Below are 144,179 nucleotides of genomic sequence, written 5' to 3'. Positions count from 1 at the left end.
CCCCCAAGTCAGGAATTCAAAAATAACTCCCTGGTTTGGGGGCACTGAGAGCAACACCCAAGGGGTTGGGGAGCAACATGTTACCCCTGAGCCACTGGTTTGCCCAGGAGCAGTAACCCATAGTTACCAATCACCAGGTAGCATTTCCTTGTCACCTTCCTTTAAAAGCAAACATCTCATTGGTTGCTATGGGTTACTGCTCCTGGCCAAACTTAATGCCTTTTATTATATATGGGGGCAAATGTTCCGAGGGGGGTACGAAGGGACCAAACATAGTATTCAGGGCCGCCATCAGAAATCACGGGGCCCCTCACAACAAAATTTTCTGGGCCCCCCTCCACCCACGCCCTGCCCCACAATGGCCCCTCCCATCAGTAAAAAGGACACACAGACATTGGTAGCCAGGGCCCCCTAAAACTGTGGTAGCCCAGGGCCCCCTAAAACATTAGTAGCCAGCATCTCCCCAGCATCCTCCAGTTAACCCCCCTCCCTGATGGTGACCCTGCCTACAGTATCCTGTTCCTGAAATGAACAAGGTATCTCAGCCTGAGTATGATATTGAGAGGGTTGCCACCACATGCAAATATTATCAATACAGGAAAAAAGCTACAAGCAGAATAATAACTAGTCCTCTAGCATCAGCTTATATGACAGACCAGCCTCATTTTCTGTTTGATGATTTGTGGCCACTCCTAAGCTTAACTTCTTTACAGCTGCCCAGGGCATACTGAGCATGTGCGTGTCACTGACACGCCTAATAAAATCCAAGATGGGAAGCTCTTGTGACAACTGTACAGTCCTGGATCATTAATGTCATAGAGATGCTGAATCTTTAGGCTGGTGCAGTAAGTTCAGTATATAAAATATGGAATTTCTACCCATAGATAGTTTACTCTATATATTGGGCTCTTCACACACCTGATATAATTTTCAGCATTCTGTGGAATTATTTATTGAGCACTTTCCCATCCTATTGTATATTAAACAGCTAATGACTGAGGTTTTATGAGGTTTAGGCTAAAGTCAATTTAAATACAAAAAATGAGACAGGTTTTTTTTTTTTTTCATTTATTTCCATTTTATTTTTTTGTTCAAATGTCAATTTCTTCTATTAGTGTAAAATCTGAAAAATACAACTTTGAAAATAATTTATGACCAACTTTTTTCTAAGGGCAAACTTCACCAGCTTTTGCATCAGTGCAGAGCTATGATATCATAGACAGCTCATGACATGTGCAAGATGGTCTGCAGGGAACCAAACAGGGGTTGTAATAAATAACATGTAGTTCTCCCATTTACAACATCATGCCTATAGATTCTTTCTCTGAATGCACACATTCAATATTTAAATTGCAGATAAAAAAAATATCATATAATAATTACTTATTTCTGGTTAGATAGACCATGTATGTAAGTGGTAGGTCATGCTCATGCCATCTGCACAGCTCCTCCAGCATCCTCCAGCTCCAGCCTTCCCACAGCGACTTCCTATAGCCCCCCCCTACCCAGCGGCTCCCCTGTGGCTTCCTCCAGCCCCCCCCCCCCACCCAGCGGCTCCCCTGTGGCTTCCTCCAGCCCCCCCCCCCACCCAGCGGCTCCCCTGTGGTTTTTTCCAGCCCCCCCGGCTCCCCTGTGGCTTCCTCCAGCCCCCCCCCCACCGGCTCCCCTGTGGCTTCCTCCAGCCCCCCCCCCCACCCAGCGGCTCCCCTGTGGTTTTCTCCAGCCCCCCCCCCCCGGCTCCCCTGTGGCTTCCTCCAGCCCCCCCCCCCCACCCAGCGGCTCCCCTGTGGCTTTCTCCAGCCCCCCCCCCCACCCAGCGGCTCCCCTGTGGCTTTCTCCAGCCCCCCCCCCCCCACCCAGCGGCTCCCTCCCGCTCTCCTCCCCAAGCGACTTCCTCCAGCGCCACCCCACCCAGCGACTCCCCTGTGGCTTCTCCCGGCTCCCCTGCGGCTTCTTCCGGCTCCCCTGATGCTTCTTCCGGCATCCTCAGCTCCCCCAGCGGCGACTTGCTCTCGCCGCGTTCTCAAGATCTGTGCCTGGCTCCCCGCTGCATCTGCTCCTTTTATATGGTTGCGCCCCGTGCGTACGGACGCACGGGGCGCAACCAATCAAATTTCCCGCTGGCCACCAATGACAGGGCCCGAAATTCTTTAAAGGGGGCCCGAGCTAAAAAAAATTGGATCACGGCCGGGCCCCCTTTTAAGCGAAGATATCCCCCGGGCCCGGCACAACAGTCCCCCCTGTGCCCCCCTGATGGCGGCCCTGATAGTATTGCCACCTTTATATTGGTACAATTGTCTGTGCAAAGAGAATAAATGATTGAACAACAGCAGGTTTGGATCCACAGAATGCCAGTCTGGGCCTGAACAGCAGGAAGTGAAGAGGAGCTGTGGCCGACATGATGCACCAGAACTCTGCCTCCAAATCTCCCCACAGAGATTAGTATGTAGTATGGAGGGCCGGTAATAGGCAGGATAGGACTGGCAACAGGCAGAGGGGCTGCTGTAAGATGCCATAGACAGTCACTATTTATTGGGCCTATAGGGGGCTGTTTGGGCCTCTGTGTACTTGGAATGGCTGGGACTATTTTGAATCCCAGTCCAGGCTTGGTCATAGAGGTAGCCAGGCAGAAGGAGAACATACTCAACACCAACTCACCATTGCGCCCTAGGTATGTGCCTCTCCTGCCTACCACTAGTTCCTGCCCTACCACAACTGATCAGTTAATATAATAAACCAGACCATCCCAATAACAAAATTCAGCCCCTCAAAGGTCATTTGCAAATGGTAACTAAATAGACCTGCCCTTCAGTGTAATGATTTGCTTCTGTCAGCTTCTGATTGTATAGTTCCAGAAGGCAGAAGAACCAAGGCGGAACTTCCCAAGGCCATCCTTTTTACTATTATGCTTCTTAGAACATGTTAACATTGCACAACCATTGAAAGGACCAATCCTTTCCGTACTAATACAAATAGAAAGAATGTTAAATATGGAGGCTATTCATGATAACCTTGGGGTGTAGAGAATGTGATCAAACAGTAGCTGCGATCTACATTTACTGGTCATATCCATCAATGAAACTGAAGGAATGTCAACCCTTTTATATATTCTGTTTGTATAAAAGAAAATATTAGAAGTATGTATTATGATACAATTCAACTTGCTCCCGCCCAGTTATGCAGAGACCCACCCCTGATCAGGACAAAACTCCTCCCACTTTCCAGTTACCTTGCCTCTTTAAGTGTCTGCCATTCAGGAGCATTGCAATCTACAGAGAGTACAGCCTAGCAATAACCACAATATAAATGGTACTGTATAGTTGTATAAATTGAACTATATGTGTATTTATATATTTATCCATATAGTTATCCAGGGGGTAAATCTTGAAGTTTTAAGAGTTAAGATTTCAGGTTATACGGAGCCCTCAGTAGATTTAGAGGCCCACAAGCCTGCTTATAAGATAGGATTTAAAAGGCTCTGTCTGGTTTGCTTTTAGAAGAGAAAAAAGGCAGAGATGGAATTCTTTAGTGTTGAAATAACCCTTTTCTTGTTATATTTTAATCATCGCACAAAAGCAGTTTTGCTGAACTTGGCACAGGCTGGGTTTTTTCATATTCCCGGATTTGTAAACCTTTTTTAGCACCATCGGCAGCGGAGAGCTTCCAAAAACTTACTCAGCATTTTCACTGGCCAAAGCCAAAGACAGGTAGTCCAGGGAACGTGTATTAAACATGAAGAAAACAACTAAATAAGGAATTTTGCTTAGCCTTTCCAGCGCGGGGGTTCTTGGCATTATAAAAAAAAATTACAATGCCTGGGATAGAGTTTATTGTTCTATGCTGGTACTCTGCACCACAAGGCCCCGGGAGCTTAGAAAGGAGTTTAAGGGAGTATTTAGTTCCACTATAGTATTAAGCTGTTGTTATTGTTGGGCAGTGGTTTTCAGACTACACTAGACAGGACCATGTGACCCTCCCTCAGTATATACAGTATTAGGTAAGATGTAATCATTAGTTTCTAATTTGCCTGGCCTATTATCTTACATGACCCTGATCTGGAAGGGTTCTTAGACCTTGATGTTCCTTCTGGCCTTCTCTTCTGGGTGTGTCTTGTCTCCCACCCCCTCTCCTTAAGGTCCCCATACACGGGCCGATTGTAGCTGCCGATATCGGTCCCTTAGAGACTGTTTCAGCAGCTTAACGGCCCGTGTAGGGGCAGAAACGACTGGCCTGAAATCGGGCAGATATCGATCGGGCAGGTTAAAAAATTCAGTCGGATCAGGGACCGCATTGGCTTGTTGATGCAGTCCCCAAACTGATTGCACTTTTTCCAGTCGTTATAATTCGATCATTTGGCCCCAGGGCAAAACAACCCAATTAGCCTGAATTCACCCAATATCGCCCACCCGTAGGTGGGGATCTTTAGGTGTATGGGCACCTTTACTAATGCAGATTTGGCTTTGTTTTATACTGTTTTAGTATACTGTAGATCAGGGGTGGCCAGATTTTTACGTCCACAATCAACCGATGGCCGGGATATGCGGATGTGCGGCGTGAATGCGTACGTATGCAACGTAGTTTACATATGCAACGCAGCACTTCTGCATCCCTGGCTTCATCGCGGTCCACCAGGAATCCACAGGGATTGACTGGTGGACGGCGATCGACGTATTGGCCACCCCTGGTATAGATCATATTCCACTTAAACCCACCCATTTGCCAGTAATAGGTATACTATTGTCAGGAATTGCCTACTATGGACATTGCTGTGTATCCGCACAACCTTGTATGTAGTAGGTGTTACTGCACACATAGACACCTGGTTAATTGTTATAAGTGCTGTATGAGCTCTAACATGAGGTATGTATCCAGGTAGCCCTTTTGGATCCGTGCCCCCAGGCCTGGACTGGCAATCTGTGGGTTCAGGCAAATGCCAGAGTGGCTGCTGTAAGATGCCATGGACAGTCACTATTTATTGGGCCTATAGGGGGCTGTTTGGGCCTCTGTGTACTTGGAATCACAGGCCTGACTGCCCCCTTGCTTTCAGCCATGATAGTAGGCTGCTATTCAGTGGGCAGCACCCATGCCGTTGCCCCCTGACTTCCTCCCCAATAAATATATAGGGCCAAATTTTGCCTATGTATAACCAGCTTAATGTCGCAATCTTACCTGCGAAACCCAAGACCCCAGAGCAGGGTTAACTTTGCGATATAAACCTATTAACCTTTTTGCTGTTGGACAAATGATATATTATTCCAGGGTTGAACTGGGCTGTCGGGACACCGGGAAAAAACCCCGGTGAGCCCCGGCAGCCCAGACCCGAGTGCTGGCACTCCCCAAGCCCTGCACGCTCAGGGGAGGACGTTGGGTGGGGGTCCCTGTGGCAGAAGGGGGGTGGTTAGGGAGGTTCAGCGAGGGCCCCTGCAGGGGGGTGCGGGGGACATGGCCGGGCATCCCCCAGTCCGACCCTGTATTATTCATGAATCCCCTTAAGTTTGCTTTTTCTATCCAATCACAAACATTTTCCTATAGGTCTGTAAAAGTATCACTTAGCCAATCCATTTGCAGTGTATGAGAATCTTCAGCAAAATCTAAATAAGGGGGCTAATTTACTAACAGAGCTGCTAAATTGCCCCAGTACAGTTGCCAGGGCCGTAGCACCCAGTAAGATCTTTCCGTACTAGTAACTAGTAGTCTCATCAAAGCCAATTGTTATTGTCACTTTAAGGAAGCCGAGTTTCTTGCTTTGATTGAAACGCTGAAGGAGCCAGGCCGTCGCCTCATGTATGATCTCACCCACAATAAAAATGAACTGCTTCAAATTATTGCATAAAAATGTTCATAATAAGGGATATTACTTGAGTGGTTTCATAATAACAGAGTTACGGCTGTTTGGTGGTCTTTTCAGGGCAATCAGCGAATGGCCAGGGAATCAGGTAACAGCTGGGATCTTCATTTCTTACAGAATTACCACATTGGGCCCCAAAATTGTATGCTGTTATTCAGCAATAAACCCTACAATAGAAAGGAAACTAAACTTAAAGCTATAAAAGTTCTGAATCTGATTGGGCTGAATACCAAGGCTTGGATCACATGGTGCGGGCGACCCGCTGCCTTCTGCCCTGTCTTTTTAAATGCACCAGGCCTGGTTTTAGGCACAAATAAACATATTTTTGCACTAATTGGAATGCTGCAGCATCAGTTTTATGGAACATTTGGTCACCCTGGCAGTGGGGAGAGCAGCCTGAACCCGACGCTACAAAGGCCGGCTGGTATAGTAGAGCAATTCCTCTTCTTTATTGATATTACAGTGCTTTTGTGATAGATTGTAAGCTCCACTGAGGCAGTGACCTGTGTCAATGATTAGAATTCTTTGCAGGCATCTTAACTCTCTAGACGTTTAGACAATGCTTAAAGGAGAATGAAAGTCAGTTTGGCATTTTACTGCCAATAGATTTGCTACATTAGTGCCACCTAGAACGTTATATTTATTCAGCAGAAAGCTTTACCATACCTGAGTAAAGAGTCCTAGAAGCTCCCTCCAATAGCAACTGCCATTTTAGCTTGGTCTTGGTATCTTCCTGCTGCAGTTATAGCCATTGGAAGCTCAGATCACATATTCCTAAGGGAGGGGGGAAGTGAGTTCTTATGCATTCTTATGGGAGGGGGGAGCAGGAGAAGGGAGGGGGAGAGGGAGAGAGGAGAGAACTGAGCAGACTCAAGCCCCAAACCTGACGGAGCCCTAAAAGAGAGGAAGTCTGATACAGACGAACATGTTTACAAAAAAGGAGACAAGAAATCTGATGTTTCTTTTGATAGAGGACTCAGTGCAGCATTACTGTGAGTGCTTATGGCTGTATTTACAAAGACCTTTCTGATAAAGCTTACTTAGTTTTTACCTTTCCTTCTTCTTTAAGTGGAGTAGGAGATTATAGTTGTGATGTAACAAGGAGTGATTGGTCTGTGTTGGGGGTCCAACAAAAATCTCTCCCAGAAGGTGGCCATCCCTGTCTCTGTGTAACGCAAGGTAAGATATTGGAGCTATACAAGTATATAAATATATATGTATGCATGTATTTATGCTTCTGTATAAAATTACTATTATAGATTCTACAGTTTCCAGGTTTATCGTTGATCTACGCCAAAAAAATATCTTACAGACAAAAAAATACCTTCCCCCTCTGTGCTGGCAAACAGCAGGTACCTGTGGCTGAAAACCTTTCCTTTTGCTTATGCATGCTTAATATTGAAAGGCCCTTTATTATAGGGTTAGTGTGCCTTTAATAGCATAGTATTGGCGTTACACCCTAGCGTTGGGCTGCAGGGCCAATAAAAGAGCCCTGTGTGTTCGGCTATCGGGTTAATGACAGGGAAAGAGCAGCCTTATCTCAGCTACTCCTGTGCAGATTACAGGTTTCTACTGCTGATAACTGCTCCCAGGGAATGAAAGGAGCTTTGTGCTGGCTGCAAGTCACCTGGAATCCTGCATCCAAAGTCCCTTTCAGCCCCACTCAGTGCGGCTTGTTTTGCACAGCAAGTTGGCCCTGTGCTGGTTCCAGCAGCTATCTCACTTCCGTGCTGCTAATTTCTTAGATTAATTGGCACAAGATTAATAGGCACGTTGCTCCCAAATGGCTCCAAGAGCACAAGGAGGGTTAGATTGCTAAATAAAGTCCTCAGTTATCAATGAAAGAGAGACGCTAATTCACTCTGAACTATAACTATCCCTTAGGGTTTATTGAGTCGCGTGCGGAGTGACACTAAGTGGGTAATTACTGAGGTGCCTAATACCCCCCTCGGGCACATCTCCTGACACCACCTTCCCCTGCAGCCTGAAGATCTTGGGTTCACAGGACTAATTTGTGACTGTAGGGATTAAGCAGAATAAAGGGCCCTAAGGAACAAGCAGTGGGCCTATACAGAGAGAAAGTGCAGAAAACTATTATGCACTATAATAAACCTGACCAACGCACAGAGCATATTTTCCATGTAATGCACATGGAAAAATGACTCAGTATATAGAAGGCTGTTAAACTAGCAGCAGCTCTCCTTTCCCACACATCCAGTTGCACTTATTACAGAAATGATACAGAAGCACTTGAAGCTTCTTGGGGGCTGCAATATGCAACTAGGATGAAAGGAAAATGAGTGGTTTATTTAAGCGAGTATGAGGCTTTAAACATCAACTTCAAACAGACTTGTTCTTACTGAGGAATGCCAAAGTGTCGGCACAATAGCACAAAGGCTTTGGGCAGGAAGAGAGGGCCGAGAGATACGGCGCTCGCCCAATTCAAACCAGACCCGCGATAAAGTTACGGTGGGTAACTGAAACCACCCAATGTATAGGCTCAGGCTGAGCTCACATATGGCCCTTATACTGAGTGGTTTCCATCTACAGAGATTTGTTTCATATCAAAGGGGTTTGGGGAGTCTGAGTGGGAGAATTTAGAACTTGTGCGGAGGCAGAGAACTTCAAGTGGTGTCAGTTTAGCAACATATGGACCCAGAACCCTGAGGAGATCAAGAGATCACAATTGTATTAATGGTGGGTTCTGGGGGTGAAACATAATTTGTGGGGTCAAAATAATTCTATTAAATAAAAAATGCCTAACTTATGACTGTTCAGTTGTCATTAAAATTCAACAAGAACTGAAAGATTGCAGGTATGGCAAAACCAATAGGAATTATTACTCAGCACTGATTGGCAGCCCCGATGATAACCCTGCTCCGTGCTTACAACTATAGCATCACTAGTGCAGAGAGCACCATTACATTCTCTGCACTAGAAGAGCTTAATTTCCACTAAAATCAAGTTACCAGAGGTGGCTTCTGTCTGCCCCCAGGTAACTAACCACTCATTGTCACCTTGCCTCATGGCAGTAGCAGCCCTGTCTGTTTTCACCTTATATTTCCTGCTGTCCCACAGCCACTGCCCAATAAAAGGGGATATTATCCCACTATGGACCCTACTATACCTGTTAGAGCACCATCTCTCCCTACTATACCTGTTAGAGCACCATTTCTCCCTACTGTACCTGCTATCCCACAGCCCCAGTCCCTTCCCAGAGGCTATTATCCCCCCACTGCTACTATAGGCACCATCTCTCCCTACTATACCTGCTATCCCACAGCCCCAGTCCCTTCCCAGAGGCTATTATCCCCCCACTGCTACTATAGGCACCATCTCTCCCTACTATACATGCTATCCCACAGCCCCAGTCCCTTCCCAGAGGCTATTATCCCCCCACTGCTACTATAGGCACCATCTCTCCCTACTATACCTGCTATCTCACAGCCCCAGTCCCTTCCCAAAGGCTATTATCCCCCCACTGCTACTATAGGCACCATCTCTCCCTACTATACCTGCTATCTCACAGCCCCAGTCCCTTCCCAAAGGCTATTATCCCCCCACTGCTACTATAGGCACCATCTCTCCCTACTATACCTGCTATCCCACAGCCCCAGTCCCTTCCCAGAGGCTATTATCCCACTGCTACTATAGGCACCATCTCTCCCTACTATACCTGCTATCCCACAGCCCCAGTCCCTTCCCAGAGGCTATTATCCCCCCACTGCTACTATAGGCACCATCTCTCCCTACTATACCTGCTATCTCCCAGCCCCAGTCCCTTCCCAGAGGCTATTATCCCACTGCTACTATAGGCACCATCTCTCCCTACTATACCTGCTATCCCACAGCCCCAGTCCCTTCCCAGAGGCTATTATCCCACTGCTACTATAGGCACCATCTCTCCCTACTATACCTGCTATCCCACAGCCCCAGTCCCTTCCCAGAGGCTATTATTCCCCCACTGCTACTATAGGCACCATCTCTCCCTACTATACCTGCTATCCCACAGCCCCAGTCCCTTCCCAGAGGCTATTATTCCCCCACTGCTACTATAGGCACCATCTCTCCCTACTATACCTGCTATCCCACAGCCACAGTCCCTTCCCAGAGGCTATTATCCCCCCACTGCTACTATAGGCACCATCTCTCCCGACTATACCTGCTATCCCACAGCCCCAGTCCCTTCCCAGAGGCTATTATTCCCCCACTGCTACTATAGGCACCATCTCTCCCTACTATACCTGCTATCTCACAGCCCCAGTCCCTTCCCAGAGGCTATTATCCCACTGCTACTATAGGCACCATCTCTCCCTACTATACCTTCTATCCCACAGCCATGGTCCCTTCCCAGAGGCTATTATCCCCCCACTGCTACTATAGGCACCATCTCTCCCTACTATACCTGCTATCCCACAGCCCCAGTCCCTTTCCAGAGGCTATTATTCCCCCACTGCTACTATAGGCACCATCTCTCCCTACTATACATGCTATCTCACAGCCCCAGTCCCTTCCCAGAGGCTATTATCCCACTGCTACTATAGGCACCATCTCTCCCTACTATACCTGCTATCCCACAGCCCCAGTCCCTTCCCAGAGGCTATTATCCCCCCACTGCTACTATAGGCACCATCTCTCCCTACAATACCTGCTATCCCACAGCCCCAGTCCCTTCCCAGAGGCTATTATCCCCCCACTGCTACTATAGGCACCATCTCTCCCTACTATACCTGCTATCCCACAGCCCCAGTCCCTTCCCAGAGGCTATTATCCCCCCACTGCTACTATAGGCACCATCTCTCCCTACTATACCTGCTATCCCACAGCCCCAGTCCCTTACCAGAGGCTATTATCCCCCCACTGCTACTATAGGCACCATCTATATGCCTTACTTTACTATTACATGCTGTATGTATTGACATAAACCGAAAAAATTGCAGTGACAAGAAAGAGTAAACTTATAGCAGGAAACATTCTGCACATAAATCCAGCTAAAAAGAACAGACCAGGTATCTGCCATGTATAAAAATAGAACATTACTAGATTTCCTAGTTATTAAGTGGCGTCTGGAGGCAGAACAAAAGACACTGGCCTCTCACTAAAATGAGAAATAAAACACTTTTATTTTTAATATAGTACACGATGACTAAGGGAAATGACTTTTTCCCAGTGCTCAGCAGAAGGAGTGGTGACTCTGGGTCGGACATGTAATGCCCCTCACAGTCACAGGGGTGAGTACTGGCATCACACAGACCCGCACTCGTGCAGATGAGTCAATGTCACTTCATAATAATTATAACTGATGACTTCATTATTACTTCATCAATATCTCATAGTGTCAGTGGAGTTGTTAGGTACCTAAGGAACCTCGGGCACAGACCCACGGGCCCTCTGTTCTACTGCTGCTCCTTTCTATACTCTGTTTCTTTCTTCCCCAATGCATTGTTCTGTATTTGTTCTGTATTCTTTCTGCTTTTATTACCTGTGGAGGTATGGGATTTGTTATCTGCAAACCCATTATCCAGAAAGCTCAGAATTATTTGGAAAGCCCCCAAGTCAAGTATTCTGGATAATAGGTCCTATATCTTTACCTGTACCTGTTTCTTTCTTGATTCCCAAGTCCTCTCTCCTGTATCCCCCACTTCTTTTCTCCTTTCATCCTTTTCCTATACTGTCTCTGCTTTCTTCTTTCCTAATTTCCTTCTCTTTTCTCGCCCCACCTTCCCTCTTTTCGACTGATTTATTGTCTATTTGCCCCCTTTTTCCCCCCATTACCCCACTCTCTACTCTGCATTTGCCCCTTTTTCTCCTGCATCTTTGAAATAATTGTTATAACCAATATTATTCCCTCTAAAGTACTTTCATGTTGTTGTTCTTCCCATTTTCTAACCCCCATGGATTCTATAATTTGGCACAATACAGCTATTTTTTTTTAAATAGGACTCTCTGCCATGTTAAAAGCAGCTAATGTGCTAGTCGCTATATGGTAAATGTATAAATACAAATATTTGAGTTCTTTGGCAGGGAATCACATAATATAAAGCTAAAGCTCACTGTTCTGCCAAGGTACACTGCCTTGGGGCCTAGAATAAAAAGTGCAAGTAGAAACTCGTGTGAGCAATGTGGACTGACTGGAGAAGAGACTGCAGGTGGAAACAATTTAAAGGTCAACTAAAACTCCGTTAAATCATTTCTCATAAGTCAGGTACCTGGCGTACCAATCTGCTTGTACTTAAATAAACAGTATTGGAGTTAGCCAAACTTCTACTCTCCGGCTCACTCATAACATCCCATGCAGCCCATAAATGCCCACCCCCCCTCCACGTGTCAATGGGATTGTATCACTCACATCAACCAATCCAAAGCTCCTAATGGAATATGTATAGATCGGCAGCCATAACCAGTTGCATCCATGCCCTGATCCCCCCTGTTAGGCCATATCTATGAGCTATAAGCATCTACCAGTGAGTGAACTTTTGGTCTCCCTGCACCAGCAAAGGTAATAATAATAATAATAATCATCAATAATAATTATATTCAGTAGTGATGTTTTGCGAAACTTCCATGCAAATTCGCCATGAAAAAATTAATCGCAAAGCAAAAAATGACGCGGTCACGCCAAAATTGTGCGCAGTTGCGGCAAAGATGAAGCGGGCAAAAAATAAAATCGCACAACAAATGCGTTTCGCTAATTATTCGCCATATCAGGAATTTTCTTGTTGTTTCGGGAATTTTATGGCGAAGCGAAACGGGACAGATTCGATCATCACTAATAATCAGCTCTTTTCAATCACACAGCAACATTCTTTTATTAACCTGTGTTCCAAAGGTTGGTCCAATAATAACAAGGTTCTAGATTCAGAATACGAAACACAGAAAGAAATCGCCAGCGCTCGGTCTGACCAACATTCTGGAACTGAGCTGCTAGAAATGATAAAAGCCCATTATTTGTACATAAAAACTAACACTCAGTTTGCCTTTAAAAATATTTTTTACAAAAACTAAGGTACCACACTGGGCAAAATATGTAAGCTCATGTACCACAACACTGCCCCTCACTAGTAGCATTCCAAGCCTGTAGTAACTATGTATGTATGTATGTATAACTTTATTTATAAAGCGACACAAGGGTACGCAGCGCTGTACAGAATACAAAATTACACACAGGGAGGACAAGTGTTATAATAAATAAATACAATAAATAAATATAAATACACAGGGAGTAAGTGCCATGTGGTATGAGACACAGTAGGAAGGAGGTCCCTGCCCCATAGAGCTTACAATCTAAGTGGTTGGGTAACATACAGGCACAAATTGGAAGTCTAGATACAGAATCTAAGAATCCCAGAAGTGTTCATCCCCAAATCTCAACCTAAATGGCCATCAAAATGGGCTCCCTGGTATATCTGCCTAAACCTATGCCCAAGTGGTTAGGGAAGGGTTAATGAAATATATCTTTTCTTTTTATAGTCTCCTCTTAACCCCAGTAAAAAAAATAATGCCCCCCTTCCTTTGCTGAAGACGCGCAGCCATAAAATCTATTAAAATGACCACATGATTTCTCAATTTTAAACAAAAATTTTCTGGGGGAGGGGGGTCACCTACAATTTAAAACCCTTTCATTCAGATGTAAATGTTAAATGAGGGTTTTTCAATGTTTCACTGACCTCCAGATGGCTGGAAGCATTTCTTTTTGATAGCTACAAGGCGTGTTTCCCTTTAAGGAGGTCGGTAACCCTCTCATCTCTACTATCCCCCTGAGACCCCCACTTGCTCTGTGTCTCTCCCAATTTAACACACTGTTTCATCCCATTGCCTCTCGTACTCCCACAGACAGTCTCCAAATCAAATGCAGATCTTTGCATCACGAACTTAACGCCATGAAAACTGTTTCCTATCAGTGCCAGGTTTTAATTCCCAGCCAAATTCTCCCCATATGGCGAGTGTCTCTGTAATCCCACAGATCCAGAGATGTCTGGGTGCGGAAACGCAGGGCATAGAAGGCAAGCATAGTTCAGCAGGCAAGAGGGCTTTCTAGGGATGTCCTGGGTATGAGCCCCTCAGGCTTCTGTACACACGGATATATTGAATTATTAGTAGTGATGAGCGAATCTGTCCTGTTTCGCTTCGCCAAAAAATTTGCGGATCTTTCAAAGGATTCGCGAAACGGCGAAAAATTTGCGCCCAAAATGTCGCGCTTAAAAAAACATTTGTCTACCGCGACTATTCATTTGACGCTCGACTATTAATTTTGACGCCCACGACTATTTTTTTTGACACGTGACTATTTATTTTGACACCTGCAACTATTCTTTTGGCGCCCTCGACTATTCTTTTGGCACCCGCGACTATTCTTTTGGCGCCCGCGACTATTCTTTTGACGCCCCCAAAACAATTTTTGGACGCGCATCGAATTTTTTCATCCGTTCTGCAAAACAACCCACCAATGGTGAAACGCGGAAATTCGCTGTGAATCCATGGCTGGCAAAACATTTCGCCGATCACTAATTATTAGTTGTTGTAAGATCCAATGTGGGGCCCCATATTTATATAAAATAGAACTGTCCCACCATGTGCCCAGGATCAACAGTTGTTGGTGCCAGTATGATATTAATGGGCACCAACAACTGTTTTCAATGGGTAATTTTTCTTTTTTTTGTAATTTTCTAAATGTCTGAAAGAGAGTAACCATAAGTTTTTACCCCCAAGCTACTCTACTCAGACTTGGCATAACTCTATAATAGTCAACAGGAAATATCTTGAGGGTCATTTTTGTGCAGTGTGCAAAGTGCACGTTATTTTATAAATAGTTCCAGCTTAATTGTCGCCTGTGCCCAAATTTGCCCAGTGTATCAAACTGGCATAACTAGGGTCACAATAGGGTTGTGACTAGGGGTGAGATTTAATGTGGATAAATGTAAGGTCATGCACCTGGGATGTAACAATATGCAGCCACTTATACCCTTAATGGGACTGCACTAGGCAAATCCATAATGGAGAAGGACCTTGGAGTCCTTGTAGATAATAAACTTGGCTGTAGCAAGCAATGCCAGGCAGCAGCTGCAAGGGCAAACAGGGTTTTGAGCTGTATTAAAAGGGGTATAGATTCACGGGAGGAGGGGGTTATTCTTACCCCTTACAGAGCGCTGGTAAGGCCCCATCTAGAATATGCTGTTCAGTTTTGGTCTCCAGTGCTCAAACGGGACATTATTGAGTTAGAGAGGGTCCAGAGAAGGGCAACTAAGCTGGTAAAGGGTATGGAAAGTCTCAGTTATGAAGAAAGGCTGGCCAAGTTGGGTCTGTTTACACTGGAGAAGAGGCGCTTAAGAGGTGACATGATAACTATGTATAAATATATAAGGGGATCATATAATAACCTCTCTAATGCTTATATATATTATATATAACTTTAAGAAGGGGCTGGATGGATTCTTAGCAAGTGAGGGAATACAGGGTTATGGGAGATAGCTCTTAGTACAAGTTGATCCAGGGACTGGTCCGATTGCCATCTTAGAGTCAGGAAGGAATTTTTTCCCCTCTGCGGCAAATTAGAGAGGCTTCAGATGGGTTTTTTGCCTTCCTCTGGATCAACTAGTAGTTAGGCAGGTTATATATAGGCATTATGGTTGAATGTGAGTGACGTATGTCTTTTTTCAACCTAACTTACTATGTTACTATGTTACTATGTCTCCCCAGACTCACGGAAACAATGGATCCTGCCCAGACATGGGCACACTGTTGCACCTCAAGTGGGCCCCATGGTACCATGGAGATATAATGAGCACGAGAGACCATAGGCATTTGGTTAGGAGTCGGTGAGACCAGGAGTATGGTGAAATGGTGTCAGTTTTTGACGATGGTATTGTCTCCCACCAACAGAATCATTGATTTAGTGCAATGCTGTTCATGCTTTACACAACTTAGACGTAGCTAACATATTGGCTCTGCTTAAATCACTGTTTCTATACTGATTCCTAACCCAAAAAATGGTTTAGAACCAGTTATGCACCAAATTTTCATTGGTGTTTACTGCTGTAGATTGAAGACTCCCATTATTACAAGGAATGGTGGAGACCCACTCTAAACAGCACTGGAACCCATTTGGGGTTAGGAACCAAAGTAATACATAGATAAATTCAAATGTATGTAGTAGTAACAGGGTATATTTCCCTTTAATATCTAGCACCCTGCCCATACTAAACACTTTCTAGGGAATCAGTGAAGATGTTTAACCTTGGGAAAGTCCATCCCATTACCCCCCTACATTCCTGCCTTGGCATGTGTTGTGCAATACATCTTACATACACAGAGGTTCTCCTTCGCTATCTCAAGTGAATAATACAAGTGGAAACAGTGTGAGAAAATCTCTCATGAATAAAGGGACACGGCATGTGTATTTCTGATAATCATACATGAAAGCTAGCACGGTCACTCACTGTACTAGGGCATTCCAGTTCCAGTTCCTATTGTCTTTAAAACAATTCTTTATTTAATGTCTTTTAGTGGATCCAAAGCAAACAGTAAACTTACTCCTATGAGCAATTTTGCAAAAACTTTTTTCCTGGAATAGATGCTGTTTTTTCTCAGTCCCATACAGGCCAGTGGCGTTTATTTCCCCCAAATGTTACTTTTCCCAGAATTTATACTGTTTTGATGCTGTCCCCTGGAACATGTAAGGAAATCAGGGTTCATTTTCTACTGCTTTTGGCTCTGTAGCTCCATTTTTTTGCTGCTGTGCCAGCGGGTTGAGGAATAACTGGATATGCAGTCAGGATCCCCAGTGGAACCCACTCTGCATACTGCTCTCTTTGCCTACTCAGCCCCATATGTAATAAAAGTTTGCCCATAACAACCAATGAGATGTTGCTTTTAAACAAGTAACCAAAAAAATGCTACCTGCTGATTGGTTGCTATGGGTAACTGCTCCTGGGCAAACTTAGTGCCATTTATTACATAACCCCACTAGCCTTTTAGAGATTTAACATGTGGGTCAGGGCACCCACTTATTGTATTAAAAGTATATGAACACATTGTTGCAAAAGTCACCCTTGTCTACAAGAAAATTTGGGTCAGTAGAAAAACCAATCACAGGTCTAACATTTAGGGTGAAGACACAGGGAGCTACTAGAAGGAACTACTTGTCACAACTACAGTCTCTATGTGTGTTTTAGCAGAGGCAACTGTCAGTATTGACTATGGCAGGGGATTTTCTGGTGTTTAGTAGCCAAGACAAGTAGCTGTTACTAAGTATCTCCGTGTGCCTTCCTCCTTAGTGTGAAGACACATGGAGCTACTTGTCGCAGCTACTAAACACCAGAAAATCCCCTGCCATAGACAATACTGAGAATTGCCTCTGCTAAAACACACATAGAGACAATTATCAGTAAATGATCAGCATTGTCTGTTTGTGTAGCTGTGACAAGTAGCTGCTACTAGTAGCTCTGTGTGTCTTCATCCTTTCAGATTACCCCCGCTGGTCTGGCTGATCCCGTCCATGTACTGCTTTTGCCCCCCCTGAGGGTAGTTTGGGGAATATTCACCCAATAATAAGTCAGTACATAGCCTACCCCAGTTTTTACACTATGGCTAATGCCACACAGGGCTGATTCTTGGCTGAAGCATAAATACAGGTTGAGAATCAGCCCCTGCACCCACATCAACTGCATCACCCTGAGTGCAGGTACATGGAGCAGATTGTGGTGCCAAAATGCACACTTGTCACAATCCACTCCTTGTGCCAGCGCCCAGGGTGCCATAGTTGCTCCAGCTGGTTGCAGGCACATCAGAGAGCTGATTGGAGCATAGGGGCTGATAAGGGGCTAAGTATATACACAGGCTAAGAATCATGATATAATCATACAAAACTAAGTTTTGTATGATTTTCGGACCGCCTGTAGGCTCAGAATTGTAGTATCATGGTGATTGGTCATTTAGTCGATCAGACAGGTTAGGAAATTTTGGTTGTCTAACAATAAGATCTGTGCATGTATTGTGTATCGGGCAATATCCTTGGGGGACCTACAATGCAATTCACTTTCGTACTGTTTTAGATCATTGTACTTAAACGTATGATCGATATCCGAATGTTCATTGGAAGAAGACTAAAATCTGAATGTGTATGGCCACCTTTAGGGTCATGGCACACACGGTGCATTCTCCACCAACATTTTTTAGCCAAAATGAGCATAGCAGCATACCATTAGTTTAAATGGAAATTAGAGAGATGTATTTTCTATTAAAACTAATGCCGGGTTCTTTGTTTGGGTTTAGGCACTGTCAGGATCACGGCTAACGTAGGTTTTAGATCTATTGATTTCATCTTCCTTGTGACTAAAGGGTTTGCATAAAGAAATGAAATGTAATTCTAAGCAACCAACATAAATGTATTAATAATTAATTAACGTCAATATAATGACATAATAACATCCCCGTCATCATCACTAGTAGTATAGCTGTAGGAAAGAGGAGTTTGTTTTACTGTGCTCACCCCCGTGATACCCTCGCAGCCTCTCCCTTATTAAATCAATGTATCCTTTTGTACATGAATGGCTTGTTTATCACAATGGCTACGATCTCGCCAGCCTTATCTACAAAGCAGGGCTGTTCAAGTCATTTCTGGGTAAATATTACAGGTGCTTGGGATGCGGCAATAAAAGTTTCAGGTTAAGGCTAGGCTTTTGGGTTCAAAAGAAATCAGATTCCATGTACCATTCAGCTTATCATCTAACCATCTTAACGGCGGGAAACTTTATCTAATGAATATATTTACTTAAATAGCCTGAGCATTCCCCAGGAAGTGTTAGAATTATTACTAACTAGTGTTAGAATTATTCCCTCTGCCCTGCAAAACATTGGCGCTATCTCTAATACTATGGAATGGTCAGGCAGGCAGGCCTGGATCCGGCATTTCTCAGAAGGCATTTTTAGGACAAACCAACCAATCAAAAGCGAGTGTGAGGTGCACAGTGATATCCAATCGGCCAATGAGTGGCTGCAGACAGCAATGTTTACCAATGCACAGTAAAAAGGATGCACACAGACCATTAAATCCATTTACAAACCACTTTAGAGTAGCTGGTCTTGTTCTTCATATGGCGGTTATATTGGATACGTGAGCTCCACCGCCCTTATTACCTGTCTCCTTAATACATATACCCTGGAACTTGCTAGACGTTATATAGTGATTCATTCCCTGTGTATAACCTTCCCATTGATGTCAATAGAATACAACCCACTCAAGTAGAAATTGTTTTATTATGAGCGGCATAACTAGAATTGCCCCAAGTGCCTTTGCCCTTATAAGATAAACAGCAATAAAACAAGATGATGCCTTTATCTCTTTTCCTCTTCCTCTCCCTTTTCCTTTGTGCTACTTACTCCATGTTCAGAGCCATTGCAATAAGTCATATCGGCACAATATGGGGATTTAATTCTATGAAAGTCTTGACTTTTGGGGTGATCCGATTGGTTGCTGCACAGGCCAAATCACTGGAGATGCAGCTAATCCGCTATTTTAGGACAACATTTGTTAGCACCCAACAAGTTACATCACTGCCCGAACTGGAACCAAGTTTCTCAGTAAATATAAGGGAGGTATAGACCCTCTTTCTGTCAGGTCTGGGAAGCATCAGAAGACATGATTGTCAGTCATAACAGTTACAATTCAATTTGATGGTATTTTAGACCAGTCTGTTAGGCTGCCACACAGTCTGACAAGGGGTCACTTATAAACACTGGATAAATGCAATCACAGATTTGTTGCTATGGGTTACTGCCCAGGTGCAAATTTGCCCAGTGTTTTTCAATATTGTGTTTTTCAAATATATTATTCCTTGTTTAGAAGTTGTTAATCCGTATTCTCTAATCATTTAAGGTGCCCATACACGGCCCAATTCTAGCTGCCGATACCGGTCCCTTAGACCGATTCGGCAGCTTATCGGCCGGTGTAGGGGCAGCAACGACTGGCCTGCCCGACCAATATCTGGCCTGAAATCGGGCAGGTTAAAAAATTCTGTCGGAGACCGAATTGGCTCGTTGATGCGGTTCCCAACCGACTGCACCTATTCCAGTTGTTATAATTCGAAACCGAATTAGCCTAAATTGGCGACCCCGCCAGACGAGCGGATCTTTACGTGTATGCCCACCTTTACACAGAAAGTTTCCAAAATAAGGAGCTTGCTGCCCGAGAGTGCTCAAAGCCATCTTTTAGGAGTAGATGTATAGGGGTGAATACAGTGGTGTGACTACCAAAGAAGCAGACTCCATGGCCGCTGGGGGCTGGGATACAGGCAGAACGGCAAGGATCTGCTTCCTTGGTAGTTACCTGTGATTATGTACAGAGTGTGCCTGGAAAAACATTTTGTAAAAGGGGGCCTGGGCCCCTGAAGTTACGACCCGGGATAAGTAGATCATAGAGCTCATTTGTTATTGTCCACCTCTTGTCCACTCTAAATGTATCACTGGCAGTACCACATTCACAGTGTGCTGCCTCCATTGTGTGCACTTTGCCCCATAGTTGGTAAATGAGCCACCATGTTCTATGTAATCTTACCGTCTTGGAAAGTAAGGGGGTGGCTGAGCAATTTTTCCATGAAAATGAAAGAAGGGGGGGGGGGGTTCAACAATTATGCCACACTCGGTTTTTAATCCCCTTCAGACTGAATGAATGATATACTCTCAGGAGGCGAATGCCTATTGTGTGGTTGTGTAGGGTGTGTAACATGAAAGGGATCAGTCCTTTGCACAGACACTTGTCATTTTACAAGGTAGAAATTAAAGTGCTGAAATGCTCTTATCTCAGAAGGAATAAGGCACAGATTAACTGGAGACTAATTTTATTTTCTGTGCTATAAAAATGTACATTTTGTAACAGTGCCAAATAACACAAACAGGAGCTTCAGTTGTGAACTACACATTCTGAGCAGGGATCGTGGTACAGGTATAGGACCTGTTATCCAGAATGCTCGGGACCAAGGGTATTCCGGATAAGGGGTCTTTCCGTAATCTCCATACCTTAAGTCTACTAAAAAATCAATAAAACAATTAAACCCAAGTATTGTTTTGCATTCAATAAAGATTAATTATATCTTAGTTGGGATCAAGTACAGGTACTGTTTTATTATTACAGAGAAAAGGGAATCATTTAACCATTAAATAAACCCAATAGGGCTGTTCTGCCCCAATAAGGGGTAATTATATATTAGTTGGGATCAAGTACAGGTACTGTTTTATTATTACAGAGAAAAGGGAATCATTTAACCATGAAATAAACCCAATAGGGCTGTTCTGCCCCCAATAAGGGGTAATTATATCTTAGTTGGGATCAAGTACAGGTACTGTTTTATTATTACAGAGAAAAGGGAATCATTTAACCATGAAATAAACCCAATAGGGCTGTTCTGCCCTCAATAAGGGGTAATTATATCTTAGTTGGGATCAAGTACAGGTACTGTTTTATTACTACAGAGAAAAAGGAAATCAGTTTTAAAATTAATTTAGAATTATTTGAATTAAAATGGAGTCTATGGGAAACGGGCTTTCCATAATTCAGAGCTTTCTGGATAATGGGTTTCCGGATTAGGGATCCCACACCTGTACTAATATATATTAGTGGCTACCCACCATAGTGGAACTCCAAGCAGGGGATGAGGGGTCTGGGGCAATGTCCAGTCATATAGAGATTTGGGATTAACTGCTCATCTACTGTCTTGGACATTCCTTGGAATTTTGGAGATTGACCATTACAACCATATCTCCATATATCAGTCATATATACGTTTTTAAGCATTAAAACCTTAGAACCAATGCCTCTGTTACCTGTAACCAAAATATAGCAGCTTTCAGGATATTGGCCTTTTGAGAACATTTCCCTCAGAAAGTGCTGGTATGTTCCAATATAAGTGCTGAGGGCATTATTGCTATATACATATAAGGCACTTTCATTTTCCCATGTCCCATGGCCGTGGCATAAGACTTCCCTGTGTCAGGGCTGCAGGTGTCAGAGCTTTCCCAGGGAGGTAGTGACGGGGTTAATGGGCAGGATCCAGCGCTAGCGAGCGCTCCACGCCATGGTTAATAGCCAGACTCTCAGATTCCATTTGAGGCCTCCATCTCTCCTGCAAACCGCAGTTGGAGATGTCGCCCTGTATTTGTCTTTCGCTAACCACAGAACCGATGAAAATTCCTGGAAATTTAAACAAGGGCAATGTGTTTGTAATTACAGATTTCTTTCCCTGGCACGGCTGAGTAGGGCCCTCGGCCACTGGGAGGCAAACTCTCCAGGCCTATATGTTACCCAGGCTCACCCTCCAGAGGCAGGGTCACATTCTGTCACAGGGCAGGCTTCTGGGAACTGTTAATGTACAATGAAGGGTAACTGCGACTCCTGCTGAATTAACTCCTTCAGGGGTGAGACTCCCTGCATGGCTTGGCTTACTATTATGCACCCCTTTAAGGCACAAACCCAGAGACAGAAGCAAACTAGGGTTGCCACCTGGCTGGGATTACAAATATATTTGCCAGTAAATTTGTAAGGGTGGTAACCCTACCTATAAAACCCACCCTTCCCTGACCCTCACCCACATTTAACCAGAGGCCCACCTCTGCTGTGCCCATTGCCATGCCCAGCCACCTCATTACCCTTCCCTATCCACCCATTCTTCCACCCAGCCCACCCATTTTCCCACCTTGTTATGCCATTGACCTGCCCCCAAATGACATCAAAACCCGCCCCCAACCTGAAGGCTGGTTTTGGACAGCAAAAAATAGTATTATGTTTTCTAAAACCATCTTACACAGATTCTAGTGGGTTAACCTGGCATACCCTCTTTTCTCCTCTTCCTCATACTAATGGGTATACCCAGTGCTCTAAACAGGGCATGTGGCATGTGAAACAGTACCCTGCACCTTGGGGCACACATATGCTTTGATCTATTAGTGGAAGAGTCATGCCATAGGAAATGAAGGCCATGGCACACAATGCCTTTGCCAAGCTGACATATTTCTGACATAACTGCCTTAAGTGAATCATTGCTGACGGCAGGTAAATTCAGAGGCAGATGCCATTCAAGGCTAAGGAAGGGACCTGAGTGGTGACAATAGTTTCTTTGCTGCCAAGTTACATGGGCAGAGCAACCAATGGTGTTTAGGATAGGGTTCTGCAGCAGGTTGGGTAACGTGGATTGCAGGTAGGACTTGTGGATGCGGTTATGGGTGCAAACAGGTCTGGACTAGGATTCAAAATAGGCCCTGGCGTTCCAAGTACACAGAGGCCCAAACAGCCCCCTATAGGCCCAATAAATAGTGACTGTCTATGGCACCTAACAGCAGCCCCTCTGGCATTTGCCTGAACCCCCAGATTGCCAGTCTGGGCCTGGATGCAGTTTAATGATGGCCATGGGAGTTGGGTTGCGGGTAAAGCAGATGCAGGTCAGGCAGTGGATCGAAGCAAGTAAAAATGTTGGTTATGAGTCTGGTTCCTGAGATGTGGGTACTTGTCGGGTTCATGGTCGGACTAGACCGGTGGGGCACTGGGAAAAAGAGCAGACCCAGACCCAATGCCCGGCAGCACTCCTCCGCTGATCTCCCTTCCCCGATCGTACCAAATAAGTATAATGTATGCCCACTTGGGGGGTGGGGGATTGGGCCGAGCAGCGGAAGCCCCTGGGCGGTGTGGGTCGGTGTAGTCGAGTCAGGGTTTCAAAATTTGGAATCTATTAGGCTGCTATCTATAGGAAGCAGTACAGAATCCCTACACTTTAATAATAATATAAGAAGCATGTATTTATCTGTTCTTTTACTTTACAGGGCCAGCAACTCCGAGAAATGAAAATACACATATTAATCCGTGTACACATAAAGATACACGCATCCGCACACACACAGCCCATTGTATCACTGAACCCTCACTTCAAAGAGCAGCTTCATTGTGGTTACACTGAGTCAGGAAAATGCTTTCCAAAATGTTACAAACCCACAGGCCAATGTCGGCCCAGACTCGCTCTCCTTTAAATGAAGTTGTGTAATAGAAACAGCTGAGACTTTTCTTTTTTTTTTTTTGTCTGTCATGTCACATCTATTCCCCTGGTCTGTCAAATGAGCGACTCCTGTTCGGTTACAGAGCCAGTCTGGGGGCCGGGGTTAGAACGGAAGGGGCCCAACGTAGAATACACATAAGGGGCAAGTTTGTTGTTATATTACTGTGCATATTGGAAGGTAAAGCGGCCTTTATAGTTAAAAAAAAAAAAAATTATATCCTATTACCTGTCAGTTGCAGTGATTCTGCTGTCACTCCAATCCGATTAAAGAGAGAATATAATATTTTCTTGTACTTTGTTTCATTTGGACGGGACTCAAAAATTCACAACTAAGACTGTAGTTTGAGTAAGTCTGTGCTTGTTTATTGTGTGCAAATATAGTGCCAATTTTCACTCTGTGAATATTAATTCGCAATTTGCAAAATCAGTTTAGCGAATATATATTCCGCCACCAAAGTAATTCGGACGCAGAGTGTGCGCATAAATGTTTGCAATTTGTAAATATTCCATATTTAAAAAGCTTTCAAGGACAATCGCACTGTGTATTAAAATTCGTAATCATGTTTGCACATTAAATGCACTAATCTTGTCCGGCTTTAGAAATATAAACACAGGCAGGGCAAATATGTTCACTGTGAGAATAATTCTGCGCTGCACCAAGTTTATAAATGAGCCCCACTGAGCAGAATGTAGGCAAAAGAGGTCCCTGCCTAGGGCGCAACAATGAGGGGGCATTGGGCAGGTACCTCTTTTGCCAACCCCTAGTCTGGGATCTCTTACTCCCCCCCTGCTGATATCATGGTGCTCCCCTCCACGACCTCTGTGCATCATGTGAGTTCCAGTCCCCCCTCCACGATGTCCCCAAAGCTGGCTTTGCCCATCTCTGATGCTGGGACACCAAAAGAAAACAAAAAGTACCTAGGGCAAGTGCGTTTGTGGAATAAAGGGGAGCATCAGCCTGAAGCAGTGATCCCCAACCAGAGGCTCAGGGGCAACATGTTGCTCCCCAACCCCTTGGCTGTTGCTCTCAGTGCCCCCAAACCAGGGAGTTATTTTTGAATTCCTGACTTGGGGGCAAGTTTTGGTTGAATAAAAACAAGATTTCCTACCAAATAAAGCCCCTGTAAGCTGATAGGGTGCATAGAGGCTGCCTAATAGCCAATCACAGCCCTTATTTGGCTCCTCCATGAACTTTTATGGTGCTTGTGTTGCTCCCCAAGTCTTTTTACATTTGACTGTGGCTCACGAGTAAGAAAGGTTGGGGACCCCTGGCCTTAAGTGTGAAATAAGCCACTTGAACCACTGAACTGGTAGAATGTTTAACAAATGAGAGCTACCCACCCCCCGGTCTTTACAGACTATTCGGGTAGTGACCCCCTGCCACAGAGGCTACACAACTCAGATGCCCAGAGAGGAAACTGGAAGCAGGAGAAGTCAGTACAGGGCAAGGTCTGAAAAACAGCAGTAAGTTTCATTGGTCAAGAGTCAGGCAATGGATCAAAGGTGGGGTAAATCTAGTATCATAATCCAATTTAAAGGACATGCAAATAAAAAAATTAATCAGTGAACAGCCTCTAGGAAACACTTGAATACCTGCCACTCTGAGTGTTAAATTGTTTAATACTAAGGCGGCAGCTTCCCCTTAATCACTTAGGATTCCTTCTCCTCCTTTAACCCCTCGGCCCCCAAACATAGGACGTTACTTTGACTGTTGGCTAATGAGCATGCTCAGTTCTTCTCAAATCAGGTTACCAAACACACCCTCCAGTCTAGCAGCCAATGAAGAGATGGCACTGCTGCTTTCCATAGAAACTCAGCTCTAGCTGTGCACTCTGCTGGAGAAATGTGTTTATGTATCAGAGGGAAAATGGCTGCCAGGTGAAAGCTGCTATAAGTACCTGCTATAAGTACCTTACTCTCGGTGTGGACTTCTCTGCCCAAACACGGTCGTCAGTTATTCTATGGATTCATGTGCAGGCAGGGAGAGAAGGGCAGACAAAAACCTAAGAAAAAGAGGAAAATGTAATGGTATTGGTAAAGGGGAAGAGGACAAGGCCTGAAGCCTTATTTTGTGGCCATAACCCCCCCCCCCCCCCCCCAACACACACACACAAATAATAATGAGGTGGAAAAATGGTCAACATTTTCAAATATCTATAAAATGTTCAACTTGAAAGCTTTGGCGGAAATATTTCTGTCAGCTGTGACAACTTTTTGTCACTTCACCACATTAATAAAGAACCTCAAGTTCCGCTTCAACCCAGCGTTGCTGAAACTTGCTGCCAGCTCAAACAGAACAAAATCCCATTATTTCCTTCACTTGAAGGAAAAATTGCTATTGGGCAAAATGTAAAAAAGAAATCATTTCTAACTAGCGGCTGTCCTAGCAACGCTGCCGAAATAATGGGAATTCGCTAACATTTTACTTGTACTGGTTTGATGTATTTTCCATGGGTGGAATATAGTCTCCTGGGTGTCCAGGAGTCTCTATTCAACCGAGGATAGCGAACAGGGACCGGCGTGGATACGCCATAAAGTAACATATAAGTGTGGTAGAAATAGATGCAAGGCCTGTAGTGTTATGAAGGTACAAATACAGGCCATATTTACCAGATTCCTCAATATTTCAATTGTCAGACAAAGGGAATTGTCTATTTAGCCACATGTGAAACCATTCGGAGGGCAGGCACGAGGTTCCTCGAACATTTGTCCGCCATTGATAGGAATGATAAGAAATCAGCCATTGCCAAACATGTTATATCGGAACATGCCAATAGGAGTTCAGTTATGTTTCAGATTATAGATAAACCCAGAGGGAATGCTAGAAAGGGTGATCTAGATACTAAATTATCTGAAAGGGAAGTCTATTTGGATTTACCATTTAAAGTCAGTGGAACAATATGGTGGTCTTAATAGGGAATGGGAGGTTATTGCTAATTTTGTGTAATTTTGTGAAGCTAATGGGCTGATAGCATTAAACTTTACACAGTTAGTGTTAATTCATTTATTCCTTTCTGTGTAGTGAACTGATGATGAGGCATTTCTATATGTTCCGGCATGAATTAACTTATGCAGCGAGTTGGGGTTTGTATTGACCTGTTATTGAATTATGGCTATAATTAATACTGTTATATTTTAATTAATGATGTAACATCAAATGAATATCAAATGGCAAGATAGGATGACATTGTGGTATAATATGTATGCTGAGTTCTAATTCTTGCTTGATGAATATCATGGCTTTTTGATATTGATGTTTTTATTGTTTTTTTTACTCATTTTGTGTATATAGGGTTAACACACAATTGGGCGTGGGTATATGTGTGTATTTAAGATTGGTGGTTGGGAGACACCGTAGCAGCTTCTGATGAAGTGGAGTGAAGCCATGAAACGTGTTAAGCTTGTTACATAGGCTTTGCCATGCTTTTAATGTTATCAATAAAAGTGATATTTTAATGGAGAAGTGGTCCCAGTGCTCTGTCTATACTGTTTTTCAACTATTTCAACGTCCATTTTGTCTTCAACAGAGACTTTGTGGCCTAATTTGGGTTAAAAATGTACAACTGTTGAACCAATTCAATGCCCGTATTGGGAGAACCCAGGATAATTCGATCGTTTGACCCCAAAGCCCAAGAATTATAATGACGGGCAAAGCAAAAGTCAACGAGCTGATGCGGTCCCGAATCCGACTAGATTTTCTAACCTGCCGATCGAGATCTGGCTGATTTCAGGCCAGGTATCGGTCGGGCAGGCCCATTGGTAGTGCCCATACACGGGCCGATTAGCTGCCGAATCAGTCTAAGGGACCAATATAGGCTGCTAGAATCGGCCGTGTGTGAGAGACCTTTAGGATAGATTTCAAATGATGCAGAAAGAGAAGAACTGTATTGAAGCTGGATTTCAAACTTTGTTTTGGAAGCTGGAGTTCCCCTTTAAAGGTCGCTCCATCTTCATATTAGATTGCATTTCCAATCCCCTTACCGACTATGATTCAAGAAAAGAGAAATGTTTCCTGATGGACAATCAGATTTCAGTCTGGATAACCTTCTACCTATGTCTGAATTCCATTGAATCAACTACATGCTTCATTTCTAAGAAAGTGCCCTATGTGTTTCAAAGTATTTAATAATTTAGCTTCATAATAAAGGTATCCATTCCCCTGCAAGGTATAGCTTCTTTACTGCCATTTTATAGAATTAAGTTATGGTCTCTGTAAGTGGAAAGAATCAAAGAAAGTATTTGTGTGGTGAGTATACAGTATATGTATATATATATTAGTGTAGCATGTGGTTATCATATCCTCACCATAAGTGCCCCTTCTATTCAGTGAGATCAAAGGCTTTCCTCATAACTAAAGTGTTCCATTCCATTGCTTCATTTACTTACCCCATCTCTGAACTCAGTTCCAAAATTCTCTTATGAACTGTTACTGGAAATCTGTTCTGATTATTCAAGGTGAAACTGTACTAAAAATATACAGAAATCAAAATTAGAATGTTATCTATTGAGGCTGTCCTCCAATGGGATAGTCAATTACTTTCCTAGGTAAGATTATTACCTCTGTTCCACTGCTACCCCCACCAATGTTCCACTCCAACCCCCACCAATGTTCCACTGCTACCCCCACCAATGTTCCACTCCAACCCCCACCAATGTTCCACTGCTACCCCCACCAATGTTCCACTCCAACCCCCACCAATGTTCCACTCCAACCCCCACCAATGTTCCACTGCTACCTCCACCAATGTTCCACTCCAACCCCCACCAATGTTCCACTCCAACCCCCACCAATGTTCCACTGCTACCTCCACCAATGTTCCACTCCAACCTATACCAATGTTCCACTGCTACCCCCACCAATGTTCCACTCCAACCCCCACCAATGTTCCACTGCTACCTCCACCAATGTTCCACTGCTACCTCCACCAATGTTCCACTCCAACCCCCACCAATGTTCCACTCCAACCCCCACCAATGTTCCACTGCTACCTCCACCAATGTTCCACTCCAACCCCCACCAATGTTCCACTCCAACCCCCACCAATGTTCCACTGCTACCTCCACCAATGTTCCACTCCAACCTATACCAATGTTCCACTGCTACCCCCACCAATGTTCCACTCCAACCCCCACCAATGTTCCACTGCTACCCCCACCAATGTTCCACTCCAACCCCCACCAATGTTCCACTGCTACCTCCACCAATGTTCCACTCCAACCTATACCAATGTTCCACTCCAACCTATACCAATGTTCCACTCCAACCTATACCAATGTTCCACTGCTACCCCCACCAATGTTCCACTCCAACCTATACCAATGTTCCACTGCTACCCCTCCAATGTTCCACTCCAACCTCTACCAATGTTCCACTGCTACCCTCACCAATGTTCCACTCCAACCAGTGTTCTACTCCTACCCCCACCAACTCCAACCTATACCAATGTTCCACTGCTAGCCCCACCAATGTTCCACTCCAACCAATGTTCTACTCCTACCCCCACCAACTCCAACCTATACCAATGTTCCACTGCTAGCCCCACCAATGTTCCACTCCAACCAATGTTCTACTCCTACCCCCACCAACTCCAACCTATACCAATGTTCCACTGCTACCCCCACCAATGTTCCACTCCAACCTATACCAATGTTCCACTGCTACCCCCACCAATGTTCCACTCCAACCTATACCAATGTTCCACTGCTACCCCCACCAATGTTCCACTCCAACCTATACCAATGTTCCACTGCTATCCCTCCAATGTTCCACTCCAACCTATACCAATGTTCCACTGCTACCCCCACCCATGTTCCACTCCAACCTATACCAATGTTCCACTGCTACCCCCACCAATGTTCCACTCCAACCTATACCAATGTTCCACTGCTATCCCTCCAATGTTCCACTCCAACCTATACCAATGTTCCACTGCTACCCCCACCAATGTTCCACTCCAACCTATACCAATGTTCCACTGCTACCCCTCCAATGCTCCACTCCAACCTATACCAATGTTCCACTGCTACCCCCACCAATGTTCCACTCCAACCTATACCAATGTTCCACTGCTATCCCTCCAATGTTCCACTCCAACCTATACCAATGTTCCACTGCTACCCCCACCAATGTTCCACTCCAACCTATACCAATGTTCCACTGCTACCCCTCCAATGCTCCACTCCAACCTATACCAATGTTCCACTGCTACCCCCACCAATGTTCCACTCCAACCTATACCAATGTTCCACTCCTATCCCTCCAATGTTCCACTCCAACCTATACCAATGTTCCACTGCACACTTGCGCACTTATTTTCCAAAATGACCTCTTGTGCTCAAGTCCCCCTTTGCCTTATAAACATATTCATGGCTGCTCTTATCTCATAGCAAGTGATCGACAGACTGGAGCTCCCCCAAGAATCATAGTTTAACTGATCCCAGTTTGTCTCTGGAAGATACCTGATCAATGAGCACAGGGGAACTAGCTGGCTTCAGGCCCAGACTGGCAATCGGTGGGTTCTGGCAAATGCCAGAGGGGCTGCTGTAAGATGCCATAGACAGTCACTATTTAGTGGGCCTACAGGGGGCTGTTTGGTCCCCTGTGTACTTGAAATACTAGGGACTATTTTGAACCCCAGTCTACGATTGACTGGCTCGATGGGAAAAAGGAATGAGTTCTGTGGAAAAGCCATGCCTGCAAGTAAAATTCCCTTGGTGAGGCTGTATCAGAGAATCTGGGCTCTGCCATATAAGGTAATATTGTGATGGTCGGCCCTGTAGCTCCTGCTCTAATACAGAACCATTTTCCATTGTGGTTTTCCAGTTTGATAAACCCTTAATCAAACTGCATAATAAACTGACGGTAGCACACTAGCACTGGCTGTATCCCTTCTTGAGTAAAAAAAATAAATGGATCTGCTTGCTCTTTACCTCATTAGGCCAGTGGAGTAGATTTGGCATTGGATCATAGCAACGTATGTTTCCAACACAAGTGACACATTGCTGATTCAGTCCATCTTGACCAGGGCAAAGTTATTAGGTCATATATGGAGTGAAAACAATGGATTTCCCTACTATTATCTAATCTGGGCTTGTTTGGATATGGATTGGGCAAGCTGGAAATTGCCATTGGCTGAGGATCATATCAGGCTGTGGAGGCAGCCCATGACCAAAAGGTCTTCATGAGCTTTTTAAATGATCATATTATTTCAGCCAAGCTTGACCCAACACTAAGGTGGCTAAATGGGACGGAAGAGTTCTTGCGTGGCAGCAAAAATGAGACGGATCTTCTCAAACTGCACAGCTTTAATTCTTAGAACATGTTTTCCTAGAGGTCAATACTTTGCATGTCTGAGTTACCACATGATCGACTCAATCCCATGCTGTAGCCCTCAAGCTCACTGAGCCTTATTATCTTATTATTTATACTCTGTAGCCTCTTTGGTGCCAAATGTTCTATTGCATAGATGGCACAGGGTAACTTTCTGAGTGAGGTTCCTCAGAAATAAATTGAATATATGTCTGCGCTGCTGATGCTTAAAGTTTGGCTTGGGAACCCCACATTGGCACACTATTTATAGCCAGTGAGAGGTAATTGCTAATATGAAGTGGATTGCCAAACTCATTCTATTTTGGATCACAGAGTGGTACATACAGGTATGGGACCCGTTATTCAGAATGCTCGGGACCAAGGGTATTCTGGATAAGGGGTCTTTCCGTAATTTGGATCTCCATACATTAAGTCCACAAAAAAATCAATAAAACGTTAATAAAACCCAGTAGGACTGTTCTGCCCCAATAAAGATTAATTATATTTTAGTTGGGATCAAGTACAGGTACTGTTTTATTATTACAGAGAAAAGGGAATCATTTAACCATTAAATAAACCCAATAAGACTGTTCTGCCCCCAATAAGGGGTAATTATATCTTAGTTGGGATCAAGTACAGGTACTGTTTTATTATTACAGAGAAAAGGGAATCATTTAACCATTAAATAAACCCAATAGGACTGTTCTGCCCCCAATAAGGGGTAATTTTATCTTAGTTGGGATCAAGTACAGGTACTGTTTTATTATTACAGAGAAAAGGGAATCATTTAACCATTAAATAAACCCAATAGGGCTGTTCTGCCCCCAATAAGGGGTAATTATATCTTAGTTGGGATCAAGTACAGGTACTGTTTTATTATTACAGAGAAAAGGGAATCATTTAACCATGAAATAAACCCAATAGGGCTGTTCTGCCCCCAATAAGGGGTAATTATATCTTAGTTGGGATCAAGTACAGGTACTGTTTTATTATTACAGAGAAAAGGGAATCATTTAACCATTAAATAAACCCAATAGGACTGTTCTGCCCCCAATAAGGGGTAATTTTATCTTAGTTGGGATCAATTACAGGTACTGTTTTATTATTACAGAGATAAAGGAAATCAGTTTTCAATTTCTGAATTATTCGATTAAAATGGAGTCTATGGGAGACAGGTTTTCCGTAATTCGGAGCTTTCTGGATAACGGGTTTCCGGATAAGGGATCCCATACCTGTACTACTAAAAAAAAGTATATTTTTATGAAAATTTTTATTTATATGAAGCAGGGTTTTACATATGAGCTGTTTTATGTGATATATTTTTATAAAAAAAAACATTGCTTGGGGGTATAGTTCTCCTTTACGGAGGTGTCGTGTGACAATATGGGGTTCAGTGGTCACTTGGGTCTCCAGTACAGGGTTAATTCAGGTTGTTCCCTCTCACGGTGTGGCCTGTATGAAAGTGATAGCAGCAAGCAGGAGCAGGTAGGGACTGGGCATGGATCCAGAAGTAATATTTTCCCAGGGATGAGCTGTGCTTTTAGCATAAAATAAAGGTAAAAAGTCCAAGTTCCACATTCTTATTCCAGGCAGTCTCTCTAATGACTTTGTTCTGGACACAACTGTGCTTGTCTTTGTGTGTCTGGGATGGGAGGGAGTGTATTCATTTAACAAATGACTGTACCAAATCTGCCTTATTGTGTCTGCTGTTTCACCCGACTGCATTGCAATGCGAAAGCCACAGACCAAGAATCCCCCCCAGAGAAAGCAGCTCCCACATCCTTCCTTGCCAGTGATTGTGTGCAACAGGGGGAGGCCCATGCTGTAAGGAGGATGGCAATGGGAATTGGTTTGGGTCTGCTGTCTTTTAAAGAAACACGGACTGTCTTTGGATAAAATACTGCTACAGTATGTTTTGTATAGAGAGGTGAACAGAGGAAAAAAATGGCAGCAGTGTTGCCCAACCTTTTTTTAAATAGTCACCCACATTTCCCAAACTGTGCACAAAGCCCTTATGCCCATCAATTATTAAAGAAACTTTCAAAATCTGCCCTTGAGCTGGCACAGTCTGGTAAGTGACCAACATGGCACCCAAAGCACCCAAGGATTTTGCATTGTCATAGGAACATTAAAAATAACACAGAGATATAGTGTTCCATTACAACTTTATATATATATATGTAGCCATAACAAACACATTTGGGTAGTCTTAACCCGGAACTTGATGAGGAACCACCAACGGCCTACATAATAGAGAGGTAGTAGTGAAGCAATGATGGAAGAAAAGCTAAATCACAAGAAATCCAGACTAGGACAAGGTCAAAATCTTGTATTGGAGGTGAAAATAATTCCCGATAGTGATTAAGAAGAAGAAAGAGCAGAAGCAGAGACGTTTGGGTGAGCTTGGCAAAAAGGCCTCCAGTGTACATTAATACATACATACCATCAGATCAATTTTGGCCCCATCTAAATCAAATGACCAGTGGCTGTATATAAGTGCCACCAGGGCTCAGATATTGCCTTGGGTGCATAGGAGCAAGAGAGATGGGGGGGTTTCTGAACCTCTGATGTGCTCATTCTCGAGCTGGGCCAAGGCGTTATGCAGAACAAGGAACAAGGACCCACCACACCACAGCCCATCACTAAATGGCGGCTCAAGGGAAAGGATGTAAAAGGGCAATATTTACTGATATATATTCCAGTTTGGCGAGATTCTTTAATAGGCCACTTAATATAATATAAACTCTCTGTTGGTTATGTATTCATTCTGGGGGTATAGTTTTCCTGATATGACCTGGTGCGTGTCAATAAAAGGAAACCTAAGGTGGAAATGGAAGTTTATTGGAAGCAGGACACACATAGTTAAGAGATGTATCCCTTTTAGCCACTCTGTATCCGGCCACCATCATGGCTCTCACACAAAGCGTTGCACAGTTTCATGAGAGAAAAAAGCAATAAAACGTATGTGTAACTTTATCAGTGCTCTGTAAATCTGCCCATTACTATGGGTTTATGTTGTAACTGCACTTTTATTTAAAAACAAAACTACTATACACCTGCCGAGCAGGTTCTGGGAAGCTTTGGCAGGTGCGGAGCAGACAACTTTATACACGTTTGATTGGCCTCTGTTTTCATAAGTGAAAATACTCTGACCGTTTAGGTCCCATTCAGATCAGCGCGATACAGTTTCAGCCCAAACAAGTCTCTCTTGGTACAAATAGGAGCGCTGGGGGGAAAGTGATTTCAACTTTATTGATCGTGAGTCATAAAAGATTCAAACTTTGATATTGAGTAGAAGAGCGGGAGAAGGAGGAGATGTAAACAAGTTGATCCAGGGACGGGTCCAATTGCCATCTTGGAGTCAGGAAGCAAATTAGAGAGGCTTCAGATGGGGTTTTTTGCCTTCCTCTGGATCAACTAGTAGTTAGGCAGGTTATATATAGGCATTATGGTTGAACTTGATGGACGTATGTCTTTTTTCAACCCAACTTACTATGTTACTATGTTACTATGTAAACACTATTATATTCTCAAACACACAAAATATCTCTTTAGTAAATGTATTGGTGGGACCCCTAGCCAGATGTGTGACCAATAAATCCATGGCTGTCTCATCCAACAACATTCATTCTTCCCATGAAGTTCTACCCCAGCAGAAGTCTACAGACCCCCTCCTGGCCATGCAAGCATCTAGGTGCTATTTACGGTCTTACTTTAAAGACCATTGGAGGGCATTCATATTTTGCCAAGGTTAATTTTTCAGCAATCTGGCCCCTTCCTGCCCTTTGCTGTTTTCCCTGCTGAGTTTTTTCCTGTTACATGTTGAGTACACATCTACATTTCTAAAGAGCTTCACACTGTGCCCGGGCTGCCAGGTGACAAGTCTAGACAAGCTCCCCACCGCATCCCTCCCTTGCAGAAACCTGGCAGCCTCTCTGTGACTCCCCAACTCACCCTGCTCGACTGCCGGGGCAGCAGGACCTGCTGGCTTCATACAAGCGACTACGGGATGCAGTATTAGATGCACAGAAACTTACAGCTAATAGTGGGACAGTAAATGGCACCACAGAAGATTTAAGGCCTATTATTTATTGTATTTGAGCCATAGGATAGTACCTTACTCCTCTATGTCAGGAAGAAGGAAAGACGTGCAACAGGAATGGTATGCTTCCATTTTTTATTACTATAAATGATCAAGTACCTGGATAAGGACCACAGAAGTAGCCTGTCCCTTTTAACCAATGGTAGCTTTTCCAAATTTGAGGTCCAGTTGTCATTACTAACCTTAAACCTAAACCTATAGAGCCAGCATATTACCCTATCATTCATAGCTATCCCTGCCGCTAGGGTTGTCACCTTTGTACAGTGAAGTTACCGTCCTCAGAGGGGCAGCAACCACAGGGGCAGTTCATGACATAGGAGGGCAGGGTGATGATGAAAAAGGCTGAGCTATGATGTCACAAGGAGGATCGGGGAAAGAGGAAATGGAAGAAGAAGGGTAAGTTTCAGTCAGGTTCTAGGCACATCAGGGGCTTACTGGGGCAGATTGGGGGCTTACTGGGGCAGATCAGGGGCTTAAAGGCACAGGCAAGGGGCTGAATTTCAGCAACTACATTTCAGGTAAATTTATAATACCAGCCCCAACCTTGGCAGGTGTTTTACCAGCTAGGCCAGTAAAATACCAGCTGGGTGGCAACCCTACCTGCTGCCATGGACTAACAGTTAACCTTCAAGTGGACTACACCTTTAATCTAATCATTTCAGGAATCTTGTCCCACTGCCGTTACACTCTATAACAATAGTTCCAAACTGGGTCAAGCTCAGCCTGGAGGTCAGTTAAGGTGACATTTGGAGACAATGTCTTTTTTTGCTTTCCTAAATACACCTGGAAACCCAGGGAGAAGGTCAATTAGGGTGAAATTTGGGGTAAAACCTTATCTGTTCATCCTGGACTGTAAAACCATGTTTTCCTATATCTATAACCTTGCTATTAGCTAAAGAGGCCCTTAAAGGAACAGTAACACCAAAAAATGAAAGTGTATAAAAGTAACTAAAATATGATGTGCTGCTGCCCTGCACTGGTAAAAGTTATGTGTTTACTTCAGAAAGTCTACTATAATTTATATAAATAAGCTGCTATGTAGCCATGGTGGCAGCCATTCAAAGGAGAAAAGGCGCAGGCACATAGCAGATAACAGATAAAACACTATTGTATTCTACAGAGCTTATCTGTTATCTGCTATGTAACCTGTGCCTTTTCTCCTTTTTTCCAGCTTGAATGGCTGCCCCCGTGGCTACACAGCAGCTTATTATATAAATTATAGTAGTGTTACTGTAGCAAACACACCAGTTTTACCAGTTCAGGGCAACAGTGCATTATATTTTTATTACTTTAAAGCTCTTTCATTTTTTGGTGTTATTGTTCCTTTAACAAATGCTGGTCTTCCAAGGGAGAAGTCTTACAACTGCTCTACAACATCCAACATCTCTTGGTTTGGACTGAAATACTCAAGATCAGCAAGACTGCAGGTTGAACTAGCAAGAAATAAATAATGGCTTCCTTTGTTGTTCTATTAAGCAGACTGAAGGCCCAAGTGCAAGACCTGCTGGCACAGGCAGTTAAACATGCAGAGAGAAATAAATGTGTAGCAAAAGACTGACTTTAATAGATAACTCTTGGTTTTCACAGCACTGTCAGTGAAACAGTAATTGTATGGCAAAATAATCCTTTGGCCCTCGTACAGCTGCAGTGTAGAAATACACAGCCAATGATGACCAAACAAGTCTTATAAAATACCCCATATTGGGGCAATTAACTAAATATAAGAACCCTCCAAGCCAGGGGGAGGGGAAAACTGAATGATAAAATACTCTGATGATCTTATTTATCCCTACTGATAACTACAGTTTGGGCCTTGTTCCCTAATAGCTGGGCACAACCACTTTGTATATGTACACAGCATCTAGAAAGTGCCCATCAGGGCCGCTTTAAGGTACCAGCGGGCCCAGGGCAAAGATTTCATTGCTGCACAGCTGCCCCAAGATATTCAGAAAAGTAAAACAATATAGATAAAGGCAGGAAATAAAGAAATAGCTTATACCTAGAGAAGCTGGCATAAGAACCGGGCATGCTGCCTCGGACCAACAGGTTTACAAGCAGATAAACTATAATTACAAATACCAGCCTATTATTTAAAAAATCATTAAGAAACAGAAAGTAAAAGTTCATGGTTATGTTGAGCTCTTTCAGCTAACTAACATAAGGGGTCTACAATTTCTAGGCGATTATTCAGTCAAAAGATATAGCAGGATTGATTGTGGGCCACCAGGCCTGCTGAGTATGTAACCAAGGTGTAAGGTAGAGGCCATATGAGTTATTAGGTGCTAGGGCACCCTGTATGCTATGCCTGCAACTGGCCACACCTGGGAACAAGAGACCCTATGTAGACCACAAGAGTTTCTGAAGAAGCCTATAAGAATCCTTATAACACCATAGCTGCTATTGCATTAGGCTGGCGTTGTTCAGCCTGGTGGAGAAGAAGCCAGAGCACATTGTTGCACTGTTGATGTCACAAGAAGACTCCAGTTGGGTGCACCTTCATATACTGGCCTGCACTTTAGCCCTTGAGTTTTTGATGGTTAATGGTGGTCATAGGTGTAACCCTAAATGCCAGTTGCATAATACTACCTGCAGACTACGCCAAAGAGCATCTCAACTGTCTTGCCACCATTGACCAAACTAGACGGAAACCATGAGCTAGACATGTGTCCATGCTTGCCAGTTAAATTTGATCATTTGTCCCTAGGGCCCAATATCATCTACTTAGGTGGGCATACCAGGAGAAGATCCGCTCCTATGGCCACCTCGCCATATGAGTGGATGTTAGTGTGTATAGCCACCCTGGGCCATGCTTCCCTGGACAGGACATATTTGTTGTTTTTTACCAAATTAGTGCAACATTGCTGTATCTGCATGTGTCTAAAATGATTAGACTGGCTGATCGAATTCCGGTCTCAAAAGTTGATTGGCTGATGATCATATTAAAGGGCAACTCCACCCAAACACAACTTAAGCTTTTAAAAAAGTAAACATAATGTCAAGCTTTTCATGGTTTTTAATGTAATAATATGGTTTGGAACAGTTCCCTAAGCCCCGCCCCCTGTTCCCCTGCTGATCTGGCTGGCTACTTTGAAACAAAAATACAATGTGACAGTAGTCGCCTGTCCCCAGCCTGCCTTCAGCCTGCATCCTCCCAATCCCACAATTCCCTGCACACGTGATGTCAATAAGGAAAGGAATGTCACAGTTCAATGCATTGTGGGTTATGTAGTTCCTGCATGCTGTCTGTAAGCTGTAGAAACGTTGTTACAGTTTGTATCATCAGTGTTTTAGTCCCTCCTCCCCTGCCAGGATTCAAATGAAACAGAAGAACTGTTTTGCAGCTGGATTTCAGCATATAAAATGGTATTTATTCATACTTTACATTCACAGCTGACATACTGCGTTAGCATTGATAAAGGCTCCCTTGTCTAGTTTGGGTTTGGCTCTGACTACGTGGGGCCATGAATGTTAAACCAACACAGAGAGAAGTACCTCTGCGGTAACCCATTTTGCTGACTGTTATTTTTATGAAAAGACATTTCATGCTGTAATGCTAAGGATTTACATGGACCCAACAAGTGGCTGACAAAACTTCATCAGTATAATCGGTGGTACCCCGGGGCTGACCCATCAGATATCCTCAAAGTCAACACACGTGTGGCCAGCAAAAGGAAAGAGGCAATAAAATGGCTCCTATAAGCAAAAATGAACGTACCTTTACTGAAGCAAAGGAAAGACCCACAAGATTTATTACTGTCAGACATTTATAAAAGGAACAAGGTTGAACTTTAATAATGAATAAACTGTTCTGAAGTGAGGTGCAAATCAAGGTCTACATGGACATAACTCTACATGTAATAAAAATAATACGTTTAATGCTTACATTCTCCTTAAAAACTGGCTTTTTGGGCTATTTAGAAAGCAGTTGATAGTTCAAATATAGATGGCTCGACAGGCTTCAAAAGTTCTGCTTGTGCCCAGCATCTAAGGCTGCTTTTTCCAAACGTCTAGGTCATTTAGCTTGTTAGACATGAATGATAAACTGCACAATAAATTAGATTTAATGGCCTCAGAACGTAAAAGCTTCTTAATGTTCTTTCAGGCAGAGAACACTCTGACTTTGTTAATAGCCGACGGAGGAGCATTCCCTTCTTTACATGTTGTGTTAATCTGTGACATACACAATAAGTGCAAAGCAATTGCTTAATTCTTTACATACAGAATCCCTCATACAGTTCAGAGCAGAATGATAGAAGTGTTAAAGCCCCTGTAAAAAGAACCTTCTGGGGACCCATTATTTATATCAAGGTAGGGCTGTTCAACATACAGCTTTCAGCTGGTTCCCCATAAACGCAGCTTTGAGGACAATATATGGTCAAAAGTATGTAGACACCTGCCTGTGCAACATTTTATCCTAAAACCAAGGGGATTAATATCAAGTTGGTCCTAAAAAGCCTCTACTTTGGGAAAGCGTTGCAGTAGATGATTGTTGATGATTGACATTGTTGGTGGGATTTGCTACCATTCATTGGAACAGGCCTGGTCTGCATTACAATTCATCCCAAAGAGGGTTCAGTTGGGTTGAGGTCAGGGCACTGTGCAGGCCAGTCAAGTTCTTACACTCCCATCTCTGTATGTACCTTACTTTGTGCATGTGTGAAACAGAAAAGGGCTTTCTCCAAACTGTTGCCACAAAGTAGGAAGCATGAAATTGTGAAGAATCCCACCAGGGCCGGACTGGCCTACTGGGATACCGGGAAATATTGTGTTAAGCCCTGCCATATTTATGCAAGTCAGCCGGCCCCAGCCACTACGGCACCCTGGTCCGCTGCGCTACTTGCTTTGCTGATAAATATTAAAGATGGCCGCATGTTCCACAGTGGAATGCACAGCAATCGTTAATTTTGAACAGTGAAGTAAAGGTGGCCATACACGGGCCGATTGTAGCTGCTGATATAGGTCCCTTGGACAGATTCAGCAGCTTATCACCAATGTAGGGGAAACAACGACTGGCCTGCAGATCGATATCTGGCCGGTTAAAAAATTCAGTAAGATCGGGGACCAGATCGACTCGTTTATGCGGTCCCCGAACCGACTGTGCATATTCCAGTCGTTATAATTCAATCGTTTGGCCCCAGGGCCAAACAACCGAATTAGCCTAAATTCCCCCAATATCGTCCTCCCGTAGGTGGGGATATCGGGAGAAGATCTGCTCACTTGGCGACCTCGCCAGGCGAACGGATCTTTACGTGTATGGCCATCTTAAGTAGCAAAGCAGAGCAAGAATGGTGATGGCTGGGGGTGAAGCAGGGTGCTACAGTTGTTCGGTGGTGGAACCTTTGAGTCAGGTACCTGTTGGGTCTCAGTCCGACACTAAATCTCACAGTATGATGAGCCGGCAATGATGGCCGTGGCTTAAATAGCCAATTTCATTAATTACAAGGCTTATCCACATACCTTTGGCCACATAGTATATAGGATTCCAAACTTTATCAAACGCAAGTATTGAACAACGAAAGTAGACATTCCACAGCAGCAAGGTTTTATTTACAGACGTTGCTTCCCATTTCTTAGTATACATTGTACAGACTTCCACATCCAACTTCAGGGAGAAGGCCAGTAGAATAGTTTTTTTTCATGAAAAAAAAAAAAAATTGTTCCTTTTCTATATTACAGCATAAATACCATAAAAGCTCTATACAATCTGCTCTCTGTAGCTTGTCTTTTGTGATTTCAAGGCAAAATATAAGTGAATTTTTTTTAATTTAAGTTAACTACAACCACTGGCCTAAAACATTTTTCGGATTCATCCGCCAGTCCTGTTTGTACACGACAACGGGGTCCCCCGGGGGCTTCTGTGTTTCCCACGTGCTAATAAATTAAATCTGGGTTAGTTTTAATAAGAAATAAGTATTTCTGTCAGTGTAGGGTGCATATATATATATATAAAATAACAGAATTTGCAGTTACCCCCCCCACTTAGGTGACTTGCCCTAAGCCCTAACAGCAAGTTTTTTGTGTTGTTTTTTTTTTTTTTAGAATCAATACAAAAAATAATTCATTGTAAATATATAATATATATTTATACATATTTGGAATATATTTACATTTATATCCAGCAGCGACAATGCTGTGTATGTGCTCTGGTGAAGGGATTAGAGGTGCTGGAATATATTTTCTCAAAATATTACAAAATTAACAAGGAAGGCAAAAAAGTTTTGTTTTGCCTTGAGTCCAAGTGAATGATCCCGATGAGACGGAGAATGTAACTGTGGTTACAAATCCCGGCTTGGCGCATCCTCCATACTGTCTCTGTGCTACGCCATCGGCGCACTTCGCTGTTGTACCGCCATTTGATGAACCCCCATTGGGGAAACCTGAGTACAACGGAATTTGCAGAACGTTGTCCTTTTTTTTTGTTGTCCTCTGTCAACTGGAATGTCCACATTCCTCAGCGTTCTGCAGAATCTGTCGGCGAGACATGCAGTCTTAATAGGGGAGCTGCAGAACGCAATCGGCTTCATGTCTTTACCACCCCATTAACGTGTGGGAACTTGGGGAGGCAGGGGTCGTGAGGCATGGGGTCGGGAGAAAACACTGAGTCGTCGCCGGAGGAGGAGGAGGCGGAGCAGGAAGAATCGGGGAAGCTGGGAGAATACTGCTCCAGGGGGGCGCTCAAGTCGAGGTATTCCTGGGTTACACAGAAGACAGAGAGAGATGATCAGCGACTTGGATTCAGGGAGAAAAACAACATTATCCCAACCCTAGACTCAGAATCCTCCATATGTATTAAAAGGCACTAAAGTTTGCCCAGTAGCAGTAGCCCATAGCAACCAATAAGATGTTTGCTTTATTTTTGTAAATTCTACCTGTTGATTGGTTGCTATGGATTACTGCTCCTGGGCAAAATTAGTGCCTTTTATTACATAACCCCCACAGTGTTCACTCTGGATCACAATTTATATTGTAGTGTCACCCACTGTGACCTACAGCACTTATATTTGCCTACTTGTGTCTGTAAGTTACCCTCCCATATAGATTGTAAGCTCTAGGGGGCAGGGACCTCCATCCTCTTGTGTCTGTGACTCTTAACTTATTGCAACTGTATGTATCTGTATTTATTGTTATACTTTGTATTTATCTATTATTATCTTAATAATTCTACTGTACAGTGCTGCGTACATAAGTAGCGCTTTATAAATAAAGATATATGTACATACAACTATAATTTCCAATATATCCCAACAACCAGACCCTTATCTAGATGCCAGCATTACAACACTGTATATAATATACATCCAAACTTCAGCTAAATATCCATTCCACTGTTTCTATTTGCATTGGAAAGCACAATGGAGGAGATCTATCTCAATCCAACTGAGCCTACCAAGTACAGTATCTGCTCATGAGAATATCAAAGAGAGCCATGAGGGATTGGTACCTGTCTGCCATAGTGATTCTGATGCCTTTCATGCCAGGCATGTGTTCCTCCTATACAATACAATGTTTCATATTAGTGGTGCCAGATATATAGATAGACACTAACCTCATTGGTTGTAAGTGTGAGAATTCGGTCCAGATCTTCCACCAGTTGCTTGAAGGTGGGTCTGTGAGAGGGAATGGCGTGCCAACAATCCCGCATCATCATGTACCTGCCGAGTAGAAGAAAAAAAGAATGGTGAGCTCTTTAGACAGAAGACCAGGTCAAACCATTATTTGTATTATCAAAACAGGGGAGACTGTGGAATGGGGTACATAGATTATTGTTTTCATATGGTCAAAACTCTAGCAGTCTGCTGTTCTCTAGTTAATGGAAAATACCACTGACTGAGACAGAGATGGGGGGGGGGGGCACATATAAGGGGAGGAAAGGATGAGATTTCAACATAGAGAGAAGAGTAAATAAAAGCTATCCGACAGAGGATCCTAGAGTAGCTATCACCAACCAATCCGATTCATACTTTCAAACAGAACTCTGTACATATCTGCTGGCTGGTTGCATTTGGTAACTAGGACTACTGAGGTCTTTGAAGTGGACACTATCTTCAAGGTTATTGGTTCTTCCATGCTCTATAAGCATACAGGCAAGCCAATTGGCTCCTGATAAAATGACCCTAGTGCATGTGAATGTTATAGGGACATAAGATTGTAAGCTCCACTAGGGCAGGGACTGATGTGAGAGCTGTTAAGAATGGAGGTTTTCATCTGTGTTAAAATGCAATAAAAATGAAAATGACAAGCCCTGGCACAATGTGCACTTACAGTTCATTGGTGCAGTTTCCTGGCTTGTCCATCCGGTGTCCCTCTTTCAGCAGCTTAAATAGTTCCTCTACAGGAATTCCGGGGTACGGAGATCCCCCCAGGGTAAAGATCTCCCACATTAATACACCAAATGACCATCTGCACCAAGAGATGAAATAACCACATAAGAGGACAGAATATCATCAACCCCATTTCCAATCCCATTAATTAGTCCCAGAAAGACCCCAAAACACAGCTTCTACAACCCACCCCCTTATACATTATATGGCATCTCTTGATCTCAAGCTGATATCCTGGAAACCAGAAAAATAAAATCTATCACAGGTCTCTTCTGCTCCCAATCTTTTTCCTTCTATTGTTCCCATCACATAAACATTACTGCACACTTACACATCACTCTGATGAGTGTAAACCCTGTCGAATAAAGCTTCCGGTGCCATCCATTTGACAGGAAGTCGGCCCTGGGAGAACAAAACATAGCAGATCAATACGGAGGGGGTACAGCCATGGGATGTACAGTAACAATGGTAACATCGGGCACTGGGAGACAGACATTAGCTCTGTGCATTTCCCATTAGGGTGAGACAGGAAGAGACAATGGATAGGGATTGGGAGTCCCACCATGAGATCAGGAATGAAATTGTAACCACAAAAATGCAAAAAGAACGTATAGTATCTATTTAATATTTAGCTTTGGGTGTATTGCCTGATCAAAGAGATCAATGCTCAAAGCAAAGTATCAAAACCCACGTGCCCCATGTGCTGGTTATGGGAACAAGAAGGTAATACCAACAAGGGTGTTTTTTTAATTACTGACAAGCAACTCTGCTAGGCATCAATGTGAAGATGATTGGAGGTGACTTGGGCCATTTTTTAAACAACCAAAAAAGCTAAAAACTTGACAATGCCATGTGTGCCATGGCCTAGGGCAGCGTTGACATATTGTTTGGTTGTCCTGACTCAGCCAGAAGGTCTCTAAGGTGGAATCTGAAGATAATGATTATTTGCTCTCCTAGCTCCACCTGAAGCCCACCATGAAGGACAATTAAAATGACGTTTTTGGTTATTTGGTTAAATGACTGATTTCAATATTTTTCTATAAATCCTTACCAAAGGTTGGACCTCCTCCTCCTGCAGAAATCCAGCAACATACTTAGGTGGTCAGATGCTAGACAATATATGAGCTACCTATTCTTTATATCTTATGAAACCTGGCAGAATCCATGGAACCAGATCAACTCTGAAGACGTTTCACTACATTTAGGTCCTCCAGTACAACTGCAACAGACAATTTGCCAGCCAATTCAGCTGCTGGCCAATTTCTTGTTCTGTGGGCGGCTACCTTCTATCCTGTACCAACAGCCCTAAAAAGTTCTATATTTGGTGAAAATGTACCTGATTGCCATTACTCTATATTATGGTGGAACCAAACATAACCAGCCCAACCAAATGCCAAACAGCAAACACTTACATTTGTTGTCTTTTTATAATAATCAATGTTATTGACATCTCGCGCCAGACCAAAATCTGCAATCTTCATAACATTGTTTTCAGTGACCAGCACGTTCCTGGCTGCCAAATCCCGGTGTATACACTGAAACAGATGAAGGGGAGGCAGGACGATTAGAAGTGAACAGGAAAATGGGGGTGAGGGGCTGAAATGGGATACAAATGGCAATATTTTCAACCGGGAACACTGTCAGGGTAAGATTATTTTATTACCTTTTGGGATGCCAGGTATTCCATGCCTCTTGCTATTTGATAAGTGCAGGATACCAAGTCTTTGAAGGTCATCTGCTCATCGGGAACCCTAGTAACATCGAACGAGTACTCCATCTCGAGAGGGCGCCTGGCCCTGAGGTACTGTCGCAGGTTCCCCTTAGCAGCATATTCAACAATGACATACAGTGTTCCTAGAAACCAAGCAGAAACTCTTATAAATATGAGCATTCCATTGTCTGTGCCATATGCAAGAACCACCAGAATACCTGCTGGACAGTATAGTGAAAGTGGGTCCTTCCACGTAGCTGTGACAAGTAAGCCCTTAGAAGGGAATTTTTTTACTCTAAAGGAGAAGTGATTGGGGGCCACCTTTGGAAGGTGCTACAAAGTGATGCACATTTCCCAGCTTACTGATGTTTCTTATGAACAGTGGGTAGAGTAAGACAGACAGGGGACTGAACAGATACAGAACTGTGGCCATGCCAGTGATTTAGACATCAATGTTGGGCATGGGAAGACATAGTCATCAAGTGCAGAACATTGAGAACTGAACAGAGGGGGTAAAGGTGGCCATACACGTTAAGATCCGCTCGCTTGGCAAGGTCACCAAGCGAGCTGATCTTCTCCCGATATCCTCACCTACAGGTGGGCGATATCAGGCGAATCCAGGCTTATTCCAGGGCCAAACGATCAAATTAGTAGGACGGTAATGGGCACAGTCGGTGTGGGGACCGCATCAATATCTTGCCTATTCCAGGCCAGATATCAGTCGGGGAGGCCCGTTGTTAGTGCCCATACATGGGCCGATTAGTTGCTGAATCGGTCTAAGGGAACGACAGCAGCTAGAATCGGCCCATGTATGGCCACCTTTACACTGGTAGTGCTGGTGGTTCCTTTTAGTTACCTGTACATGCAGGATTTCATACTCACCTCCCTGCGTGCAGGCTCCTAGTAAGTTAATGATGTTTTTATGCTTTCCAATAATTTTCATCATCTCCATTTCTGATACCAAATCTGCCAGGTCTTTCTCCGTAGCATCATCTAAATATAAACAGTTCGATGTATCAGCGCGGTTACCTATATCTCACCATATACGCAGCACATGATCCATGGAACCAATGCCAGAATGGGAACACAAATAAAGAGCTTACAGTCTAGATGACCAAAGGAGGCCATATGGATAATAAAGGTTGGGCAAATACAATTGGAGGCCTTTAGAAGAACTTAAAAGCAAGTTGTTTATATGGTAGAGACATTGCAAATATTTACACTGATACACACAAAAGGTTTCAGGAAATTGTTAGAAAGGAGATATGGCTGTAATAGGAAATGTATCTTTATGCACGCTTCCTGTCTGTATCTACAGCAATGCTACCACCCATGGGTGCCTGCCACATCTGGGTTCTAATGTTAGCAATGGTTATACAAGCACATGGTTCTGAAACCAGTCACGCTACCCATAACAGCCGATCAGATGTCTGCTTTTTTATTTCTGGCCTGGGGCAAGCTTTTCCTGTGTTACTACAGGGCACAATCACATAGGGTTGTGTGGGGCAACTAAGCATAGTGACCCGGCTGCAGTCAAGACTGGAGTTGGACATGGTCAGATCAGAAAAAGCTACGAATCTGACACCCACCAGCTCTATGCTACACTATGGAGGGCCTTATCAACCTAAGGAATGTGTTCCTCACTTTGGAAGATCACAGTTTCCACATGTCCTGCAAGAAGGACCAAATTAACCAAACTCCAGAAGAGCAAAACATATAAATTACGAGGCAGCAAACACCAAAAGATGGACTGACTGCTGGGCGAGACTGCTCCAAGCAGGAACTGAGCACTTTCAGGCCCCATGGTGGAAAAGACCAGCAGGCAGATTTTAATGGAGAAAGACACTCATTGTACCCTGGAGACAGAGGGATGGAACACAGGGAGAGTGGCAGAAAGATTGCATAACTCAAAGGAAAGGGATCTGTAAATTACTCCCTGCCATAAAAAGCTGCCTTGGAATCACAGAGAGGGGCAGCTAAGCTGTCACAGCTGTTGATTTATCCCGAAGCCTGAAGGTCAGGAATGTGACCCTGTGCCCCCTGAGAGAAGGGAGAAACAGTCACACCCAGACTCCTTACCTTTCAGCATCTTCACCGCTACTGTCACAGACTCCTTGGGACGGTCTTTATCAATCCCAAGAGCCTCGGCCATCACCACTTGCCCAAAGCACCCCTCGCCAAGTGGCTTGCCCAGCGTCAGCCTAGGAGAGAAGCACAGGGACATGAGCTGGAGTAGGAAGGTTGGTGGTTAGTACAAGGTGAGAGTGGCAGCTCCGGAACAAAGAGAAACAGCTGGGAACAATCTGTTTAATGCAGCTGTAAAAGCCCCAGAGAACCCACACAGGAAAGAAGGAAAGTTTGGATTGTGAGAGGGACATACCCATCAGCCTCTTATGCATTGCACTACCCAGAATCCTTCTCTATCCCTTGGTCCCAGATGGAAGCAAAAGTACTTTGCGAGATTCCGGATTGGAAACATCAAACACTTTTGCAGATTATGGTGGGCCATAGTATTTTTATTGTATATAAATACCGTCTATATCTAATGGGCATGTTGCAAATAAAGCAATAGTTAGGCAGCCACTGGGACGGAGAAGGAGACTTGCTGCTGCTATGGACTTTATGAGATACATCAAGCCCCTTGTTGGTGAGGCAATCTATGCTGGTATTTGTAGAAGGTTATAAAACTAAAAAGGTGCAATGGGAAAACTGTGACCACAAAACCAAAAAACAATGGAGTCTTATAAACTGCTGAAACCACAAACAGAGCCATTAACAACTTTGGAGAAGACAGGGAGGACATTAAATCTGTAGTGGGCAGCATGGAAGGTCAGCAGGACTAAATGTAATGGCTGTAACACCATTTCTAGACATACTTGTCTCTCGAGAACTCCCAGAGAGGGTCATGTGGCAGTTCATATTCAGACACATTCGGTAAGGGCATGGCGTCGGTACTGGACAGGAGTCGCGTTGTGATCCTCACCAGAGGAGTGGTTGAGTTCATGGATGAGCTGGAATCAGCCGAAACCTGAAGTTACAAGAGAGATGTTCTGTGATATGTGCCCTACGCCAACAGCACAGAGGGGGGATCTACAGACAGCTCATACCATGTGCACGGGGGAAGGGGGGGCTAGCAGCTGCTCTTATTGGCTAATGCTGAACACAAAAGGTGTTAAGTCACCTGGGCATCAGTTCCATGGTGGGGAATACAAACTTCACCATAGATAAAACTCATTACTATGTTCTAAAGAAATAAATTCATAAAATGTAACTAGGGATGCAATGATCCATTACTGCAGGATTCCCTAAACTGCAGAACAGAATGATAACTGCCAATTTTACATTTAGGCCCAGTATTCCTAAAACAGGGAGAAGCAACCGTCAGTTTGAAGCCCCTCCAGTCTCCATGAATATAAATCACACACTCGTATGTATCATCCGGACAGCCTTTGCTGCATGTGGTCTGCAGAGACTCGTTCTGTACAGATAAGATGCCCGGATTCCATATGTTTTCTTTGCATTCTGCTGTCTGCTCCAATAACTGTAGCTCTTTGTCTACTGTTCCTCTTCCTCTCCTTTCACATCTGCTCCCTCACTGATCTCCTGTCCAATTATGGGCTGCTTTCTAGGCACATTTCTTCCACTGTTTAATATTTTTTTTAAATGTTGCCTTCTACTAACCTGCAGCTTGTTTGGCCCACCCCAGCCTACATCGTTCTCGTCCCATCCCAGACTTCAGCTCATTCTTAAATTTGATTAACCTTCAGCCTCCTCCAGCCATCAGCCTGTTCATCTTTCCACGGTCATCAGACCCCTCAATCTTTGCCTGGTCATCTGCCTCCAGCTCACTCCTGCTTCCCCAGCCTCCAGCTCCTTCAACCTTCCCTAGCCTCCAGCTCCCTCCTGCTTCCCCAGCCTCCAGCTCCCTCCTGCTTCCCCAGCCTCCAGCTCCCTCCTGCTTCCCCAGCCTCCAGCTCCCTCCTGCTTCCCCAGCCTCCAGCTCCCTCCTGCTTCCCCAGCCTCCAGCTCCCTCATCCTTCCCCAGCCTCCAGCTCCCTCATCCTTCCCCAGCCTCCAGCTCCCACATCCTTCCCCAGCCTCCAGCTCCCACATCCTTCCCCAGCTTCCAGCTCCCACATCCTTCCCCAGCCTCCAGCTCCCACATCCTTCCCCAGCCTCCAGCTCCCACATCCTTCCCCAGCCTCCAGCTCCCACATCCTTCCCCAGCCTCTAGCTCCCTCATCCTTCCCCAGCCTCCAGCTCCCTCATCCTTCCCCAGCCTTCAGCTCCATCATCCTTCCCCAGCCTCCAGCTCTCTCATACTTCCCAAGCCTCTTCATCGTTCTCCAGCCTCCAGCTCCCTCATCCTTCCCTACCTTTCACCTTGCTCATCCATCCAAACTCTGCTCCCAACCCCCAGCCTCCAACTTGCTCTTTGCCAATCTCTCCACATCATGCAACTTTCTCATTTCTTCCTTTCTTATGTCTCCCCAATGGGTTACTAGCTAGCCTCTTCCCTGCCTGTCCCTCGTTCCAGTCCCCACTTTCTGTCTCCTGTGCTTCTTCTGTGTGCTTGGCTACACCCTGACTGCTTGTCGTCCCAGATTTTGTAAATTATTTTTCTTATCGGTGGCTTTGTGCTAAACCAATGCTGCGATTCTTAGCTGCTTTCCTAGTACCGATACTCTGCATGTTCAATAATTCTGTGTATCTTCTGCAGTCTAGACACCAATTACCTGTTACAGTTCTCCTTTAGAAAAAAGTAACCCTGGATTTCATTTATTCACAGACACCTAAAAACAAGAAAATATTAGTGCAAACCCCCCCCCCCCCAGTATTATGTAAAGCGCAAACACTAACACTAAGTGCAATGCCCAAATAAATAACTACACTGTCTCCCCCGAATGCCAGATGCAGTCACCGTAATGGCTAACATAACAGGTAATTACACAGGCTAGCTACGCCAAAGTGCAATAGCAAGGTTAGTGTTAACTCTAATTATCTTATTGACTAATTAACTGGTGTAAAGATTTTCCAGAATGCAATTGTGGCGTCACTCAGCCTTGGGTAAAAGTGACATCACTTCTGCTGCGCACAGTCTGCCCTTTGTTTTGGTGGTTGGTAAATGACACTCAGTAAATGACTTGGAGAAAACACTTGGTTTGTTACATAACAGGGGTGTCCAACTGGCATAGGCCCAAAGGTTCCCAACATAACGACATACTATGGGGGTAGGGGTAATGTAATAACCCAAAGCAAAGCTAATTTGCCATATAAACATTCCAGTAGCAGATCCATGGCTTTCTGGAATGTGGGATCACTACCCTAAAAACCCAGAGCGCATGCTTCGAATAGCTCCAAAATACTTTCTGCTCTACATTTGTGCATGGCGGCTGTCGGACGAAGTAAGGGTTTTTGAACTCTTTATCTACTTTCTGTTACCTGGCGATGGAGCGGTATCCGTTTGGTGAGTTTGTGCACCGGCGGCCCAGTGAAGTTCTTTTTCTTCTTGGCTCCTTGGCGCATACGGCACACCACGCAGATCACCACCATACAGAAGATTATAAAGATACCGGCAGAGTAGATACCAATCTCCATGTAATAGGGGACGGGGTTGTCTTCCCCTGGACTGACAGTAGCTGGCAGAAGGCAGAGCAAGAGGTAAGGTGGGGACTTTACTACAAATCCATACAGAAAACCACACACTCACACTCACATCTTGTTGGTGCAGTTCAACCAATCAGACAGTGGCATTCATCATTAGAACTGCAGTAGGCAGTTCAGTTTGTGATTGGTTGCTATAGGTTACTGCACTAGAGCAAGTCAACACCATGTAAAGCTGACTACACATTGGTTAATTCCACAGAAGACTGACCAATCAAATGGAGCACAATCATGGTCAAATGCCACCAAACCTCACCATTCAGAGGACAAACAAAACAACTGCAGCTTCTATCAGTTCCATTTGGTTACCTGCACATTGGTCAGCTGGACCTTTAGTTTGATGGGTAGTAGTTAACTGGTTCATTGGTAGTAGTTAACCCCCAGCCTGGATCGGGCCCTGGCATTTTAAGTATAAAGAGCCCCCCAGCAACAAACTAAATAGCATCTTCCAGTAGCCCCTCTGGCATTTGCCAGAAACCACAAATTGCCAGTCTGGGCCTGGTTAACCCAATTGGCTGGCTTCTCATCCCATGTATTGCCAGCATAGGTAAATGTGCCTAGTTAATCTTTATAGTTACTCCTTAAAGCCACTATAGCTTCCTTTTGATAATAAAATGCAAGGCCAGACTGTACCACCCACAGGGTGCAAGAAAATAGGGGGTGTGGCCTGATCTGCTGGATGGTGTAGCCAGGACTAAATTACCGTAAGTCAGAAAAGAAAGTAACAGTGCCTATAAAGGGGGTAACTAACTTAAGTCCACTCTAGTATGTTATAGAACATTTGTGTTTCTGGGATATAAAATAGGCCCTGGCATTACAAGTACACAGAGGCCCAAACAGCCCCCTATAGGCCCAATAAATAGTGACTGTCTATGGCACCTTACAGCAGCCCCTCTGGCATTTGCCTGAACCCACAGATTGCCAGTCCGGGCCTAGTTCTTGATATATGCCCCGAGCACACAGCAGTACTTATGAGCAAGACACACTTGCACCTTTACACATCCACACACAGGCAAGTATATATCCACATATCACATGTCCCCGGTAGGGGTTACCTTATCACATATCATCAGATCTGTCAGATCAGCAGAAAAAGGGAGAGAAAGAAAGAGAAATCTAGAGGCAGAACACCCAGAAAGACAGCAGGACAGACTTATGTTATGGGCTATGTTTTCCTTTAAAATGTAAACCCTTTTTTTCTACCAAGGGGTTAAAATTTGCAGGCAAAACATCAAGCCCCACATTGCATGAAGAACCCATGCCATGCAATGCAATCAGCATGCTTATACAGGGATAGAATGTCTACACGGCTCCAACACTGGATACTTTGGGTATTAAATCAAGGGGCCAATCAACAAAATCAGATGTATTTACAATGGATGTCTGATCATGTATTATTGCCATTTCCATTCCTGTGCAGGAGCTGCCATATTAATTGCCTTGGCTGTGAATGAAATCAAGGACCTGAGACAGAACAAATGGGGGTCTATGTATTGGCAGTGGAAGACGTTAGCAGATGGGAGTCCAACTGGAGCCTTTCTAGACAGGAGCTGTGTAAAATTCTATCTCAATGTTTATCCCAGCAACAGGAAAGGTAAAGTCAGAGGCCCCAGAGAGAAGAGTAATACCTGGATGAACCGTCAACCAGGCAGAATGTTGAGAAATCCCAATAGAATTTCCAGCTATACAAGTATATTCCCCAGCATCCTCAAAAGAAACATTCCTGACATACAAGACTTCTATCTCTTCGTCCGTAACGTTAACTCCAGCCGCCTGGAAGAGAAGGGTGGCAAAAAAAAAAAGAAAAGAAGAGCAAAGAAACACCGGATGAGAAAAGAAAGGGACACGTGGAACAGGCTCGGGAGATGTCTCCAGCCCAGATGGTCCCTGAGGGACTCTGAAGACCTCCCTTGCTTTCCACAAAGAATCTTCTGAAGACCCAGAATACCAGAAAGTCACCAGAAATATACACATTTTTTTTTAAAAACTAAATAACAAAATCAGTTTGTAAATTGGTAGAGATGAACCGTCACCCCCAAAGTAATCACCAACTACACATGCAATTACATGACATGGAAAAGCATTACCCACAAGGCTGGATAGTGAGCACCTAAGAATGGGACTATTCCATTCCTTCCTGGCTTGAAAAGAATACTGATATTCCCCAGTTGTCCTTCATGGAACCACAGTTCCCATCATCACCCATGGGATGTGGAAGGTTCTAGAACAAAAGCTGAACAATCTTGGGTTTGGTCTCCCTGGTATAAATATTAAATATAGGAAACAGGGGCCCCAATTGTGTGCCATTTAAAGTGTCCAAAGGTGCCAAGTTTGCTCCAAGACTGACCAATATCAGCCAATCAGATGTTTATTTTCACTATTCCAAGGGCAGTAGAATAGTTAAATGCCACTTACTGATTGGTTCCTCTGCTAGACCTGGAGCAAACTGTATATCTGACTTCAGAACAACATGGGCACAGGCGAGGGACGAGAAGATTAAAGAGGACAAATAAGTGTGGCCATAGTGGTCATACTGGCACTTTCATATTGCACTAACAGTAAAGGAGTACAGGGGCCACTACAACCTCTCCTTTCCTATTGGAAAAATGGGCATCTTTTAAAAGGAAAAATGATAAATCCAATTGTCCTTGTGGGTATTTTTCCATGGCCGTCATCAACGGCAAAACACCAATACCAGATTCTTTTCACGAAACGCCACCTTCACCGAAGCACCAAGAGCGCGTGGGCAGCCCACGTGCAGCGAGAAGGGACGTTACCTTTTTCACGCTCCACCGTGAGCCAGGCAGACTTGTTGGCCTCTCCTATATAATTGGAGACCGCACATATATATTCCCCTGCGTCCTCTTCTGTCACATTGTACAGTTTCAGCACTTCAGCACTGGAACTGTTAATTCCTGAGCGCTAAACGCAGAAAGGCCGGCAGCAGAGGGAAAGAAACATACAGAGAGAAAGGTCACTGCCGTTTTAGGGGCGAATGGTGCTCAGCGCATCTGATTCTCCCCTCAACATAGGGCCCCGTGGGCTGTGATCCATAGGAGACTAGCAGAGGTATCACATTCTTATGTAGGCCAAAATGAACACCAGGAATGTAGAACAGAACTAAACAATGAATTAGGCAAGAAATGTTATGTTTTGAGGGTTCTGTACCAGCCCCAGGCCCAAAGATCTGTGTCTCCAAAGATGCCCCCAGTAGATTCCCATTCAAGGCATGAATGATAGTGATGCTGAACCTCTGGGCTTCTGTACATTAAGTTTGGCAGACAAAACACAACATTTTGTAGCCATATTATTTTTAGGCGTTAGTTCTCCTTTAAATTACTTTGGCATTACAACAAAGGGTTGGTTAACCTGCAGCTTCCGCAGTCAGGGGGCTGCTGGGAGTTGTAGCAGATTCCATGCCGGATTATTAAACACAGACATTATAAGCATTAGAGCAGGGAGAGATAATAATCGGACATTGAGCTTTTGTAGAACTACAATTCAACTTATTCCCATTCCCAGTTGAGCACAGCTGATCTTCAATGGGATTCTGGGAGCTGTAGTTCCTCAGCAGCTAGAGTGATAGCTGACTAACTCTGCTGAAAAGGATTAGCCCTATTCCATCTTTGTGGGGTGAAGTGCCTGCAGTTACTGACAAAATCGTCCCGTCCCAGCACGTGACTCACCTTTAAAACCTTGATATAAGGTAAGCCGTCGACGCCAAATCGGCTTCCATTCTTCTCAATGTATCTCACCCAGCGGATGTGGGGCTGGGCATCACTGTACACCTTGCAGACAAACTCTGCGTCCCCTCCCACCATGGCTGTGGTGTTCGCCGGAAGCCCGGCCTGCAGTATGGGTCTGTGCGAGGAACGTTCTGGGGGGGGAAAAAAATACAAAAGTTGAATTTGATGAACATGGGTCTTTTTTCAACCTCAGCTACTATCTTCCTATTTTTTACATACCATAAGCCACCTCCATATAACAGTGTATCGATGTATATAGGAATAAGTGTGGGCAAGAGGCTGGCTCTGTATTTTATACACCCCCACGCAGACTCATGCTGAATATACAGATCCTCCTATACATTATAAAGTAAATAATATCGCAGTCGCCAAGTTGGAGAGGGAAAATAACTCAGGTCCGCAGGCCCGTAAAGATCCTGGCACTGCTCCCTGCAGCCAAACTGGTGCCAAGCCGAGAAGGGGGGTTGTATTTGTAAGTGATGGGGAGGAAGAAGGGGAAAGAAATCTCAGGCTTCAAACGATACCGCCAGAAGAAAAAAGCAATGCCTGCTCAATTATACAGGGCAGGGAATGTATACGGGAAAGGGGGGCGCCCCACTCAGTGCCCAATATGCCCAGTAATTCCGGGATGCCATTCATCTGAAGCACAAAGAGAAGATGTTTGATCTTTAATTAAGGGAAGGCACCTATATGGGAGTGATGTAGAGGAGCAGGGTATTCATAGTCTTTATCCCTGCTCTTTAACTACATCTCCCAGCATCCCCTGACAAACAAAGGGCTCACCCATAAACAGAGCCATTCATTTCCCTGCAGACAGGAAAGCACGGCGGTGTATATACAAGGCCAGGTCTGGACGAGGCTCCGTCTGACTTGCTGTCAGAGATGGATGCACTTTGGCCTTGGGAGAGCGCAGAGAGAATGCTGATGTAAAGCTCTAAGAGGGAGGCCATTGGCACTGGGCGCCCGTTAGTCTGTAGCCAGCCCTTTCATGCTTGGTCCCTCCAGCTACTCAGAGCCAGTGATATTTATAAGGATATGCTGCTTGCACCAACATGATGGGCTGAATAACTACCCGCCGGGAACTCCCAACTGGCATACCTTGAACTACTGCTGCCCAGTTGAACTACAACTCTCTGAATTCCTCTCCACCTGATTTTAGGGCCAAAAAGGTGCAGCTAATGCTGGCGCAGGTTCCCCTGGCATGGAAGGTGTTAAGTGTGAGTGTAGGCAATCTGTGGGAGCGCCTTACACACACACATGCAGAGTGTTCCAATAAATTGTTTCACAAACAGGCGGCCAAAGAGCGGCGGCGGCGGTGGATAAAGCCAGCACACCTCCCCAGAACAAAGGCGGCTTTCATGCAGGTTACTGTGCCTGGTGCTCTGCGGGGAATTGCTGCGCTGACGTAATGCTGGCACTCGCACACAACAGGCACCAACCTTGTTACACTCGCCGCTTGTTATTACACAAATCACACCGCTGCACGTTCAAATTACCCCTGGGTCAGGAGGAACTGTATGGGCTGTTTGTAGGGTAAGGGCTAAATGGCACAGAGGTCTAACTAAAGGGTAAATATACCTGTTTATAAGCTAATTCTGCCAGGGGTTCTTAATAGGTTACAATGAGACAGCAGCCAGATGCCTTTTTTACAAGGAGATTAGTCCCTGGCACAGTGGAGCTTACAATCTATGTTCCCTATCACATTACCATCAGTCCCTGGCCCAGTGAGCTTACAGTCTAAGGACCCTATCACATTCCCATCAGCCCCTGGCCCAGTGGAGCTTACAATCTAAGGACCCTATCACATTCCCATCAGTCCCTGGCCCAGTGGAGCTTACAATCTAAGGTCCCTATCACATTCCCATCAGTCCCTGCCCCAGTAAACTTACAGTCTAAGGTCCATTTCACATTCTCATCAGTCCCTGCCCCAGTGGAGCTTGCAATCTAAGGTCTATCACATTCAATGCATACCAGGTAGCAGTGCTACAATAGTCGCTGTGAGTGCTACACACAATCCCACATAGATGTGAGTGCGCTGTTTCCATGCCGGGATGTGAGTGTTACCATATGCTCGGCCATACAGCAATGTATATCTTAGCACCGGAGGGAAATAACTCAGTGCAGCAGGCTGATCCCTGGAGGGGGGGGAGGCTACTAAAAAGCTACATTTATGTTCCTGAAGTGACCCAAGGATTGTATAACGCACTGTAGCCACACACATGGGCACGGCACTGACCCACAACTCCTGAAATTCCGTGCTCTATTTATTTGCCCTCTTGGCATAGCAGGATCCCAATACCATAGCCAGTCTGCTTTAGAGACCAAGTGCATGGGTGTTCAATGGACAAACTAGGGGCGTCTTTGCTTATATTACGCACTGAACATGAGCGCAACCCAACAAATTTACCCCCAGCACAGTGCCACTTGTGAATGGAAGTCGCAACCAAGGGTGCGTTGTTGCAGTCCAACAACAGCCGGCGGGCAGCAGGCCGTGCATCTCTGGCATTCCTCTATTCCCATAAGGACTGAGCAGGAAGGCAAGGAATTTTCACCTGGATGGGTTTCCGGGATGTTTACAGTATGGCAACAATTAGCACACGTGGGTCCATGCTGTTTATAGCACGCTGTCTGCGCAGCCCCTCAGCCAATGGAACGTCAGTGCTAATGAGGCGCTGGTGGGCTCTCCGGGGGGAACTACATATGTATGGAAGTCTGGGGGGTTAATAGGAGGGACGGTGGCAGACAGACAGCTGCAGGGTCTCCAGCAACACGGACATGGATCTAACCATTAGCCCGGCTCGGATGATTGCCTCACTGACATCCCTTCCTCTGAAATCTGTCAGCAAAATGTCCCATTAACTCTGCCAAACTAAAATACACAGGGTCTCCCCCCCCCCACCTATTCTCTGTAGCAAAGGCAGGGTCCATGTCTTAAAGGGATACGATGGGGGCAGATATTTTTTTTTCATCTAAACCTTTATTATTAGTAATAGATTTGTGTAGAACAAGGTTAATGGCAAAACCACCCTTGTCACCTGTCATTGACTTAAAGGGCCACTGCTTCTCACCCCTCTTACAGGCGGATATTAGCCCCTAAGTGGTTAGGATTGCAGAATTATACATTTTAAAAGTTCAATGGTTTGTTTGCTTTGCCTCTTGCTCTTATCTCTCCCCACCCCCCATGGTTGCTAAATGAGACCTCCCCAGGCAACAGGGCCATACATGTAAGTGAGACTTTCAGATAAAGGGGAACTGATCCTGCTCTGTCTCTTGCGGGACATATGCTCTGTGTTTCTGTGGAGTCTCTGGCTGGATCAGTGAGAGTTTATGATTTCACTCAAGCCAGAGTCCTGACTAAGCAAAGGGTGCTGGGAGTTGTGCTTTTTAAAAATAAATAGCCCAGCTAAATTGCCAGCTCTTATACAAGCCAGACTGTCGCCGGTTGTTGGATAATTTGCCTTATTATGCCACCTCTTTCGTTGCTGTCCCTACAAATACTTCTGCCATTCTATAAAGGATCTCCCACTATGCTTAGCAAGGATATTATAGGGCAATGTGGGGCTCATTAACATCATTCTATCATTCTATGGACCTCTCCCTCAGAAGCAGTTTTTGGGTACAACAGCATTTGCCCCTTTAACCCCTGCCCTGCGTCCCACTGGCATTGCTGGCTTAGTACGTTGTTTGCCCTCCCAATAACAATTTAGGAGAGGGGAGGGGCAGAATGTCTTGCACATTCCTCCATTACAATAACAGCATAAGGCTGTCTGAATGTCATCCAACCAGAACTAAACTGATAGCGCCCCCATATTCCTTCCTGCCGGTAAACACCGGGAAGTCCTGGTTAATGCTCTATGCTTCCCTTTCACTACTCCCATTCAGAATTTTGTTGTTGTTAAAAAGAGGCCGATTTCAGCACACAATCCCTGTATAATTGGAACCTTACTGCTCCCCCACTAGCCTCTATCTCCCTCCTGTGGGACCGGCCACAATGTTATTACAAGTTTTTTTTCCTTGCCTTTCCTTCACTTGTCAAGCTTAGGGTTTCAGAGCTCAGCAGCAGGATTTAATTTCCTTTTGCCCAAAAAACAGGGCAAGGAGAAGGGGGTGGGGGGCAAAATGGGAAACACTATCAGGCCAAGCTGGGACACACCAGGAATTCAGTCACACATGGGCCTGTACAGAACGGTCATGGCCAGCTTTCCTATTACAGTATCACAGGGGTCTGTGGTGATTGAATGGAGCTGCCAGTAACTCCTATTCCTGCATATTACTGCCTGCCTGAAATTTATACTTAAATGCACTGTACCCTACTGGCATAGTTTATATATGGGAAACATTAGCACTGTCACTGCTATGGAGACTTTTTCATACGTTTGTTTGTTGACCGTGCCCCTATGACTTCATAACACACCCTCATTGGTCAGGCAAGTCACGTGACCTGATAGTAAGCAGAGGAAATTATACTTTCACTTCAATACTTTTAGTAGATAAACACACAAGCTCCAAATTATTGCGTGAGCACACCATTACCGTATTATGGGAATTATGGGAGGCCATTGTTTACAAAGGAGGGGACCCGCATATGCTGACTCCTTAACCTTCCAGCGTGGTTACTGTAACTAATGTGTTTGTCTTGTAATCACAACAGTCCACACTCACGGTACAACTGGCCTTTTAATCGTGACAAGCGACTACTAAATGATCATATCCATAGAAAGAGGTTGGAAAATCATTGGCGACTTCGAAAGCCCCTTTGGGACAGATGTGGCTACAATAGCAGGACTTATTAGTACAGGTTTCTCTATAACATTAATATAATATACAACATATAACATTATATAATATACTATATTATAACAATAATAATAATGATAATAATAACAACATTATACATGTATATACAATTTGTCGGCAGGTTCATTATGAAACAGGGAGAATATAAATACTGATGGAGAGGAGACACAGCATTGCTAAAGTTCTTACTGTTAAAAGGAAATGGGTTAATTCATTAATAACCAGGAATAACAGAATCCATAGTGCTGACCCTCAGGGACCAGAATCCCAGGCACTGACCCTCAGCGCCATTACTTTAATGGACCTGGGTTATGCTCACTTGGATCTATGTCCTACTAGGCATACTAGTTACTACTGGTTGGATACTACTTAAGTACAACACCATTTAAAAAGAATTGCAGAGATCTAAACAAAGCAGAGAGGGGGGCTTGAGCTGCTCCATTAGGTCTTGTCTCCCCACCCATAGAACCAACCTCACCCATCAATAACCGCTCCCCAGCCTTTCAAAGAACAAGTTGTTGCATGACGGCCCAAAGCAGATCAGGAGATTAAAAACATGGGCACATAGAAAAAAAACTCTACATCATTCTAGTTCACATACAGACAATCCTGATACATCAAAGGGACACTAGTATAAAGAAAGTTTGCCTTTGCTTCTCAAAACACGTGCAAAAAACACGACATTATACGGTCTATCCCAAAGCAGCAATTCTGACATGCTTTCTGGTAGAGATTTCAGCTATCTCTGTAAAAGAGCGGCCAGACCACAGTGGTCAGTAAGCTATTGTTTACATCATCGCAGGAAGTTGAGCCCTTAAACAGTTTTAATAGATTGAAGTGAGAAAGAATATCAGGGCAAAGAAAACAATATAAATTAAATATTTTTGAAGAAATTTGGGGGTTTTATCTTTTAAAAAGAGTTATTTTGAGTTGTATATATGTACTTGTGCCTGGGATGGAATATAAAAATTAGCTCCGGTGGAACCAGATTACTATGTTACAACAAAGGTACATTACAATTAGCTGGGAATTTTCCCCTCTTTGTTCCTGTGGCAGAAAGCATACAGAGGCTTATCGCTCAGCAATGGGACGAGATTTAGTGCAGCCAATTCTGATACACTTTTGTTCCAGGTGAAGGGCCTGGCTCTTTGAACAATAGTTTCTTGGCTTCTCTACCATACCATCAAGCAATCAATTCATGTATGTGTGTATATTTATATCATACACAAAAGCCATAAATACCCTGTAAATTTAATCCTTATAATTGGTGCTTAGTGATGTCATTTCTGTTACATGACTCACTGGTGTAATAAATAATAAATAAAATATTCCTTGTTGAAAAATATGAGAATATTAGAAGTCACCTCAGAGTTCCCATATTTTACAACAGGGGTACTTTATTCACTATATTTATACACACACAAACATAAATTGAGTGCTTGGTGGTATGATATATAAATACTATTACACCGCATCAATGAACCAATGTGGTCCCTGATCTGCCGAAACATCAATCCTGTCTGATCAACACCTGGCCAATTTTTGGGCAGATATCAGCTGGGGAGGCCTGTTGCAGGGCCCCATACAGGGGCAATTAAGCTGCCAAGCCGGTCTTAAGTACCCCAATCGGCAGTAAATGTGTATGACCACCTTTTCTTAGGCCAAGGGCAATTCAGCCCTTTCTAAATTCCACTACAGGTCTATATGACACTTATTACATTCAGCATTGAATTCATCTAATTGCTTTGAGAAGGGCCCCTCCAAGTCAGACTCTTGATTTGGGGATATCCCTATGTCAAGCCTGCAGCCCTTCTATTATACAAGTAAAACTCTGCTATGGGGTAGGTAAGGGCTGGATACCTTAATTCAGTAGTTAATTTTTACACTTTAAAGGGGAAACATGCCCTTCTTTAGAGGTTTACTTTTACATTGGAAATGTTTACATGGAGGCAGGGAATGGGAGCTGTCCTACTGCTTCCCCTGCAGAGTTACAATGAAAAAAGTCTCTAAAAATGTCAATAAGCAGTGCCCGTTTGGCAATATTCCTTGAGTTTAAAGACCCTCTGGCAGCTGGGAAAACCCATGGGTCTGGAATTTTCCTCGTAGCCTCCTGGCTGCTCTCTGCAAAACTTTGTCAGAGGCCTGAGGTGCGGGAAGTCGCAGAATCAATGTGTAGCAAGGGATTTCTAACATAAGAGCTTGGCTAGGCAGCCTGGGACGCCATCCCAGTGTAGGTGAAAGTGATGGGGGGGAGGTTAAAAGATGGGGTAATTTTCCCTTCTCTTTTATGCACCTGAAGCCCCCTGCTGCCCTGACCAGTAACATGGCTATTGTGCTTTTATCACCGCTTGGCAATTCCACTTTAATTCCTTTGCTTTTTCTCAAAAGCCGGTGCTCCCGGTTGATAAGAGCAGGTTCAAAGAAAGCCTGAGAATGTTATTTACAGACATACCACAGCAATTACTGCACATTCTCATCCAAATTGAGCCGAAGGAGAACAAAAGGCCCGGTGTTCTGGGCAACACATACCTATGGGAGAGTTGGAGTGATAATTACTATTCTTTTCATTGGCTAATTAAGGGCTGGAGAAACCCTGAAAACTCAGCCCGGTGCTCGTTCTCAAGGGCCGCGCCTGCTCTCCCGGCCTATGGGAATTTTTATATGTCATACATAAAGTATTTGGAATTTGCCAGCATCTATAAGGTTAAAGTCTACTAAAAAATGGTAGAAATAGGGGATGTTTGAAGTGCATGTCGACAACTCCCAGCAGTTCTCAATAGTCAGACTAGGATTGGTAAGTGGGGCGATGGAATAAGACAAGTAACCAATAGGAGCTATTTAGCAGGTAGCATCCAATTAAGGGCTGTATCTACCATATACACTGAGTACATAGACACTGAGGGCCCGTGCCTAGGGGGGCAGCTATTGGCTAAAGGCTTGTGATGCTTGACACTAACCTGCCCACTCCAAACCAGGTGTGCCATCCTTACTTTTATACCCACGCCCACTTTTTATGACATCAGAGTAATTAAATTATATATAAGCGATGGCCACCAGAAATAGTGGTGGATGGGACCCACGATCCACAAGTAAAGCACCACACCAGCCTAAACCCACCCAACCTGTGGATTTCGGTCAACCTGTGCAACACTGGTAAAGGTCTTTGTGGGATCTAGTTTGCACCTGTTTGAAAGCAAACTTCTGATTGGTCCCTATGGCATACTAGACCTGGTGCAAAGTCTAAAGGCATCTAAAGATCATAATGGAAATACATGGTACAGAATTGTTTAGAGCAATTACTTATCAAGATCAGCAGGCAGCAACATAGATGCCCTGCATGCGTTTGCTTGTTTGTTGAGGATTCTGGGAGTTGTAGTTGACCGTGTTTTGGCTTCCTTTCTACCAACTGGTAAACTCCCAACATCAATGCGAATGCCATGAAATATCTGCATGTTCTGATGAACAACACTTTGTATAGAGGAGAAGGACTCACCAATGACATCCAAGTGGTAAGTATGGTTAATGGAGCCGTGTTCATTTTCCACAATACACGTGTAGATGCCCTTGTCTGATGGGACAACACTTTCCATGATCAGGCTCCAGTGCTGGTTACGGACCTGAGGAGGACAGAAAAGGACTCTGTTATTGATCTCTGCCAAGAAGCTCAGCGCAGGACACAAGGTCACAAGCACAGAACAGCAGGGAGAAGTGAAAAAGAATATCAAAAGAGATAATATATACAGATATGGGATTTGCTATGTGGAATGCTGGGCAACTTCTGCATAGGGGAGCCTTTCTGTAATGTGAAGCAGTGGAGAACAAAACAAATCAGTAAAAATTAATAATGGTTGGTTTTAATAAAGCAGCATGGGAAATGGCAGTGCAGTATGTTTTCTGGATAACAGGTTTTGGGATGATAGAGATCACGTGGGTTCTGCACAAAAAGACAAGGAATTAACTACATGCAAACTCTGGAACTTGCATATGAATTTATATAAGGGCTAATGTACCCTGTTTTAAAATATAAGGATATGTCACTGAGGCGTACAGGTCATGGAACTCCGAGATAACTTCTAATATCCTCATATTTTACAAGAGTGACCAAAATTACATCACTAAGTACCAACTATAGTTGATGACATTACCGTTAAAGAGAATAATTTACAAGACATTTATGAAGTCCATAAGCACAATCTTGGGCTTGTGGCAAGTCAACTTATCGCAAAGACTTTATTTGTGGCCCATAACTTTGGTTCATCACACAGAAATATGAAAACATGGTTGTAATGGTCACCCAACTCTAGCTCCTTCTGCACACGGATTATATACATAAATTCTTACTGATGTAGAAATATCCAGATACAGTTCTACAACCAAACACTCTACATTCCTAGGTGACATAGTTTAGAACCTTTATGAGCCCAAACTTCTTTTGTGATATACTTGTGTGTTCTCATTTTTTACAGGACTTCATTTTTAGAAGTTGTGTTGTCCTTGGGGGACCCACTGACCAATTACAAAAAATTAATATGATCAGGTTTTCAGACTGTGTCTTCTGTAGCTGAATATACAGAGGCCATAAACACAAGCCCCCCTGTAAGATGGGTGTAAAACATGGCCCCAGTGATACAGCTTACCACCAAAATACCACTGGACCCCATAAATGTGTCAGGCAGGCCAATGGAAAGAACCCATATGTAGGACATTAAGCTGCCAATTTGGTCTGGAGGGAGTTTTCAGCTTCTACAGGCCCCAAGTACAGGAAGCTTTAGTTTTGATGGCCATTCAACCCAACAGCTGGCTCTAGATCCAGTTATTAGCCATCTCTACAAGGTGCAAGACTGGCCTCAGCTTCCTAAAGCTGGCCATACACACGGAGAAACAACAATGAGCAGTCATAAAATTGACCCTTCAGATTAATTTTAATGATGAAAGAGCTATGGCATGGAGATGAAATAGCCTCTTCTGAAAGACGGTCAGCTAACCACCCAAGCTAGTAGAGACTAGTTAGGAAGCCAGACAGTAACATCATGCTTTCCCACCATTGTTCTATTCTTCTGCTGTATAAATTAATGATGGTCAGACTGACTGTAAGCAAAAAGATATTCCCTATCACTGAAATGACTGATATCCATAATATAGGGATCTGTTCCTTGGACATGCTCCTTGGGTATGCCACACAAAATTCTACAGACCATTGTATCTACCAACACTATATGTATGGGCAGCTTAAATCTCACCAGCTTCACTAATAGAAACAAATAACTGTAGCCAATCCTGGAGTATCTGGGCATCTGACAGGTCTTCCAGGCATCCAGGGTTGACGGAACACTGAAGTAATTAGAGGCCAGGAAAATGAGCTCTGGAAAGACGTCTATGGAACGCAGAGTGCAGAGGAATGCAGAGGAGGGGAGTAGGGCTGGGGATGGCATGGAAGGGGGGTGGGGGGGCAGGTATCAGTTCATACAATAAGGAGCCTCCTTTCAGAACATACAAAGTCCCATTCAACAGGAGACGTCCACTCTGTCAGCAGCTCATATTGTGAAATCATTTTAGGGTGATGAGGGACAATCATTACCAAGAGAATCCAAGCTCTTTTCTAAGGGAGAATCCCAAAGGAGTCGTTCTGGTTAGAAGGATACAAAGCGCAATGTGTAAGACTCTGGACACAGAAGAAGGTTTAGTTCTTTGAATTTGCTTTATTGTGCTCTAAACTCACTAAATAAAGCACTCAGCTTAAAAAAAAATAAAAAAATAAAAAAGCACCTTTTGTGCCAGAGAGAAGAACGCCAATACAAGGGGATTTTGGAACGTCATTACTGAGCCGTAGCTGCTTTTAATTGGCTGACAATATAGTCATTTGCTGACATGGAAACATCAACAAGCTTTCAGACTATTTAATAAAGCCCCAAATTACAAAATACAGGTATAGGACCCGTTATCCAGAATGTTTGGGACCAAGGGTATTCCGGATAAGGGGTCTTTCCGTAATTTGGATCTCCATACCTTAAGTCTACTGCAAAATTAATAAAACATTCATTAAACCCAATAGGATTGTTTTGCATCCAATAAGGGGTAATTATATCTTAGTTGGGATCAATTATAATGTACTGTTTTATTATTACAGAGAAAAGGGAATCATTTAACCATGAAATAAACCCAATAGGGCTGTTCTGCCCCCAATAAGGGGTAATTATATCTTAGTTGGGATCAAGTACAGGTACTGTTTTATTATTACAGAGAAAAGGGAATCATTTAACCATTAAATAAACCCAATAGGGCTGTTCTGCCCCCAATAAGGGGTAATTATATCTTAGTTGGGATCAAGTACAGGTACTGTTTTATTATTACAGAGAAAAGGGAATCATTTAACCATTAAATAAACCCAATAGGGCTGTTCTGCCCCCAATAAGGGGTAATTATATCTTAGTTGGGATCAAGTACAGGTACTGTTTTATTATTACAGAGAAAAGGGAATCATTTAACCATTGAATAAACCCAATAGGGCTGTTCTGCCCCCAATAAGGGGTAATTATATCTTAGTTGGGATCAAGTACAGGTATTGCTTTATTATTTCAGAGAAAAGGGAATCCGTTTTAAAATTCTGAATTATTTGATTAAAATGGGGTCTACTGGAGACGGGCATTCCGTAATTCTGGATAACGGGTTTCCAGATAAGGTATCCCATACCTGTACGAATATTTTTTGACAGGACAAATTCCCATGTTTTTCTACAGTGAATGGCCTAATAACAATATCAGCAACGTAAGAAAAGGAACCTTCAAGCAACTTGCCTGCGGAGCTGAAGGACAGATAACCTAGACCTACTGAACTACAACTTTCAGCTTCCCTGGATGGTTGGGCTGGTTTTACGCAAGGGCAGGAAGGAATTTTGCCCTGGGCATTTGCTATGTAGCATTTATATCTACATAATTTTTTATCTTTGTTCCCTGTTCATAACCAAATTGCTTGGTAGGTCCCCGCGGCATTAGCTGGGACATTCCCTCCGGCCATTGGCACTAAGCATCATTCATAAAATTCCAGCTAGGTGCCAACGGTATTTCCTACCATCTTCTCCGTTAGTGTTAAAAGATGATGGCAGGGTATATAAAAGGTCCCCATACACATGAAGATTCGCTCGCTTGCCGAGGTCGCCAAGCGAGTTGCTCTTCACCCGTTATCCCCACCTACGGGTGGGCGATATCAGGGAATGTGTAGGCTAATTCCATCGTTTGGCTCGTCTATAGGCACCTTTAGAATGTCTGTCCTTGCAACCAATGGACTTGTTAGAGATATCCCAGAACCTTCTGAGATGGGGACATGTGAAGGACACCAAAGCTATGTATGTTCTTGTTCAAAACCACAAATCTCTGCATGTAACACTAAATATCAATAGGATTCAGCCATTGATACCACAGGGGAAGATGTTTTTTTGTTTCTTTCTCAATTTTCGTTCTTTCTACAGTAGATTTCATTGTTATGATCAAGAGATGGCTTCCCCTATGCATGCTGATAATACAAGGCTAAAGCTGGCCATACATGTGGCGATCTGACAATGTTTCGTGCGACCATCGGTCGCACGAAACATCGTCAGATCTGCCACACACCATTCAGGGCTGAATCATAGTTACATAGGGTTGAAAAAAGACCAGTGTCCATCAAGTTCAACCCATCCAAGTAAACCCAGCACACCTAACCCACACTAACCAATCTATACACTCACATACATACACTATAAATACAACCACTAGTACTAACTGTAGATATTACCTCCTAATCGGCAGGTAAGGAGGTAGAAACAATAGGATTTCTACCTCCTTCTGCCGATTCAGCGCTGAAGGGAGATTTTGGTCAGGCGCCTTCTATGGCGCCCAATCAAAATTTTCAAACTGGTCCGATCGGCGAGTCGGCCGATATCAGCAGCTTCCTGCGATATCGGTCGACTCGCCGACATACCATACACGCACCGAATATCGTACGAAACGAGGTTTCATACGATATTATCGGTGCGTGTATGGCCACCTTTATTTATTAGTGAATGGTTGTCCCTTTTAATGATGCATATAAGTATTGTGTGTCGGATTGTGCACGGTGGGACCACGCCTTCACGGGTTATACCACAACTAACGCTTCTACCCATCCTGCCAAATTCCAGGACACTTGTCCTTCATTCCAAGGCGGCCATCTCACCCACAATCAGCGTTGTGTACTCAAGCAATTCCCAGCGATTAAACTGTTTGCTTTGCCATTTATTTACTCTTGTCAACCTGACTGTGTAGAAAGAACTGGTGGGGGGGGGGGGGGGGGGGGGACAACTTATCGGCCTGGCAGATGTGGGAACGGAATCCAGTTAATGTTAAACCCGACCGCCGCTGATGGAGTAAATTTATCTTTTGGGAGGTGCAAGGAACGCACAGGTCTTGTGAGCACAGGTGTACTTGCAGGATTTTCAATGTACACAAACGCAAATACGCAGAGGTCATGTAAGAAAACATGCCTGCAACATACAGAAAAACAAGTACCTAGCCAGAGCTACACGGTTTGTATTACATGTAGGTGCATAGTCACATGTTATTAAATATAGGTGAATAAATCGATTAAGGTGAGTCAGCTGCATTTTTAGGCAGATGACCAATGGTTGTATTCTTCCCTGATGTTTTATGGCCAGTCAGTGGGAGGTGTCATAGCCCTTAGTATTGCCATTCTCTCATGCTGGCTGCCGTCAGCAATCCTCATGAGCTACCCTAGCCCTCCTTTTGTGTTATACTCCCTTTTCACAAAGTCAGCCTATGACTAAGTACCCATTTAGGTACAAAACACGTAAGGCTTTATAGCACTATGTGTAAGTTTAAATAAACTATAACTTACTTTAACTTGTTGAGCTACCCAAGACGTTTTATTGATCCGGAGTGCCTGCCTGTTTTTCTCGATTTCCTCATATTGGCTCCCTGAAGCTGAAGGTGTGGGGCACCCGGACCCTCCACCACTAAGGGTAAAAGAATTCTACCTCATCCACCGATTACTATGTATGTTTTTCCTTGGATCTTATCCCTTTTCACAAAGCCAGAAGGGTCCATGGCTTGCCAAACAGGGATGTCAATAGAACTCTACACAGAAAGGGCAACATAATCTAATACCCTATACAGGGTTCTCTGGGTCTATTTCAAAAGTCAGAACCAGGAACGCAGAAGATATAAACAGCCAGGCACATACTGCTTTCAACAGCAATGACATTTACACATAACACAGTAAAAATCTTTCATGAATGTCCATTGGAAACTTTCTTAGAATGACATTTTCTTCCATTGTGCAAACAACAGTTTTTTTGGGTAGATATTCTATTCGTGCGCTTGGTTTGCCTTCCCACTCATGCCTGTCGCTCTCAGAGTAAACACAAAAGCTTACGGCTAGAGGCAAGGTTTTTCCTACACGGCTGAACGCAAAGCTTTGTGAGCAGCACAACAATTTACACAAGGGAAGAAGCGCCCAGCAGGTGGGGATGGGATTGCCGGGGAGCAGGGGTGCACACTGCAGGCAGGTAAAGGCAGAGGTGGGACGAGCTCGACATGCGGTGGGGACAGCCCTTACGCACTACGATAAAAATGCAGAGTGAAAACAAACCGGCACCGTCGCAAGTACGGACACGTAGCCAGCAAAAGGCTCTTGTATGCAGAAAAACAAAGCTACATAGGGCAGGCACACGTAGCAGCACTTTCTGATTGGAGCAAGCTTGAGACATACATGTACCCTTCTACTATTCGCTGCCCTCAAAAGCCTTAAGCAGAGATTACTTTACATTTTCTAAATTCACATAGACAGACAAGCATTCTAAAAGTTGTAGTCCAGCAACAGCTGGAGCACCACAGATTCAATAAACCAGTTGATTCCACCATTAAGGATTCACTCCCAACCCCATAATGGTATGACCCAACTGGTGCACCTAATTAGGTGGTTAGAATGGATGGGTCTGGTTGTTTGGCCCACTGCTTCCATCAGGGAAGCGCGTCCCCTTACACTTCTAGGTGGGCCACTGGCTTGGGTTCACTTGGGTTGCATGGAGTTCTGCTCCAATGATTCGCTTAGTCAATAATCTCTAACGGTTTAAAACCAGCTTGTGCCCACTCTGACATCAGGCAAAGTTCAGAACTCCCAGTGGCGCAGAGACTCCCAGCATTCTTCTCATAGCTCGACTGATGTCTCATTGCTGGAGTGGGCGGACTGAAGTGCCCAAGGTTACATATCTCTAATTCAGTTCATACCAATCATTTGCAAATAAATGCTAATGAGTAACACGTATCCAGTGCCCAGATGCCCAGGTGGGAAATTTGGAGCAATATTTTTAAGAATACTACTAAACTCTTAATACTATTATACTACCAGCGAAAAGTGACCACGCAGTGTATGGCGCCAGTCATGAGAAAAAGTGGCCGTTGCCCAATCGGCTGCAGATAAGTATCACTGGCCTATGGCATCTGCCTATAGCCCAGTAAAGTGTTAATATGTGACAGTGAACAGAAAGAAATAAAGTTAAAGATTATTCACTGGGATTCTCACTGGCCCCTGATACCCAAAGGCTAAAAATTAACCTACACCCACATCCTACCCAGTCAACTGTAGATCATTAAAGAGATAGTTCAGCTTAAGTATGATGCACACATTGATAATCTGAGACAATCTGAGACAATCTGCGACTGGTTTCATTCTTTGTTTTATTTCTATTTACCTTCTTGTCTTGGCTCTGTATAAGTTGTTAGCAGGCTACAGTCCACTAACAAATTATCAGACCGAGACTTGAATGCCTCTAGGGGTAAGATTTGGGGAGAATGTGTATTTACTCTGCTAGATTTACCTGAAATCCCAGACTGAATGTCAATTAAGGTGAGATATGGGTTAAATATGTATTTCCTATCCTAGATATCCTTGGAACTATGGCTGAATGGCTTATATACTAATGTTTTCCAATACCTGTAACCTTGTTATGAGCTGACCAAAGGCTGGACCTTTAATGGTAACTTGAACTGTAAACATCCAGCAACACTATCTCAGCTGTGGCTATTCCACAGCAGCAACAATCTGGACGCTTGAACTTTGTTAGTGAGAAACCAGTTGACTATGCAATTGCCCCCATTGCCTACAGGCTTCCAGCTTGTTGAAGAGCTATTCAGTTAGGAGATCCCAACCCACTAAAAACCTTGCCCAAAAACCCCAAGAACATTCCAATTATCCGGACACGCACAATACAGGTGTTGTAAGAGCTTCTGGAAATGGCGACACATTGTCAGCCGACATATCAGAAGCTATTTCTAACGACCTGGAAAGACAGGAAACACGAACACATGCCAAAATTTGCTGTTTATTGGGTTTTTGACAACACCTGGTTTTAGTGCAGGGACATATTATGGTCCAAGAAAACTGGTAAATGTGACCGACCGATTGACTGTAAAGAGACTGTAAAACCCTGAGAAAGTGTTTGTGCACCAGGTGCTGGGGGTGGTGGTGGGAAGCACTAAAGGGTTTCTCTGGTCTGAAGGCAAAGGAAGAAATCGGAAGCATCTTACATGAAGCAGAAGGTTCTGGTTGTACACGGCCCCTGTTACACACCCAGGCCAAAGCCCAATGACTGAAACTGCCAGAGTAATTAGCACAGCCTGGGCCTTTTCAATTGCCATAATTCTCTGATAACAGGTTTGCACCTGCCACATTTATCATCATCTGCAGATAATGTATCTATACTCCCTCAGTCTCGCAGTCAGCAGAATAATATGAAGTTTCACTTAGGCATTTGCAAGTATTCATGTCCTAAATCCAGGGCTGCACCCCCAGATCAGCAAAGCCATCAAGTCGTTTTAAGCTTTTGACCATTTTTTTGGACAAGGAACCATCAGATGACGAGGTCTAATGACCAATCACGTAAGGTCAAGCCTGAATAAACCACAAGTCATTCTGTAACCAGTGACTGACTGGAAAGGAACAACCAAGCGATTATTATAAGAGTCCTTCATTACCTCTTTTTTCAACCAACAGAGAGTTTTAATTGGCAGGAATAATAAACAAACAAGCCAAGAGAAGTCAGAACAGTCAAAGCAAAAGTATAGCACCCTGGGGAACCGGGCGTAGTATGATGATGGATAGGAAGCAGAAGATCTATCTATATGTCCCAATAAAGCATTGCTTGTAATTAATATTGCAACAGGTTAATCAATTCCATTTTGGCATGGGTCATCCAGTTGGTTTTCTTGCAGGCAAGTCCCTTAACCTGAAATCATTAGACCCCTAATTGACCAGGAACTAGTATGGGCGGAAGGTGGCCACACCTGAGTATGAGAAGAATAGTCATAGAACATGGAGTAACCTTACCTTGTATCCCCCAATCCGATGCTCCTGTTTGAACTCCTTTCCATTCTTTAACCACCTCATTCGAGGGGTGGGATTCCCTCCTGCCGGGCAGCGTAACTTTACCGTATTCGCTGCAGGAACGGCGTGAAGCTTCTTCTCCATCTTCTCTGTGTTGGTCCAGTAGGGAGCTCCTAGCGTTAGGGATCAAACACTTTTATTAGAAATGGTTCTTCTTCCTCCTGTGCATGATGAGGCCATTAATAGGGTAGTCTAGAGAAAGCATTCATTGGATGGACACTACTAGCTAGGGGCTAAATGGAACCAAAAAGCTTTCAGATATTCAGAAAGATTTTCTTTGATGTAGGTAACCTGAGATAGATTCTCTAAATATGACTAACACTTTAATCAGAACAACGTGCTGTGATCAGATAAACAGATACTCATGGAGCTAATATTTCTAACCAATCATTTCATAGACAGAGCTACCAGAATCTGCCCGTCCCACTCTGCTCCCTCTTGCCCTTAAGGGTTCCATTCAGCACGAGCCAGGAAACTTACTTATATTGTTATTGTCGTTGGTGAAGTCTTCAGAACCGTCGTTATCATCTTCATCATCCCCGGAAGAACTGGCTTCTGGAAAACATGAAGGCACATTGTTTTCACATGTAAAAAATCGTTATTCAAAAACTCACGCACATCGAAAACCATTGTTCATTGCGCACAGATTGCCCAAAATTACCCACAGTTCAACTCTCAAGTCAAGGCAACACGGTTTTTGCAGCTGAACTACAATACTTGGTATTTTGAGAAGCTTAGGATGATGGGACCTAGCGAACGACATTGGCTGCTGGTTTTAATGCCAAATTTGAATTCTGAATGGCGAGTACAGGCATTTGAGAAGGTTCATATGGAACGCTATGACAACACGAATGAGTTGGAATTTAAAGAAAAACAAACCCATTTCTAAGTAATGTCTATTTTCTATTTGCTTTTATTATCTGGGTATTTTTATTTATTTAGCTTTGTGTTCAGCATCTCTCCAGTTTGGAATTTTAGCAACTGGTTGCTTCCAAATTACCCTAGCAACCAGGCAGTGGTTTGATTGAGAGACTAAAATATAAATAGGAGAGCATCTTAATAGTAAGATTAACTAATAAAAAGTAACAATAACAATAAAATGGCAGCCTTGAAGAGCAATCGTTTTTTGGCTGCTGGGGTCAGTGACCCCCATTTTCAAGCTGGAAAGAGATGAGGAAGGCTAATAATTGAAATACTAAACGGAAAAGTTGTTAAGAAATGAACTGAAGAAGCTGCTCGGATGAGTAGTGAAACGTCTTCAATGATTACTAAACAAGTCCAGGATGAATGAAAATCTTCATAGACATATTGTTAAGAAACGGGCATTCTACACACTAAAAGTTAATGTAAAGCTTAACCACCCCTTTATCTGTATGGAAAAAAATCCCAGTTTGCGTGTATTTATTTTAATGCCTATTTATTCCATGCTGGTGCCTCCATGACACCTAGAGGTACCTGAACAGGCCCAGAAGCAGACAGGCTGGTTAAGTCAGCACAGTAATCTATCACCAGGGATCCCGACACTCCGGGCCTACTCTCAATAAGCAATAAGATATAGATAGTAGCAAATGGTATAGGTCTTTGCATAGGCCCAAGGTGAAAATAAGGATGGGCAGAGGGGAATTCTCAGAGGCTGGGTCTCAATAGGGTCTGGGCCTACAGGGAAAGCCTCTGATAGGCCAGCATGACCCAAAGGCTTATTACCATTACACGGTTGAGTGTGTATGTTCTGCTGAAGGCAGGCTGCAATAGGTCAGAGTTGATTCATACTTATGTGGCTTCTGGAGCCTCACAATAATGTGCATTCCTGGGCTGGAAGCCCACCACTGGAATTTAATTCTTATTTACAACATCGCCATGCCCCCATTTAAGCACTGGCACGTGTCCCTCTCTAACAGGGTTTTGTAGCAGGGGCCAATAGTTTGCCAGTTACATACACCTCCTGCACCCGGGCATGCAATCCCTGCGCCCGAGGCTCTGGTTCCACTCACCTGTGACATTGACATGGAAGAAATGTGAGTTTTTTAACACTGAACAGGAATAGAGCCCTGAGTCCCTGGGGGTGGTCTCCTTAATCTGCAAGTAGTTCCTGACAATCAACGTCCTATTGTTGACCTCTAACTTTGCCCCATCTTTATTCCAAGTCACAGGGGGGCCATCGGCCAATGGGCAGCGAAGATCAAGTGGCTCACCAGGCAGAACAGGAAAGACATCAGCTTTGGAGATTTGGTATTTGGCCGGAGGTTCTAGAAAGGGAGGGGAAAGGGAGCGAGAGACAGAGAGAGAGAAGAGTGAGAGACAGAGAGAGAGAGATAAACCAAACTGTTAAGTAAAGCACCCAAAGTATATTCAGTGAGAGCAAGCAGCACTATTAGTGACAAGCTTGGCCAAGCTCAAGCGCCCACACCCCACTCAATATTTCCCCATCTGTATGCGAGAAATATCTTCTCCCCTCTGCACCCCCAAACATAAAGGCAAACTGGCAACACTCAGACAGCAGGAGACATTTTAAAAGCAATGATGCATTTAAAATTACTGTGACGGAAAAAGGGACATTTGGGTGTTGAAAGCCAGAAGTGTTGATATGGTGGTCAACAACTTGGACAGCAAATATGGCGGCTTCCATAGTGTATTGTGTAAGGGATACAATATGGCTGCTTCAGCTTTATGCAAAAATAAGAAGAAAAACAAGGGTTTCTACCTTTTAATAGAGTATAATTGCCCTTTATTTTATTTTTCTTGCCTGCCATTTGTTTTCCAGCTCGGGCAGGACAAACTCACCCAAACAGGTAAAAGTTGGAATTAATATTAACAAGGGGCAACCACAGGCAGACAGCAGAGGCAGCAATTTGCTCTTGTTTTATAGAGAGGAAAATTACATAACAGCGAACGTCCAGTATGAAGTTACTGAGCCTGCAGGGGTAAAGGAATGCGGCACATACCCCTCCCAGCCTGCTAACATGGCAGAAACAAAGCCATACATCATCGCTTTAGTAAAATATACTGATAGAGTATTGCTGGGTAGTTGTTACAGCATGCCTTTTCCCAGAACAGCAGCTTGTTCTGTGGGCACTATGTGCGCAGTAATGGATTCTGGGAATTGTAGTGGTACTACAGTAAATGAGCCCCCTGCGCTAAGGGCAGAATCAACACTGAACCTCAATGTTATTCTATCAGATGTTGTTTCTGAAAGTCTAAAGCAAACATAGGCACATTCTGGTTTGCAAAGGATAAGAGGAATTATAGTTCCACTACAACTAAAAGGAACAACTGCAGGGAGAGTATTTTAACACAGTGGTGCCTGAGGCTCTGCAGTGGGACTGGACTACAACACCCAGAATCCCAGTGGAACTGGACTACAACACCCAGAATCCCAGTGGAACTGGACTACAACACCCAGAATCCCAGTGGAACTGGACTACAACACCTAGAATCCCAGTGGGACTGGACTACAACACCCAGAATCCCAGTGGGTCTGGACTACAGCACCCAGAATCCCAGTGGAACTGGACTACAACACCCAGAATCCCAGTGGAACTGGACTACAACACCCAGAATCCCAGTGGAACTGGACTACAACACCTAGAATCCCAGTGGGACTGGACTAGAGCACCCAGAATCCCAGTGGAACTGGACTACAGCACCCAGAATCCCAGTGGAACTGGACTACAGCACCCAGAATCCCAGTGGAACTGTACTACAGCACCCAGGATCCCAGTGGGACTGGACTACAACACCCAGAATCCCAGTGGAACTGGACTACAGCACCCAGAATCCCAGATTTAGTATAAAGCCTGCAAGCACATAAACCAATGGCAATAAAGAGAATCCTGGGTAGAAATTCCTCTCTGTCAACAGACAATTATTGTTGATGATCAAGGTCCAGCCATTTTGCATTCTCTATTTATCTATCTATAAGTAAGAACCAATCACATTAGGATTTACCACATTCAGCGTTCACATGGATCAATCACATTTATGGTAAAGTCAAGCTCATTCATTGTTTGTAAGTAAGGACCAATCATGTTTTTAGATACATTCATTGTTCACAAGTCAGGTGAGGGCAGGGTACATTTGTATACAAGCAGTAATTTGTTGTTATTGCTTTTGTTCAGTGCAACTTGCTGTGACATTTGTAACAATTCCCCACTAAATCCCAACAAAGGGCAATTAGCCAATCACATAACAGCCTAGACAAGGGATGCACCAAATCCAGGATTCAGTTCAGGATTTGCCCGGGTTTGGGCCTTTATCAACAGGATTTGGCTAAATATAAAGTGCCTGGCCAAACCAAACCTGAATCCTTTTCATTACATGAACACGAAAGTTGAAAATGCCAAAACAGTGTATGTGGTACATGCCTACCAGAGACTCTATAGCAATTTGCACAGAAATATGAATTTCTATTTAAAGGGGAAGTCTACACACTAGTAAACATATACTAGGAGAAAGATAAAGACACAAACCGTCTTCACTTTTGCTTCCAACCCTTAACCATTGCCTCTCTCTTCTACCCCTCTCCTAAGTGACCCCTTTAATACCGCAGTGTAGCTAGGGTTACGTCCCCCAAGGCAACCAAAAAAGCAGATTAACCTATTATTTTATGATTAACCTATTTTTTAATGGCTTACATTTCTATACAGGCCCGCCGCTATGCATCCTTTACTCTGTTATCCAAACAAATGCCTGGTTGCCAAGGATAGTGGCAGAAGTAAGACAAAATCATAATAGTGAAAACCAAATGGAAATTGTCTTAGAATGGCATTATCAATATCATAGTTGGGCAATGTGCAGACATTCCGACATAGTAGAACTACAACTCCCAACCACCTCCATACTGCAGGAAGCTGTACGGTGCCCATCCCTGGCCTATATCATAATAAAAGGCAGGTCTCTCAGACACTAGTTACGTTGCTGTGTATGAATATTCCTGTGGCTGAGAGAAAAACACATTATCCTTTATAGGCCCGGTTAACCCTTTAATTGCCGGCACTGGGTTGATAATTCATTCCAGATGGCGTACAATAAGCTCACTATATTTCTATACTAGAGAAGGTTGTGCTCCCAAATTGCCTGAGCATGCCCATACAAGGAAGCAGATGTGTGTTTGTGGTTCTCTCCGGGCTACGAAAATGTATTGTATCGACCCGGTGCCTTCGGTTCTGGACATGATCCCCAGAAAGAGCTGCGCTAATCGGGGATCACTAGGATGCTGGGAGTTGTAGTCCAACAAACATTTAGGCCACCAGCAGTTGGGCAGTTGAATATTTCCCAGGTAAATTCCTTCAGATTCTGTGAGGTTACAAATCCTGGCAGCCAGTGGCCCTCAGGGAACTCCAGGAATGGCAACAACAGCTGGAGGTGCCACAATTCTGTTTCAAATTATTATACTTTATGAAAAAACAATGTATTATATGTATATATATATATATATATATATATATATATATATATATACACATACATACACACACACAAATGTTTCCTCTGTCTCCAATTATTTCATTTTAAAAATAAATGCACAATAATATTAAGCAAGTTCTTTGTTGGATACAAATCCTATACTGTCCTTAGCACAAAGCTTATATATGGTGAGTACCGGGCTTCCTATATTTTTATGTTTTTCCCTATTAATTACATTGGCATCAAGCATTATTTTTACTGTCCAGGCTGGTCAGGTGGCAACCCTCATAGTGACCCCCCCACCCCATGTGTCTGTATGGCTGGGAACCCACCCTGCAGAGATCCTGTAGCTCTCACCTGGGTGCTTCTGTCCTACAAGAACCTGTGCCGGCACCCCTGGTATAAGAAGCTGGAGCAGTGGATGTGGGGTGCTTTCCTGGGCCTCTCTGGTGTGTATCCAGCAGGATGGAAAAATCTGTACTTGGTTATGCCTGGCCTCCTCTCAGTGTAAGGCAAGGGCAGTTGACTGTGCTGTCTCTGGCTGTTTATATAAAGCTGTTTATATAGGGCTGGGCCTGATATCTCCACCAGTCACAGTGCAGTCCTGGGAAACATGTCCAGGCAAAATCCTCTCCATTGAGCCCTCAATGTCACTGTGGGGTGCCCTCCTAACACACCCTAATAACCTCCCTTATTTCTTACAGGGACTTGCACTACAGTGTACAACTCCATTTATATATTTCCCACTACCCATAGCTACTGTAGGCAAGCTTGATATCCTTGCAATATACCAGTGCTACATGGGCACATATTCCTAAATTAGCATGTACTGTCAGTGGGACGGGCAACCTGTTACCCTTCAGGAACCCATAAATGGCTGATGGCCCATCCCAACTAATGTCTATGAAGGTTATCGGTCTTCCAGGTCACGACAGACAGTATCTAGTAGTGGTTAGTCTAAAGCAGTGATCCCCAACCAGAGGCTCAGGGGGCAACATGTTGCTCCCCAACCCCTTGGATGTTGCTCTCAGTGCCCCCAAACCAGGGAGTTATTTTTGAATTCCTGACTTGGGGGCAAGTTTAGGTTGAATAAAAACAAGAGTTCCTACCAAATAAAGCCCCTGTAAGCTGATAGCGTGCATAGAGGCCCCTAATAGCCAATCACAGCCCTTATTTGGCTCCTCCATGAACTTTTATGGTGCTTGTGTTGCTCCCCAAGTCTTTTTACATTTGACTGTGGCTCACGTGTAAGAAAGGTTGGGGATCCCTGGTCTAAAGCAAGCTAACTTCTTGAGTAATTTTAAAAAATGTTTCACCACTCATTCGACTGGCAACCTGTTGTCCTTCAGGAACTCACGGGAACCCATAAATGGCTGAAGGCCATCCCAATTCTATATCAATCAATGCCAGTCATGTCTATGGTGGTCATCAAGTCATGATACACAGTATCCAGAAGTAGTAAGTCTTAAGCAACTTGTTGAATAAACTTGAAACATTTTTATAATTACTCAACAAGTCCAGTTGTAAATGTGCCATACAAGGTAGGTTTTCTTTGCAATACCCCCTGACTGACCCAGTAGGCAAGGCATAAAGACCCCAGTCTGCCAGCTGTGGTTCCCTAATGGTTAAGTATCATGTAACAGAAGGAACATGTGTGACCATCAGGTGGTGGTGGTTTTACCTCATTTTTACTTTAGGCCCTGTGTGTTTGGGTTTCAAGATAAAATTTGGTCCACACGTCAGGGAGTAGTGGGAGCCCATTTGAACCCCTATTTATTATAAAGGTATGAGAAAATATGGATACAGGGGGCAAAAACATTTTAGCCTTTAGTTTTACAGGGGAAAAACACAGACACATCTCTAGCTCTTTCTACTATAAGAATTCACTGAGCCCTGTAGTAACAACCCCCTCCCACCACCAAGTATGCCCACCGCACTGACTCCAGCCCTGCCAGGCCCAAGGGAGAGTCTGATGCTGGCAGACATGTCCCCAGATTTCTAAGTAACAATAGGAACCCACTGTACTATTGTCTGTTTACCTCCTTATATGCACAAAAGCTAAATGCCAAAAGCGGCTGATTTCTAACCAAACCAAAAAAAAAAAAAAAAAAAAGAATAACTAACATAGTACAACTACAACTGAAATACTTTTATATAAAATTTCTCTAAAACAAACATCACAGAAAGTAAAAAACGTCAATTTTTCCAACAAAATGTACATTTCAGGCACAAAAAAACTGGTGTATTTATTTTTTGGGGGAAAAACTGGATTTTCTTGACTTTTTACAGATTGCACATTTCCTGGTGCCTCTCTGCTTCTCTCTAGTTATTTGATTCTAAATCAGTCTCATAGCAAAAAGTGTCCAAGAGTCAGTGGTCTGAAGTTGCATTATATTGGCCTACTCAGTGCTCTCTCTGATGAATGGGTGTAGAGTGTAGACTAGGCCATGATCTGCCCATGCATGTACTTCACCCATGCTAAAACACAGGTGAAGAAAACCCCAATACCTTCCATTTCTAATGCCATAGACTTTAATGGCATCCACTGAGAAGCAATTTTCCAGTTTGGGATTTCAGCAGCTATCTGGTTGCTAGGGCCAAAATTACCATAGCAACCATAGCATAAATGACAGACTAGAGGATGAATAGGAGAGGCCTGACTAGAAACAGAAGGAACAAGAAGTAATACTAATATTGTTATCCCACAAGGCAATAGTTTTTTGGAGTCTGGAGAGCTGGGTTATACATAGAGAACAAGCAGTGGCAATAACAATATGAGGCCATGTTTTGTAGAGTAAATAAGTTAAAATGCTTCCCAGTTCCTTCTACTGCGCCGAGCATGTTGTAACATTGGCAGCATTCTTTGGATTCTACTGAGCCCTGACCTAGGTGCAGAAATATTTACATTCCCCGCTCTGTAAAGGCACATATCATTTCATATAAAGCTAGAGAGTCCTTTGTGCGCCATGACATGCCCCTTCGTCTCCGCTGTTCCTCCTAAAGAAAAATAGGTCATAAATCGTTTAAAGGCAAACTAGGGGTGAAATATATAGCTGTCCGTATGTGAATGTTTATTTTCTGCAAAAATATTCATATAGACGAAACCCAAGTCTAAAAGGGCAACTAAAGTTGTGTTTACATTAAATGTAATGTATCCATAAGGTTTCTGTACAAGCAGAAGATCAGAGCAGCCAAACCTGCCAGCTGGTGGTTTTTGCACCTCTGTCGTCTGCCCCTTGGGCAGGGAGTTCTCATTGGCACCATCATAATCCAAAAACAACAGATAATGGATGGGCTAATGGCACTAGGATGGATGGATATGGTTTAAAGTGCATCAATAAAGTCATTACCACTCACTCATTGGAGGAATATGCTCTAAAATGCCCATAAACTACTGCAACACACTGGGTGCTACTAACTTCCAATCAAAGTCTATGGTAAGCCCATAGCATTGGTGGCCAGCTTCTCCAGGGACTGGTTTCCATGGCAGGAAATACAACGTCCTTTCCATAGACTTTACTTAGACACATCCATGCACAATTGATCTATGTGTGGGTTGACATAAGGTTACTTTGCTCGGGATTAAATAACAGCCTTTATCTAAGGGACCCATTGACAGGAAAGGGATTATATTGTTTATTTGTCTGCCCCCTCGGCAACTTTCTATTGCTGTAGGGGAAACTGAAGGCATTCAGGTGTAATTCCACCTTAATGAGACACCACAAACAGGATGGGTGGCATTGCTCCAATACCGTGTCACCGAGCTGAGACAGACTGACAGACTGGAGTTAGGAATGGGGATAAAAGGCAATAAATTATCAGCAGCCACTACTACTGCGCGTCCTCAGGAAACCATTAGCTCTTCCTTCACACAGACCTTCAAGCCAGGGCGCAACCACAGCACTCAGAAATGGGGGATGGGGGCAACATTAGACCAACAGAGTCTGTAAACTCTCTCACCTGGAAAGGAAGTAAAGCAGCACTGTCTGATGCCTAAAGGGAAACATATTTACAGCATGTGACAGAACCAGCGAGTAATACTCAAACCCAGAATATAATCTCTCCTAGTAAAACTACCGTAAGCAGGGTCTAAACTGGGGTCATTACCCAGGGTCCTGTATGCCGAGTGGCATCAAAAAACAGAAGTTGTTGGAAGAGATAGTGGGAAAAACACCTGTATCAGTGGGTATAATAATGTCTGGGAAGGGACTGGGGCTGTGGGATAGCAGGTATAGTAGGGAGAGATGGTGCCTATAGTAGCAGTGGGGGGATAATAGCCTCTGGGAAGGGACTGGGGCTGTGGGATAGCAGGTATAGTAGGGAGAGATGGTGCCTATAGTAGCAGTGGGGGGATAATAGCCTCTGGGAAGTGACTGTGGCTGTGGGATAGCATGTATAGTAGGGAGAGATGGTGCCTATAGTAGCAGTGGGGGGATAATAGCCTCTGGGAAGTGACTGTGGCTGTGGGATAGCAGGTATAGTAGGGAGAGATGGTGCCTATAGTAGCAGTGGGGGGATAATAGCCTCTGGGAAGTGACTGTGGCTGTGGGATAGCAGGTATAGTAGGGAGAGATGGTGCCTATAGTAGCAGTGGGGGGATAATAGCCTCTGGGAAGGGACTGGGGCTGTGGGATAGCAGGTATAGTAGGGAGAGATGGTGCCTATAGTAGCAGTGGGGGGATAATAGCCTCTGGGAAGGGACTGGGGCTGTGGATAGCAGGTATAGTAGGGAGAGATGGTGCCTATAGTAGCAGTGGGGGGATAATAGCCTCTGGGAAGGGACTGTGGCTGTGGGATAGCAGGTATAGTAGGGAGAGATGGTACCTATAGTAGCAGTGGGGGATAATAGCCTCTGGGAAGGGACTGGGGCTGTGGGATAGCAGGTATAGTAGGAAGAGATGGTGCCTATAGTAGCAGTGGGATAATAGCCTCTGGGAAGGGACTGTGGCTGTGGGATAGCAGGTATAGTAGGGAGAGATGGTGCCTATAGTAGCAGTGGGGGGATAATAGCCTCTGGGAAGGGACTGTGGCTGTGGGATAGCAGGTATAGTAGGGAGAGATGGTGCCTATAGTAGCAGTGGGGGGATAATAGCCTCTGGGAAGGGACTGGGCTTGTGGGATAGCAGGTATAGTAGGGAGAGATGGTGCCTATAGTAGCAGTGGGGGGATAATAGCCTCTGGGAAGGGACGGTGGGATAGCAAGAATGTAATACACTTTATAGAGGGTGGCCTGGGCCACAAGCTGACAATCCAAACAATTAAGGAAAGCTAAGTTTAAAGTCAAAATTCACAGCAAACCCTAATCATCTCCTGAGCACTTGGAAAAAGCAACAACAACAAATATCTGCCCAACTATGGGTGCACGGATACTGTGACATATCAAGTCCATTTCTGAATACATGGGAGGAGTTATATATACAGGATTATGTTTTTCCCCACAATATATTTAGCGCCTGAATCCATTTTGCATCCTACCTTCGGGTTCAGAAGTGGTATCCTCCGCCATGTGGTAAGATGGCCGGGCTATTGTTCGGCTGACCAGAAGCAACCCAAGTAGCACGAGTACCAGCATTCTGTCAGCGTGGCCGCCTCCTCCTGCTTTCCCCGAACGCCACACTAAGGACATCCCCATCTGTCCAGCTGTGCGCAAGCATGAGCCGCACGTATCAATGGGAGGTCCCAGGAACTGCGGGTCCCGCTCCCTGCCCGGGAGACCTGCAAAGGAGACATCAGCATAGTCACTAATAGGGAATGTGACTGATAATTCCCCGCCAAACCACAAGGGGCACTTCATTTATACCTGTTTTGATTGCAAGTTCTTTGGGACAATCTGAATCACTTTTATAAGAGACTACCTGATTGGCCACAGGCTTCTCATATTTTATTATGCATGCCATTATAAAAAGCCAGCAGTGACAGTTCCCTAGAAGTCCAGTGGGTGTGGTTTGATATTATGGGGGTGTGTCTAGCCAAACATGGCTGTTAATGGCACTTTCCATAGCAGGGACAAGTCTCTAGGCTTTCTCATGACCTGTAAAAAGGGGATACCATAAATCGTGGAGGACATAGGCATTCCTATTAAGAAGAATTCTGGTATAAATTTTGAAGGCTACTGTGGCCCTTAAAGGTTTTCCTTACAGTGGTATAAAGGCAGAATTTTCTACCTGAACTGTGGTGCCGGCACATACGGGACGGTATCCCTTTAAAGGCAAGCGAGCGGCGGATAAGAATTTGTTTTTCTTTAATCTGCTCAGCTTAAATTTTAATGTCATGGAAATGTCAGGACTGCTACCTAAGGTTACCGATCCAAAGACCAATGTAATGAAGCCAAACAAAGTGCTTTTGTGAGCCGCCCCGTCAGGACAGGCGTTAACCAGCTGTAAGCGAATCATTTCTGAAAAATTCAAAATAAAGTGCAATGAGCTACCAGCGCCATTGTTCGGCTGCACTGCTGCCCGGTGAAGTCCAGCAAACTACACTGACTATGGCTTATTTACCGCATTGCCACGATAAAAATTCCCCCACTCCAGAAACATGAAATCTGCATCGTTAGCACAGAAATGTGGCACCAACCCACAATTTCACTTCCCTCCCCTCTCTGTTCGCTGGTTCTGACTCCTGAAACAATGTAGATGTTCTCCTCCAGCTGGCTGCTGATACATATATTTTTTAACTTGTTCCCAAGAAAATGAGCCCTGACCTCCTTTTTTTTTTCTCTAAACCTGTTTTTTAACACTTGACACATATCAGGGAAAAAAAACCTGTGATTTGCCTCTTTACTGCCGATGTGGCCTGCAGCGTTTCCCTGAGAAAGGGTTCAGATCTCAGGTATAGAGAAAGCTGCCACCCCCAACAAGCTGTAAGGATTTTTGTGGAGAATCACCCCACTAGGGTTAATGCCTAAATATTTAGTGAAGAAATATAAAGGTTGGATGAGGCTTCCATTACCCAAAGAGAGACCAATTGTAATATATAATTATAGTTATAAACTCTCCTATGAACAGCCATTGGTAGCCTTCACAAAACACGAATTACACCCTCCTACCTGATCACGACTCCCACCCCTTCCATTGGAAGATTTCATCTACAGAAGTGGCCAGGCCATACCCAGAAAGAACTGCTACTTGATTTTGGCACCCAACATTCAGCCAACAGATCAATACATTAGATCCTGGGGGGGGGGGGGGGGGGGGGCACTGCAGAGCTATTGGTTTCCAACAATGTCCACTGACCAAACCCTTGGAATTTTCCATCATGTCCACTTTATAATCAGGTGTGGGAAGGAGACTGTATTGGGCCTACAGGTGCCATTGGGTTCTGAGAGTTCTACTGAATGTGCTAGAGCTTAGAAAACACAACATGTAACACTGGCCATACACTTATAAGATCTACTTATTTGGCAAAGTCTTCAAACGAGTGGATCTTTGCCTGATTTGGCCACCCACACATTGGGCAGATCTAGTCATTAGTACCCCAGGCTAACACACGCATTGGGCCACATCGACAGGTTTATGGGGTCCTTGCCTACAGGATTTCTAACTTGTCCAATAGATATCTGCCTGATGTACAAATAAGTTGGGCACACTTTCAAGAAGGCCCCGTGGAGAGGCCAACTTGTTATGACCACTCTTCCTGCTTGGCTCTATAGTTTTCACACCATAAGGGCACAGAGAAGACTTAAGCTCGTCATACACGTTCCACTAAAATTTTCAGACCGTGTGTGGGCTCAGAACTATCATCCCCATAATTTTCGTATCATGATGATTGGTCGTTTACTATATGGGACAGGTTAGAAAATTTCAGTTGGCTTAAGATAAAATCTGTGCATGTTTTATGTATCGGACAATATCCTTGGGGGACCTAAAATGGAAGTCACTTTCGTACAATTGGTGTCTGCCAACTATTGTTATTTTTAGGGCTTTATCCTACAATTTCAGTCTGAATGTTAGTTAGACTAAAACATTCTTCGCAAGACGGCTAAAATCTGAACGTGTATGGCCAGCTTTAGGGTGCACACACAATTCAGCAGTTGCTCAGACTTCGGCACAAATAGACACAAGATATTTCCGCACACACAGCCTATAGGAAACCAAAGGGAATATGGAATAGTAGGGAATATCTTTTTCCACCTCAAAACATCCAAGAGCACCCAGTTCAGGGGGCACACTAGAGGAGCCCTGCGCGTGCACCCACGTGTGCCCGTGTAAGTGTGCGAACCTATAAAGCTCAGCTGTCGTCGAGGAAATAGCAGGGACTTAGTGATGCAATTTAAAGCAGTGAATCCTTCAGAAAGCCTATAAATCCTACAGCATGTGGTCAGAGAAAAATCCATATTCAAATCTTTGCAAATCTGCTGTTGGCAAAAAAAAAATGTAAAAAAAAAAAAAGCCCCCGTGTTCTTAAATGTGCCTGGAACTGAGTGCAACGCCTGCTCGCTTTCCTGGGCTGGACCCTACATCTCTGCGAATGGAACGGTCTTTTCAAGTTCTGTGGGCTCTTGTTTGCAGAGAAAGTGAGAAAACTGCTGTAGGTTCTTCCAGTGTTTTTACAGCTGCAAAGCCAAACTCAACCCCCCCCCCCCCCAACCCACCCCGGCCGGGACGAGAAGGACTTAGCTTCCCGTGTGTGCACAGAAACCCAGCCACCTTTGTGCCAGTAGAAGAGCAATGGCACATGGGGCAATTCAGGGTGTTTTGCCCACTAAACATCTGGAATTGCCCCTTATTCATTTTGTTGGAGATCACAGATTTGTTCAGCTAAAAATCACCTCACATTCATTTTTATTATACTCTTAATTTATATATCTCCGCCATATTCCCCCAGCAGAGCTTACAATCGAAGGTCCCCATCACAAACACAATGGTCAAAATAAAAACACAGTAGCAGCAGTCAGCTCTCCCCCAGGTCAAATAAGAAGCCAGCTTCTGCTGCGTTGTTTCAGAACTCAGAACCAGCAGTGCAGAGAATATAAAGAGCCAGACAGATTATTATTATTATTACAGGTATCGGACCCCTTATCCGGAAACCCATTATCCAGAAAGCTCCGAATTACGGAAAGCCTGTCTCCCATAGACTCCATTATAATCAAATAATTAGGATTTTTAAAATTGAATTCCTTTTTTCTCTGTAATAATAAAACAGTACCTTGTATTTGATCCCAACTAAGATATAATTACCCCTTATTGGGGGCAGAACAGCCCTATTGGGTTTATTTAATGGTTAAATTATCCCCTTTTCTCTGTAATAATAAAACAGTACCTGTACTTGATCCCAACTAAGATATAATTACCCCTTATTGGGGGCAGAAGAGCCCTATTGGGTTTATTTAATGGTTAAATGATTCCCTTTTCTCTGTAATAATAAAACAGTACCTGTACTTGATCCCAACTAAGATATAATTACCCCTTATTGGGGGCAGAACAGCCCTATTGGGTTTATTTAATGGTTAAATGATTCCCTTTTCTCTGTAATAATAAAACAGTACCTTGTATTTGATCCTAACTAAGATATAATTAATCCTTATTGGATGCAAAACAATCCTATTGGATTTAATTAATGTTTTAATGGTTTTTTAGTAGACTTAAGGTATGAAGATCAAAATTATGGAAAGACCCCTTATCCGGAGTACCCTTGGTCCCGAGCATTCTGGATAACGGGTCCTATACCTTGTATTAACATTTATTTATAAAGCGCCAACATATCCCGCAGCGCTGTACAATAAGTGGGTTACATACATTGGACATACAGAGTAACATATAAAGCAACCAATAACCGATACAAGAGGTGAAGGGGGCCCTGCCCAAAAGAGCTTACAATCTACAAGACAGATACTGCTTTCATGAGCAATAAGATTTGCATTCAAACCGTTAAACGTGGATATGTATGGGTTAGAATGCTCGAGGCTCACACCGAACGTCCCCAGGTACGAAGAGGGGAAATACGTGAGTGGGATGCCAAGAAGAGATGAATAAATGCTTATTTTCCTTCTGGTATTTACTAGACAGAGCTCACTTTATATCAGAGCTGGAATCCATCTCACCTTAGATGCCACTGCTTATCTCCCGAGAGTAGGGCTCATTGCTATGAGTTACACCTATGACACACGGGCCATTTTGACCACTATTGATCCATTAACCTTAAGGCTTATTTCACTGATTATTTGCTCTTTGTATAGAAGAAGCTTTGTATTGGGAAGGGCAGGAAAAAACCTGTAGCCAACCAGAGCATTAGAAAGTTCCTAGGGATGGTCTTACTAATAAGTAGCAGGTTGTTCATAAACACTTTCCGACTAGGCCACCTAGGTCCCATCAAAGAACCTGACATTGAGGGAGTACTCTAACAAGTAGCCAGCGCTAAATGGAGTAGGTTTCGTATAGACCAATGGTGGAAATAAGAAAGGGCTGATGGGTATTGTCCTTGGCTAGAGCCCACTAAGGCTGGGGCCCACCAGGGTTGGAACTCTAAACCCTAGATTGACCCTATTCAAAGATGTTTACTCATTCTTTCAATGGCACACGTGTTTTGCAGCTGGCACAATTTCTATATATACATATATTTATACATAAACAATTGAGGTAATCACGCTGACCCTGCTAGAGAGGACTATGGGTATTAATGAGCATTTTGCAGCCTGCTCCACCCAAACTAGAAATCAAGAGGGCAGCAAAACGCATTGTGTGCCATTGCCCTCAACGTGCTTTACGGGACTGTGACTTTCACTGTTTTTATTCCATAGAAAACACACCCAGTTTATAAGTAGGGTTTATGGATTTATTTTTCTATAAATACCCAGTGACACATATTGGCAAAGCTCGTTCTGCACAGGGAGTTGTACTTATCTACCGCTAATGATATTTATGGATCGGCATTTAATAGCTCCATTGAAATACTGACTGTGCACAAAAGAGCTCCATCCATAACTGATCAGTATAATACTCCTTTAATTCACTTGTCTTTTTTTGCATGGTGTAAGAAATCTTTTTTTGTATGCATTAATTGTATTTTTATTTACTGTTTAAGTCTGGTGGTACATGGGGTGATTAGTCGTTGCACCAGAAATGCCTTCCCACCGGCAAAAGTGTGATTCGCCGCTGGGATGGCTTTGGTTCAGTTCTCTGAAGTTGCCCAAAGCGACTAATCTCCCCATGTACTACCAGCCTTATTATTTGAAAATGCAATTGCTGCTGAAGGCAGTATCTGTCTGGCTGCACTGCTGCTTCTGACTCCTGAAGCAATGTTGCAGAATCCAGCTGACGGACATGGAAGAGAACAGACTTCTGCTAAAGAGTCCGATGGAGAGAACAGAAAGGGATAAACAAACGCGGCTCTCCTTTGCAAGCGCAATCACTAACTTACTTTCCAATGTACATTTTCTTTCATTATGTAACAAACAGGTTTTTGGGTGGAGTCTGCCCTTTAATAGCAAGCGTGCTGTCTGCAGAACATTGGTACCAGGTGCCTGCACCCAACATTACTGGGGCCCCTGTGCATATATTAACCAGGTGCCTGCACCCAACATTACTGGGGCCCCTGTGCATATATTAACCAGGTACCTGCACCCAACATTACTGGGGCCCCTGTGCATATATTTACCAGGTACCTGCACCCAACATTACTGGGGCCCCTGTGCATATATTAACCAGGTACCTGCACCCAACATTACTGGGGCCCCTGTGCATATATTAACCAGGTGCCTGCACCCAACATTACTGGGGCCCCTGTGCATATATTAACCAGGTACCTGCACCCAACATTACTGGGGCCCCTGTGCATATATTAACCAGGTACCTGCACCCAACATTACTGGGGCCCCTGTGCATATATTAACCAGGTGCCTGCACCCAACATTACTGGGGCCCCTGTGCATATATTAACCAGGTACCTGCACCCAACATTACTGGGGCCCCTGTGCATATATTAACCAGGTGCCTGCACCCAACATTACTGGGGCCCCTGTGCATATATTAACCAGGTACCTGCACCCAACATTACTGGGGCCCCTGTGCATATATTAACCAGGTGCCTGCACCCAACATTACTGGGGCCCCTGTGCGTATATTAACCAGGTGCCTGCACCCAACATTACTGGGGCCCCTGTGCATATATTAACCAGGTGCCTGCACCCAACATTACTGGGGCCCCTGTGCATATATTAACCAGGTGCCTGCACCCAACATTACTGGGGCCCCTGTGCGTATATTAACCAGGTGCCTGCACCCAACATTACTGGGGCCCCTGTGCATATATTAACCAGGTGCCTGCACCCAACATTACTGGGGCCCCTGTGCATATATTAACCAGGTGCCTGCACCCAACATTACTGGGGCCCCTGTGCATATATTAACCAGGTGCCTGCACCCAACATTACTGGGGCCCCTGTGCATATATTAACCAGGTGCCTGCACCCAACATTACTGGGGCCCCTGTGCATATATTAACCAGGTGCCTGCACCCAACATTACTGGGGCCCCTGTGCGTATATTAACCAGGTGCCTGCACCCAACATTACTGGGGCCCCTGTGCTTATATTAACCAGGTTCCTGCACCCAACATTACTGGGGCCCCTGTGCTTATATTAACCAGGTTCCTGCACCCAACATTACTGGGGCCCCTGTGCATATATTAACCAGGTGCCTGCACCCAACATTACTGGGGCCCCTGTGCGTATATTAACCAGGTGCCTGCACCCAACATTACTGGGGCCCCTGTGCTTATATTAACCAGGTGCCTGCACCCAACATTACTGGGGCCCCTGTGCGTATATTAACCAGGTGCCTGCACCCAACATTACTGGGGCCCCTGTGCGTATATTAACCAGGTGCCTGAACCAACAGAGATCCTTTGAGCAGTAGGGTCTAACATTCCTGGGGTCCCTGTGTATGCCTTACTGGGTCCCCTGTGCATTTATTAACTTGGTGCCTTCATCAGCACAGATTCTTTAAACTGAGCATTGACCCAGTATTGCTGGGGCCCCTGTGTATATATTGCTGGGGCCCCTGGGCATATATTAACTAGGTGCCTGCATCAGCAGAGATCCTCTGCACTGGGGGTCCAACCTTCCTGGGGCCCCTGTGTATATATTGCTGGGGCCCCTGGGCATATATTAACTAGATGCCTGCATCAGCACCGATTCTTTGAACTAAGCATTGACCCAGTATTACTGGGTCCCCTGTGTATGCATTACTGGGCCCCCTGTGTATGCATTACTGGGGCCCCTGTGCATATAAACTAGTTGCCTGCATCCGAACAGCTTCTTTGAACTAAGCATTGACCCAGTATTACTGGGGCCCCTGTGCATATATTAACCAGGTGCCTGCATCAGCAGAGATCCTCTGAGCCGTAGCTCAGACTTATTGGGACCCCTGTGCATATAATACTAGCCATTAACAATAAAGTTTAATTATAAGATCTAAATTGTAGTTGCCAATATAGGTCCCTTAGACCGATTCAGCAGCTTATCGGCCCATGTAGGGGCACATACCCGACTGGTCTGAAATCAGCCAGATATCGATCGGGCAGGTTAAAAAATTTATTTGGATCAGGTACCGCATTGGCTCGTCGATACGGCCCCCGAACCGACTGCGCCTATTACTGGTGTTCTAATTCTAGTTCCAATTCTAGTTCTAATGTTAAAACCGAATTAGCCTAAATTCACCCAATATCGCCCACCCGTAGGTGGGGATATCGGGAGAAGATCCACTCGCTTGGCGACTGGCGCAAAGCGAGCGCATCGTAACGTGTATAGCCACCTTAACTCTACAGATGGGGACCCCAATTCAGAGCCCGGCCCTCCGTGACGCATACATTCTTTTCCGTGTAACCTCCGATCCCTAACTGGAACCCGCTTTCCATTTGGTGCTATTATTTTGTGTTGTGTGCAAGTCCCCCCCACATTCCACATAACTGCAGCCATTCCTTGTTTTACAGTCGTGATATATTTGTATTTATACTAATTCCGCAGGACGGAGGGAACCTCTGCCGCAATATTTTTTAAATGAGGCCCAGACGCCAGAAGTCACTCGAAGAAAAAAAAAAATATATTCAAATATGCCAAAACAAATACGAAACAAAAAAAAAAAGACTCTTTTTAAGGAAATTAACCAGTGATTAAACCCAGACTTTACGGAACACACATCCGTCGACGTTAAACAATTATAAACCCCGTGGCACCTCCAGATCCTGCCCCCACTTTTTTTTTCTTTTTAAAAAGTTAATTTTTTAAATTAAAAAGGGGGGAAAAACAGTCTCCCATAAAAAAAAAAAAATCCTCTCCCATTACGACTGAAAACTTAAATAAACATTGGCCTATAAAAACAACACTTACACAAACATTCCCTTTATACAAACGCAAGCCGAAACTTGCTCCTTCCATAAAGGCATATTTACGGCTTGTGCCAATATTCGGAGGCCGGGCCGGCCAAATCAAGGTTTTCTTTCTCACTCAACGCACACAAAAACTTAGCGGGGGCCCCACAAAATGACATAAAAAATAAATGGATTATTCTGTTCCAGCCCGGTTACATACTCCCATCTCTTGTGCAAACAGCTCCGCGCTTAACCCATTCACGCTTACAAACCCGATACACGGGGAGCCTATTAAACAGATTATATTTTAATATAAAGGTGTTTTTTCCCTAAAACTAAACGAATGGGTATAGGGACCTGTTATGCGGAAACCCATTATATAGGATCTCCCTGTAGCAATCAAATAGTCCCTTGTACTTGATCCCAACTAAGATAGAATTACCCCTTATTGAGGGCAGAACAATCCTATTGGATTTATTTAATGGTTAAATGATTCCCTTTTCTCTGTAATAATAAAACAGTACCTGTACTTGATCCCAACTAAGATATAATTACCCCTTATTGGGGGCAGAACAGCCCTATTGGGTTTATTTCATGGTTAAATGATTCCCTTTTCTCTGTAATAATAAAACAGTACCTGTACTTGATCCCAACTAAGATATAATTACCCCTTAGGGCTCTGGCACACGGGGGAGATTAGTCGCCCGCGATAAAACTCCCTGTTCGCGGGCGACTAATCTCCCCGAGTTGCCTACCCCTGCCATCCCACCGGCGAACATGTAAGTCGCCGGCGGGATGGCAGACGCGGCAGCGCGATTTCGCGCAAATCGCCGAAAAAGACTCGCGAGTCTTTTTCGGCGATTCCCTGAAATTGCCCCGCCGCGTCTGCCATCCCGCCGGCGACTTACATGTTCGCCGGTGGGATGGCAGGGGTAGGCAACTCGGGGAGATTAGTCGCCCGCGAACAGGGAGTTAATCGCGGGCGACTAATCTCCCCCGTGTGCCAGAGCCCTTATTGGGGGCAGAACAGCCCTATTGGGTTTATTTAATGGTTAAATGATTCCTTTTTCTCTGTAATAATAAAACAGTACCTGTACTTGATCCCAACTAAGATATAATTACCCCTTATTGGGGCAGAACAGCCCTATTGGGTTTATTTAATGGTTAAATGATTCCCTTTTCTCTGTAATAATAAAACAGTACCTGTACTTGATCCCAACTAAGATATAATTACCCCTTATTGGGGGCAGAACAGCCCTATTGGGTTTATTTAATGGTTAAATGATTCCCTTTTCTCTGTAATAATAAAACAGTACCTGTACTTGATCCCAACTAAGATATAATTATTCCTATTTTGTTTATTTACAGTTTCAATTATTTTCAAGGTATGGAGATCCAAGTTATGGAAAGATCCCTTATCCGGAAAACCCCAGGTCCCGAGCATTCTGGGTAGCTCTATTAAAACAGTGCCCCCTGGTGGTTTTGTTATTGTGGTTATAGTGTTAGAATTCTTGCATGGCTTTACCAAGTAAGAAGGCTTGAATGCACAATCTCACAGCCAAGGAAATAACTTTATGATGGAACCAACCAATCCTGCTGCAGGACACTTATATTTGTATGTACTTCTCCTTCCTACCCCAGCATGCACAGCTGCTACTGGGGTCCCGGGTTCAATTCCAACCAAGGCACTATGCACACAGAGTTTGTACGCCCTCCCCGTGTCTGGGTTGGTTTCCTCCAGGTACTTCTACAGGCTTCTAAAAATAAACTGACCCTAGGGATTGTGAATGTGATTGGAACCCTAAATTATAAGATCCATTGGGGCAGGGACTGATGGGAATAATGCATAATCTCTGCACAGTGCTGTGGAATACATCAGCACTATAAACATAAAGGAAAATAATAACTCTACATGTGCTGCCCAAACTCCCTAAGAGCCCAATTGCAGGCATGCAAGATCCAGGGGTGCGCAGAGCGCACATGTTTATATTTAAGCCCCAGCCTAGCATACCTACCCGGAGAAAGGAGCCAATTAATTGTAATTGTAAGAACATCGCCACATTCCAACCGCTAAGCACACACACACACATATACCTCCACAAACACACAACATGCTCCAGCAAACTGCCACAAAAGGCACAAAGGCCCATGTGTTACAATAGTCAAAAGCCTCCTTTATGAAAAGGTGAAAAGAAGAAACGTTGTGGAATGTTACTGCCCAGGTGGCTGTGTTTGCACTTCGTCTCTGGAGACTCGGCTTTTGTAAGCTCCCTGTGTCAATAGGATTTTGCCATTGTGTTCCCCCGCTTCGCCTGTGTATGAGTGTTTAAGTATGGAGCTGGGATGGGCACTATGATACATTTACTACAATGCAAGCACAGAGGCGGGAGCGCTACAATGATACTTTTACTACTTTGTTAGTAATAAAACAGGACTGGACAACTCCCTGATACGGCCAAGGCGCCCCACACCTACTAAATGTAGATATACACACGCTCCATGTACCACTGAGGTAATAGAACAAGCGGATCTTCTTTCGATATGCCCACCTAAGGTGGGAGCAATATAGGGCTAATTGGATCGTTTGGCTCATAACCTTATTATGAGCTAAGGGGGAAACAAAGTTGGACCTCCAAGTGGGACTTGAACTGAAAAAGTCCAACCACCACTGCAGTAAGCAGTCCACATGTTTAGGGGCTGGATAATAAAATGAGGTCAAACAAAGACACCCATGGAGCACCTCAACATAACAGTAGCCACATTTCTTGGCGGGCCACATCCATTACCAAGGACCAAGTTGGAGAAGCTTGCAGAAGGCTATAACGCTTACTAATAAATCTATAACTCCTGTGTTCTGTCCATGGAACAAACCACCAACTGGGATCACGCATTCCAGCATCTCATACACCAACATACTGACTATTTAGGCTTAACTGGAGATGTCTTTCAACAAATAATGTTGGGGAAAGTGATGCACTCCAAAGGTCCCAGGATTATGGACCTAATGATGAACTGATGATGTCCAGCAAGATGGAATCTACTAAACATGGAAAAAACATGCCCAGGAATGTGTCCAACAGGACATACAGAATATTAATGGCAACCAAAAGCCACAGGGTTCCTTTTTTATTGGTCAAACCCAAGAACATTCCAAAAGCCACCAATATCATCAAAGCATTCAAAGCCCCTACAGTACCACTCCCGTGGAGTTTCCTAGAAAGCTTTTCAGGTTCTACAAGCGTCCATATGTATTGCCTCTATTTGCCTACAAACACAGACACAATAGACACCAATAAAGCACTATGATACAATGGAGTTTCTTTTGTGGTAGGTCCATTAATAAGCCTATGGTTCATGAAAGGAAAGAGGATAGAGGTCCATTCGGCCTGCCCACTCAAACTCTATTCATGTTGTTATTTGGGAGCTCAGGAAGAATGAAAGGGATGCAAGCCTCAGTAAACAGAGGCTGAATCAGCAACCAAAATCTGCCCGTGTATGGGCACAATTGAACCCATCAGCACTGAAAAGTAAGATCTGTTTCTTTAACACAGTTTGCAAAGTCTGCTTTGACCACCCAAGTAGTGGGCCAAACATGGCCAATATGATTGTGTAAGCAGGACCAATACTTGGATCCAAAGGGTACCCTGCACCCAAGAACTGAATCCACAGGCCCAGGAGGTGCCACACAGAGGCAATTGTCCAGCCAAGAGAAACCTGACCACATGTAGAGGGTTGAACCCAAGTCCCACTCATTGTTCGCAGTCCAGCGGTGAAACAAAATACAAATTTTGAGTTTCAGATTTAAGTGGCACCAAAAAAGCCTTAAACGTTTAATTTCTAGGAAGCCTTGCTATTTAACCCCCAAATGCTCTACATCGCTCTACACCAGAAGATGAAGTTCTTTGTTCGCACCTCATAAATACATTTCAGCAATTTCTCACCCTCCAGTCTCACGAATTCCCTTGTGCACTGAAGTGAATATGGGCCTGGAGGCTGCCGCCTCTCCTCTCTGCTGCCAGAGGAAACCTAAGACCTTCCCTTACTGCAGGGCAAAAATAAATACCTTTTCCATTCTTTCTGGTAGTCTAGGAGCCAAGTTCCACACTGTGCAGCCCAACTGTAGAACAGAAAGAACTCTGTAATGCCCCCCCAAGCAGTAACATGCTATATTTAATGCCCACGGGGCTATTGATATAGATTCCCTTTGTTAATTGGTTAATGGAAATATAGGATTAATTTTCCCTTTTTTTGTTTTACCCAAGATGCTTTTGTTGGCTCAGCATGCAGTTTAAGCTTTGCCTACGCTGCCATTGTCTCAGGCCACAAGCTTCCTAATTGCACCATGGAAGGTGGCCACGGAGAGGCAGATTTAAGGTGGCCATACGCAGGCAGATTTGAGCTGCTGATTCAGGCCCTTCAGCCCCATTAGCCAGCTTATCTGCCCGTGTATGGGGCCCTCCAACAGGCCTACCCAACTAATATGAGACTCAAAATCTTCCAGAAGTTGTCCAGGTTTGATTTTCCTGTTGGACGAGGACTGGATCAGCTCATTGATGCAGTCCTCACCCCAACAGCCTGTACCCTCCAGCGTTGTGATTCCTAGGTCCAAACAGTCAGACCAGCCTGATATTGCCCAAACAAGTGGATCTTATAATGCATGGCCCGCTTAGGACCTTTATGGAACCCACCAGAGTAAATGTGATTCCTAAATATTCTCATAGCCTGGACAGGGTTGGTAAAGATGAAACTGCAAGCTGAGCCAGTAACAGCACTTGGGTCTGCCCATTTATTTCCATTAAATGGGCAGATGTTAATTGGGCAGGATTGATTTTACCATCAGATCAAGGACTTACCCCTCGTCATTGAGATCCCTTGGGGGGGTCAAATGATCAAATGAGCCTGAAGTAATTTATGGAACCCAGCAGAGTAAAGACATTCCTAAGTATTCTCATAGCCTGAACTGGGAGATACAGCTAGAATATCCCAGTGTAGATATTCTCTTGGGCTCAGCAGGAAAAGTCAAGGGTTCAGGGGTCTTTAAAATGTACCATGACCGATCAACTGATTGGCTGATTTGTATCCATATGGGAATAACTTGACCAACGACCTATCTCACATGTTCCTTCCTAGTACTGCAAACAACCCCCAACACTGTTTAGGATCTGTTAAACTTTAAAAGCCATTGAAATATTCCATTTATTTATCTACTGGAAAGATGCTTAGAATTATCCTTTGGGTGGAGTCCCCCTATAAAGCGCATTAAGTGATCCAGCTACATAAGGGCTTTAATGTAGCGAAAAAAAACCCAACCACATGGACACATTTTCTTGCTCTAATGTTTTCTGCGTGAATATGTCAGACACTATAAATACATTGTATTTTATAAAGTGTTATTGTTACCACATGCTCTTGGCAATAAGTGTGAGCTGTTTACTTTAAAAAAAAAAGCCAGTTAAACAATACAGCTTGCTTATATTCCATAGAGAACTGTGGCTACACGGGAATAGGATCTGGGTAATACAAGACTTGTCAGCGTGTCTTTTTTCAACCTCAGCATCTATATGAAAGAAGCAGGTTGTCGCCCGTATAAACCCGTAAACCTAAGCAGCCCTTATGCAGGACTGGGCACAGTGTGCAGGCATTATATATTATATATATATATATATATTTAATTTAGGCAGCAAATCTGTGGGACAAGGGTGATACCTGGGAGGGACAATGAGGATTTACTGCAATCTCCCCTCAGGTACAATAACAGAATAACAGCAGTGACTCTCACGTTACTCACAGTTAAGGAATGAAGGGTTTAACTAGGTACCACTCCGGGCATTAAAGGGCAAATTGCACCAGAAGCTGAGAATGCCCCGTGGGCATATACACAGGATGTTCACTCGGTCTGTATTTCCCCATTCTGTTTATCTATAAACACATTTGGTTTTGCTTTGCAGGGATTTCCGTCCCCATATCATGGATAGGTCTTCTCGCATTTTGTTGAACTAAATGCAAGCCATTTCTCGTTCTTAATAGGATTAAAAGATAATAATTTCCTTCAGGCCACAACTGGGCCAGTCTTGACAGAATTTGCAGGTCACGTGCCCGAACATGTGACCAAAGCAGCTAGCCCCCCATGATCAACATTTGCTCTGCCCTTGTGTTAGCTTGTGTACAATGGAACTGCATGTATCATCTGGCTCATCCAATCACTGACCTAAGAAGCTAAAGGTGGGCCGAATGGGCCATTCCAGACTGAGTCAGTGGCTTAATAACCCATGTGTTATGGCTAATAACCATCCACCTGGCAAGAACACCATTGGCATGTTGTTGGACCCTCTATGTCTTCTTAGGCCCCCTATCATGATCCTATCATTAGCCATTGCTGCTGTTGTTGGTTAAACAAGCAAGACAAATACATGGCCAGGAGGGGAGTAAAATGCTGATAAATCAAATACAAAACTAGTGGTCGGGGCCCAAAAATATCCTTTATGTCTGAAATATTACACACACACACATATAATATATATTTCCAATGCAGGAAATATATATTATATGTGTGTGTGTGTGATATTTCTCTCTGCCCCTGTGTAACCCTATCCTGCCCAGGATGGCCGAGTATTAACATCCAACATTCACGCTGCATCCACATCCCTATATTGCTCTAGCAGGCAAGCAGCTTTATTGTAGGGGGGATACATGATACACAATAGATGTGCCTGCCCCATTTTGTGGGAGAATAACCCCTAAACACAGCGGCCTCAGCACGAGGCTACAATTTCTGGCACATCATTAAAGTGTCACATGATTTTACCCCTAATTCATGGTAGGTAATTCCCCCTGCGCTGCTGCTCCAAGTAACTGTCTCGCCCCATTCCCGGCGCCTTCGTTCCCAGCTATCCGGCCTCCCCTGCCATTGTTTTCATGACTTACTGAGCTGAAAGGGACATCGTTCTGTGATTTACAAGGGCACGAAAATCTGGTTTTTAATCCAGGTGGGTCAGGCATTTAACAATAATAATAAAAAAAAGAGCTCAGTTCCATTGTGTTATGCCCGTTCTGCTAATAGGAAAATACAGTAGGAGTAGTTAATAAGTTGCAATTATACAGGCTTTTAATAAGGTTAATTCACAAGAAGTAAATGCAAACACTTATTCTGTAATATGTAAGTGGGAGCTGCCATAATACTTACCCTGGCAGAGAGCCGCACCATAGAGACTAATGCAACAGCACACCTAGTGGTCAAACAGAGAGGCAGTGTCAGGACTATGGCAGGTTGGCTGCTACATTACTCAGAAGCTGTACAATTGCTCAGGAGTCGCAATATTGCACTTGCACCTCCCTGATGCGACGCTGCAGGCACATAGGAGAGGGCTAAACGCTGCAACCACCCTCCCTCCCAGCACATTCTTTGACTTTTACATTTTATGAACTTCCTAGGAGAAGTCTGTAACTCGACTGAGTGCAGCCTGCACCAAGCACAGGCCTAATTGCAAGATCTTTCCCAAGTCGGATCAGGGTCTGTTTCTTGTCACCCCCCCCCAAAAAAAAAATGCCAGGCCCATGTCTACCCCAGACCAGAGCTACACTCTGTGCCTGTCAACCTGCCTGTGATTAATTACCCACAGGCCCCGGCTGCTGAACTCACAGCAGAACAGCACACAGAGCCCCTCAGTCTCACCGACAAGCCAGTTTCCCCCTCTCGCTGCCTCTGCACTGTGCAAACTCTGGGCTTTGCCAGAACAACTTGGCTAAGGGGGAAAACGAGACCAAAGAGATTTGGCAGGGAATGCGTCCAAATACCTCCAAACGTGCAAAAAAAATGAAAACAGCGACACTAAGGCCTCAGCGGGGTGGTCTCCATAAAGACAATACGTCCGGGCCCACAGCGGTCACAGCGTTGCTCAACTCTTATATAAATGGCTGCCAAAATCCACCCCTCCGTGGAGAATGGAGTAACCCTTGAGGTGCAGCAGGGCAGCCATAAGGGGTTAAAAGGCAAGCTATCTAGTGAGAGGCCCCTAAATTGGCTCCCAGTAGGTGCAATAAATACATAAAGATATACAAGGGGCAAGTAAGTGGGCTACTACCCTGAACCTTGCGTTGTGCATGGTAGGATTCTCAAAGAACAAGAGTGTGGATAATATTAGATGTATTAGGGTGAGTCCATGGGGTGGCATTGATATTGCCAGCACCCTAAGGTCTGTGGCACGTGGGGCATTATGGTGGTGGCCACCACTGTTCAGCACCATATGAAACTTCCCATGGGCCATTAGCCTCTTAACAACATTTAGGGGGGGGATTTATTAACATTGGAGACAAACATCACTGGTGATGTTTGTCAGTGTTAATAAATACACCTAAGAATGGTCCTCCCCTGTCAGATGGCAGTGCCATACGGAGCGCCCGGTGTGCCATCAGCCTAAAACAGCAGTCTGCACGGTTCTGGGAGTTATAGTACAACAAGAGCTTCAGCTTGGACAGCAGTGCTCTTAATATTGGGCCCCCACCACCTTTGGCCGGGCCCCATCACACCTGGAAATAAAAGCAAAATAAAATTCCTCTACGTGAAATATATAAAGGCTGCCACCCACCCGTGAATCGAGCCGAGACACTGCCGCCATTGTTGCTTGTTGTTTTATAAATTATTATTCGGTTTTTATCCGAACCAAATGTTTCCTATCATCAGAGAGCGGATTATAAAAATAATAACCTGAACGTTGTACGAAAGCTCAGTTATGAAATCCCTTCCGCATTATGCTGCATTTACATACAAATTGGAGCTGCCATCTTGCTTGCATAGGTTAAGCCATTCTGTACCTCATGTATTTTATATACTGAGCTTACTGTACCAGGCCAGAGGTTCAGCAACAGTGGCGTAACTACTCTGCGCCAGCCCCCCCCTGCAAAAATACCTCCTCCCAGCCCCGTAGCTCCACCCACTTGCATATAAATCCACACTCTCTGCACGGACATTTATAGGCGACAATGGAGAAAGCAGACCCTGCATTCCAGACCCCTCCATCCTCAATGGGGGGCTGCTTTCTCTATTGTTACCCCCCTGTTCAGCAGCCCTATAACAGTAATGATCCAGGCCTTCAAAGTTTTCCCAGCAGCTCCCAAACTTGGATCTGATTAGGCCATTTTGAGTGTCAGTGGCTCCGCACATGCTCAGTGTGCTGTGATTGGAAATCATCAAGCAGAAAAGGGTTTGGTTGTCATAAAATCTGATGCTAAAGGGCTGATTATTAATGTTATTACATTGCCTTTCAATCAGCCAACTTTAAAATACAGTGTCCCCCCAAATCTGCCCCTGGGTTGGCCCACACGGCACCCCTTTAATACTATGGGGCTATAAAACAGCACTTTGATACCCCTTTTTCTTTCAGTATCCATTTAGTGAGCTCTTTAGTGGCTCCTGAATAAAATGGGGCAAAAAAAAAAAAGGAAAGCTCTTAAGGGGAAGTATATTGTGTATAATGACAGAAAACCTAATTCCAAGCAATTATTTCTAAATGTATTTGCTATTGAAAGCAGCTTTTGGTTATCAGTTCTCCTCTCCAGCTGTGGATCAGCTACATTGTTTCAGGAGTCAGAAGCAGCGGTGCACAGACTATAAACTGCCAGACGCTGTTCTCCTCTCCAGCTGTGGATCAGCTACATTGTTTCAGGAGTCAGAAGCAGCGGTGCACAGACTATATACTGCCAGACGCTGATTTTGACGGCAATTACATATGCAAATAACCTTAAACCCCGTTTCTAAGGCTGCTAATCAGGCACATAATGAGGTTTATGCACGGCAGGTGAGGGGCTTAGCACCTGAGCAGCATCACTTTATGTTTGTGTTTGTTTTATTTTCACTTTCCGTGGGGGATCTAAAGAGCGGTGCGCTAATTGCCCCTTCCCTCATGCTGACCCATCCATCACACTTGTGACTCCTGCCTCCCCTTTCCCTTTGAGCTCTGATCTCCATCCCTAACACAAAGATTAAGATGGAAGGGGGGGGGGTTAAGCATCGAGGGGCTTTAGAATCCTCAATTCTGCCTGGAATTCTAAAAAAAAGGACATGGAGATTTCACACTCCTCCTCCTCTCCCTAAAGGTGGCCATACATGTTACACATTTACCATATTTCCCGCAGCTATTGGTCATCTCCCACCATATACGCACCAATATCTCGTACGACAAGATCGGTCCATGTATGGCCCATTATCTTGGGACCTTTCACTGCCCTCCCTGGAAGACCTCCATTAGACTGTAAGCTCTTCTGCAGTTTGCCGGTGAGTAACGGCTGAAATAATCTAAGTGCCAAAAGTGCTGACACACAGCAACCAATAACCAATTAGAGCTTAGTTTACATCATTCTAGCTGCTACAGAATGACCAAAACTAAATGCTGATTGGTTGCAAGGGGAAAATGTCCCAGTAAATGTAAATAATACCCTCTAATCTTAATGCCTGGGGGGGGGATAAGGACAGGATTTGGCCACTGGGACAAATTGACTAAAGCAATAAGATCATAATGGGCACAAGCCTGTCGGGAAAGGACCACGAGTGCCACTGCAGTTCCTGCCTGAAGGGATTTCCAAACCTTCCCAATAAATATTGGACAATTTTCGGACAGATATGTATCAGAGAGCAGTTGGTATAAATCTGCCCCAGTATGGCCAGCATCTTGGTCTATAAGATTTGGGACAAAGAGGAGCCTGTTGAAATTTCCACTAAAGCCACTTTACAAACTTTATGGGCAATGATCCACGGGGCATTTTGGAGGAGGTTTCCCGTGTGTAATTACCTATAAGCATTAGTTGGGCACTCACCCCAACTGCAGAACAGATTTATACAGAAAGGAGAAGCACCAACAACCTCTCCTACAAATGTGTGTCCCTATGTACTCAAGACTCCATCCTCCCCACCAGAGGCGTCAAATGTTATAACGGAATCAGCGCCGGCAAACCAACACCTAGTTGCACAACGCACTTCACACCATCCGCTTGTAGCCTGTGGCCCCTTATCCAGGAGGCGCCATGTAGGGGAGAGAACAAAACCCTACAAATCCAATCATGGAAGCCAGACACCCAGATAAGGACGTCAGCACCCTGTAGCTGCAATAACAACAGGCAGAGAGAGGAAACAAGAGCAGATTATGCAGAGCGGCTGGTAGCGGGCATAGCAAGTAATAAGGGAGGCGGAATAAAGAGGGCGATTAAATAAAATTAAGCCCCTGCTATGATTTGATCAAAGGAAGATGTTTATTCTCCTGACTGCACTGGTGCGGGGGTCTGTGGGATTAGCACAATAAAAGGCCATCAGGGTCAGGCGGAGAGATTCCCCCTGTTATTGTTCATTGACCCTCACCGCTTGTCTCTGCCCATTTAGCAAAGCCACTGAAGCTTGGGCATCTACAGGCAGCCGCACAGGCAGAAATGGAGCACAGGCGTTTCCAAATGTGACATGGCGAGTACACTGGTACATTAGCAAGAAAAACACAACTCTCATTTCACCCACAGCGGACTGCACTTCCCAGCATTCTCAGCGAGCCTACTGCTATGGGTAAAGGCACATGATATGCCTGACTGAAAGAATTCAAAAGAATCCAGTCAGAGGAATGACAGCATTAAGCCGAATCCCACAACATGAAAAGCACTTATAGCTTCAAGGGATGGGTGGTAGCTGCATAGAAGGAATAAATACAAATGCACAGGAATTTAATGATGCCTGGGATACATATCCTCAAAGGCTAAATGGTTCTTGGATTTTTAGAGATTCTGGAAGACTATGTATCTACCCTACAGTCATTACTGTATTACAACTCCCTGCAGCTCGTCATATGGCAAGGAAAATACCATGTTACTAACTGGAAAGCCAAATTCTATATAAATAACAGAATAAATCAATGTTACCCAGAATTGTACCTAAAAGCTACAGCCACAGTCCCTTCCCAGAGGCTATTATCCCACTGCTACTATAGGCACCATCTCTCCCTACTATACCTGCTATCCCACAGCCCCAGTCCCTTCCCAGAGGCTATTATCCCCCCACTGCTACTATAGGCACCATCTCTCCCTACTATACCTGCTATCCCACAGCCCCAGTCCCTTCCCAGAGGCTATTATTCCCCCACTGCTACTATAGGCACCATCTCTCCCTACTATACCTGCTATCCCACAGCCACAGTCCCTTCCCAGAGGCTATTATCCCCCTACTGCTACTATAGGCACCATCTCTCCCTACTATACCTGCTATCCCACAGCCCCAGTCCCTTCCCAGAGGCTATTATCCCCCCACTGCTACTATAGGTACCATCTCTCCCTACTATACCTGCTATCCCACAGCCCCAGTCTCTTCCCAGAGGCTATTATCCCCCCACTGCTACTATAGGCACCATCTCTCCCTACTATACCTGCTATCCCACAGCCCCAGTCCCTTCCCAGAGGCTATTATCCCCCCACTGCTACTATAGGTACCATCTCTCCCTACTATACCTGCTATCCCACAGCCCCAGTCTCTTCCCAGAGGCTATTATCCCCCCACTGCTACTATAGGCACCATCTCTCCCTACTATACCTGCTATCCCACAGCCCCAGTCCCTTCCCAGAGGCTATTATCCCCCCACTGCTACTATAGGTACCATCTCTCCCTACTATACCTGCTATCCCACAGCCCCAGTCCCTTCCCAGAGGCTATTATCCCCCCACTGCTACTATAGGCACCATCTCTCCCTACTATACCTGCTATCCCACAGCCACAGTCTCTTCCCAGAGGCTATTATCCCCCCACTGCTACTATAGGCACCATCTCTCCCTACTATACCTGCTATCCCACAGCCCCAGTCCCTTCCCAGAGGCTATTATCCCACTGCTACTATAGGCACCATCTCTCCCTACTATACCTGCTATCCCACAGCCCCAGTCCCTTCCCAGGGGCTAGTATCCCCCCACTGCTACTATAGGCACCATCTCTCCCTACTATACCTGCTATCCCACAGCCACAGTCCCTTCCCAGAGGTTATTATCCCCCCACTGCTACTATAGGCACCATCACTCCCTACTATACCTGCTATCCCACAGCCACAGTCCCTTCCCAGAGGTTATTATCCCCCCACTGCTACTATAGGCACCATCACTCCCTACTATACCTGCTATCCCACAGCCTCAGTCCCTTCCCAGAGGCTATTATCCCCCCACTGCTACTATAGGCACCATCTCTCCCTACTATACCTGCTACCCCACAGCCCCAGTCCCTTTCTAGAGGCTATTATCCCCCCACTGCTACTATAGGCACCATCTCCCCCTACTATACCTGCTATCCCACAGCCCCAGTCCCTTCCCAGAGGCTATTATCCCCCCACTGCTACTATAGGCACTATCTCTCCCTACTATACCTGCTATCCCACAGCCACAGTCCCTTCCCAGAGGCTATTATCCCCACTGCTACTATAGGCACCATCTCTCCCTACTATACCTGCTATCCCACAGCCCCAGTCCCTTCCCAGAGGCTATTATCCCCCCACTGCTACTATAGGCACCATCTCTCCCTACTATACCTGCTATCCCACAGCCACAGTCCCTTCCCAGAGGCTATTATCCCCCCACTGCTACTATAGGCACCATCTCTCCCTACTATACCTGCTATCCCACAGCCCCAGTCCCTTCCCAGAGGCTATTATCCCACTGCTACTATAGGCACCATCTCTCCCTACTATACCTGCTATCCCACAGCCACAGTCCCTTCCCAGAGGCTACTTAAAAGGTGCTGTTACCCTGTTGCAAGGTCAATAAAAAAATGTATGGTATGTCACGGATATTTCACAAACTCGACCTACACAAATGTTGCATTTTTGCAGCCCCCCTTTCCCAGGATTGAGGGCAGCCCCTGCTAGGGATCCCTACAGAGAGCAGTAAGCAATGCTAACACCAGCGCAGAAGACAAAGTGGTACACACGTCCATGCCGAGGCAGAAATACGGGCTCTATTCCAATAAATAGTGAAACCTCCGAAGTTGCACCTGACAATCCTGTTTTTCCTGTAAAACCTACAAAATCTCAAGTTTTTAAATGTTCAGGAAACCCCCCAACACACATGTTCATATCTGTGTCCCAAACCCTGCAAAACTGTGAAATGCGTTGACACATTAAGAAAGATCCATAAGTGACTTTTTTCCTCCCGCAAAACAAAATGTCATTTCAGCTCTTTGGGAAAGAATGCGGGAATGAAAGGGCCCCTGCTTTACAAATGATTTAAGTCTTGTTACACAACAGTCTCCCCCTCTGAATAATGACACTTGGTATAATCTCTTTTCAGCTCTAACAAGCCACTCTCTATAGCACCCATTCCTATTATAAGCACATCCCTTTCATGGAAACAACACCTTGCCCCGGACTTTCTCTTCCCTAATGCGGCGACTCCAAATAACGCAATGTAAGAGGGTTTAACCCCTGCACCCCTGAAACCTGCTAAATCCCTGGAAGGCACAGTGCTGGCGCTCTTATTTGTGCATTTAAATCCCATATAGAATTTCTCATTTCTTTCCAAGAAGTTTTTGGCTTCCTCCCCCAGCACTCCACCATAGATTTCTATTATCTAAAGGTTTGGCCAAGATCAGAAAATAGCCCTAATCTGCATTTTAATTGAGATTCCACAGAAGGGGAGACCGTGCCTCAATCCCTACTTATCAAGGGGCTTTAGTGCAACCCCCATTAAACCCGCACAATGAGCGGGGGCACCATGTACACTCTCATATAAAGCCAAGGAATTCAGCCTCCCTCTTGGCCACGGATTCCCCCATTGTATGCACCCCAGATTCCAGCACACAATGTACATTTAATGAGGGCTCCACAATGCACTTTTTCACACTTAACACATCCAGTACGGAGATTTGTAAAAGGGTTGTTATCTTTTTAGACCAAGCTCCGACACCAAGGTACAATGGAGCTTCACAACAAAATGCAAACACCAACGCACAGTCCCAAGAGCAGTTGGCACACAGGGATTTTACATGCAGCCCCTGGAACCTTTACATTATAGATGGATTTTTTCCCCCTTTACAAACAGCCTTCAAGTCAGTTCCTTGATTAACACCAGATACCACGCTGACTGGGTTAGGAATTCACGGCCGGTGGGACAAAGGAATGTTTTGCAAGGATTTTTTTTATAATGATAAAGAAAACCTGAATTTTCCAAAATGTGAAGCTTTTGTTGGGCTGCGTTCAGGGGCCTGTAATGCGTCTGTGGCTTTGCCCGCTGTGTGGGTGCTAAACACCTAACAGGCCTCTCTCACGGGTAGAATCCTAGCCCCTTTCTTCCTTGCCCGATGCAGACTATAAACCTGTCATTAATGGATCGGCAGTTCGTTTAACCTGTAGGAAGCACCCCCCCCAACCCTGATGTTGCCGAGTTTTGCGTAGAAAATAAAGGAGGACAAATAAAGAGAATTAAAAGCCGAAGGGGCTGCTGTGGGGCAGGCAATATTAGGCTCAGCAGGAGGAGAACATGTAAAATATTCATGCAAATATCCAAAATATGAGGACCTGGGGGTGCATTATTGCCCCCAGGACATTTTACATAAAACAGTCTTTACAAGATAGCGTTAGTACATGAATGCAAACACAGACATAGCGAGGGTACATACACACTACTACTCAGACTGTCCGTGCCCCTTGTACTGGGCCCCTCGAGCATCTTAGCACCTAAACAGTCCTGTCAAACCCTAGGGCAAAGGCACGCAATGGATCCTGCATTGGTTCCATGACCCTTTACTTGTCCAGCCCTACGTATGTACACAGTGGAAATGTAAATGTGGCTTGTGGCTCTGCTCTATGCATATACATAGCAACCGGTCCATCAGACCCGGTGGGTTCCAGCATTCGTGCCCATTGTGATACATAACTGTACAAAGAAAGACCCTATTGTTTAGCGAGCATTTAGGAGCAATCAGGAGTCGCACTCCCCTACTGCACAAGGGGTACCCACGGGTATAACATTGTAACCTGTAAAAGCAAATCCACATTCTGCAATGTTGTTTGTCCAGCCTGCAGCCCTCCAGCTGATCTGGAACTCCCAGAATTCCCCAGTAAGCTATAAGCATCAGATAATAGTGAGAGTGGCATTTAGACTGTCTGGTCATGACCAAGGGCCTATGTTTATATGTTACATTCATAAACCTACTTGGGGCAAAGCATGCTTTGTTGCATACCATAATGCAGGCCGCAGTGGCCCTCCATATTATTCACATTTATTTATAAAGCGCCAACATATTCCGCAGCGCTGAACAATAAGTGGGTTCCATACATTGGACATACAGAGTAACATATAAAGCAATCAATAACCGATACAGGAGGTGAAGAGAGCCCTGCCCAAAAGAGCTTACAATCTACAAGGAGAAAGGGTTGAGACACAAGGTGTTGTTCAACTGCAACAGGCTTTGGGCAGTCAAAAGCCGCTCACTTGTAGGCTGCCCAATGGCTGACCATTATCACCCAAGTTTGACCATTAATTACCAGCTTTTCTTAGTTTGGGAAATATGATTGCTTTGATCCCATTTGTCTATAACAATTATAATAACACATAGACATAGCGCCTTCTACAACAACTTTCCAACATCAATCCTGGGAGCTACCACACAGCTTGCATGGCAGGGGTAAAATTAAATATTATCCACTCACTCCAATAATATAGCGCCTCATAGTGGCCAAACATGCCAGAAAGCTTTAATATTTAAACCCAATTTCTTGTAGGCACTTGAGTACCATTCACTTCAGCAATAAATACAAGCTGGGCAAAAGTCCATGTTTTTCAAAATTCATAACGATCTAAAGCTGTTTTAAATGTTCTAAAACACCAACCCACATTATCATGCATTGCTCCCATAAATAAAGACCATAAAGTAAAATATGCAACAAACATCACCCTGCAGCGGTTTTGTGCGGCAAAGCGAATTTAACGCATTGCGCTTCCAATTACGCACAGCGATTTCCTCATTACCTGATTAAAGCAAGGAGTTTTAGACAAGTTTAACCAATGACATGACACAGGTATATCCCCTGTGGGGGTCTGTACCCCAGTTCTATTAGGCTGAGAAGCCCCTCCTAGAGTTACAACGTTGCGGGTTTGTTGGCATTACCTGGAGAGATGGCGGTGTAAGAAAATCCCCTCAGCCCTGCATCAGGCGTGTGCCTGGCAAGACTCCGTGTGTCCCAGGGGACAGATTCCCAAGTCCCGTTTCAGCCAATGAGAAATACGTATCCCTCCGAGCGCAGGGTGAGCGAGTCCCGATCCCGACTCAGAGCCCGGTAACCAGCAGCAGCCAAAGCCAGTGAGGTTCCAAAGAGGGGAACAGGCAGAATCCCCTTTGCAGGGTGAATGAGTAAGTTCTCTGTGATTTCTTTTCTCTCTGAGTGAATCACCAATCCCCTGATAGTCCCACAGTGATGAATCCCGCAAGGTTCAGTGCATAGGAATCCCGGTAAGTGCTATCCAGGCAAGCCAAGCCCTTCCAGGCAGCAGTGCAGCCACAAACAATAAGGTAATAGGTAGGGAAAGTTCCCAAAAGTGGATGTGTGAGAGGTGCAACCCAGTGTAGATCCCGTGTGTGAGGGGCAATGGAAAGTCTGTGTGACTTTTCCCTCCCTCCCCCTCACTCCTCATCCTCACTCCCAGCCCCTTCCTCCTCCCTGAGTCACTCCCCTCTGTCTGGAACCTGAGCCTTCATCCCTCCCTTCATCCAATGCTGGAGCAGCTCCTCTCCCCTGGCCCAGTCTCCCTTCCCCAAGCCCTGCTGGCCCTCCCCCTGTGCCTGCCCCACACTTTGGCATACATCACTGCACAGACTGGGGAAGGTTTGTTTGTATTGGAATTACTATGCTATGTGCGCTCTCTTTCTCTCCCATTTTCCATCTCCTTCTCCTAATATTTATCTTCTCTTCATACCCCCCTCATCATTAAACAAACAAAAAAAAAATTAAGATCACCGGTGAGGTCACAGTATTTTAGTGATGTCATACTGTGTACTTGCATCGCCATTGGGCAATAGGGTTGGCAATGTTAACAAGAGAAAAATAATCTTCTACTGCCTAATTATAAATATATTATAAGTAATATTTTTATGGCGCTACTAATTATATTCAGCTATACAAAGTAGAAAATAAACCTCTGTGCCAAAGAGCTTACAATCCTGTAACTGTCACTGCTATAGGGAGGCTGGAAGGTTCTATAGGTTCTACTGAATAGGTGATTGGTAAAAAGTGCTTTGAAAGGGTACAGATTGCAGCACTCAGGCTCAGACTGGCAATCTGTGGATTCTGCAAATGCCAGCTATATAAAGTAAGCCTCTGTACCAAAGAACTTACAATCTAAAATCCTGTCACTGTCGAAGGGAGGCTGGAAAGTTCTGCTGTATAGATGATTAGTGTCTTGAAAAGGTACAAATAGGGACACTCGGGCCCCGACTGGCAATCTGTGGGTCCTGGCAAATGCCAGCTATATAAAGTAAGAGTAAGCCTCTGCACCAAAGAACTTACAATCTAAAATACAGTCATTGTCAAAGGAAGGCTGGAAAGTTCTACTGTACAGATAATTTGTGTCTTGAAAGGGTACAAATATGTGTGTATGTATGTATATCTTTATTTATAAAACGCTACTTATGTACGCAGCGCTGTACAGTAGAATAGATTAATACAAACAGGGTGTTAATAAGATAATAGATAAATACAAAGTATAATAATAAATACAGATAAATACAGCAGCAATAAGTTGAGAGTCGAGGATACAAGAGGAAGGAGGTCCCTGCCCCGTAGAGCTTACAATCTATATAAATAGTGACACTCAGGCCCGGACTGGCAATCTGTGGGTTCTGGCAAATGCCAGAGGGGCTGCTGTAAGATGCCATAGACACTCACTATTTATTGGGCTAGTGGGGGGCTGTTTGGGCTTCTCTGTACATGAAATACCAGGGCCTATTTTGACTCCCAGACACTGTCCCTTACATAGTGGGGGTCACAAGGAGCAGCAGGTACAGGTAGGAAGAGTTGGCAGTTAGTAGGCACAGCAGAGCATGATGGACACAAGACAAACACTAAGTCCAAAAAAACACATGCGCCATAAGCCCCATTTATTAGTTGGCATCAAGATTACACGGGCATCATGGTGGTACCAGGTTATTACCTGCATGGAGTTTGTATGTTTTCCCTGTGCTGACGTGGAGTTTTTCTAGATAAAAATGACCATAGCGTATGTGAAAGTTATACATACATTAGATTGTAAGCTCCAGATCTGTGAATATGTCCGTTATACGTACATTAGATTGTAAGCTCTTGATCTGTGAATATGTCCGTTATACATACATTAGATTGTAAGCTCTTGATCTGTGAATATGTCAGTTATACGTACATTAGATTGTAAGCTCTAGATCTGTGAATATGTCAGTTATACGTACATTAGATTGTAAGCTCTAGATCTGTGAATATGTCCGTTATACATACATTAGATTGTAAGCTCTAGATCTGTGAATATGTCGGTTCTATATACACAAAGGATAGTCATTTGGGTAAGAGTGCATTTCAGCTCTGAGGCTATGGGACATAATGCCCTGAAACTGGAGGCTTCGGTGCCGCAGCAGAGAAAAGGTGGAACTGTTTGTAACATTTGGAAGAGAAGGGTAAGTGGCCCAGACTGCCCCAATTGACTAATAATAAACAGAGGCAGGAAGGGGAGTTGCCATAGCATTTATTTATCTTGGGACCCAACCAAGTCATTTCGGAGGGACACATAGTCCGTTCCTGCTCCACGCCAGATCTGTCGCGATTATCCCATTATCCTATTATCCCACCAGCCAATCACAGGAAGAGATGTTTAGTAAAGTAAAGTATTGCTGGATAAATAATGATACATATTATTAAAATGTGTATTGGAATCGGCTGGTGATGTCTCCTTTAGTTGGGCCTTGCTTTATGGCAGGGATTCCTTCCCTCCTTATAGACCAGCCTTCTGTCACAGTGGTCACACTGTTATATGAAACGCATTGCGGCACAATGGTGGACATTCTCCTGCCCGGGTGATTATTAGCTCTGTGGGTCTCTGAGCAAACGCTTTATTCCATTACTCCTCGGCATCCGTGTTCCCTGCACTTTGTACTTTATGCAGAAAAGCGCAGTTAGCCATCACATAAATGCAGGTAGGCAAGACCGTGTACTATTTGGTAGCTCACTTTCAGTGTAACTTTGAGTATGACATATGACATTGTTGTTTTTTTGTTATTTTTTATTACTGATCTGTTTATTCAAACCCTCTCCTATTGATATATACTGTATATATATATATATATATGGATTGTGACTGCTGGGGATTTTCCCTTTTTGTTTGCCCCCCCCCCCCCCCCCCCCCCAGAAACCTTTCCAAACACACCTGTCTATGAAATCATTGGCATTTACAAACTATCTGGGTGTTTTTATTGGCAGCTCCCGTGGGTCGCAGGATTCGGTGCAGACTAGACTTCTGGCTCTGGGTAAGGCACGGTGCTACAACAAGGAGCTCTCTTACCCCAAAAAGGTGTTTTCCTTTAACAAATTGCTGCCCACAGTTCACCACCCAAACACCATGAGACTCAGACTCGTACCTTAGCCCAGGTTCTAGACGGCAGCTGAAGCTGAAGGGGCCCTGCCGCTTGTTAAACAATAAATGCTGTTGTCGTCTGTGGGTTATACACAATGTTGTCCTATGTGCCATATTAAGGTGGCCATACACTATAAGAGCCATTTGTTTGGTTAGGTCGCCAAATGACCTGTCCATGGATATGCCCACCTAAAGTGGGTGATATTGGTGTAATCCGATGGAAGGAGAATAGGACTGCATCAATGAGTTTAAGTGGTCCCATATCCGAAGGGAAAATCAAATCTGTCCAGTCGACATCTGCCCAATTTTAGGCCAGATATTGGTCAGGTAGGCCCGTTAGGGGTCCCCATACATGGGCAAGTAAGCTGCCAAATTGGTCTGAAGGACCTCAGCTGCCTTAAGGTGCCCATACACCTTCAGTTCCACTCACTTCGTGATGTTGCCAAGCGAGCGGATCTTCTCCCGATATCTCCCATCTACGGGTGGGCATTATCAGGAAAATGTAGGCTAATTCAATCGTTTGGCCCTGGGGCCAAACAATCGAATTATGACGGCGGCAATTGGCGCAGTTGGTTTGGGGGGCACATCAACGAGCCGATGCGGTCCCCAATCCGACCAAATAGTTTAACCTGCCCGATCGATATCTGGCCAATTTCAGGCCAGATGTCAGTCGGGGAGGCCCGTTGTTGCTGCCCATACACGGGCCGATAAGCTGCCGAATCGGTCTAAGGGCCACCTTTATCCGCAAACCCAGTCTGCGGCCCACTGACCACCATTACTCAGGAAGTGACATCATCAAAAGTGGGCGGTGGTAGAAAAATAAACGTTTACATTTTATTTTTAAAGGAGTAAAATATAGATTATATATATAGACCTGTGACCCGCATCTATACCCGCATCTGAAAGTCCTACCCCCAACCCACAGGTGGCGCTCAATTTTACCATGTCATACCATGTCAAATACCAGAACTTACGTGCAGTTGCACACAGTTGCATTGATATTGGCCAATCTGACACATTTGCAGCACAATTGGCCTATGATTAAGTGTCTGTAAACACGAAACGCGTAAGGCGATTATGGTACCCCAATAAAGTTACTATTAAATCAAGAATTGTGCCTGAAGATTTGCTCAATGAGTGCCTGCTCGGTGATATCCACTCCCTCAACTGAAGGCTCATATGTTGAATTACAAACATTATCTGCACATTTGTGTATATTCAGATGAGTTGGAGCGGCCATGACTGCTCGACTGAGGTATCCTCATACAGAAACAATGCCCCTAGAGAAGAAATGGTGGAACGCCTGCTCAGCTTTACCAAGCCATAAGAGTGAAGCACCTTTGAGACATGGAAGGGGTACCTTTATTGTATCAGGTAGAAAAGGCAACACAAAGCATGTATTGTTCCCTAACTCCCTAATTGGTCAGTGCAAAGTCCCTTTCACACAGCTCATTGCATGTCTATGCCGCTCATTCATTTTGTTTACAATCAGATTATTCGCTAATGATGAGGTGAATACCATCTTCAAAGAGACAGATATGGGCACTATCTCTTTAATTATCTACCAATTGGATCACAGGGGGGACTAAGTGGTTTATGTCTTAGGGGGGATAAGAAAGCTTTTGATCTCCCTCCCAATGGCACCTACAGAGAGTTGTACAAACCCAAGGGTAAGCTGGCCATACATGCACCAATATAATCGTACAAAACACAGTTTTGTGCAATTTTCAGTCCATGTGGGGGCTCACAATTATTGTCCCGATAATTTTCGTACAATGGCAATTAGTTGTTTAGTCAGTCAAACAAATGAAAATGAATGAAATCTGCGCATGTATTGTGTATCTGCCGATATCCTAGGGCCAGGGTCGGACTGGTGGTGCAGGGCTCACTGGGGCTTCTGCCTGAGGGGCCTCTGCACCCCCCAATGGCCCCTGCCACCTTTATTCCCCCCAGAGGCCCCCAACACCCTCCAACCTCCTCTCCCGAGCACTCCTGATAGAAACGTACCTGCGGCGTGTCGGGGGAGGAAGATGGCAGATCGCGGGAGCACCCTGGGGTGGGGATCGGATCTGGGCCACCGGGGCCCAACGGGTTTTTTCTCAGTACCCCGGTGGCCCAGACCAATGCTGCCTTCGGGGACCTACCAAGGAAGTCACTTTCATACGATTGGTGTCTGCCAACTTATTTCATGTTCAGAACATCCTCCCATTTGTTATTTTTAGGGCTTTATCCTACAATTTCAATCTGAATGGAAGTGATGTCACTTCCACCATCTGGGGGGGGTTACTAATGACTGGTGCCTAGGTGGCATCATGGGCCCTTGCTCTCCCGTAGTTACACCCCTGCATGGGAGGAGCTTCTCATTGCAATTATGGGAGGATCTTTAATTAGATCCTCCTTCCTAGTTACACCCTTGTTGTAATAAACTCCGCCCTCTCTAATCTGCCTGGCACACAGAAGCCAATGGGAGAGATTGCTGTTAGACTGAGCTCATTATGTCAGTAGCGTTTCTTTTTCAAATCCCGCAGTCCAAGGGTGTGAGTCTATTCTTGGGCGCAAAGAGACATTTTGCACAAGTTTTACTCTGATTTTACATGAATAGCTCAGTTTCCCTATATGAGTTCATTGGACACATAAGGACAGATACAATTAAATAAGCCGGCCAACCCCAAACGCACCATCCTGCCCGGCTTACCTCATGGGGTCTATTTTAATGCAATCTAGAAGTGAAGAATGGCTGATGAATTAGTCGGCCCCGGCCAGTTCCCTTCATTTGCATTTGAATTCGCCACTCATTGTTTATTCCCAAAACATATTCTGAGTGAGAGAGCCCCGGGGCTACAGCACTGAAATCCTCTCTCTCCAAACAAACACAAGCCCTTCTGCTATTTGGGGACGGAAAAGAGCATTTCATATTAACAACATGTTCAAAATATCATTAGAGGGAAACTATCATCCAAGAATAACATTTGGAGCCTTTTCTTTAAAATCATATGCAGTGCTTAGTGAAATGGCTACTACAGCTGGGCATACACAAGCTCGGTTTGGGCAACCACATGCCAAATCACATCATGTTGATCTTGTAGATAGTAAGCTCTTTTGGGCAGGGCCCTCTTCACCTCTTGTATCAGTTATTAATTGCTTTATATGTTACTCTGTATGTCCAATGTATGTAACCCACACAGAAAATTGGCCCCCGGGGCTAATGTTGTGCTAATAATGCAAGCCAATGTAGAAAGGACCAGGCAGTTCCTACGGGCGTGGGGGAAACCACCTCATGTGATTTTAAGGTAATGGCACAGTCTTCCATGCTAAAGACCCAGTAACAAAGTACCCAAAATCACTATCCATTACTCTCTACATCAGTGGTTCCCGTAGAGGGGGCTCATAACTTGGCTGGGAGGGGCAAACTAGAGGCCCGTTAAGGAGAGATTTGGGGAGAATGCCTAGCTTGTTGCTTGGAAGCCCAGCTTAAAGGTCACTTGGAGTAAGATTTGGGGGGTGAACGCTTATTTGCCTTCTTAGATATTTTTGGAACTATGACTGTATAGGTTGACTAGTTGTGAGCTAAGGAGGGCCCCGACCAAATGACGGGTCATTCTGGAAACTGCTGTACTGCCATAAGACAGTACATAAAATTGCCTGTGCCGGGTTTTGTCGGGTAGTTATTCTGGATAGGATGCTAGAAGTTGCAGTTTAACAGCATCTACACCAAGGGAGGCCAAGGAGTGCCCCATGTACCATTCAGCTGCTGAGAGATTCTGGGGCTTCTAGGCTTCATCCATTGCTAAAACCTCTAATTCCCCGAGGGGTGCCAAGCTTATTTCCTTGGATTGTGCCTGTACCTTCTGGGCTACATCCGTATCTTATGGTAAATGTGGTTGATGTCTTGCTACGGGGGGGAATAAAACCTTCCACACAGAGAACAAGACCCATGAGGATTCATATAAGGTGCCAAGACTTAGGGGCTGAGGAGCCAACTCTTCCTGTGCCAGAGGGGCCACATTCTACTGAGTGACAATTCATGGCAGGCCCCTTTGGCAGTAAAAGATTGGAAGTGTTGTGGTGAAAAGGAGTTTTTAATTCCGAGCTGGTTGATTATATTGTGTTTGGACGGATGTTCTCAGGGTCTCAGAAAATCAGGCTCCAACCTCAGAGCGCTGACATCTCATGAGCCAAGTTTTTTTTGGGGGGGGTTGCAAAGCATCTCCCAGGCAGCACTTAGAGACTGCAAAACCGTCCCAACGATTCCTTTGTTCCGTGCCAACCCCCCCCCCCCCCCGCCCCTGTGCACACACAAGATTACACCATCAGGATGGAGACAATACACAATTAATCCTCTCCCTCACACCCTGAGAACTGCAAAGATACGACAAACAAGGAGAGGGTCCTGCCAGGGAAAGGCTTTCCCACTGAGGGCGTGCAGCCCCCTTGGCTAGGAAGCATACATGTGTAGTGTAGAGTGGTCAGTCGGTGCCAGGAGTGCCACCCAGTGCCTACAGATACCTGTATTGGCATTAAAAGAAACCTTTTCTTCAGACAGGGCCCTTGCACGGGACCTAATATTTCTATAAAATAGCACAGGCCGCCCAGTGGCCCTTGAATTACAGCTGACAGCATCCCCTGACAGGCTAATGGCAGTTGCCCTAGCCTAGAACTTGGACTTCAACAACAGCTGAAGGCTAGAAGGTTCAGCAGCAGATATACAAATTATTGTGTATCCTGTCCTACAACTGCCATTTTACTCTACTATATCTGCCATCTCCCACACTTCCTACCTTCAGCTATTGCCCTTTAGGGTACAGGGACCATTCCACTCTGGGGCCCTAAACGATGCAAATCATAGGTTGGCCAGGGCAGGTCAGGGGCATTATTTCACCGGGACTTCATTCTTCATCTCAGCAGGTCTCATAACCTAGATGGGGAAGGTGACTAGAGGACTAATAATTGGGGCACCCTGAGGAGGGCCCTTCTAACTTAATATGGGGCCACATGGTTACTAATGGTGACCCTGTGGGTGGGGCCTCAGGGTAGTAACCACTATCTGAAGGCTTCCACAGAAAACATTGATCAGTAGTGGCCTAAAGCTCCCCATACACGGGCCACCTACAGATGGGCGATATTGGGAGAATCCAGGCTAATTATAACAAGGGGCATAGGTAAAGTCGGTCCGGGGACCGCATCAACGAGCCGATGCGGCCCCCGATCCGACTAGATTTTCTAACCTGCCGGATCAAAATCTGGCTGATTTCAGGCCAGATATTGGTCAGGCAGTTCCGTCAGTAGTGCCCATACACAGGCCAATTAGCTGCTGATATCGGCAGCTAGAATCGGCCCGTGTATGGGGACCTTAATCAGATGTTTGTAGGCTCCGTATCTTTTTTAGGGCCTCTCATTCTCAAAATATTGGTATAATTAGTGTCATGTAATTGTAATTGTCTTCTCCATTCCATTCCTATCACCTTTTATTTCAAATGCCCCAGCACTAAGAGACCCCCTGCCACCGTTGCACTTACCCCCTGAGGTGTGCCTATGCAATAACGTCAGCAATCAGGGCTAGTTTATATTATTGTGACTTCTACACAATCCAGCAAACAAATACAAACAAGCAACGCCCCAGCGCTGAGTAATAAGGATATGTGTTTATTCTATCAGCAATTGGCACCCTCACACTTACAGCCCAGCGATAGCAAAGCCAGCATTTAGAGCTCATTATCCTACAGCCAAAATCATTTCATTCATCATTCATCGGTTATGTTCAGACTAATCCAATTGCAGTTAATTCACGGGCGCTTCCAGCCTTTTTGACGCCCCCTGTGGCAGCCTTGAGTTTGGATGGGGGGGGAAAATGCAAGAAGAATTTGGCTAGAAAAGCAAAAAAAAAGCAAAGCAAAAATCTGTACCAGCCCAAGGCACCCACAGCCCTAGATCTGTGCCCCCAAAGATGCCCCAGTAGCCCCCCATCTTTTTTCTGCTGATTCCCTGCACATACTCTGTGCTGCTGTCACTTACTTGAGCTTGAGTTACCAGGGTCGGACTGGGGGGTGGAGGGCCCACCAGGGGCCCTTCAGGTGCCCCCGTTGCCACGTCCCCTAACCCCCCCTGCAGGGGCCCCCCAACCCCTCCCGCAGGGTCCCCCACCCAACATCTTCCCCTGAGCGTGCGTAAGTTAAACGCGTCAAGCAGTGTCGGACTGGGACCTCAGGGGCCCACCAGAAAACTTTAAATATGGGGCCCACTCTCCAAACTATTTTTCCTCCTTTCCTCACACAACCACTTTATTCTCCTAGTCTCTTTTATTTACATGCTAGCATCTATCCTTCCATCTATTTCTCCTCTTTGTTCCCATTTAGAAATAGGGAATGACCATGAAGTAGGCCAAATGGTCAGGAGCAGGAGGGTCCACTGACACGTGGGCCCACCGGGAGTTTTCCTGGTATCCTGGTGGGCCAGTCCGACACTGGCATCAAGGGAGGAATGGTCAGGCAGGGGGAGCGCCGGCAAGGGTCGGGTCAGGGCCACCGGGGCCCACTGGGATTTTTCCGGTGTCCCAGCGGTTACCCAGTATGCTTCTCTTGTGGCCCCCACTGCCTCAGTGCCTCTCATTGCAGTACCCACTGTACCACCCTGGGGGCAGCCTTGGTTATAACGATCAGGTATAGCTGAAGGACTATAAGTTGGGCAACATAAGTGCTACTGTCGCCATCTTGCCCTGTTACACCCTTTATGCTGGGCCACTGCTGCTCTGTAGGACACCATTGTGTTTAAAGCACAGGGAAGGTGCCCCTGTTTGGACCTCCTTGCTAAAACTTTAATTCAAAGGTTAACTGCCCCTTCAATGATCTTGTTATATAGGGGCCCCCGTTCAGGTTTTATCTGCTTATCTGTATCAGATCCCCCCCATGTAGAAACACTGGATAATTACATGACACATGGAAAGAAATAAACTCATCCGGCTGGGACTGATTCCTACACAATTTCCCAGCAGTTTATTTTCCTAACATCAGATTGGTAGAAAAATAAAATAAAAGACACCGCCCCCCCCCCCCCAGGATGTATATAAGGCAGAAACATTGTTTAGAAAAAAATCCCAGACTGCCATCCTCACATCTGACATCATTATTTTCCCAGCCTGGTGGGTCTGATATGGAGTCATCAACGGGGGCCGTGACATCATAGAGACAAAGCTGCCAGTTCTACTGCCCCCTTGCTCTGTAAGGTACAGCACAGTTGCAGGCCGGGGCCCCTGCCTAATTGCACGTTTCCTCAGTGCAGGCGCGATAAACTAATCTGCTCTTATATAAATGGGAGCATTGTGACCTTCAGCGCTATATCTGCCTCCATAACATGATAGTATTATACTGCCTGTGCCATGTCTCTGCCGACTTGGGAAAACAAAGGTACTTTTGTACAGGAGGGCACCTTGGGACATTCACTGGCTTATATCTAGAACTGGAACTTTACATGTGTTCTATTGTTTGTGCAGACCGGAGAGAGCACCTATTCATATACTGTACACATCCAAGGCTAATGCCTCCCTACTATACCTGCTATCCCACAGCCCCAGTCCCTTCCCAGAGGCTATTATCCCCCCACTGCTACTATAGGCACCATCTCTCCCTACTATACCTGTTATCCCACAGCCCCAGTCCCTTCCCAGAGGCTATTATCCCCCCACTGCTACTATAGGCACCATCTCTCCCTACTATACCTGCTATCCCACAGCCCCAGTCCCTTCCCAGAGGCTATTATCCCCCCACTGCTACTATAGGCACCATCTCTCCCTACTATACCTGCTATCCCACAGTCCCAGTCCCTTCCCAGAGGCTATTATCCCCCACTGCTACTATAGGCACCATCTCTCCCTACTATACCTGCTATCCCACAGTCCCAGTCCCTTCCCAGAGGCTATTATCCCCCACTGCTACTATAGGCACCATCTCTCCCTACTATACCTGCTATCCCACAGTCCCAGTCCCTTCCCAGAGGCTATTATCCCCCCACTGCTACTATAGGCACCATCTCTCCCTACTATACCTGCTATCCCCCAGTCCCTTCCCAGAGGCTATTATCCCCCCACTGCTATTATAGGCACCATCTCTCCCTACTATACCTGCTATCCCACAGCCCCAGTCCCTTCCCAGAGGCTATTATCCCCCCACTGCTACTATAGGCACCATCTCTCCCTACTATACCTGCTATCCCCCAGTCTCTTCCCAGAGGCTATTATCCCCCCACTGCTACTATAGGCACCATCTCTCCCTACTATACCTGCTATCCCCCAGTCCCTTCCCAGAGGCTATTATCCCCCCACTGCTATTATAGGCACCATCTCTCCCTACTATACCTGCTATCCCACAGCCCCAGTCCCTTCCCAGAGGCTATTATCCCCCCACTGCTACTATAGGCACCATCTCTCCCTACTATACCTGCTATCCCACAGCCCCAGTCCCTTCCCAGAGGCTATTATCCCCCACTGCTACTATAGGCACCATCTCTCCCTACTATACCTGCTATCCCACAGTCCCAGTCCCTTCCCAGAGGCTATTATCCCCCCACTGCTACTATAGGCAGCATCTCTCCCTACTATACCTGTTATCCCCCAGTCTCTTCCCAGAGGCTATTATCCCCCCACTGCTACTATAGGCACCATCTCTCCCTACTATACCTGCTATCCCACAGCCACAGTCCCTTCCCAGAGGCTATTATCCCCCCACTGCTACTATAGGCACCATCTCTCCCTACTATACCTGCTATCCCACAGCCACAGTCCCTTCCCAGAGGCTATTATCCCCCCACTGCTACTATAGGCACCATCTCTCCCTACTATACCTGCTATCCCACAGTCCCAGTCCCTTCCCAGAGGCTATTATCCCACTGCTACTATAGGCACCATCTCTCCCTACTATACCTGCTATCCCACAGCCCCAGTCCCTTCCCAGAGGCTATTATCCCCCCACTGCTACTATAGGCACCATCTCTCCCTACTATACCTGCTATCCCACAGCCCCAGTCCCTTCCCAGAGGCTATTATCCCCCACTGCTACTATAGGCACCATCTCTCCCTACTATACCTGCTATCCCACAGCCACAGTCCCTTCCCAGAGGCTATTATCCCCCCACTGCTACTATAGGCACCATCTCTCCCTACTATACCTGCTATCCCACAGCCCCAGTCCCTTCCCAGAGGCTATTATCCCACTGCTACTATAGGCACCATCTCTCCCTACTATACCTGCTATCCCACAGCCCCAGTCCCTTCCCAGAGGCTATTATCCCCCCACTGCTACTATAGGCACCATCTCTCCCTACTATACCTGCTATCCCACAGCCCCAGTCCCTTCCCAGAGACTATTATCCCCCCACTGCTACTATAGACACCATCTCTCCCTACTATACCTGCTATCCCACAGCCCCAGTCCCTTCCCAGAGGCTATTATCCCCCCACTGCTACTATAGGCACCATCTCTCCCTACTATACCTGCTATCCCACAGCCCCAGTCCCTTCCCAGAGGCTATTATCCCCCCACTGCTACTATAGGCACCATCTCTCCCTACTATACCTGCTATCCCACAGCCCCAGTCCCTTCCCAGAGGCTATTATCCCCCCACTGCTACTATAGGCACCATCTCTCCCTACTATACCTGCTATCCCACAGCCACAGTCCCTTCCCAGAGGCTATTATCCCCCCACTGCTACTATAGGCACCATCTCTCCCTACTATACCTGCTATCCCACAGCCCCAGTCCCTTCCCAGAGGCTATTATCCCCCCACTGCTACTATAGGCACCATCTCTCCCTACTATACCTGTTATCCTACAGCCCCAGTCCCTTCCCAGAGGCTATTATCCCCCCCACTGCTACTATAGGCACCATCTCTCCCTACTATACCTGCTATCCCACAGCCCCAGTCCCTTCCCAGAGGCTATTATCCCCCCACTGCTACTATAGGCACCATCTCTCCCTACTATACCTGCTATCCCACAGCCCCAGTCCCTTCCCAAGGGATGAATAGCTGAAATGTAAACTACCATGGCTATAGGACTAATAAAGGGATAATAAGAAACAAGTAAAAGATAAATATAATTTACTGAAGCGTGAGTGCCTGCCTAATATGGTTCATCCCCAAACTGCGCTTTAATCACAGACATAAGTGCAGCAGCAGTAAATTATATATACCACAGCTTCTAATGAAACCAGTATTACCTGAAAACCACTTAACCCTCTGCAATCCAAGAACAATGATCGGTAGCGCAGGTACAGAAGCTTGTGTGGCACAGAGGTGGGTCAAAATAACTGTTTGGTGGCCAGTAGCAAGTGCAGTGTGCCAGGACCATGGGTCGCTTTCCATTGAACAAATGTCTGTTTGCTCATCACTGAGACCAAGGCTGTAAAGAGAACTGATGTGACAATGATTTGCACTGTAGTCGGTTTACTTCCCCTTTAACATATTTGCTATTTTCACCTGTTTGTGTTCATTGGTGTATCCTTTCAGGGTTACAAGGTAGCAGGGCTTTCTATGCTTGCTGGCGGCTGCCCGTAACCTGCCTGTGTTTGGCACGCTGTGCCGTGGTGACTTGGAGCTGGCTGTGCAGCACTAACAGGGTGTTTCTTGTCTAAGCACAGATTCTTCTGTCTCCTATGTGTGTGGCGTAGAGAGAGGTGCCCAATTCTAATAAGCACCGCTTAACCCCTGCCTTCCCTCACCATGAGTCACCCTTTCCATGTATTTGTATAGAAAACCCCCCTCCATGAGTCCCACCACCAAGTAAACATCCCAATGTTGCAATCTGCGTAAAAGTGCGGCTCCACGAAAAAGAAATCCGGATAATTTCGGCACAAATACCAGTGACTTTCTGTCAACACTCTTCTTATTGGCTGATGATTCCTTTTATGAACTATACATCCCACATGGTGCATCTGCCTCTATGGGACCCCTGTATGAAGCAGGGCTGTCCAACCATCAGCTTATGGGACAATTTTGGTGGCTATTTTGGCTGTTATTGATTGAACTGGTCAGGGGAACTGGTCAAGCCGGTTGAAACCAACAGATTTGGTAATTGGCACAGCAAAGATTTATCCCTTCCAGTAATACACAAAGCAGTTGCTGATTTGGTGACATTAGTATAGAATGTTAGGGTGAAGATAGACGGGGCAATTAGTCCCAGTGATTTTTAAAAATCCAATTGCAGCGACTAATCGTCACTGCTAAAGTAACGGTGACTGGTACCATTTGATGATATTCAGGTCGGGGGACTGTGACGGCCATTCCAGAATATTGTATAATGCCTTTGTAGATTTCCAACTGTGTTTAGGGTCATTGTCTTGTTAGAATATCCAACCCCTGTGTAGCTTCAACTTTGTGACTGATGCTTGAACATTATCCTGAAGAATTTGTTGATATTGGGTTGAATTCATCCGACCCTTTACATTAACAAGGGCCCCAGTCCCTGAGCTAGCCACACAGCCCCACGGCATGATGGAACCTCCACCAAATATGACAGTAGGTAGCAGGTGTTTTCCTTGGAATGGGGTGTTCTTCTTCCGCCATGCAAAGCGCTTTATGTTATGACCGAATAACTAAATTTCTGTTTCATCAGTCCAAGCACTTTGTTCCAAAATGACTGTGGCTTGTCTAAATGAGCTTTTGCATTCAACAAGCGACTCTGTTTGTGGCGTGAGTGCAGAAAGGGCTTCTTTCTCGTCACCCTGCCATACAGATGTTCTTTGTGCAAATTGCACTGAATGGTAGAACGACGTACAGATACACCATCTGCGGCAAGATGTTCTTACAGGTCTTTGTAGGTGATCTTTGGTTTGTCTGTAACCATTCTCACAATCCTCCGCAAATGCCGCTCCTGTATTTTTCTTGGCCTGCCAGACCTGGGTTTTACACAGTGCCTTCCATTTCCTGATTACATTCCTTACAGTTGAAACTGACAGTTTAAACCTCTGAGATAGCTTTTTGTAGCCTTCCCCTAAACCCTGATACTGAACAATCTTTGTTTTCAGATCTTGTGAGAGTTGCTTTGAGGATCCCATGCTGTCACTCTTCAGAGTAGAGTCAAACAGAAGCACAACTTGCAATAGGTCACCTTAAATACCTTTTCTCATGATTGGACACACCTGCCAATGAAGTTCAAGGCGTAACCAGCTAATCCAACCAATTTGGTGTTGCCAGTAATCAGTATTGAGCAGTTACATGCATTTAAATGAGCATAATTACAAGGGTACCCACATTTTTGCACAGAAATTGATTTAATCTCATACAACTAAATGCTGCTTCACTATAAATCTTTATTCAGAAGACACCCCGGTACTCAGATGTTCCTGGGAAATGAAAGACAAACCACTTTTATCTTTTTTGTTGAAAGTGGAGTAAATTATTATGCAGGCTGAGAGGGGTTCCCAAACGTATTCACATGACTATATACAGACACATTGGCCTGGCCGGGGTAAAAATGGAGAGGTGGCAACCCCAGCTGGGGGAATTTATTTTTTTCAAGCAATTTTTTTAGGATTCTGGGGCACCGATTGGGTTGAATGGAACCTGCCGCAGCTGCAAACATACAGTTATTTGTTCGCCGAGGTGTGGTGGGAGCTCTGGCTTATTTGTTATGTGTGAGAAGCACCGCAGCCACTAAGGGAAAACTCATAAAAAAAAACATACCGTATATACTCGAGTATAAGCCGATCCGAGTATAAGCCGAGGTACCTAATTTTACCTAAGGAAACTGGAAAAACTGATTGACTCGAGTATAAGCCTAGGGGAAATGCAGCCGCTACTGCTAAGTTTTTTTTTTAACTGTCAGGCAAGTTTGGGAAGGCTAAGGAAGTTGCCATACTAAGTAATGATAGTAATGATAAGATGGAAATCCAAGCAACTGGCAAGCTTTGGTAAATATCATATATACCATATATGCGGATTCCCAAATCAGTGCCTGCTGCCTCTTCCATTGGTTTGGCCTGTGAGTGAAGCACACTGTGTTCTGCATGTGAGCCACACTGAGTGGCAGCATTATGTGCTAGAAAATATTGGCCTCTGTTCTCATAACATAGCTATAACAGTTAACATACTGCTTGTCCTTCAGGCCCCCTGGCTCATCTGTATACTGAGACACCTTTACTGCCGGTTCTAACTCCTGAGACCATTACATGGCTTAGAGGGCACAGCTTGCAAAGGGCTGGGAATCATAATGGTCATTGCACCAATTTTTCTATTCCTCGGGTTCCACCCGATCCTCTGTAGCCACCTATAAAGCCGACCAGCCCCCTGGCTCATCTGTATACTGAGAGGCCGTGCAGCATAGGCCGGTGGTTTGGAAGAGGAGAGGAGGAGACCATATTTAGCCCAGTTAGGATTTATATATTTCTTACCTATAGCTGCGAGGAGAAGGGGTAACCCACGCTGTGTACGCTCCCATAATGTCGCATGAAGCCGGCGAGAGCGAATGTGCGTACACACGCACGCAAATGACACAATACAATGCAGGCAGTGGGACTTGTGTGAATCCTGCAATGACTGTACTACAGCAGGATCGGGACTGTGCTACTTCTCTGCCAGTGCAACCCCCACGGATTTCTTCAGTAGCCTCCAAACCCCTCACTGTCCCCCTGATATCACTCCCCATACCCCTTTCTCTCTCAGGGATAAGAGATGGAGGCGGGGCCGCCATGTGCTGCGAGTTACTGCCCTCAAGTGCCGGCAGCTGTGCGGCCCGGAGCGGGCATGGATCGGGGGCCGGACCCTACTCCCGAAACACTGAGCCCCCTGGGGGTGAAGGAGGGAGACATGCCGGTGCTGGCGCTGTTCCTGGGCAGGTCCCCGCTGACTGCGCTGAGAGGCAGACATGTCATAGCGGAGAGCTGCAGGCGGGGCTGGCATGTGCTGTGAGTTACAGCCCTCAAGTGCCGGCAGCTGTGCGGGCCGGAGCGGTGCATGGATCGGGGACCGGACCCTACTCATGGAGGAAGTACCGCGCGTGTGGAGAAGTACTGTATGTGGGGGATTGACATCTTCACATCTATATTACTCGAGTATAAGCCGAGGTCGACTTTTTTAGCACATTTTTGGTGCTAAAAAACTCGGCTTATACTCGAGTATATACGGTAAAAAACATATGGCAAAAAATAAATTGTATCAGGCTCTAAATACATAAATTAATTAAAAATAAAATGAAAAATGAAAAAAAATATATATATTGGAACAAGGACAGCACTCCCAGGATTTAAAGAATTGTGAGCAAAATGTAAATGCAAAAATAGAAAGGTTTATTACTCAACGTTTCGGTCCCACACAGAAACCTTCATCTGCAGATGGGGTCTGGGGGCACTAAAAGGCACTAAGTTTGCCCAGGTGGAGTATCCCATAGCAGCCAATCAGCAGGTAGCATTTACTGGTTACCTGTTTGAAATCAAATGTCTAATTGGTTGCTATGGGTTACTGCTCCTGGGCAAACTTAGTGTTTTTTTTATTACATATGGGGGATAATATATTATTTATGAGAAAATTATATTTATTCACATGGGAGGGAGCTGCAACAATTGTTGCTCTTTCATCCATGGTGTCCAATATCCAGATAGTCACAAAAGAAATAGAAGAAAAATGATATCCCCCTTATCATTTACAGTAGGGGGTACATTATCCCTTATAATACATGAGTGATACTCAGAGTTCCCTGTATAACTCAGCCTGCAGCCTTGTGCCTTTATATGGTCACAGAACCCCTCAGTGACTGCTAATATCCTTATCATTTACAGTGGGGGGTACATTATCCCTTATAATACATGAGTGATACTCAGAGTTCCCTGTATAACTCAGCCTGCAGCCTTGTGCCTTTATATGGGCACAGAACCCCTCAGTGACTGCTAATATCCTTATCATTTACAGTAGGGGGTACATTATCCCTTATAATACATGAGTGATACTCAGAGTTCCCTGTATAACTCAGCCTGCAGCCTTGTGCCTTTATATGGGCACAGAACCCCTCAGTGACTGCTAATATCCTTATCATTTACAGTAGGGGGTACATTATCCCTTATAATACATGAGTGATACTCAGAGTTCCCTGTATAACTCAGCCTGCAGCCTTGTGCCTTTATATGGGCACAGAACCCCTCAGTGACTGCTAATATCCTTATCATTTACAGTAGGGGGTACATTATCCCTTATAATACATGAGTGATACTCAGAGTTCCCTGTATAACTCAGCCTGCAGCCTTGTGCCTTTATATGGGCACAGAACCCCTCAGTGACTGCTAATATCCTTATCATTTACAGTAGGGGGTACATTATCCCTTATAATACATGAGTGATACTCAGAGTTCCCTGTATAACTCAGCCTGCAGCCTTGTGCCTTTATATGGGCACAGAACCCCTCAGTGACTGCTAATATCCTTATCATTTACAGTAGGGGGTACATTATCCCTTATAATACATGAGTGATACTCAGAGTTCCCTTTATAACTCAGCCTGCAGCCTTGTGCCTTTATATGGGCACAGAACCCCTCAGTGACTGCTAATATCCTTATCATTTACAGTAGGGGGTATTGCTAGCCTTGCAGAATAATTAATTCCAAATTTTTGGAGTGTGGGAGGAAACTCACACAGACATGGGTAGGACATAGAGTGCACAGAGTGCCCGGCTAGAATCGAACCCAGTTCTGTTAGAAGGGGCCAAACACTGTGACTGGTTGCATAAATAGTTGCATCAGGCAAAGCAGAACCCTCTTGGTTTATATAAGAGAATATTTTTCCCTTAAAAAGCCAGGATTTGGAGGCTGGAATTCATGAGTTGTGCTGGGGGCAAAGCTGAGCTGAACATTGTGCTGCCATTTAGCCTCCCGCAGAAGGACACCCCACAATTCCTGCGGCCTCCCTGCTCCCCAGCGGGAATGTTACTAATCCTGGCTTATTTCTCAGAACAACAAAGGGATGGAAAAATGTGTTTTCTCTCAGGCGGAACAGCTAGTGCAGTCAGCGACTCTGGAGTGACAAACAGGCAGCAGTGCGCCAAGGGACGGTGGCATCCAGCTTATGTAACTGGGTCACGTGGGCACCCAGCCATTAACCTGAGCCCAGGGGTGTGCCACCTGCGTGCCCAGCTGTCGCTAAATACGTCCCACCCACAACTGATAAGTTCTATAAAGCCCAGCAGGGCAGGTAGTGACATGGAGCACCTGTCCCCCAGTGCTAGGGGTGCCCCAGGAAGGTGCAATTGGAGCGCAGCCTATAATATTAGTGCCAAACAGTGAGCCCTCAGTTCTACTGGTGGCAAGCAGCGCAGCGACTCCATCCTGCCAGTGTCAGGGGACTGAGGCCCCATTGTCTGGGATTCATTGTCCTTTCAGTGGCAGATTGAGCTGCGTTATTGCACACGTTTGGGCCCAGCACACACTCCCCATTGTCTGCCTGTTTACTTGAGGTTATGGGACATGGCTTCTGTGCGGCATCCCCTGCATACACAATAGCGCCAACCATTGGGGCACCAAAAGGATCGGGAAGCTGCCGGATAGATGAACAAGGGCCATGACAGGTGCCAGCGGCAGGTTTCTGGCTCCGGGTTAGGGAGAAGGTATGTTTATAGAATGGAGCCGGCACATTCCAGTGGGGCAGGTGTGAGAGGGGCACAGAGACAGGAATTGGGAAACTATTTACCTCAGATGGGCACCCAAACCTCAGAGTTAACCTTCCAGGTCTGGACTGGGATTCAAAATAGGCCCTGGCATTTCAGGTACACTGAGGCCCAAACAGCCCCCTTTAGGCCCAATAAATAGTGACTGTCGATGGCATCTTACAGCAGCCCCTCTGGCATTTGCTAGACCCACAGATTCCAGTCCTGACCTGGGGCCCTCCTGTATTAGTAGTAACCTGGGGGAATGTAGCCTGCATCCTTTATGTTGGGCTACAGTTCTCAGTGGGTTTGCCCCACTGGTATATTACTGGCCTAGCTGGTAAAATAGCTGCCAAGGCCGGGGGGCGGTAATACATTACTAGCAATGTTGCTGGCAGTAAATTTGTTATCCCCTTAAGATGAGCCCCTGAACCGTCCCCAATGCACCCCAATTTTACCTCTTCCGGCACCATTGGCAACAGGAATTGTATTAAAGCGAAGATGTTGTCCCCCCTGTGCCCCCCTGATGGCGGCCCTGCCCAGCAGTACCCAAACCAGATTGTTACAACTCCCATCACTCCTCCAAACCAGATTGTTACAACTCGCATCACTCCTCCAAACCAGATTGTTACAACTCGCATCACTCCTCCAAACCAGATTGTTACAACTCGCATCACTCCTCCAAACCAGATTGTTACAACTCGCATCACTCCTCCAAACCAGATTGTTACAACTCGCATCACTCCTCCAAACCAGATTGTTACAACTCCCATCACTCCTCCAAACCAGATTGTTACAACTCCCATCACTCCTCCAAACCAGATTGTTACAACTCCCATCACTCCTCCAAACCAGATTGTTGCAACTCCCATCACTCCTCCAAACCAGATTGTTGCAACTCCCATCACTCCTCCAAACCAGATAGTTACAACTCCCAGCAGCACCCAAGCCAGATAGTTACAACTCCCAGCAGCACCCAAGCCAGATAGTTACAACTCCAAGCAGCACCCAAGCCAGATAATTACAACTCCCAGCAGCACCCAAGCCAGATAATTACAACTCCCAGCAGCACCCAAGCCAGATAGTTACAACTCCCAGCAGCACCCAAGCCAGATAGTTACAACTCCCAGCAGCACCCAAGCCAGATAGTTACAACTCCCAGCAGCACCCAAGCCAGATAATTACAACTCCCAGCAGCACCCAAGCCAGATAATTACAACTCCCAGCAGCACCCAAGCCAGATAGTTACAACTCCCAGCAGCACCCAAGCCAGATAGTTACAACTCCCAGCAGCACCCAAGCCAGATAGTTACAACTCCCAGCAGCACCCAAGCCAGCTTGTTACAACTCCCAGCAGCACCCAAGCCAGATAGTTACAACTCCCAGCAGCACCCAAGCCAGATAGTTACAACTCCAAGCAGCACCCAAGCCAGATAATTACAACTCCAAGCAGCACCCAAGCCAGATAATTACAACTCCCAGCAGCACCCAAGCCAGATAGTTACAACTCCCAGCAGCACCCAAGCCAGATAGTTACAACTCCCAGCAGCACCCAAGCCAGATAGTTACAACTCCCAGCAGCACCCAAGCCAGATAGTTACAACTCCCAGCAGCACCCAAGCCAGATAATTACAACTCCCAGCAGCACCCAAGCCAGATAGTTACAACTCCCAGCAGCACCCAAGCCAGATAGTTACAACTCCCAGCAGCACCCAAGCCAGGCTGAGATCCTCTCTCCCACAAACACAAGCTGAGAGGCGCTCGGGTTTTCTGGCTGACATTACCTCATAGCTCTGCGGGCTGTCAGGGAGTTGCACAGACACGTCCCTATAACACCTACATTCTATCTGTATTAGCATCTGTCTGGTGAAAGCTGTCCCTGCAAGTACTGATCTGTTTACAGAGACAGTGAGTTAAATTACCCCTAGCAAGTCGTTAACCCCTTCACTGCCAAAACTGCAGGTAAGATAAACACTTTCACCCTCGGCCATTTTGGGCGACACTTTGCTGTTTACAAACAAGGGGCTGTGGGTGTTTGTGTTGCGCCGGGGCTTCTTCTCTCCTTGGCCAAGTCACCATAGGGTACTGATCCAGTTGCACCTAAGCTACATGCCTTCTCTGCCTGCCCATAGCTCTGGCACTGGGTGTACACGGTGCAATTCAGTGCATTTGGGTGCAACTCAGTCCTGTACATAATGGTGCTTATAGTGGTACATATAGGGCTCTGTAGTACCTTGTGCCCATTTTTATATGTCAATGTCACACACACACAAGCAGGAGCGCCCATGTACGACCCTCAGCCCACCCCTCATGAATACATCTCTACTGATTGCAGGCAGCACCAGATTCATGGGGAGGGGGCCTATGGGGCTCCATGTGTGGGACAGGGTTCTAAGTGAAAAACTGCCCTGCACTTCATAAATGAGCCCTCCTGTCAGTAACAAACATATATTATGTTTAGATCAGTGGCTCGTGACATGTTGCTCCCCAACCCTTTGGATGTTGCTCCCAGAAGCCTCAAAACAGGTGCTTATTTTTGAATTTCTGGCTTGGGGGCAAGTGTTGGTTGCATAAAAACCCAGTGTAAAGCTAAACAGAGCCTTCTATAGGCTGCCAGTCAACATAGGGCTATTAAACAGCCAAATATAGCTCTATTTGTCTGTACTGTTACTGTATTGCAGAGCTAGTGTTATTAGTGCCCAAGGCAAATACTACTTGGCCTGGCACCCTGCCTGCAATCTCCTAGGCACTTACAACATCTCCCCACCCCACTGCCTGGTCCATGTGGCGCTCTCCCACTCACTCTCTGATTGCACCCCCTGACCAAGGGTGCCTAAAGGTCCCCATACACGAGCGAGGTCGTCAAGCGAGCGGATCTTCACCCGATATCCCCACCTATGGGTGGACGATATCGGGGAGCATTTAGGTAAAAAAAAAATAATTTGATCGTTTGGCCCTGGGGTTGCCACCTTTTCAGTTGGCTAAACCCAAACAAAGAGGGCGGGGCAGATGGCATTGGAGGCGGGGCAGTGATGTTGGGGGTGGGCATGATGCCGAGGCAGGGTAATTGCATCATTTAGATGCTATAGGCTGGATTTCTGTCCAGTTTTAAACCAGACAGAAAGTTCTGTACAGGACACAGGGCTGGCACTAGGGGTAAGCAGAAGAGGTGCCTGCCTAGGGCACAATGGTGGGGGGGATCTAGGCAAGTACCTCTTATGCCTACCCCTAGCCTGCTATCTCTTACCGTGTGTGCAATAGTGTAGGCAGGGGGACTAGCCAATAGGCAACTGTATCTCTATAATGCCAGACAGAGAGGTATGGGATCTATTATACAGAAATCAGTTATCCAGAAAGCTCTGAAATACATCAATGCTAGTTTAGTAAAACAGTTCCTCGTTTTTGACAGATTTTCTTTTTTTTGTTTCTGTAATAATGAGAAATGAACTGCACTTGATAATAACTAAGCCATGTTGAGGGGAGTAATTTAATATTTACATTTTTTTTTCATTTATTGGCCGGATTATTGTTTGGGTTTCACAAGGCTGAAAAGTGAACAGACAGTCGAGACTGAAACAGGCCTTGAGGCAGATTTCAGCTTCTGGCCCCTCAGACTGAGTATCTGCCCGTGTATGGGGACCCCCGACAGCCCCACCCAACCGATATCTGGCCTAATACTAGTCAGATGTTGGGCAGGTTTGATTATCCCTTCACATTAATGAGCAGAAGTGATCCTCGCTCCGATGGGTCCTATTACCATCATTGTCAATAGAATGTTTGGCCCATAGATGGGCTTATTGGTGGAAAGATCCAGTCGTTTGGGGATCTCTCCAAAACAAGCAGATCTAATAGTGTATGCCACCTTTAGAAATACTGAACTGTTCGGGTCACAACCAAACAGGTGGCAACCCTCATATATCGGTTGGGCAGACTGCTGGGCGGGCTCAATGTGCCGGCCAATAAGCTGCCGATTCGCTTACCAACAAAGCAGCCTCACAAAGGGTTAAATCTTGTTTGCCGGGAGTAAACAGCACAATACAAACAGTGCTACCTGCTAATTACAGTGAAAGCAGAATGTATCCGGGAGTGGCAGCGCCCGTGCCAATGAAATCATACCATCCTGCTGACCTTATGCCATGTATCAGATTATAAAGAACCTGGGTACGGCACAGAAGCAGGGCTGGTTACAGTTCATTAATAACAATAACACCAAACAGGACCAACAACAGATGCTTAAGGCAGGGTGGGGCAGTGAGGGATGCTGGGAACTGTAGTGTGACAACTGGAGGGCCAAAAAGTGGAAATAGACATTCACAGCCTACAGGGCAAGTGCTACTAGGTCCCATTGCCCCCTAGCAACCACCCCCACCCAGACAAACTACATCCCCTACATTTACGGGCAGAATTACTAAAACTCCAGAATTTCTCTTTTTTTTTTTAATTTTCAAATGCGACTAAAGTCGTTTTCCCGGATGTACTAAAATACTGAATACTAAAAAAAAAGTTGCAAGGAAAAGTCGCTGCAAGAAAAGTCGTGGAAAAACTTCAGTGCGACAATTTAAAAAAGTCAAGGCTGTGGACAAAACCCAGCAAAATCTCTAAAGTTATGAGACAAAAGAAAGAACTTCATGGAAAGGGACCTTTGCCATTGACTTCTACATGAATTTGGCAATTTAATCTGGCGAATTGTTGAATTCGGATTTTTAGACGCACAGCAAATCACAGATAAATCGCCACATTTTTTTTCTGCAACTTTTTTTTAAAAAAAATATCAGAATTGAGTTTAAAATACAAAATCAGTGGTTATTAAATGAGCCCCTTATACACCTCTCATTTATACCCGCATCTTTGTTGGGTCAAATCCCACAAGCCTACAGAGACCCATCCCATTGGTGACATTTTCTAACCTGCCGGATATCTGGCCAAAGGATTGGGCAGCCGCTAGGAGACCCCATACATGGGCCGGTGGGGCCCAGTCAGCAGCTTTTATTATCCCTGCATGGCCGCCTTTATTTCAGGGTATTATCGTATGAATGTGTAAAAGCTGAGCATAAGTGGCAGCACAGGGCCAAACACTATAGACACCCAGGCAATAGCCCAGCCCTGAGTACCCCCCACACTCCATGGCTTCTTGCTCGGCAACTCATGCAACCCCCCTTACTGATGCTCCGCTGGTGATACCTGATTGCTGAGATACTGACCAATGGAGTTACAGATGGGCCAAAACAAGGGGTGGGCAGGCAAGTACAAGAGGTAGGTAGTACCAACACCACCTTTGTGCCCTCGGCATGTTACATTTCTGTCTAGCCCTAATTTCCAGTGTACAGTGTACTCTTTCAGAGCTATGACTGGCAATCTGCGGGTTCAGGCAAATGCCAGAGGGGCTGCTGTAAGATGCCACAGACAGTCAGTATTTATTGGGCTGGGGGGGCTGTTTGGGCCTAAGTGTACTCGGAATGCCAGGGCCTATTTTGAATCTCAGTCTGACCTGGCTGCACTTCTAGCGGGCAAATCATTTACAGGACTAAGTATAATAAGTACCTTCCCCTATAGAGTGTTTTATGTGATGTGTAGGAATGTTCTTGTCAGTGACAGCAGGGAGATCACATTTAATATTATTACGTAACAGGGATACTATGCCTTATTAAGAAATCATTTGGACAGTGGATAGCGGGGGCCCATACGCAAGTCCCCCCTCTGAGCCATACACATGCAAAGCGCTGTATCCACACGGGAAGCAACACAAACAGCCACATGGCTAACGTTTCAGGGTAGGCATCCAAATGAGATTGGGGAGGAATCGGCAGAACTGGGCTGGGAATGGGCAGTGACTTGCTCCATTGCACCCATATTCCTGCCAGGGGACAAGTGCCCCAAACTGCCTGTGCCCCTTCCCATTGGGTGGAATGGAAAGCTAGTTTCAGGTCCATACAGGATGGGACCACCCTATAATTGTTCCATTGATTCCAGCCAACAGTTAGTGCCAACCCAAATGGGCATGAAGCACAGCCTGGGTACATACAAATAAGACTAGTTTAACCCTTTTTATCACAGGGACATTAGACAGAATGTAATCCCTGATGTTATGTATCAGCATTCTGTATTCTTCACAGCCAGCAGGGGTCACTGTGCTTCAGTCCTGACTCCCTGTGGCCCCCACACCCCAGTCACCCTCTCACTTATAGCGATGACAAGCGACAGAATGCCATCATATAGTGACCGGCTGCAGTGACTGCTTGCAGAAAGCACAATGGCACTAGTGACCCCTGCTGGACATCTCTGCACTTGCACATATTTCTATATATCTATGCATGCAAGCCCAAGTGACAAACTTTCCCTGTTGCTGAGGATGCTGGGAGTTGCAGTACAACCATAATGAAAAGATGAAAGATGAATACAGGCTTTTTAGAAGGTATAGATGATGCGGAGAGGCTTTGGTGGGAAGGCCATTTACTGACATTGTGCTAAGTGTAATATGGAATGCAATTTGACATGTTTTCACCCACAAAGCAGAATTTTATTTGGCAACCCAGCTGACCTCTTGGGGGGGGGGGGGGGGTAATGTGGGTATGTGGGTATGTGGGCAGGGTTGGACTGGGGTGTGTGCGGGGCCCAACGGGAGGCAGGTCCTGGGTGAAGCGCCATTGCTTCCTGGCAGGGATCAGGTCTGGGTCTACAGGGCGGATCGGGTTTTTTCCCAAGTTTCCCACCAGCCCAGTTCGACCCTGGTGGGGAAAACATGCAAGCAATAGGGGGACAAGGGCCTGGACTATGTGAAGGCAAAAGAGGTACATGGCTATTACCCCCCATTGTGCCCTTGGCATGTGCCTCTCCTGCTGAGCAGATACAATAATGGGCAATTTAGAACAGCGGGCAAAACGGATGCATTGGTACCAACACACATTTTCTCAAGTATGGGACCTGTTTTCCAGAATGCGCAGGACAAATTTTCATAATTTGGATCTCCATAGCTTAATTCTACTAAAAAATAATTTTAACATGAAATAAACCCAATAGGGCTGTTCTGCCCCCAATAAGGGGTAATTATATCTTAGTTGGGATCAAGTACAGGTACTGTTTTATTATTACAGAGAAAAGGGAATCATTTAACCATGAAATAAACCCAATAGGGCTGTTCTGCCCCCAATAAGGGGTAATTATATCTTAGTTGGGATCAAGTACAGGTACTGTTTTATTATTACAGAGAAAAGGGAATCATTTAACCATTAAATAAACCCAATAGGGCTGTTCTGCCCCCAATAAGGGTAATTATATCTTAGTTAGGATCAAGTACAGGTACTGTTTTATTATTACAGAGAAAAGGGAATCATTTAACCATGAAATAAACCCAATAGGGCTGTTCTGCCCCCAATAAGGGGTAATTATATCTTAGTTGGGATCAAGTACAGGTACTGTTTTATTATTACAGAGAAAAGGGAATCATTTTTAAAAATTATAATTATTTGCTTATAATGGAGTCTGTTGGAGATGGGCTTTCTGTAATTTGGAGCTTTGTGGATAACGGGTTTCTGGATAAAGGTTTCTATACCTGTACATAAATTGTACATTTCAGTGATTATAAAGTTATTTGTAAACGTAATTGCTATTAAAAGTGCTATTAGTTTGTCTCTCTCGGGTTCTGGCTCTTAAAGCAGCAAGTTCCCTCCAGCTCTGTTAATCAGCTGCAACACTGTTTCAGGAGTCGGAACTGGTTCAACAGCAATTACAAATAACCAGTAATGAATGTACATTGGATAGTTGCTTTGAATAATGTATTATTTTATTTTTGAGGGGTTTACATCCCCTTTAAATGATTCAGCTGCTGATATTTAGCTGCCTGTAACCGAAGCCATCAGGAAAAGAACAGTGACAATTCCAGAGCAGCCAAGTCCCATTTAAACTACACGTCCCATAATTCATTGCAGAACGGGTGATTAGGATCTGTATTAGAGCCAGCAAAGTCTCCAGCAGAGGGGGGCACCCAGAGTTCAGAGCAACAGAGGGGCCCCCAAGTGAAAGGGATCAGTGTCTGCTGCCGTTGGCTCCTTTATGTTTTCCTTTAATAAACAGCCCAGTAAGAGACACAAACCGTCTCCCAGAAATGTCCCATTAGCGAGGGGAGCCCGTCCCGAACAAGGACCCCATTCTCCCACCGCCCCACACGCGAGAAGCAAAGAGTCAACTCCTGATTATTATTATTTCAATTTGCGTCTGCAAACTTAGTGGCAGATGAAAGAAAGGCAGTCTGTTAAGGGGGCTGCCGTCTATTAAGGAGGTCTTTATAGGGGATTCCAGCCTTTATGTCATGGGCCCTTCCTTTCTGCTGATTTTAGATATAAAGGACTGGCCAGACAGAGACAACAACCTATATAGTGAGGGTCTTACAAAGCCGCACATATACTCAGTAGAGATGTAGCGAACTGTTCGCCGGCGAACTAATTCGCGCAAACATCGGGTGTTCGCGTTTGCGCAAATTCGCGGACTTTTGGCGATGTTCCCCATTTTGGGTTCGCCGCGGTTTTTTTTGGCGTTTTTTTTGCGTTTTTTTTTTTCTTTAGTTATTTTTTGGCGTTTTTTTTTTCGGCGTTTTTTTGGCATTATTTTTTGGCGTTTTTTTTTGGGGCGTTTTTTTTTTTCAGAGAAATTTTTACTTGATCCCCCTCCTGCATGCCACTGTCCAGGTCGTGGCACCCTTTAAACAACTTTAAAATCAGTTTTCTGGCCAGAAATGGCTTTTCTAGGTTTTAAAGTTCGCCTTCCCATTGAAGTCTATGGGGTTTGCAAAGTTCGCGAATATTCGCGAGTTTTTGCCGAAAGTCCGCGAACGGGTCCGCGAACATTTTTGGCGATGTTCGCTACATCCCTAATACTCAGAGTATGTTATATACAGAGGGTTCTGTTGGCAGGGTGGGCACACTGTGATACACTCATGGCCTACAGTGTAATAGGTGCCTGTGCCAGATGCATACGAGCTGGGCCAGTAGCCCATCAAGCCCACTTAGCTAATGTAATACTACAAAGGGCAAGAGGGAAACACATGAAAAGAGACAGCTTGCTGCTTAGACTCATACACAAAGGGGGTGGAGAATGACATATAAACTGGGGGCAAAGAGTCAAGCAACTCGTATTTAGCTCTGAGATTGCAGCTCAAACTGGGTAATTTTGTCCGCTGCCCGGGCCCCAGGAAGCAATGAAACTAATAAAGGAAAAGTAGAGACGGTGTGGTGCCCACCATGCCAGCCTCCCAGCAAACCAATACTATCCTCCTGGTACCATATTCTGACTTTGTATGCCCTCCTGCCCTGGGGTAGGCTTCCCTATGCCAACTTGATCGCTGCAGAGATGGAATGCCAGGTGTGGATTGGCCACAGGATCACACTTTCCCAATGCAAAGCGGCTATATGGTTTTACTATTGAAAGCAATACGGTTACCCGATGTCTTGGGGGTGGCACTTTACTGGTGCTACTGGTAACACTGGTTGGTGCTTTCAGCACCTGGTGCTGGTTTAATATTCTAGGGATGAAATGTTCTAAGATTATTTTTTTCCTGCAAAGCACAAAGGGCAAATAACAGGGCCCATGTCCCTAGAAACCAAGAGGGCTGTGAGATGTCCCTATGGCGAAGTGCAGAGAACTCTACTGTTTTCCACCACTGTTTAGCACAGGTAATCGCCTCTCTCTGGTTACCTGTATAGTAGTGACGTGTGGCTCAGCAGTGGGTTAGGGCACCGGCGCTCAGGGTCGGCTGTGGTTTGAAACATTTTTACACATCACTGTTGTATAGGAAATTTTGTGCTGAAAATTCCCTCTGGTGAACTGTGGCAACTCTAGTTTTATTCTGTGATAAATATATATGCCGACATAATAACTGATCTTTTATCTGTCTTTCTGTCTATCTAATCTAATCTATCTATCATTTATCTATCTCTCCGTCTGTCTACCTATTCATCTTTCTATCCATCCCTCCTTTGCGTTCTATCTTTCCATTGCTATCTATTCATTTGTCATCTATGTATCCATATACCTATGCATTGATAATTTATCTATCTTTTCATCCATCTATTTTCTGTCATCTATCCATTATCTATTTGTCTATCTATCCATCTTTCCATCATCTATTAATCCATCTATTATCTGTCATCTATTATTTATCCGTCTATATATCATCACAGAAAACCACTAGCAATGTAAAGGTTGAATGGGATCCATTGACGACACACCTGTAACTATTATATTGGTAAACAGGTTAAAATGGAACACTAAAAGCCACCAAATGGGCCACCATGGGCACCACTCACTGTTCCGCGTCTTTAGATCCTCTTGCAATAACCTTCTAAACAGATTTCAGGTTTGGGTAGCAATGCCACAAAGAATATTTATGCTTGTTAGATGGATCAAGCTCTGGGAAGGGGATGGGTTGCACCACTTGTGCCAAACCACCCATTTGTGAGAGAGACATCTACTAACGTTCTTTGTTCCCCAATAGGAATGACTTGGGTGATGACTGATACAGAAGACATTCGCTAGTGGCCTTGGACGCGTCTTGGTGTTAGTTGGGATAGTTGCCCCCCATTCATTTGTTGTTTTGAGATCTCACCATCTTTGTGTTTAGAGCCAAGCGTGAAAATGGCTGATTATCTCAAAAGTCCCAGTCAATAAAGAGCAACATAGAACTGTAGCCTAAATACAGTCACTAGTAGCAATGCTAAGAGCTGGCCACTACAATAGGCAACATCATGTGGCAGGTCTCATCTGGAGGCTTCATTTGGTTTTATTTACCTTCATGCAGTTGAGTTTAAGGTTAAAGGACGGTCAGGTTAGAAGCCAAAACATGAACCAACAGTAGTAATTCCCATGGCTCTAGGAGGGAGCTCTTTGTGTCTCGAATTCATTTAGTAGCGCCGATCAGCGAAGGAACCCTGGCCCTTCCGTCTGAACCACAAAAAGAAAGGGTGAAATAACAAGAGTGGAAGCCAGCGAGGATTAGAGCCTGCACGAAACGCGAGGAGTGGAGAGCAGCACAGAGGTTTCAGATGAAGGCTAAGCCCTTTAATTCTGGGCATATGGGTTCTATTAAAGCTCAGATTAAAAAACACTCACACAGACTCACAGGGAGCAGCAGAGAGCAAGATTAAGTGCTGCTCCATCCTGAGAGAAAAGGATTAGGCCACTCAGACCCTTCACTCTTGAAGCAAACCCAACATTTTTCTGTATTATTAACAAGGATATACCATGGCCTTTAAAGTGATATTGATGTACTGATCTTTGCCTCCACCCCCAGAAATTATTTTAACTCTTAGTTTTACCAACTTGTTTTGCTGTGCCAGCGAAGGGTCAGGGGGGCATTATTAGGTCGGACACCCAGAAGGCATTGCTATCCAAACACAGAACTTAGCAACAGGCTATAGCCACTATATAGGGGAAAGGTCTGACCCTCCTCAGCACTCAAGGAACGGGTGGCTTGGGGAACCAACTCATTAATTATAGAATAAAAGAGCTAAACTGACACCCCCACCTTCATCACTGCCAACCCGGGGCCACTACAGCATACAATAACATCAATAACATTCCTGCCAATCCCGTGCCTCCTACTTTGGGGCGACAGTTTGGGGAAGGCTCTTAATGGTTTCAGCACAATAATGCCCCCATGCACAAAGCCAGGTCTATACAGAATGGGTTTGCTGAGATGGGAGTTGAGGAACCCGATTGGCCTGACCCTAATACAACCCTTGTGGGATGAATTGGAATTCCAATGGGAGCCGGACCTGATTCCCGACATCAGTGCCCAGGCTCTTACCTATGAATGGGAGCAAATCCCAGCAACAATGTTCCAACATCCAATGGGAACCTTCCCAGAAAAGTAGAGGCTGTTTAAAGGAACAGTAACACCAAAAAATGAAAGAGCTTTAAAGTAATAAAAATATAATGCACTGTTGCCCTGCACTGGTAAAACTGGTGTGTTTGCTACAGTAACACTACTATAATTTATATAATAAGCTGCTGTGTAGCCACGGGGGCAGCCATTCAAGCTGGAAAAAAGGAGAAAAGGCACAGGTTACATAGCAGATAACATAATTTCTGTAGAATACAATAGTGTTTTATCTGTTATCTGCTATGTGCCTTTTCTCCTTTGAATGGCTGCCCCCATGGCTACATAGCAGCTTATTTATATAAATTATAGTAGACTTTCTGAAGTAAACACACAACTTTTACCAGTGCAGGGCAGCAGCACATTATATTTTAGTTACTTTTATACACTTTTATTTTTTGGTGTTACTGTTCCTTTAATAGCACAATACGTTTAGCCATAAAGTGTATGCTAAAAGAAACTGTAATTACCCTATAATTCTTTAATTGTTTAATGGGAATACGTTTGAGGGTCTCCGTTGCTATAACAGTATTTCCAAAATATAAAGCAAATGCTCCCATTTAGAAAAAAATAAAATAGCCCAAGTAGCAGCCAGTTAATGGGCACTAACAGGGCCCAAACCTACGTCTTTAGTTTCACCTAATGTTTCTTAGATTAAAAGATTCATTATTTGCAAAGCGTCTTTGAATTTGGAAAACATTGTTTTTTTTTATCTTTTCTCTAGCCGCCTCCTCCCCGGCTGTCCATCTTCCTCCCTATCAGGCTTCATTTTGTTGGTTTCTGTGTCATTTGGCATCCCACAAACAGTCTGCTTTTCTTTCCTAAGCACTTGAGTTACAAAGGCTTTGCAGCACTGCAGTCAGGCGCTACTGTGCCATGGAGCCTTCATACTGCACACAGATGAGCACCCTGGGTGAAGAACCCACACCTTGTGTCTCAACCCTTTCTCCTTGTAGACTGTAAGCTCTTTTGGGCAGGGCTCTCTTCACCTCTTGTATCGGTTATTGGTTGCTTTATATGTTACTCTGTATGTCCAATGTACAGTGGTGTGAAAAACTATTTGCCCCCTTCCTGATTTCTTATTCTTTTGCATGTTTGTCACACAAAATGTTTCTGATCATCAAACACATTTAACTATTAGTCAAAGATAACACAAGTAAACACAAAATGCAGTTTTTAAATGAGGGTTTTTATTATTTAGGGAGAAAAAAAATCCAAACCTACATGGCCCTGTGTGAAAAAGTAATTGCCCCCTGAACCTAATAACTGGTTGGGCCACCCTTAGCAGCAATAACTGCAATCAAGCATTTGCGATAACTTGCAACGTGTCTTTTACAGCGCTCTGGAGGAATTTTGGCCCACTCATCTTTGCAGAATTGTTGTAATTCAGCTTTATTTGAGGGTTTTCTAGCATGAACCGCCTTTTTAAGGTCATGCCACAACATCTCAATAGGATTCAGGTCAGGACTTTGACTAGGCCACTCCAAAGTCTTCATTTTGTTTTTCTTCAGCCATTCAGAGGTGGATTTGCTGGTGTGTTTTGGGTCATTGTCCTGCTGCAGCACCCAAGATCGCTTCAGCTTGAGTTGACAAACAGATGGCCTGACATTCTCCTTCAGGATTTTTTGGTAGACAGTAGAATTTATGGTTCCATCTATCACAGCAAGCCTTCCAGGTCCTGAAGCAGCAAAACAACCCCAGACCATCACACTACCACCACATTTTACTGTTGGTATGATGTTCTTTTTCTGAAATGCTGTGTTACTTTTACGCCAGATGTAACGGGATACGCACCTTCCAAAAAGTTCAACTTTTGTCTCGTCGGTCCACAAGGTATTTTCCCAAAAGTCTTGGCAATCATTGAGATGTTTTTTAGCAAAATTGAGACGAGCCTTAATGTTCTTTTTGCTTAAAAGTGGTTTGCGCCTTGGAAATCTGCCATGCAGGCCGTTTTTGCCCAGTCTCTTTCTTATGGTGGAGTCGTGAACACTGACCTTAATTGAGGCAAGTGAGGCCTGCAGTTCTTTAGATGTTGTCCTGGGGTCTTTTGTGGCCTCTCGGATGAGTTGTCTCTGCGCTCTTGGGGTAATTTTGGTCGGCCGGCCACTCCTGGGAAGGTTCACCACTGTTCCATGTTTTTGCCATTTGTGGATAATGGCTCTCACTGTGGTTCGCTGGAGTCCCAAAGCTTTAGAAATGGCTTTATAACCTTTACCAGACTGATAGATCTCAATTACTTTTGTTCTCATTTGTTCCTGAATTTCTTTGGATCTTGGCATGATGTCTAGCTTTTGAGGTGCTTTTGGGCTACTTCTCTGTGTCAGGTAGCTCTTATTTAAGTGATTTCTTGATTGGCACAGGTGTGGCAGTAATCAGGCCTGGGGGTGACTACAGAAATTGAACTCAGGTGTGATAAACCACAGTTATTTTTTAACAAGGGGGGCAATCACTTTTTCACACAGGGCCATGTAGATTTGGAGTTTTTTTTCTCCCTTAATAACGTAAACCTTCATTTAAAAACTGCATTTTGTGTTTAATTATGTTATCTTTGACTAATAGTTAATAGTTTTTGATGAGCAGAAACATTTAAGTGTGACAAACATGCAAAAGAATAAGAAATCAGGAAGGGGGCAAATAGTTTTTCACACCACTGTATGTAACCCACATATTGTACAGCGCTGCGGGATATGTTGGCGCTTTATAAATAAATATTAATAATAACCCCACAACAGGCAATTTCTATTTCTGCTCTGCTTTCTGTAACCAGGGATGTAGGGTGGGCGGAGCCATTCAGATTGGTGGCCAAGGACCAGCGAATCTCAGGAACAGCCAAAATATTGTGAAAACGACAGGGACTTGTTCCTTTGTTTTAAAAATTAATATGAGTAGGCTCTCCCGCTGCCAATTATCTATGTGACTTTCCCCTACAGTGCACATCACTTAATGAAGGCAAAATAACAATTATTTTGTAGCACAAAAATGTTCCAGAAAAATTCCCCAGTTCATGTGAATAGGTATCAAGGATGCTGCACCTTTCCATCCAAATTCATTTAATCTTTTTAATTTACAAGTTCACGGATAAACCCTGTGAATAATGAGCTCCTCCTTATCTCAAAACCTATCACAGGCTCCAGCTGAGGGAAGTGATGGGGTTTGTTTATACAGAGCTCGTTATCTACATTTGAATTTGTTTATAGGTGAAGGAGAGAGTAAGGAAGTGTTTGATTCAGGGTATCCCTCTAGCACACTGCTATACAGAATAATGGGATGAGATACTCGATGGGACATGGAGCAGTAGTGCCCCTTTGCAACTGCCTCATGGGTAAGTGCCCTTAGATGGATGCCAAACCCACCTGAGGTGTTCTTTAAAATGATTATACATACACAGAATGATAGTCTTACCTGGCCAGGTCACCGAGAGCAGATCTTTGCCCAACCAGATCCAAT

At 44.8% G+C, this 144,179-nt stretch overlaps 1 protein-coding gene across 5 annotated transcripts; it reads right to left on the bottom strand.

Moving 5' to 3' along the window:
• Positions 1-40,813: 40,813 nt before the first annotated feature.
• On the bottom strand, positions 40,814-109,282 carry fgfr2 (fibroblast growth factor receptor 2). Of its 5 annotated transcripts, none has more exons than XM_012965896.2 (18): positions 108,765-109,282; positions 82,826-83,065; positions 73,939-74,193; positions 72,428-72,502; positions 71,891-72,060; positions 63,027-63,150; positions 54,677-54,867; positions 52,619-52,763; positions 50,763-50,965; positions 48,203-48,354; positions 47,406-47,527; positions 46,209-46,319; positions 45,279-45,469; positions 45,028-45,150; positions 43,947-44,017; positions 43,557-43,694; positions 42,841-42,946; positions 40,814-41,985 (listed from the first exon to the last, which is right to left on the bottom strand). In XM_012965896.2, the coding sequence occupies exons 2-18, from the start codon at positions 82,980-82,982 to the stop codon at positions 41,815-41,817; spliced, it is 2,505 nt and encodes an 834-aa protein (XP_012821350.1). In that variant the 5' UTR covers positions 82,983-83,065; positions 108,765-109,282; the 3' UTR covers positions 40,814-41,814. The 5 variants fall into 5 exon arrangements, with proteins under 5 accessions (XP_012821350.1, NP_001096326.1, XP_012821352.1 ...); NM_001102856.1 differs by having other exon boundaries at positions 41,318-41,985; positions 50,769-50,965; positions 108,765-109,150; XM_012965898.3 differs by lacking the exon at positions 52,619-52,763 and adding an exon at positions 53,768-53,912 and having other exon boundaries at positions 41,352-41,985.
• Positions 109,283-144,179: the final 34,897 nt, after the last annotated feature.

This window comes from Xenopus tropicalis, chromosome 7 (genome assembly GCF_000004195.4).
Source record: "Xenopus tropicalis strain Nigerian chromosome 7, UCB_Xtro_10.0, whole genome shotgun sequence".
In the NCBI taxonomy this organism is placed as follows: Eukaryota; Metazoa; Chordata; class Amphibia; order Anura; family Pipidae; genus Xenopus; species Xenopus tropicalis.
This window is presented reverse-complemented; position numbering and strand designations above follow the sequence as displayed.

Coding starts and splice junctions, on each gene's coding strand:
- fgfr2 (XM_012965896.2), bottom strand. CDS start 82,982: ATGGGGATGTCCTTAGTGTGGCGTTCGGGGAAAGCAGGAGGAGGCGGC. Junction 48,355..50,762: donor CGCTCCATCGCCAGGTAACA/GAAAGTAGATAA, acceptor TTGTAACTTCAG/GTTTCGGCTGATTCCAGCTC. Junction 42,947..43,556: donor GGAAACTGCACCAATGAACT/GTAAGTGCACAT, acceptor TCTACTCGGCAG/GTACATGATGATGCGGGATT.